General features: G+C 36.1%; 2 protein-coding genes across 12 annotated transcripts; both read left to right on the top strand.

Annotated features, from left to right (window-relative positions):
• The first annotated feature begins 54,030 nt into the window (after positions 1-54,030).
• On the top strand, positions 54,031-109,097 carry TMEM196 (transmembrane protein 196). 10 transcript variants are annotated; one of them, XM_023639339.2, is made up of 5 exons: positions 54,334-55,448; positions 98,135-98,191; positions 102,115-102,369; positions 103,531-103,604; positions 106,301-109,097. In XM_023639339.2, exons 1-5 carry the CDS (start codon positions 55,302-55,304, stop codon positions 106,305-106,307), a joined length of 540 nt encoding a protein of 179 aa, XP_023495107.1. In that variant the 5' UTR covers positions 54,334-55,301; the 3' UTR covers positions 106,308-109,097. The 10 variants fall into 10 exon arrangements, with proteins under 10 accessions (XP_070120758.1, XP_003364864.1, XP_023495107.1 ...); XM_070264655.1 differs by having other exon boundaries at positions 54,364-55,466; XM_070264658.1 differs by having other exon boundaries at positions 54,413-55,223.
• Positions 109,098-119,599: 10,502 nt separating this feature from the next.
• On the top strand, positions 119,600-131,280 carry POLR1F (RNA polymerase I subunit F). 2 transcript variants are annotated; one of them, XM_023639338.2, is made up of 5 exons: positions 120,453-120,759; positions 122,566-122,729; positions 125,896-126,037; positions 129,038-129,246; positions 130,526-131,280. In XM_023639338.2, the coding sequence occupies exons 2-5, from the start codon at positions 122,635-122,637 to the stop codon at positions 130,929-130,931; spliced, it is 852 nt and encodes a 283-aa protein (XP_023495106.2). In that variant the 5' UTR covers positions 120,453-120,759; positions 122,566-122,634; the 3' UTR covers positions 130,932-131,280. The 2 variants fall into 2 exon arrangements, with proteins under 2 accessions (XP_001497200.2, XP_023495106.2); XM_001497150.4 differs by lacking the exon at positions 122,566-122,729 and having other exon boundaries at positions 119,600-120,759.
• The last annotated feature ends 12,899 nt before the right edge of the window (positions 131,281-144,179 follow it).

Raw genomic sequence — 144,179 nt, 5'->3', positions numbered from 1 at the left:
TATTTTTTTCTTGAGTTGGATAAGTTGGGCTGCCATATATAAATTTTTCCATAGGCTTCCAGGCATGTTTCTGCAAATTCCCACTTTAGTGTTACAGGAAGTGGAGGTCTTAGGTGTTGGTTTCCTATAATTTCTATGTTTCCTGATTTCTTAAATCCTAACAGAAGTTTTTTTAACCTTCACTCTGTCAGCCTTTTCAAATCCCTGTATTCAATTCTTTCCTTCTTGAAATACTTAAAGTAGGTTTTGTTTTTGTGACCAAATTCTATTTCATATACTATAATGTGTGGGTATAAAGACTGATAAGTGATCACAACGAAAAGAATAAAATACCTTGGGATAAACTTAACCAAGGAAGTGAAGGATCTATACAATGAAAACTACAAGACTTTCTTGAAAGAAATTGACGATGACATAAAGAGATGGAAAGACATTCCGTGCACATGGATTGGAAGAATAAACATAGTTAAAATGTCCATACTACCTAAAGCAATCCACAGATTCAATGCTATCCCAATCAGAATCCCAAGAACATTCTTCACAGATATTGAACAAACAATCCTAAAATTCATATGGGGCAACAAAAGACCGCGAATTGCTAAAGCAATCCTGAGCAAGAAAAACAAAGCCGGCAGAATCACAGTCCCCGATTTCAAAACATACTACAAAGCTACAGTGATCAAAACAGCATGGTACTGGTACAAAAACAGGTCCACAGATCAATGGAACAGAATTGAAATCCCAGAGATAAAACCACACATCTATGGACAGCTAATCTTCGACAAAGGAGCAGAGGGCCTACAATGGAGTAAAGAAAGTCTCTTCAACAAATGGTGCTGGGAAAACTGGACAGCCACATGCAAAAGATTGAAAATTGACCAGTCTTTTTCACCACACACCAAAATAAACTCAAAATGGATCAAAGACCTAAAGATTAGGCCTGAGACAATAAGTCTTTTGGAAGAGAATATAGGCAGTACACTCTTTGACATCAGTTTCAAAAGAATCTTTTCGGACACTGTAACTCCTCAGTTGAGGGAAACAATAGAAAGAATAAACACATGGGACTTCATCAGACTAAAGAGCTTCTTCAAGGCAAGGGAAAACAGAATTGAAACAAAAAAACAGCTCACTAATTGGGAAAAAATATTTACAAGCCACTTATCCGACAAAGGGTTAATCTCCATAATATACAAAGAACTCACACTGCTTAACAACAAAAAAAACAAACAACCTGATCAAAAAATGGGCAGAGGACATGAACAGACATTTCTCAAAAGAAGATATGAATATGGCCAATAGACATATGAAAAGATGTTCATCATCGCTAATCATCAGGGAAATGCAAATCAAAACTACACTAAGATATCACCTTACACCCGTTAGATTGGCAAAAACATCCAAAACCAAGAGTGACAAATGTTGGAGAGGTTGTGGAGAAAAAGGAACCCTCATACACTGTTGGTGGGAATGCAAACTGGTACAGCCACTATGGAAAACGGTATGGAGATTTCTCAAAAAGTTAAAAATAGAAATACCCTATGACCCAGCCATCCCATTACTGGGTATCTATCCTAAGAACCTGATATCAGAAATCTCAAGAGTCCATTGCACCCCTATGTTCATCGCAGCATTATTTACAATAGCCAAGACGTGGAACCAGCCTACATGCCCAGAAACTGATGATTGGATAAAGAAGATGTGGTATATATACACAATGGAATACTACTCAGCCATAAAAAAAGACAAAATTGGCCCATTCACAACAACGTGGATGGACCTCGAGGGTAATATGTTAAGCGAAATAAGCCAGTCAGAGAAAGACGAACTCTATATGACTCCACTCATAGGTGGAAATTAGTATATTGATAAGGAGATCTGATCGGTGGTTACCAGGGAAAAGGGGGGGTGGGGGGAGGGCACAGAGGGGCAAGTGGTGTACCCACAACATGACTAACAAAAATGTACAACTGAAATCTCACAAGGTTGTAATCTATCATAACATTAATAAAAAGAAAAAAAAAAACTGATAAGTGGTTGAATTTAGTAGTGTGAGTCTGTAGAAGTTCTCTTCCAATTGCTTACATTGTCTTGGTGAAACAGAAAGTGAGGTTACCAGCTGAGAGTAAGGGGGAGGGAGGAAGAGAAAGAGGAGAAGATCTGAAAAAGTTCTTTGGGAATCTGGTTAAAAGAATGGACTATGATTGCTGGGCAATGTAAAGGATGCTCTTGAGGTTTTGTGGTTCCAGATTTAAAGTAAATCTGGGAAACGTGAGTTTGTGGTTTTCCTCAGTCACATTTACAGGCCATAGATAAAATCTGTCAGATAATTGACTGGAAAGTCCAAATAGCTGAGGAGTTCTCAGCCCTGTCTGGACATTAGACTTGAGATGATTTTAAACAATGCCAATGCCTGATCTCTTCCCCAGAGATTCTGATTTAGTTGTTCTAGGGTGGAGTCTGGTCATCAAAAAAATAAAGCAACCTTGAGGATTCCTATGTAAGAACAAGGTTGAGTCACTTTTTTAGACTATGAGAATTCTGAGTTCAGGATTTGTGTCCTATTTATATTTTTATTCTCAGTTCTTGACACAAAGTAAGTAATCAAAAAATGTTAGTGGGACTGAAGGATAAATGTGTGAAAAGTCAGGCTTTAGCAACTAATTTTCCTCTCTTTAATTCCCACCCTTTAATGATTTCTCACAACATTAACCTGTAGTATTTTGGAGTCTGTAGTAGCTTGGATTTAAAGGTAGCCATGCAATTCCTTACATCTCTGTTAGAGAGAGAGTGTTAAAATATTAAAGATGAAGAACTTGTGGCAAGAGATCTCACAAATTGGTGTCAGAGATAATCTACTGCCTCATACATAAATACCAGGAGTAGAGTTGAGGGCAACAAACCTGTTTCCTTTTCTTCCTAAGTACACAGCTAGATGACATTTCCTGGTCTCTCTCCCAGGAAGACATTGCCATGAGACAGAATTCTAACCAATGTGATGAGAGTTAAGGTGATGAGCACCTCTCTAAATCAAAAAATCTCCCTGTCAGTCACCCTTGCTCTTTCCCTGTTCACTGGCTCACAGAAGATGATCAAGATAAACTTAGAAACCATGCAGGGAAGATTGGAGAGCCCAAGATGGAAGCATACTGGATCTCTGAATTGTCGCTTAGAGGAAAATTACTCTGAGGTCAGGCACGTCTGTTTCAAACTTTGTGTGAGTGAGAAGTAAACTTCTATTGTGAGCCACTATGTATTTTTTTATGTTTGTGATAAATGATATTTGTTGTGTCATTTTGGTAAAATGTCTACCTATAATTAAATATTTCGTCTGCTGGAACATACTTGCACTGGTAGGAGACAACATTTTATTTCAAGTGTCATTTTACAGCTGGAAAAAAACAAAGGAAAAATCATAAATGATATGCTTGTAGCATTGATTAGTAGCATTCATATTTAATAAAGTTCTAGACTGGGGGCCCTAGAGCATGCTTCTTAAACCAAATGTGTGCCTTTGAATAACTGAGGGATTTCGTTAAAATCAAATTCTGATTCAGCAGGTCTGGCATAAGGCCTGAGATTCAGCATTTCTAATAAACTCTCAGGTGTCATTCATGCTGCTGGTCTGCAAACCACACCATATATAAGGAGCCAGGCTCAAACTAGAGCTTCTCTTTCCCTCACTGGATCTAAAATCTCTAGTCTTCTCTACATGTTTAACCTTTCTGGGCAAGTCTTCCTTTCTGTTATGGGTTGAATTTATGTCCCCTAAAAAGATATACTGCTTCTCTCACTCCTGGTGCCTGTGAATGTAACTATATGTGGAAATAGGGTCCTTGCAGATGTAATCAAGTTCAGATGAGGTCATTAGGGTGCACCCTAATCCATATGACTGGCGCTGCTATAAGAAGATAGAAATTCTGGAATGGAAGCTCACCAGGAGAACACCATGTGAAGACAGCGGCAGAGACTGGAGTGATAGATCTACAAACCAAGGGATGCCAAGGATTGTTGGTCATCCCCAGAAGCTGGGAGAGAGGCATGGAGCAGATTCTCGCTCAGATGGAAGCAAACCTGCTGACACCTTGATTTTGGACTTCTAGCTTTTAGAGCTATGGATCAATAAATTTCTGTGGTTTTAAACCATCTAACCTGAAATACTTTGTTATGACAGCCCTAGGAAGCTAATACAGCTTTGTACGCTGTAATGTCAAGAAGTTATGGTTTTTAGCATAATACTCATCTATGAGAGAATAAAAATAAATCAGTGATTTTTTTTCTTTTTCTTTGCAAATAGTAAAGGAATTACAAATGATTCTTATCTTCTCAGCACTCACATCAAAACAGTTGTTTAATCAGTGAATCATTGATTACCTAGGCTGTCAAGAATGTTTAACTTCTTTGTGAAAGTTAAGCATGAGAACTCTTTGTTTTTTTTTCTGACTTACAGTTTACTTAGTGCATTTTCTACTTGATTTTTCTCCTTTGCATGGAAGATAGAAAAATGACCTAAAGCTGCCTCAGGGGCTTCAGAACTGCTCATACAGTTATGCTTCTGAGAAACTGGGCCTTCAAACTAATGTTTCTCAGATTCCCAAATGATGAAAAGATAAATGTCTTTTTTTCCTCTTTTTGGTAATGAGTCACAATGGATGTCAATTCCCTGACCCTTTTTATTCCTATTCTATTCCTGCTCTTTCTGGAGCTCCTCACACAGAATAGCTAGGCAAAGAAAGGTGAGATAATTTTCCTTCTGTAAATTGTGTGATAGAAAATAATCCTCCACTTCTTTAGAGGAAAAGGGGCATTTGGTGGAATTAAACAGGGAATCCAAGGTAATACAGCAATAAGAATATTTTGACTTTATTATCCAATAACCAATCTGGAAGGAAGACGATAACACATTTTCATAACTTGAATACAGGTGAATATTTGCAGCATTAAAGTTATATTTGTTGTTCTTGTTGTTTTGGTAAAGTGTCTATCTGTCATTAAATACTTTTTCTAACTAAACACATTAGCACTGGTAAGGGACATCATTTTATTTCAAGTGCCACTTTGGAGCTAGAACAAAAAAACAGAGGAAAAATCATAAATGGTATGCCTGTGGGGCTAGATTATTCCAAGAGAGAACAAGAAACTAAGTTCTACTTAATTTATAGAGCAGGTGTCATATCGCTTTTTGATGAATATATTTAACTCAAAGTATTTCCCCCAGGATTTTCCTACAATGAAGAATAGTGGCATAAAACGTGGCGTAAGATATTGCTCCTGAACTGGCTTAGTTCGTGTTGTGGATGTTGTGCTGTATCCCTAATAAGTGGAGACACTTATTCCTCCAGGTGGTGGGAATGCTGGTCACTGAGAGATCTCAGTTGAGTCCCTCTGATGGAATCCAAGGCCACACCCACTCTGGGAAGGGTTGGGAAGACAGCCTGTAACCCATGACTGGTTGATGCAGAGGTATCAAGGCCCAAGCTCTCTGCTCACGGTGAACCACATCTGAAGGACCATCCCAGCTCCACAGCTCCCCAGGAGATTCGCTAAGACCTTTGTTGTGATTGCATCAGAGGCCAACTTCTCCTATCCTGTGTTCTTCACTCACTGACTCATGTTGATCCTGGGAATGTTCCCCCAAAATCTCAGAATCTTAATTTGTTTCTCAGGTAACCAAGTTAACAAAAGTTTATAAATTTAAGAAATATGAAACAAAGAGTGAAGGATACTGAATGCTGATAGTGAATATGGTACAGATAGTGAATACAACTAGTGATACTGAATACTGTTAGTGAAGGATATTGATACTTGATCTAGTATGTATGTTAGATAAAATAATGATCCTCCAAAAATATTCCTGTTCTACTCCCTGGAACCTGTGAGTATGTTACCTTACATGTGAAAAGGGACTTTGGAGATGTGATTAAGGTGAGGATCTCAAGATGGGGAAATTATACTGGATTATCCAGATGGGCCCAGTGTAATTACAAGGAGATTTAAAAGTGGAGAAAGGAGACAGAAGAAATCAGAGAAAGATATGTAACAACAGAAACAAGGTCAGAATGATACGTACGAGAGGGTCTCACCCCACTGCTGCTGGCTTTGAAGATGGAGAAAGGGGCCACAAGCCAAGGAATGCAGGTAGCCTCTACAAACTGGAATGTCAGAGAAACAAATTTTTCCCTAGAGCCCCCAGAAAGAAATGCAACCCTGATGACTCTTTCATTTTAGGACTTCTCACCTAAAGAACTGTAAGATAATAAATTTGGGTTAAGCCGCTAAGTTTGTGGTATTTTGTTACAGCAGCAATATAAAAATAATACAGTACAATTCTTGTGCTGTTCAATCATGTGAGCTATAGAGTAAAATCAGTGTCATCATTTTATAATCATTAACATTGCATAACATGATCTGTCTGGGGTACTGAACTTGCTCTAAGTCAGTTCTTCACTGCCTGCCCCACTTTGGTGATCTCATTCCATTCTCACCCCTGCATGCTTATAGTGTGATCTACAGTCAGCTGGACCATACCTGGGTGTGTCTTGACACATAATCTCAGGTTCAGAACACCATGGTGTAAGGGTAACTATGTGAGGTGGCTTCATAGGATAGTCCTTGTAGTTCTCTGGCCCTACGTCCAAATCCCAGCACCAAAATTTACTAGCTGTGTGGCCATAAGTCAATTATCTAACTTCCCTGACCCTCCTTTCCTCATCTAAGAAATTGGGGTAATGTATAACTTACAGAGTTATCATGAGTATTATATTTTATCGTGTTCTTACACAGTGTGTGGGGCAGAAGAGGCACTTAATAAACATTAGCTATTTTTATTATTACAATATAGTTCAATGGTTCATTCATTCAGCAAATATTTTGTGAGCCCCTACTGTTTACTAAGAATTGCTTTCCCACACTGCTTACTCATCACATAGACATAGAACTGAAATTGATCTTCAAGATTAGAGAATCACAGGTCACAGGTATAATACCTATTACTGCATCCAGAATTAAATACTTATTTAATGTTTAATAAATAAATTAATTCATTAACAAATGGCTTTATTTTTATCCAGTGTAGACTGGCTTCACGTTATCCATTGGAGGCCATATGAAAATACCTTGCTCCAGCCAAAAGCACATAAACCACACACAGAGCACCTGAAGAACAATGCATTTTCCCTAGAGTCCTTGAGAAAAATGTGACTGTAGTAGACTTCATTGGAAATGGAAGGGAAAACTTCAGAGCATTTGAGGTTATGACCAAATATGTATTTTTACCCTTGGGTTATTTGACTAGAACAGCATATGCACATTCAGTATTTCATTAAAAAGCACATTCCTGCTCAGAGATATAACAGATACATTTGCAGTGAAAGAATTCTATTTATTTTCCTCTAGCAAACTCTGCCAGAACCACATGGAAAAAGACCAAGGGATTTATTACCTTTATAAATCCATTCACCTAGCTTTGAAAGACTTTTCTCTAAATACCAATTAAAATGATTTTATTACTTTCAGTTCTTATTGAAATGTTTATAGTTAGAGTCATCAAAGAAACAATTATCAAAATGTAAGACAAATAGGAGAATAACTATTTAGGTTCAATAAATCAAATGCAAAGAAAACTTTTTTATTAATCAAAATAGTTGAAAAAATAAAAAGAAATGCGTAAGAACTATTTTGAAATCTAAAGGATCATTATAGGGATGAATACATGTAGTGTTTGAGTATAAGTAAACCTTTACACATCTGATTATTTCTTTTACAAAGAGAAGGCCCAGTAAAATCAAACACTAATGAGGAAAGAAAGAATGGGAAATGCTTGCCTTAGCGAGCTTGTATTATGATGGTTAAAGTGCCATCAATGGATTTGAATATGGCTAAAATAATTCTTTGGGTATTTCAGCAGATTTCAAAACCAATTCCACAATCTTATGCCATTAAGACTAATGTGAAATTATTTATGAAATTACTAGGAGAGCTGAAGGAGTCTTCAAAATAGGTTACTAGAAACTTCTAATTTTATAGAAAAAGAAATTGAAGTCTGAAGAGACATACTACAATCCAGTTTACGAGTCACCCAAAATTAGAAGATTCAATATTTAGTTGTCGAACCTTGTTTTTGCCCCCTAGTGTGTTATTCAATTTTATTACCATCTCTCTAAACAGGCTTAGTTCAAAATGACTTCTGACTATTTTCGAAGATCTGGTCCGCATTCAAGTGAGATTTTCTTCTAAAGTTTTCCCGGGACTGCACCCCAAGACTTTGAAAGTAATTCCAAATAAGAGTAACAAAATGTTTCCAAGGTAAGTTAGTATTGTCTAGAGGAGCCTTGTCCAATAAAAATATTTTATAATAGACACATTGACAAAGTTGAAAGAAACAGATGAATACGTTTTAGTAATACACTTTAACTCAATATATCATACATATAATCATTTCAACATGTAATAAATGTTAAAAATTATTAATTAGACATTTCATATTCTTGTTTTCCTACTCAGTCTTCAAAATCTGCATGAATTTTGGAGGCTGGCCCGGAGGTGCAATAGTCAAGTTCACGCACTCTGCTGTGGCAGCCCAGGGTTCACCAGTTCAGTTCCGGGGCACAGACTTACATACTGCTCATCAAGCCATGCTGTGGCAGGTGTCCCACAAATAAAATAGTGGAAGATGGGCACAGATGTTAACTCAGGGACAATCTTCCTCAGCAAAAAATAAAAAAATTAAAAAAAAGAGGATGATTGGCAGTAGATGTTAGCTCAGAACTAATCTTCCTCAAATAATAAGTAAATAAGAAAGAAACAAAATCTGCATGAATTTTAATTTATAGCTCATCTGAATTTGGATTAGACATATTTCAAGTGCTCAATAGCCAATGGTGGTATGTGGCTACCACATTGGACAATATGGATCTAGAGTGACAATCATTATGCAAATTCTGCATTGAACATAAACTTTTTGAGTTTAACTATAAGCATCAATAATTGTTGAATAAATATTCAATTGGCAATTTTGAATTCACTAAATATTAGACATCATTCTGTTCTTACGTTCTAGATTTCGTATTTTATATATATATATATAAATGGGTTCCTCATGTCTTGTCTTTCTCTCTTTTTTTCTTTTTATTTATCTCTTTCTCCTTTTCTACTGTGTTCTGGGAGAATTCTTCTCATTGCCCTTCTAACCATTGGTTTCCATAGTATCTTATCAGTTTTTCAAGCTCTCCATTGCACATTTAAATGTGATAACTTTGTTTTTCAACCGAGGCACTATTTCTTGATTTCAAATTATTCTCTTTGATAGATTTAATTTACCTTTGAATCTCCCTGATATTATTACTAATTTGCTCCCTTCTTTAGATTTATTTCATTTGATTATTCAGAATAAGTTCCCCTTCTTTTGTAACATGTAATCTTTGCATAAATATTATATTGGTAATTTATTTGAAAGTGCTGTGGCAAAGAAGTGGAATATGTGTGTAGGTTAGCTAACTTCAGTTCAAACCCAAGGCACAAGTAGTTACTGTTTAAAGCAGCTAAGCACACAGCTTCACCAGCATGAGGTTTCAAATAACATTATCTAAATGTACACCAGAGAGAACATCAACATAAAGATTGTTGGAAATTAGTTTGGTGAATTTTAGTGACGCTCAAGATATGTGGTTCACTAAAATGGCAACACGTCTCCGGCATGAACGATAGGTAAATATCCAGTATGACCAGGTGCTGGACACCTTTGGAGTAACACAGGATGTCTAGAGCTCTACGTGGTTCAGGGTCTGTGTTATAAAGAGGACAGTGTAATCAAACTCAACTACAAACTAGGCTGATTCTGCTATCAGATGTGTTTGCGTTCACCTTCAAGTGAATTTCTCAGGCAAGTTGCCTGAGGACAAATGCATTCATCCTCAAGTTTGCAAAAACATGTCGTATGACTGTTTTTGTATCTTCCTATTAATAAACATGGCTCATTTGGCAGATTTGCCAAATTCTCGTTTTGACAGACCATCTGATAACCAGATGCCATACAGTATACGCTCAACTCTAATCTTCAGAGGCTACTGATTGTTGAACAGTCAGTTGGATCAAGTCAATTTAAAACGATAAGTTCAGTCTTTTTTTTCCCATTCCTTTCTTAATAGCCACAAAAAAAAGTCTGAAATTCTACTACTGTCTTGTAAGTATCTGTTAAATGTTATGGGGGTTTCTGTTAAAGAAATAGTTCTTACCGAAAGGGAAAGAGGAAAGTTTACTCTTTCTCTAGTTTAATTTGGTGGTTTGTATTGCTTGGGAGGTGTAGAGAAGGGTACCGAGTTGGGGCAGCTAAGGTGGGAGAAGATACTTGTGATGGTGGGCTGAAGAACCTCACATTCTCTGACTGGCATGCTTGACTATACAGGTAATGTCTCTGAGACAGAAGAACACTCCTCTTCTGTGACTGGGACAATCCTCACAATATAAGGTGGGGTCGAGACTGTCTGTCTCCATGACATCCTGCAATAATTGCTCACAGTTTCTGTCTCTCACTGCTTTCTCCTATCCATCTCAGAGGTCATCTCCCATCAGGCCATGGCTGCTTGGATTTCCAAGATATTATGGACCAGAAAAAGACATGTAGGTTTGAAGACTCTTGAGAATTTTCACTCATCAAATGGTAACTTCCATTCCACAAGGTAAAGGCAAGAAAAGATTTTTAAAGCCTTGATATTACAAAATACTCTTCGTTGTCATTTCAATGTTGTCTCTTTCAGTCACACTACAATCCAATCATATTTCATTAAATAAGGGGGTCAAATGTGTACAACTCTCTCCTGTTATCTTGTCCTTCTGTAGTCTCCATGCTTGGCCTACAAGTACCGCATTGTATTTGAGATAATCCAGGGTTAGACCAATTCTACAGATCCCAGAGGATGGGTTTCTGCAGAGAGCTATAAATAAAACATCTGTAACTCCACTCCAGTTACCTTTGGAGGCATAACTGAGATAGCATAAATACTCTAAAAAGTTTACCAGTGTCCAATAAAAGAAAGTCATTATACAAATGTAGGGCCATTCACAGCAGATATTCATCTTAAAAACATAATGTCAGGTTAGATCAGTCTTTCGCAAAAAAAAAGGATTTGTATTTCGTATTTGCACTTATATATTTGCTAATTTATTCCAATTATATTTTAATATTAAGCATCTTTGTAATTAATACTTTGTCTTCATCATTTCAAGCCTTCAAAGTTTTAGTTAATAGTCTTCTTCATTTTCAAATATGACAGTTATTCTTTTACTTCATGTTAAATAATCAGTCACTGAGGATCTAGGAAGGAGAAAAGTTCACTGTTAAATGAAATTTAAATTCCAACTTGAAAAACAAGATAGAGACCACTGAAAATTCTTGACTTTTTCATCAACTTCAACTTCAAGTATTTGTTGTATGAGACTACTTTTTCTTTTCTCTGCCCTGGGAGAAAAAGCTGGAAATGTTTTAGTTTCTTGAAGCCTCAGATTCACTCTTTCAACTGACTCTGAAAATGTCTGCACAGTCTCACTGTCTGCCCAACGCACAGTATTCTTACAAGGCATTGGCAGGTTTTTCCAGGCATGCATTTAATAGCGTGAAAACTGCTTGATTACGTGATTACTGAAAGACTGAACTCAGAAAGGAAACTGATTTCATCTTCTCACGTCTGTGGTTTCATTTGTAAAAGTCTTAAAATGTGTACTCCTCATGCATGAAAAATAGCCTGACACATCATCTTTTATTTGCTCAATACGAAGCTCCCTAGTTTGAATCTGTGATTCTAATAGGATCAAATTTCTTTCCTTGTGATGATCTCGTGAGGATGCTGCATAATTGGAGGAGTAATTGATTAAAACGAACTGGGAATCTCTGAAGACATGTGAAAATGTCCTGGAACTATTTACCCTAAATGACTTCAAAAATGATACTTTATATTCTAAATGAAAATAAAAACAAAACATGATGTTATTTTTTTGCTCAAAATATTTTAAGGCACGGCGTTTGAGGCCTAATGAAAGATCACTTGTTTGAAAGCTATTTGTGAGGATTGTAGCAATAGAAGCAAAAGCATGTAGTTCAGGTAGAATGAACACGGAGGTCAAAAAGGCATCCGTCATGAGCAAAAATCTGAACCCTGGTAGTTCTCATTTCCAATTATAGCAGCAGATACAGTATAAAAAAAAGTCGCAATGAAATCCAAGTGCTGTACTCAGCTGACAGTTTTTCTACTGTTGCTTTCTATTTTAGCAAATTAGTCCTTCCAGGAGCTATGTATTGTGTAAGAGTCTTGATTCTATGCATAAGGATTTTCCTTCATCTACAGCATAATATGTTATTATATCTGATCTGCTGATTTCTCCTTGAGTCTTTTTCATATGACAAGGCAGGACTCTGGACATGCAAAATCAAATGTCTAGCTGTCACATTTCCCATAACTTCAGAACAAGCTTGAAATATGGTAACTATTGGTAAAACAACCTGAAGAATGAGGAATCTTAGGTAAAAATAATGCAGAAATAAGTCAACAAATCTGATTAATAGTCCATCCTAGTAAACAAAAGGAACCATCATTAAAAGAAAACTTAGCAGAAGATAGCAGATATTTTCCCTTTAATCTAAGTAAGAAATTACTCTGGAACTGCAGGCATATGAAGCATAGCTATTATTTCATTTGCAGATATATATGCCAATATACTCAAACTCCAAGACCAAGGAAATTTATTGGAATATTTTTTAGCTTTAATTTCAGGTCAAAGGCACAAATTTAAAAGAGAAAAATTCACATAAGAATTTATTTTTAAAAAGAAATACAGTTTTTTATAGGTGGAATGAAAATTTACCTATGCCTTTCTTGCATCGTCTTCATCTGCACATGTGGAATGTTACACCATGAGGTAACTATGTAAAACTATAGCACAGTGACGCTGTGAAATCCTTAATTAGTTAAGAAAAGTAAACTATGTTTAATCTTTCATTTTTCTTACTAAGACAAGAAAGCAATAAAACATCTGGTAGATAATTTTAATCACAAGTTTTGAAAACAAAGAGTAGCATGGAATTAATCGACAAAATTAAGCAAAGCCCTCTACTCAATTGAGGTTTAAAATGGTGCTGGACTTTGAGACTTATTTTATTATCATTTAGGCTTATTTTTGCTAAATTATATGAAGATAACTATATTTGAGAATGTGAAAAATTTTCCAACCAAAATTATGTGAAGGATGAACACGGGGCCTCATAGCTGATGAGTAGCATAAAATATTTTTCTCTTAACCTTTTCTATTTTATCTAGCTTGATCAGTTATTTGAAGAAAAGCTCTTGAAATGCTATTTAATAAGGAATAAAGTATCTCTTTCCAAAAGGCACAGTCCTAAAGATTTAGAAATGTGGTTCTGAGGATTAGAAAGAATTTACTTAGGGGGGAAATTATGTAGTGATTAAAGCGCACTACTGTTACAAATTGTATCAGGGATTTTACAGAGAGATTCTATTTAATTCCTTAAATACTGAGTTATTAAGGCTTAGAGTATGATGTTACCAAAGAGATTACATTATTAAAAAGATTGGGAAAGCCCAGTTACCAGTATGAGAGGATTACATTGATGTTTTAAAAGATAGCCAGATTGTTGAATACTATTGAAGTCAACAGTAAACACAATACAAAATATTCAAAGGAATACATTTATCTCCTATAACTGGAAAATATCATTAAGTTTTGAATTCCCAAATTATGGAATTTAAACACATGCACACAAACACATATATCCTTTTATTAACTCATTCACAGAGACTAGTTAAATGATATCTGAAAATTAGTACTAGTTCTAGTGTCAATAACCCAGCACTTTTGAATTTTAATACTGACACAGAGAGGAATCATTTCCAGGGAAATAAAATAATTTTAAATTAAAATTCCTTGAAGTTCCAAAATTTGGTAAGCCAATAAGATTGAATTTGGATTCTTCACTAATTCAGCTTGAAGACAAATCCAAACCTTTTAAAAAGATTACATAATTCTAATCTAGGAACCAGCCTAAGCAAGCTTTGACCTCTCTATCTGAGACTCATTGCACCAGTCTTGTTTATAGAAAAGAAGCAAAGTGCAAGAAATGAACTTGAAAATTAGGACGTTATAAGGAGAACAAAACTGTATTTAGTCTATTGGAGTAGCTTATCAAAACAATTCACGTCATACATGAAAGCATTTTTGTTGTGAAATTTTCAAATAATACAAAGCTTGATACTCCACAAAGAACACACTCGACCAAACCTGTTTGTATCCTCATGTCTTGTAGTCTAAATTGGAAAATATCTCTATACTTATAGGCTTGGTCTTAAATGTAAGTATACACTAAATATTCATTTATCTCCAAAATGCAAGTTAGAAAACAGAGTGCTTTAACTTTTAAATAGTAGGATATTCAAAAAATCATAGGAATTCCCACATATGCCAGAGATGTAACTCTGCTTTGTTGTTACATGCCACAGATTTGGAAAAGTTTCTGACGAGAATATGGATGTCAAGGGAATAGACTACTTATTTTCATTTCCGTGAAGATTGATAAAAGGGCATGAGTTGAGTCATATTTATCTAGTAACAGATCCTTTTTTGACTTACCTTTTCTTTAGTCCAGTGTCTAGAGCTTGGTAGTAGGCACTTTAAAAATATTTGTTTAAATAAAAAAAGATAGAAAGAGTATATATTTCTCATTAATCTAGAAGATATAACTTAAAAAAAACAAGAACCAGAGCCTTCCTGTTTCACCCAACATCATGGTGATAACACCTTCTTAAGAGCAGAAGACATTACTGACCTCAGCTTGGTTTGTATTTGAAAATATTCTATATATTCCTTATGACACTTCAAACCCAACAAAAACCACCCTTCAGGGGAGGTATAGGAGTGTACTTGGATGTGGTTATTATACCTGACTCCATTATCACAATTTATGCCTGTCTTCAGCTTTAACACTGTTAATAAGAGGAGGAAAGCTTGGCTTATCTTCAGTATTTTCATACCATCAGATAACTCTCAAGTCAATTTGGCTAACTTTACTTTTCCTTTTAAACCAAGAGTTGGATTGTCCATTGGACATTTGTACACTTGACCAATATCGATTGTATATTCCTTAGGACCGACAGCGTACCATATTCAATATATCCAAAAGTAAACACGTTAACTCCTCCTCCCCCTTCTCTATCTCAAACCTAAGATTGTTTCAGTATTCTTTTTCTTATTGGTTACAATTCTTGTAAAGAAAGTAATTGTCCATCTAATATCCATTTCTGCATCGTGTTCAACAACACAACATTAAGTGTATTCAGAACGGCACAGCGTTCAGATAAAATACAACACTTCCCAGCCACCCTTGCCACTAGGTGTGGCCATGTTACTAAGTTCTGGTCAAGGAGACCTATGTAGAAGTTGTTAGGTGGGAATTCTGTGAACTTTTTAAAAAGGAGAGGAAAGGCTGAGCTGTGCTCATTTTAGCCCTTTCACTTCCTGCTCACTGCCTGGCATATGAAAGTAATAATTGAGCTCCAGCAACCATCTCGGACAATGCAAATTGTGATGAAGAAGAAAAACGGGTGGTGGAGCAGCAAACTGAAGGAGCCTGGGGCTCTGTTAACACTGTGTTGCCATCATCTAGGCCTAGGATGCCTACCTTCACCCTTGGCTCATCGAAGAGAGAAATAAACTGCTACTTCTTTTAACCACTGTTATTTCTGGTATCTGTTACTAGGAATAGAAGGCAATTCCTTACTAATGAAGTACACAAAGTCCCCAAGAGTCCCTCTAGAATTTCTCCTCCCTTTATAATCCACCCCAATAGCCAATTAATCACCAAGTCCTGTCGGTTTAATTTCTTTTTTTTTAATTTTATTGACATAACATTGTATCATCACGTTATATAGCTTTGAGATGTACATCGTAATATGTTTCGAATTCTGTGTAGATTACATCATGTTCACCACCCAAAAACTAATTATAGTCCATCACCTCACAAGTGAGCCTAATCACTCCTTTTGCCCACCCCCTCCCTTCCCCTCTGGTAACCACCAATCCAATCTCTGTTGCTATGTGTTTGTTTGTCATTGTTTTTATCTTCTACTTATGAGTGAGATCATATGTATTTGATTTTCTCCCTCTGACTTATTTCGCTTAGCATAATACCCTCAAGGTCCATCCATCTTATCACAAATGGTTGGATTTCATCATTTTTTATGTCTGAGTAGTATTCCATTGTGTATAAATACCACATCTTCTTTATCCATTCATCCCTTGATGGGCACCTAGGTTGCTTCCAAGTCTTGGCTATTGTGTATAATGCTGCAGTGAACACAGGAGTGCATGTATCTGTATGCATTTGTGTTTTCAAGTTCTTTGGGTAAATAACCAGCAGTGGAATAGCTGGATCATATGGTAAGTCTATTCTTAATTTTCTGAGGATACTCCATAGTGCTTTCCACAGTGGCTGCACCAGTTTGCACTCCCACCAGGAGTGTATGACGGTTCCCTTCTCTCCACATCCTCTCCAATTCTTGTTGTTTCCTGTCTTGTTAATTATAGCCATTCTGACCACAGTGAGGTGATACCTCTTTGTAGTTTTGATTTGCATTTCCCTGATAACTGATGATGTTGAGCATCTTTTGATATACCTGTTGGCCATCTGTATATCTTCTTTGGAGAAATCTCTGTTCAGATCTTTTGCCCATTTTTTAATTGGTTTGTTGGTTCTTTTGTTGTTGAGATGTATGAGTTCTTTATATATTTTGGATATTAATCCCTTTTAACCCCTTATCTGATATATGGTTTGCAAATATCTTCTCCCCATTGTCAGGATGTCTTTTCGTTTTGTTGATGGTTTCCTTTGCTGTGCAGAAGCTTTTTACTTTGATGTAGTCCCATTTGTTCATTTTTTCTTTTGTTTCCCTTGCCCAGTCAGACATGGTACTTGAAAATATGCTACTCAGACCAATGTCAAAGAGCATACTGCCTATGTTTCCCTCTAGAAGTTTCATGGTTTCGGGTCTTACATTCAAGTCTTTAATCCATTTTGAGTTGATTTTTGTGCATGGTGTAAGGTAACGGTCTACTTTCATTCTTTTGCATGTGGCCATCCAGTTTCCCCAACACCATTTATTGAAGAGACTCTCCTTTCTCCATTGTATGCTCTTGGCTCCCTTGTCAAATATTAGCTGTCCATAAATGTGCAGGTTTATTTCTGGGCTCTTGATTCTGTTCCATTGATCTGTGTGTCTGTTTTTGAGCCAGTACCATGCTGTTTTGGTTACTATGGCTTTGTAGTATATTTTGAAATCAGGGAGTGTGATACCTCCAGCTTCGTTCTTTCTTCTCAGAAATCCTTTGGCTATTCGGGGTCTTTTGCTGTTCCATTTAAATTTTAGGATTCTTTGTTCTATTTCTGTGAACAATGTTGTTGGAACTTTGATAGGGATTGCATTGAATCTATAGATTGCTTTCGCAAGTATGGTCATTTTAACAATGTTAATTCTTCCAATCCAAGAGCACGGAATATCTTTCCATTTCTTTGAGTCTTCTTCAATTTCTTTCAACAATGTTTTATAGTTTTCAGTGTACAGATCTTTCACCTCTTTCGTTAAGTTTATTCCTAGGTATTTCATTCTTTTTGTTGCAATTGTAAATGGAATTGTATTCTTAATTTCTCTTTCTGCTACTTCATGGTTAGTGTATAGAAACACAACTGATTTTTGTATGCTGATTTTGTATCCTGCAACTTGACTGTATTTATTTATTATTTCTAAAAGTTTTTTAGTGGATTCTTCAGGGTTTTCTATGTATAAAATCATGTCATCTGCAAAGAGTGACAGTTTCACTTCTTAATTTCTTAAATTGGTTCCAAATTTTCTGCTTTCTCTCCATCCCCACTTTGATTGATTTAGTTCAAACACTCGTCATCTGTCACCACACCATTGCAGCAGACTCTAATTCACCTGCTTTCAGTCTCACTTCCCTGAGGTATATCATCCACAGTGCTACCAGAGTGCTTTCCTTGAAATGATTGTCTGATCGTAATCCTCTCTTCCCCGCCTCAAGTTCAAATATCTTCAACCAGGTAATTTTTTTTAGTGTGCCAAAAAGTATGAATCTTGAGTATTGGCCTTTATCTGGCCTTATGCTCTAGAAATTCAAAACACTGGCAGTTCCCTGAATACCCCTTCTATGCCTTGTCAATGCTGTTTATTCTCTGGAATGCCTGTTCTCAGACTGTTGGGTATAAAATTCTTATTCATCAATTAAAAATGTATTTAAGTTTCTCTCTGAAGATTTCATGACTCTCTGACTTGCTAAACACATCTCCACTCTGTAAAATTCATTGTACACAATTCTATTATTTTATATCACACTGTATTATTATTATTACTATTTTACATCCCCTTTTCCTTTAAAAGACTATGGGCAATCTAAGGACAGATAGAATGTATAACTCAGTTTTATATCTCCAGTTCCTATCTCAGCAACTGAGGAATAGTTACACCGGTCACTCAGGAAGTATTAGAAGCACTTGTGTTGTAGTGTGACTTCTCTCTGGGATACTGTTAGCTAACAAATCCCCAAGAGAGGATGGTATCATGGGTCATCCTAATTGAAGCCAAAATCATTCAGGATTATTAACAACATTAAATGACCATTGGTTTATGTTGTACAAAGTTACTGTTGTGGGTGGGCTTGCCAGAGAGGGCAAGGGTCTTGGAAAGTTAGAAAAAAAACAGGTGGTGGCATAATGATGTTAAAACTATCTTGGTACTATGAGTGATAGCCAGCAGCATTGACTCAAGTTTGCAACGAAACAGAGCAATTTGCTTATGAAGGAATATTTTTACCGAAATTCTTTTCTTTCTATCAAATTTTATTACAGAGAATTTATTATTCAGGCCTGTATTTGTAGGTTATTATTTCTTCTCCATATCCTTTGGTTGTGGTTATCTTATCATCCAGCCCTAGGCAGTAGATAATCTTCATTTCTATTTTTTAAAATTCAGCAAATTTAGCTTCTTTTAGTACTTAACATGTTTAAATGTCTTAGATGTTTGGAAAATACTAACATAAGCTTTTCTATTGTTTTGAAATAGTTACAATCCCCTTCTTAGACATATTTTTTAGTACTATTTTAAGAGGAATAAGGCAGTTTAAGTACATTTGGTAAAATCTTTGGTATTTAATCTTCAGAATTTAGTGGTTAGTAGAGAATCAATCATTTTCTGCTAATACTTTACTCATTAGACTTGGGTATTTGATTTCCCCCATTGTAATCCATGATCACCACTACCAGATTGGCCCCATTTTGAGAACAATCCATTATTTACACAATAATATTGGTGTTCTCTATGTATGGCATATCAGAAAGTTAAAAATTTCAATTTGGATGCTTACTCAACAAACAGCCTTCCTGACCCATCTACTCACTATGCTGCTCTCGCAGAAACACTGCTGTGACTGAACTCCGATGTAGGTCAAGTCAATAAAAACGTTATTTCTTTCACCTTCAAGGACTTCAGGCTGTCCATGTACTTTTGAGTGTACATAAAATCGATTTTTAAAAAGTCTTTAGAGATATATCTTTAAAATCTATGGTAGATATTTTTTCTTATCTGCCTCAATATTGGCTTTAATAGAAGTAAAATTACTATATGAGCTACAGTGACATCCACTCAAATCATAAATGGTAGATAAATTGGAATTCTTATCAATATCGTAATTAAAATATAATTAAATTATTTTTCTACTTTGAAGAAAGTATGGACAAATTTTAAACTTAAAATGAAGGCATCATTGATGCAGAATGAAGTGGAAAGGAAGACGATATTACTATATCTAGAAAAGTAAAGGAAAAAAGAACCTGGAAAAAGTCATGTCACAAATATCATGATTGGCCGTTCATTGCAATTGGCTGCAGAAGAGCAAAACGAAAAAACCTACAGTATTGTGGTGTTAAAAATGATTGAAGGGGCCAGCACGTGGCCGAGTGGTTAAGTTCGCAGACTCTGCTTTGGTGGGCCAGGGTTTCATTGGTTCGAAACCTGGGCACGGACACGGCACCGCTCGTCAGGCCATGCTGAGGTAGCATCCTACATACCACAACTAGAAGGACCCACAACTGAAAATGCACAACTATGTACCAGGGGGCTTTGGGGAGATAAAGGAAAAATAAAATCTTTAAAAAAAAAAATGATTGAAGATGCTATAGTGGGCAATGTTACATCAGCAAATACATGGTGACTTTGATGTGAAGTTTTCTCTCAATAGTCAAAAAAGAAACAAGAAAATTAGTCACATAAAATTAGAATTACTATCCAACAAAAGTTTTAAAGCATATTTAACAGCACCTGACAGTATAACTCTGGAGAGGTTTAATATAGCTTAGATTCTTGCAGACACAAACAAGAAGACATTTTTTGGACAGAGAGATGGTAAAAGAAAGTCTACTTTCAGTTATGGACATTTCGTTAGAAAATTATGAAATACATTATTAAAGAGATATTTTACAAAAAGTGAAAGATCTCAATTAAGCCATTATTCAAAAGAAATCTTTCTAATAATATCAAAGATCATTTTATTAAAATTTAAAACTTTGCAAGAATTTGTCTTTAGCTTTAAATTAGTCACATGACATAAGAGGCGCCGCCCAGTGAATACTTAGGGTATATTTTGTGTGGAAAAACTTCCAGACTTATAAAGAAGTGTAAATTCACAGACTAAAATATCAATTTATAGTGTAGATTTTTAAATTTTCTACTACTATCCAAGAAGAATTTTAGCTGGATATAGAAAAATTGGTTTCTACATGACTGATAGTCTTGCATTTTACCTTTAGCTCCATGATACATTTTGCGTTAATTTTTATGAACAATGTAAATTCTGTGTCTAGATTCATTCTTTCTTTTTCTTTTGCATGTGGATATCCAGTTGTTCCAACACTATTTGTTGAAAAGACTGCATAAATATTGAAATAAATATTGAGGTGATTCTCCATGGCTGTTTTACACATCTTGTGACAGCTTTTGTCCCAGACTCACTTTTCAAGGATGTTTGTATAGCAAGCAGTCCTCGAAGCTAGAAATAGTGTCCCTTTCTGGGTCAGAGGGAAGATTCGTTTCCTGACCAGGCTAACAGATGCTTCCCTCAAGAGAAACTGTTGAGCCAGTTTGCTAGCAGCCCCTTCATAAGATTAGGGGTTTCCTAAGCTCAGGGTTCCTCAGCAGTGAAACACATCCACTGTGTGTTCTGCATCCACCTCAGCTTACTCTACATTGCCCCCACGGGACTTGAGTGACAAAGGGGACCAATGAGAATAGGAAGCCCCTGTTGTCCCTGTTATACCATTACAAATAAACTGTCTGAATTCTTTAAGCTTGCTGTTTCCTTACAGATCCAATCTAGGGAAATGGGGAAAGCAAATCTGGCAGGTCCACATCATATTGTTGCTTAGGAACTATTTGAACACCTGACAAAAATCACAGTGTAATGTGACACAGAGAAAGTAATTTGAACTGAACCAATCTGTTGACACCAAATAAATTAATGACATGCTTATGAATAATAGCATCAACCACACACGCCTGGCATGTGCACTACAACATAACTATGATATCGCAGGCCATTCTTGGTTAAAAAAACTGTAGTCTTAACGAGACAATAAAGCTGTGTTAAACAGAAAAATATTTACACTGCTTTATTTTTTATATTTAAATTTATTACAATTAAATATATTTAAAAATTCAATTCTTTATTATATAAGCTACGTTAGCTTAATAACTATGTCTGGGTAGTGGGGACTGCATTGGATTCCATAGCTCTAAATTGTGTACTTATTACTCTAATTGTTATTATCTATATAAACACATATATAACCATGTACACACATGCAAATATATATAGACACACATATACATATATTCAAATATATATATGGTTTTTCATCATTGATTAATATCTTAATCTCATTAAACACTATAAAATCTTTCATGAGATAACTTTCATTTTACTTCAAGTCTTTAAATTAATTATAAGCCTCTATAGACAAAAACATTTTTGGAATGAGAAGAACAAAATAATATAAGAAACGGAGTGTGTTGGATTAGATGACAGGACACAAGATATTTGGACACTGATTTTGTATTACAGTCATCTCAAGTTTCTCTACGAAAACTACATTTTGACCCTAAATGTATATTATTCTTAAATTGGAAAATCTTACACATTCATTGCCCAAACAAAGGATGGATTCAGAACTAAATAGACCTATTAAAACCATTCTATGCTTGTTTCCAGCAGTGGTGGATTAAAGCAGTTGTAGCATTATTTGACATTATTGTCGGAATAAACTGAAAACTACTAAAAAAAAAAGAAGAAGTAAAATTACTGGCAGAGGAAAAGATTTCCACTCTTACTCCCCAAAGAAAATGAAATTCAAGTAGATGAGTGGGAGGATTAAGGAATATTTGCACCTGATTTTTAACCACATCCGATGGCAATTTCCTCAGCTGAATTTTAAGTAAATTTCCCAGGGTCACAGAGCAAGTATGTGTTGGAGATAGGATTCATTTCTAGGTGAGCTGGCTTTGGAGTCTCCACATGAAACATTTTTTGCTGTAAGTTTCTCCAGTGGATACTACATTGATATTTAACAAAGCATTACAGTTCAATTCAAAATGATTTAACAAAATTTATTGAGAACCTATATGATATAAACCCAAGATGCCTGACTCTGTAGAGCTCACATTCAAACAGGGGACAACAATGGACAATTAACATAACAAATAAATACATAATCCAGTGTTTTAGAAGGTTGTAAGTGCTATGGGAAACGACAAAAATTTTTACACCAAGGTACATTTTTTCTGCTATAAAGTTCTATGAGTTTTGACAAATGCACAATATCATGTAGCCACCATAACAATATCACACAAAATACCTTTTTCCAGCAGCTCCCAGGCAGGCTCCCTGCTGCAATCCAGAATGCAGTCAGCAGGAACCACATCCCTGAATGCAGGGACTCTTCTTGAGCCTGCCGGCTTTCAGACTGGAACATACACCATCAGTTGTCCTAATTCCAGGTCTTTGGATTCAGATTTGAGCTAAACCTTGGCTTCCCTGAGTCTCTAGCTTGCTGAATGCAGATCTTGGGACTTCTTGGCATCCACTATAGTGCAAATCAATTCCTTATAATAAATCTTATATATATGAAATAAATCATACATGCATATGATTTAGTATAAGAAAATACAATTCTCTCTTCTGTTATGTATTCTTCTGAATATACACATACACTCACACACTCGGGTTATATATGTAGGATATCCTATATGTATCCATGTCCTACATATGTATACAACAGGATATCCTATCCTATTGATATCCTATTGGTTCTGTTTATTTGGAGAACCTTAACTACTAATGTAATAGCTTATTTCTTTTTGTCACAGATTTATATTCTACTGTATGGATGTACCCCTTTGTTTATCCATTCGCTTATTGAAGAATGTCTTGATTGCTCCCAGCTTTTGGCAGTTATGAATAAAGCTGCTCTAAACATTCATGTGTAGGTTGTTTGTGTGGACATAAGTTTCAAACTTGTTTGGGTAAATACCTAGGAGTACAACTGCTGGATTGTGTGCTAAAACTATATGTTTAGCTTCCTAATAAATTACCAAATTGTCTTCTGAAGTGGCTGTACAATTTTGCGTTCCACCAGCAATAAATGAGAGATCCTTTTTTTCCACATCCTCACCTCAGTTGTATCATTTTTTTGTATTTAAAAATACAGTCTTACAGTCTCACTTTAAGTCTTAGGTAAATTTTAATCTTTTCCTATACTCAAGAAATAAATGAGATAAGAATAATTTAGAGAGCCTCAAAACTATTACAAAGAAATACATCTCCAACAAGACAGAGAGCCTTCTTTACCATCTCCTTTACCTGTTGCATAAAGAATAAGAGCCATAACTCATCCTTACACACACTCACATGGGCACAGCATCAGACATATAATAGTCTCAGTGTGTAGGGTTATGCAGTACCTCTGGAGGGATAGGGTCTACACCTCTTACTGCCCTAAACAAAGGCAGTCTTTCTTCCCAATCAATCCTCTTAAAGCTTTTTCATTTAGTTTATCAGAAACAAGATGGAATGCAAAGTGTCTTTGTTCAGTATTTATCCAGACTTCCCATCCTCTAGAACTCATGAGGTGATCATTTTCATATCCTCTCTGCTTCATCTGAGAAAACAAGAACATCACTACTAGGGTGTTAGGGAATCTGTAATACAGCTAGAAACTAGGCAGCTCTTATTCATTCCCTATTCCCTGCTTTTCCCTGTGAAATGCAAACCAACTCCATGACAACAGCCACGACCATTATTTAGAAACAGATTTTCTGAGTTACAACTGAAGCCTCACGGACAGCCATAAAACCTTCATTCATGGCTTACGTTTCTCTTATTTCATGAGTGGGTTAGAGGAGAGGCTTTCCATTTTGTAATAACAATTTTAAAAAAGGACTTCATGCACTACTAAGATGCTTTCTATCATAATATATAATTTAATTATTAAGCCCACCAAAACAAACAAAAAGTAACTTATGAGAAATTATTGCCTTAACTAGAAACCGCTGCAAGGAATTCAGCACTATGAAGTGTGTCTAGAGAAAATTGAAAATCAGTCAATACAAATAGCTAGAATGCCAAAGACTGAATTGACAACCTAAAATCCTCATTAATATGCCCCCAAATGCAGCAGATTTAGCCAAATGTTGATGAGGCCCATGTGCTTCCACTGTGACACATTCGTGGGACTTTTCCCCAAGCGTCAAAGTCCAAATGAGGGAACTTGAAGTCTCGAGCAAACTTTCTCTCTGAGCCCTTGCTGCCATCCCACTAAGATTTCAATTTCAATCTTGCCTGTTCTGTGAATACCATTCGCCAGCTCTTAAATTAGATGTTAGAGAAGTTTTCTTGGCACAGCAGAAAGATTGTGCTGAACAGAAAGAAGGAAATGCAAATACGTGGAATTCAGAAACTAATTTTCAGACTTGCCAAGCATGACTCCAACTCTCGGGAGAGTAGCAGCCATCTCCACACCTGGATGTCATTAAATTTCGTATCATTGTTTATGCCAAGACAGAATCTGGGCTGATCTTGGTCACTCAAGATTCAGCAGCCACCTGGAACAACATTGCTGAAAATGTAAATTTAAAAAATTTTGTTCTCTAAATGTATGCCACTATTTTTTCACATAAGGCAAAAAAAGAGAAAAAAAAAAAAGAAACCTCGCTGCCTGTGGCCACTGCTTAGCTGACAACACTTTTAATTCAGTGGAGGAGATAAGTTCTATCATTGTCTTTAATAAATGTGGTCTTTAATAAAATGAAAAGAAATTAAATAATCATCTTACGAACTTGATCCCAGTAGGCGTGGAAAATTCTGGCTACACAGTACCTCCAATGTGCAGGAACGTTGTCTTTGATGATGTGTTAAGTTTACTAACACCAGGGCTGGCCCCGTGGCCGAGTGGTTAAGTTCGCGCGCTCCGCTGCAGGCGGCCCAGTGTTTCGTTGGTTCGAAACCTGGGCGCGGACATGGCACTGCTCATCAAGCCACGCTGAGGCAGCGTCCCACATGCCACAACTAGAAGAACCCACAACGAAGAATATACAACTATGTACTGGGGGGCTTTGGGGAGAAAAAGGAAAAAAATAAAATCTTTAAAAAAAAAAAAAAGTTTACTAACACCACTTGCCTGGAAAAAAAAAATGCATATAAATGAATGTTTACTTTCCAGTTTCCTTTCCACATTCTCAGTATGACAATGTTCCCAATTGGGAAAAAAACACTCCCTCCAGGAAAGTATCAGAATCTCGACAGGAAGCAAGTATAACCTGTTTAATAAAGTACATTCAAATGAACTGTTATAATTTTGGAAAAAAATAACCCTTCATAAGGGGATACATCAAAATCTCCTGGGGGAGAAACGTGCTATGTTTGTACTATCACAATAGTCACATAAAGTTTTAAAAGGCTAAAAATAATTGACTGCAAGGTAGGACTATTTTTAAATGGCATTTATTTTTTTAAGTAGACATATCACATTTTATGTTTTCAAGGGCCTTCAAAGTTTTCAAAGAACTATGACCTAAATGTCACCTTTACAATGCTGCTCAAAACATTTGGAAATTTTCATCTGGAAAACTCTAATGTAACTAGCAAGCAAGAAAGAAAATCCATCTCTTTCCTTTACAGTCATATATACCTGTGACCCATATTTATTTTATTGTGCATAGCCACTGGATTTGTCCCCATAGCATTTTATATGTTTACCAAATCATCTTTTAATGCAGTGATTTATTGAGAATCTGAAAAGCGTACAAAATGCAAACCCCCGGACCCTAACGTGAGAAACTCTTACTCGTCTAGGTATCTTTGATGATTTTGAGGTAGTTTGTGAAGAACAATACACATTGATTAACATTCCATTAATGGATGGAAATCTGCTTCCATTAAGGAAAGCTGGATGAGCATGCCAAAGGCTTTGAAGACTTTTCCGAAAAAAGTCCAAAACAGTTTCGGGCAATAACACCAACATTACATTAAGTGAATGGTCTCCAGTATTAAGAACCTTCAAAGCCAAAATTTTCTTGAATTTATGGTTGTTACAAGTTTATCTTCCTAAGAAGTCCACAGGGTTGTCTTTTACGTTATAGTCTAGGGTACGCTATTTCTGGCTAGCCTGCTGGTTGCCTCTTTCCTCTCCGCGAGAAAACTTCTGACCTGGCTTGTCAGTTCCTACATGGACTGCTGTCTTCTATGATTTTTCCTATCTGCCTTCTGTCCAGTCATCTTCCTCAGCTCCACAGGAATGATTGATTGATCCCTGATTTGGAATTTCTAAGCTAGTGTTAGACTACTGTCAGCATTGGCCACCATCCATTGAGAGGAGCAGCTAAATAATAACCTCTAAGTACACGCCATCTTCCTGAGTATAGCATGTTGCCCGGAGGTAGAAAAAGAGGAAGTATCTTTAACGATTTTGTCAGTTAAGCATTTACATTACATGTAGAAAAACTTTTGACAGTGAGGATTCTAAAACACTGAATGTGAATAGCTTTCTCTGGAAATCTCTGGGATGGTTAACACGAAATTCTGCTGGAAATCAGAGAGAGAAATTAGAGCTGTGAAAGTTACGTTTTCTTCCACTTATTTCCCTTTACCAGCTGGGAATGATTCTCTTGACCTGGACTTCTCTTGCTTACCCATAAAGGCTAAACATCTTTGGGCTCCTTAACATAAGAGCCAAAGATCAGGGAGGGTAAGGGGTGAAGGATCATGGTTTCTGAACTACAAACTTTTATCAGACATCCCCATTGAGCTTCAGGATTAAAACCAGTGGAGCACACACTCTAAAACCTATACCGTGCTGCCTTCAAATTGGAAAACCGTTTTAACTTCATAATGTACATTTTTGGGACATGTAATTTATAATTTAATTTATCATTTAAATTATAGTGTCACTGAATTCAGCAAAGTCATAATCAGAAATTGATTTTTAATTCTTCTCTCTAAAGAATATTGTCAATGACCTCTAAATATATTTGAGCATTTTGTTTACACAGAAAATAAGCATTTGTTTATTTCTAGATGTGTTTTAGAATATCAACATCTGTATATTAAAAAAGGTTACATCAGCTTATTCCATTCTATAATTTAAAAATAAAGCTTTTAAATTTCTTAGAGTTTTACTGCCAACAACACATCTTGAATTATTTCTAGCATCCTTTCTGCTAATTAACATACTCCTGATAGCAATTTTGATAATGATATTTATAGTGTTTATAGAGCCACCTCCAGAGCATTGATTCCTAATTAGGGTAATTCAGATGCTAAAAACCACTCCCTGGGTTTAGATTAAAGCAAATCAGACACATACAGCACACTACTTATTCCGAAGCATTTTAAAGTAAGTCACTACACAGACAATATAGCACATTCTAAGAATATTGGCTAAATTTAAATTCTAGAACAACAGCTATTTGATATTTAAAACTTTGAGTGCACCATAGGTATCTTCAGATTATTATCAGATAATTAGCTGAATATTATTACTTGGATTTTGAAGTATGCCTGATTGCCAGTTTTAGTTCACTTATAAAGGGTGTTTATTCTACTTCAGGAGGATAAATGGACAGAAATATGTCTATAAAATTGAACTTACAAAACAGTTAAAAATAAAATGATATCACTAGTTAGGACTTATTATTATTAACAATGGTATTGATAATAAAAACAATAAGGATAATAATCTGCCATTATTATAATCATCTATGTTCATACTGATGATAGATTTTAATAAATATGGTACAAATACAATGCATACCTTGAAGAACATATTTAGTTCAACTTCTCAATAATTAACTGATACCTGCTCTATTCTTCTTGAAGTGCTTTTTTTATCTTGTTTTCAAGAATCCCATATCCCCTTGGTTTTCCTTTCCTTAGATTTCTAACTGCTGGTGCTCAGTCTTCATCGTAATCACTGCTTCCTCTGCCAATGCCTTACTTATTGACAATTCTCTGAGTTCTATGTAGCCAGGGCCTTCTTCTCTCATTGGGTATTTCATCCACTTCTAAGTCTTCAGTTGCCATATATATGACTCCCAAATCAAAATTTCCATCTCAAATGTACATCTGACTATCCAACTGTCCATTCATCTACTTACTTGACTTTTTATAGCAACTCAAAGATACTCTCCTAGTCCAAGAAACCAATCTCTCCCCAGGGTTTCCAAAGTATCCTCCTAAATGAGCTCCCTGCATCCAATATAATTTCTCAAAATTATACTACAATCCCAGAAAACTCTCTAAATGGAAATCTCATCCTGTCACTCTTCCTTTTTTTTTTTTTTTTGAAAGATTGACATCTGAGCTAACAGCTGTTGCCAATCTTTTTTTATTTTTCTTTCTTCTTCTCCCCAAAGCCCTCCAGTACATAGTTGTGTATTCTAGTTGTGAGTGCCTCTGGTTGTGCTATGTGGGATGCTGCCAGTGTGGCCTGATGAGCTGTGCCATGTCTGTGCTCGGGATCAAACTGGTAAACTCCGGGCCACCGAAGCGGAGCACATGAACTTAAACACTCCGCTATGGGCCCAGCCCTCTGTCATTCTTATTCTTAAACTACTTTAACCACTTTTGAATGGAGTCCTAAAATCCAAGGACCTTCACAATCTCACCCCTACTTACTTCTCCAGCCTTGATGTCATCACTTCCTACTTCATTCTTTTCTTACTTATTTTAAAATTATTTTCCAGCTTTATTGAGATACAATTGACAGATAATATTGTGTAAGTTTAAGGTGTACAATATGACGATTTGATGTAAGTATATATTGTGAAATGACTATACAATAAGGTTAGTTAACACATCCATCACTTCACATAATTCCAATTTTTGTGTGTGTGGTGAGAATATTTAAGATCTACTTTCTTAGCAACTTTCCAGGATATGATACAGTGTTTTTAGCTATAGTCACCATGCTGTACGTTAGATCCCCAGAATTTATTCATCTTATATCTAGAAGTTTGTACTCTTTGATCAACATCTCCCCTTTTCCCCAACTCCCAGGCCCTGGTAACCACCATTCTATTCTCTGTTTCTATAAATTTGGCTCATTTTATTTTTAGATTCCACATATAAATGAAATCATACAGTATTTGTCTTTCTCTGTCTGACTTTTCACATAACATAATGCTTTCAAGGTCCATCCATGGCTTAATTGCTCAATATTCCATTGTCTGTACGTACTACAGTTTATTTATCCATTCACATACTGACGGGCATCTCAGCTGCTTCCAAGTTTTGGAAATTATGAGTCAAGCTTCTATAAACATCCATGTTCAGGATTTTGTATGGACATACGTTTTTTCATCCCTTTTGGGTAAATACCAAGGAGCACAATTGCTGGATCATGTAGCAAAAGTTGCATAGTTTTGTAAGCAACCACCAAAGTGCCTTTCAAGGTGGATGTACCATTTTTCATTCCCACCAGCAGTGAATGAGAGTTTCTGTTGCTCCACATCCTCCTTGACATTTCTTATGGTCGGTGCTCTGGATTTTGGCCATTCTAATAAAGGTGTAGTGGAATACTTAATTTTAAGTATCACTTTACAGTTTATAAAAGCTGCCTCTTCTCATTTGATAACAATGCATATTTTATACACTCCATATATAAATAACAACAAATATAATTCTGTCTTAAATAAGACTTTACTTACTAAACAAAAGAAAATACGTAATGCTATTCAATAGAAATTATGTGCTAGAGTGCGTACATTGTTTTTATATTCTTCATAAAATTTCAGATTAACACATCAAATGTAAAAGTGTAGTTTAATTGCATTGGAGGGATAATGAACCATGAATCCACTTGAAACACATAAGGATTGGTCTTTAAATACATCTATAATGTATTCAAACATCTGATTTTTATGAAAAAGTACTGAAAATATGTGTGAAGAAGAGCAAGCAGTACAGGAAATTTTAACACTTGAAAGAAAAATTTTCAAAGAACTTTGAATTTGCAAAATTGTTTGCAAATTATTTCTTATAACACTGAGAAAGACCCTACAAAAGAGGAAACCAAATTTCAGAAAACATAAAAGCAACAGCCAAAGTAATCAAGGACTTGAGAATTCCTCAATATCTGTTTAACTCAGGTGATACTTGCCAAGTCAAATTAAGGTTCTGTGGCATATAAATTGCATATGCTTTCCAAAAAGACAGAGTCTGTATTTATTGTATGTCCTGAGGGAAATGGGTGATCTCAAAGTCCTAGAAATAAAGTTAAAATGGTAATGGATACAGTATATACAATGAAACCTACATAAACTATTTCTTCCAGTTTTTCTTTATCTATTTGCTATGTTGCATCCAGGTACTATGTTAGGCATTGTGGGAGTACAAAACTGAATTAGCTATAAATCTTCACCTCTGGGTGCTAATAATGCTTCACAGAGATTCTAAAAATACTTAAATATAACCTATGTGACAAATGTCATGAGAGGGACAAAGATAAAGTGCTAGAATAATGTAGAGCAAGGAGGGTTACTTCTGTTTGCAGGAAGTCTGTAGATCCGGGCTGCTGAGCCGGGCCTTCGGGTGTGGGTACATACAGATGGAGATTATGAGCATGTTATATTAGGGAAAAGCAACAACTTGAGCAAAGTAATAGGAATAAGAGCGAAAAATATGGAAATAGATGGAAAAGAGCAAACAGTTCAGTTGACATAGAGCATAGAAAGATTGAAATGCAATAGTAGACGATGTTCGGAAATACAGATTGGACCCAGACTTTAGAGGACCTTGAATAGCATGGTAAGTGTAGTTCTTCAATTCAGGAACAGTGGCTAAAGTTTGAGTCATATAATGAATTTGGTTGAGAGTTACCCTAAGAATACAATAGTGTGAGAATACAATAGTTCAGATCAGGATAAGGGCAAGCTCTCTGTTAAAGAGGTAACAGTCCTCTTCAGAGGGGCTCCAAAGATGAACGCTTCTCGAGTCAACATTGGAAAGGGCCTGAGATATTACTTGGTCCTTTATTCTCATTTCTTATTTCTCTTAGTTTACTAAAGCAAGAATGTATCACCTTCAATTATTTAACATTTCTTCTCCCATAGTAGGAATTTGTTTATATACTCATGCCAAAATTTCTGTCTTTCAAAAAAATAATTTCAACTAGCAATGATATTATAATAAAAGTGTGATTCATTGAGTGTCTGTAATATCCCAGACACTATGACAAGCCAGTTAAAATATATCATTTCATTTAATTATCATAACAAGTCTACAAGTATAATATTTTTATACTAATTTTACACATAGTGAAACTGAGGATCTGAGAGACAAAATCACTCCTTCGTTGTCTTATAACTAGCACGTTAAGAGAAATAAGATTCGAACACAGAATATTTTGACTCCAAAATAAGCATAGTCTATTCACTATGACTAACTGAAAATGCAGTAAATTCAACCACTGGTCTTTCTTGCATAAAAAGCCAGTGAATTTTTTTAGTTTGAATTGTATCTTTCAATTAGTTCTGTCATTTGAATTTCCATAATAGAGATCTTAGATGAAATTCCTCTTTTGCTCTTTATTCTCTGCATATAATATGGCTCTTTTCAACATTTATCAAGATTAATTGCTTCAGACTCAGTAACTTACATGATATTTGTGGTTCCTAGAGGAAATATCCAAAATACTTAATAACTGATATGGCATGGCAGCAATCAGTCACGCAGCAGGCAATCGGACTCAGCCATAAATAAACAGAAATGGCAGCTCTGATACAGACCAGCTAAAATATATCTCTTGTCAATATCATAGGAATTGATAAACAGTATTGCCATTCAAACAAATTCCCTGTTGACTGCATCTCTCATCTTTTATCTACTGAATTGTCATAACAAATTCTGACTCTTGAAGGATTTGTTGAAGGAGCAGTGGAGGGACTTTGGAGAGATGTAGGCTTCATGCTCTCGGCTTGGAGCTACACATTCTCAAGTAACCCCTTACCTCTCAGAATCCATTTTCTCCTGTGGAAGCAGGGTCCATAACACCTACTCTTCAGACATTTATGAGGACTACGTTAATGTGTGACTAGGGCCTCATAGCTGCTGACACAAAGCAGGCACCATCTTGGATGCTATTCTTCACTCCTCATGGCCCCTGCATTGGTTCTTTTCTTTCTGTTTCTTCAGCCTCTACTTCTTTAATGGGCTAATCTAAAGAAATTGTCCAAAGGAAAAAAAACCTCTGTTTCCAAATAAACAGATGATCAATATATTTTTATTTGCAATTTTTTTTGTTATCGTTATTCTAAATCCTGTTTTATGCTTTCCTTCTTCTGTAAACTTTGCATTTGTGGCTGATTTTCATCATGGTTATATATCTGAAACCTCAAGAAATGCCTTTAGATAATGGTTCAGAACACTTTGTCTTATAAAATTAAACCTGCAGTGTAATTCCATGGAAATTCCTTTTCTTCTTGCAACACCCAGCCCTTAAAGGATCGTTCCCAAAGGATCTGTTCTTAGCCAACTTCTTCTCTTGCTTCATACTCTTATCTATATCCATGATTTCAAGTGATGTCTCCCAATTCTACATCTGTACCATGTGCTCTTCTTCTGCAATCCACACCCATATTTCTCTATACTGATTATCTCATCCTGACTGTCTCAACAGCATTATTTCCCCTCCCCTTCCACATTTCCAAAGATGTGCATCACCTCCCTTGACCAAATCCTGCTCTTAATACCTATCTAGTTACAAAATCAGAAACCTGAGAACCAAACGAAATTCCTCTCTCTCACCACCTCTACCCCCAGATAAGACTTGCGCTTTATATCCTTTACTAAATCATGTATTTACACATTCATTCATTCAGTTATTCAATGTGTGTGTAGTGCAGGGTTACTATTATGTTCCAGATACGTTGAGGAAAATAAGAGACAAAGACAGGTTTGGTGCCTGCTGTCATGGAGGAAAAGAGAGAAATAAAGGTGAATGACTGGATTTGGGGGCTCTCGTCTTACCTTAAATGATTTTTGTGAGGCTCAATCTGAACAAATATGTGCAGCATTCTATTCTACCTCCTGTTATAATTAGTTGTATAGTATAATTAGGTGTATAGAATGTATTAGTCTATCCTTTTTCCTCTGGACTGTAAGTGAAAGAACCATGTGTCATTCATCTCAGCAGAATGTCTTCCACCTAGTCCATGATAAGTAATGTTCATTGAATTAAAAGAGTGAGATGGAGTGAATGCTGAGGTGACAAATGACTGGATATGATAAATAATCTCCCTTGAGAAACTTATACAGAAACTTTCCACTTTATGTTTAAAAGCAAATTGTAAGTTATTAATAATCCATTCTGCTGCATTTTTAAGCACCCATGAAGGGAGTGAAGCAAGGATTTAATGATTTTTGTTTCATTGAGGAAACGTCAAGGACAGTGAGCTGAAATATGCCTTGAATCACCACCTGGTTTGGGAAAGAGTGAAACACTCCCTCCAAAATTCAAACACTTCCTTAATTGGGTTATTTTTAATGGACACTTTCTCCTACGATGTGTCTTGGATTTATTCTTAAAAGGCACCATAGTCATCAAGTAGCTAAGAGCAAGGCCATGGTCTCTGTAGACCCCACAATGATAGCCTCTAAAAAGATGGCTTCCCAGACAATGGAAAGAAGTTACTTCGTTAGTAGTCACAACATGGTAGGGTTGTTATTTGTCAAAGCACAAGGCTTAAGCCTGACTCTAGGGAAGAATATTTAATGAGATAAAAGGATCACTTCTCCATTCTTTGCACCTGACAGGATATATTATCATTATGTTCCTAAATGTGAAATATCACTATAGACAAAGAGTTGAAATAATGCCAAGGGAAAAAATAATGTGTGTGTTGCATTTCAGATCACTGCTGATTTGTAAACTGTTCTGTAACCTGCTTATTGCTTTCTGGACTGTTTTAAAAATAGCACATTCCTTGTGTTCTCCCTCCTAAGGAAACTGGAGGAGCTCAATGAGAGTGAAGGGAATAGAATGAGCACTGAAATGTTTACCATGCAAATTTCAGCTCAACGAATAATGTGGTATCTCTCCTCTTGACTAATTCACATTTTATGAGGGCTATTTTTAAGTGCGTGCCTCTTTCTCTATTGACTTTGCCTATGCTCAAGGGAGTCTGCCACACACAGGAAACATTTGTATCGATATTTCTAAAATGAACTTGCTCATTCATTTGGTAGAGTATTTCTGATTCATCCATATCTGCCCTCTTACTGTGAAGTAACACTGCTTTGATTAGATATTAATTGACTACTCTTTAGTCTACTACACTTAGGAACTTTATTTGTGATTGCTTATAAAGGTAAGAATGGTGCTTATCCATGCTTCTTCCGAGGGAAGAATACCTTAAGTAAGACTTGTTTTAAAAAATATGCATAATGAAATAAGTCAGACAAAGAAAGACAAATACTGTATCTCACTTCCTTGTGGAATCTGAAAAAAAAAAAATCCATAGATACAGAGAACAAATTGGTAGTTGCCAGAGGCAGAGGACAGGGTGGATTGGCAAAATGAGTGAAGATGGTTAAAAGGTACAAACTTACAGTTATAAGATAAATAAGTCCTGAGGATGGAATGTACAACATGGTGACTATAGTTAACAATACTCTATTGTATGTTTGAAAATTGCTAAGAGGGTAGATTTTAAAAGTTCTCATTACAGTATGAAAGCCATTGTAACTATGTGTGGTGATGGACATTAACTAAACATATTGTGGTAATCATTTTGTGATATATACATATATAAAACCATTACTTCGTACACTTAAAACTAATACAATATGTCAATTATATCTTAATTAAAAAGAAATCTCAGACCTCATCTGTTCTACTGGACTAATAATTATACATAATGAATGTAAATGTGAATATTTACTACCAAATCCAAATCTAAACCATATTCTTAAGAATTCAAGAGCCCAAATTTTGTATAGTTTTTTAAAGTGCAAGAAATTAGAGTCTCATTATATAAATTGGATCTATTTCCTTTATCCAGGTTCCAGGTCCTTCAGATTAGCTAATACTCATTTGTCAAGCTTTCATTTCTTTGGAAAATTTCTAAAGGCAAATTGTCAAAAAAGGCACAGTTATGAATCAGAAATTAATCACGAGCAGTTAAAAATCTAAGATGATAATTGAATCAATTAATAATAGAAAAATCTAATGATAATTGAATCAATTAAGAATAGAAATCTGCCAAACCAGTTGTTTATTGTCATATAGATAGATTGACCACCATGGAACTATTTTCTCTTTTCAACCACTTATATCTTCTTTATATGGATACAACCCAAATTTCCTTACTATTTAAAAAAAAAAAAAAGCATGTCTGTTTAGATTGTGACTGGTTGTTAAAGATCCCCACTGTGGTAGACTCTTGCCTGACCAGTATCTATAATCCCCTATCCCATTTCTGGTAAGAGAACTTCAATTTTCCTTTGGCAGACCAATCTTCTCCCACTTTCAGTCTATGTGGTCATAATGAGACTGTCCTCATCCCCTAGCTTCACTGGCCAAGCAGAGTAACTATGATTGGCCCAGAATAGGTACAGGATGCAACTTGGGCTCAAGAGTCTCGCCCTCAACTTTCACTGCTTGGAAAAGGCATCCTTTTCTCCTCATGCTCCTAAACTTCTCAAAAATAAGTGAATTTTTCAAGGTCATTGCTTGGAGACAACCAATGTGAGAAAAGAGCCAATGCAGAAGAACACAGAACTCAAATATGGAGAAAGAAACATTTCCTGAAGTTATTGCTGAGTTCCTAGATCTACCTGTGATCAGAACTTCAGAAAACTACACAACCCTGATGAAAAAATCACAGATATCAATAAATGAAGGGATATTTCATGATCAATGACTGAAAGTTTCAAGTGATTTGAAGATTCAACTGATTCAAAAATCTTACGTCCACAAAAACTGCACATAAATATTTATAACAGTTTATGTTTGCCAAAAGATAGAAGCAACCTCCAAACCTCCAACAGGTGAATGAATAAACAAACTGGTATATCCATGCAACGGAAGATTATTCAGTCATAAAAGAAATGAGCTGTCAAGCCATGAAAAGACGTTGACGAATTTTAAATGCATATTGCTAAATGGAAGAAGCCAGTCTGAAAGTCTATGTGATTATATGACTAGAATTATATGACATTCTGGAAAAGGGAAAACTATAGAGACAGTAAGTAGATTAATGGTAGCTATAGGTTCGCAGGTAGCGTTGATTAGGTGAAACATGGCGATTTGTTGGGAGCAGTAAAGCTGTTCTGTATAATTGTTTCAGGGTAGAGACACGATATTATGAATTTTTCAAAACCCATAAAAATTTACAGCAAAGAGAACTAACAATGCTTGCAAGTGTTATAAAATTCATTTAGGAGGCTGGGGATCCTATGAAGGAATGCAGATTGTGACAAGAAAATCTAACTGCATTACTAATGTAGAAAACAATCTCCCTGAATGGAGTGGGGGAAATGGTGCCAATAAGTAACTTTCAAATTTAGTGGATTCTGTAAAACTAAAGGCAAAAATAACTGCACATAGGCACTGTACTTTGGTTGATAAAGTTTGTTTCTACAGGAACACCAGTTAACAATTCTGATACTGCTATACATTTATACTAAAATTGAACAATTACATAAAATTATGTAAGTTAAAGAAGCCAAGTATAAAAGAGAGTACACTAAATGAGAGTTCCAGTGATATAAACTACAAAAACAGGCAAAAATATGTTGTTAGAAGACAGAATTCTGGTTACCCTTGGAGCGTGGTGAGGTGGATAGTTACTAGAAGCAGGCATGGGGAAGCTTCTGAGGCTCTTGGTCTGGGTGCTGGTTACATGGGTGTGTTCAATTTACAAAAACCCCATCAATCTGTACACTTATGTTCACTTTTCTGTTTGCATATTATACTTCAAAAGAAAGGTTAAAAAACATAGAGGGGCACTATGATGTCGTGGAAAAGTCACTGCCTTATAGAAACTGCCAATAATTAGCTATAAGAGCCTGAGCTACTTAACTTCTGAAATTGAGTTTCCCCATTTACAGTATATCATAGGGTTATTGTGAGAATTAAATAAAATCAAAGTATGTGAAGGCATCACAAAGAAACTTGACCAGTATTAACCATGCTTTCTTAATGTAATGGCTTTCCGACTGCTGTATTGTCATTATCACCAATGTGGAGAAATGAATGGTGCATTACTCATTTTCAATTATTTTCTATATTCTTTATCCAGAGAATGATTATCTCAAGCTCAGTCATCAAGGGGTTCCTGTATTTACAAGTTTGTGTCACATAGCATGACTGCCAGGTGGATATAAAGTGAAATAAGACAAAATAAATACATGTTGCTTCCTCACAGTGTCGAAAGGTGACAATGCTATTTTGGGCAGTATTTCATGGTGAGATGATTATTGTCAATTTCAACATGACTGTGTTAAGATTGCACCTGGAAACAAAATTTTTTTTTAATTTTTGGTCGCTCAGGAACCTCCAGCAGTAGACCAAATGGTAGGAAGCCTGGGAGGTGGTTCAAAGAATCTATGAAATTCCATGCCTGTAAGAAAGAAAGAAGGAAAGATGATGGGTTAAAAATGCATCTGGTTTTGCTTTGTCAGTGAGAATGAACGTAATAACTCACAAACATGAGAAAGGCATAAATTCTAAAATAAGAGGATAAATGATTACAGTCAAGTATAAGAAGGTATATCTATGAGTAGTAGGATATCATTTTTTAAAGGAACAATTTATGTTAAACATTAAAAAGAAAACACCTCCTGAGGATAACAACTATTCAACTATGGAATGCTCATTTAAGAGAGGCAACGTAAGCTCTATTTCTCAAGACAGTGCAAGCAAAACAGATTAAGCAGCCAGAGGGTAGTTACAGGGAATAATGCTTTGCTGACGAGATGTTGGTTTGGTTTAGCATCCAAAACACTGAAATTGGTCTCATTTAAAAATATACTAAGAGATACTTAATTTCAGATAATTTTTTTTTGTCTTTAGCTTGTGTTATTAACAATTATTTGTCTCTGAGTAAGTGGATAAGAAAGATGAAAGATCTGTTTCATGGAACATGTTAATGTGTTTCTGTAGTGTCAGTAAAACTCATGGTAGTTTTGACCAAAAAAAAAAAAAAAGCCCTCCAGGTTTTCCTGTTCTATTCTCAGCTCATAAAACAGGGCCTGGCATCTTGTAGGCAGGCAGTAAATATTTTTTGGGTAACTGATGAAAATATTAAGCTTAGAGGAAAATACACAGACCTAAATTAGGCTCAGTATTTAAATACAAAATGGAGAAATTATTATGCCATGCCAAATCCAATTTTCAGCACCATATTGAATCCCAGATTCTGTTAGGGTTTTAAGTGCTATGGAATAAATTCAATCCTGATATATTTGGAACTCAATTATTTTGATTTTTCTTGTTCCTTAAAGCTCTTTGAAGGTCTAACAGTAATACAGTATTGAATTTCCTAGGTAAAAATGAAATTACAGTAAGAATTTCAGATCCTACCAAGCTCTACTTACCAAATATTTTGTAAATATCATAGACTGTATAGAACAACAAACAAAACCATTCTGGGTGAAATGGACGCGTTAACATTTTGCTGGCCTACCACTTTTCCTCGTGGCGGAAACCTGTTTTGTCAGGTTCTTCACAATCTTCTTTTGTAAATGAATGTTATACATATAACACAAAGGATGATAGTAAGAATCTAAGACCAATTTATAACTTATGGGGCAATTAAATTGTCATGAAAGCAGCATTTGTTCACTCTTTTGCTGTCTTCTGGTTTATAAATTGTCTATTAGGTAAAATTGATATAAACATTCTCAAAATCTCTATATAAGAAACATCACATTGCTTTTTAATTTAAATACTTTGACTTAAATCACCATTTCCAGAGTTTCTAATAAAAGTCATTGGGATGGGGAGGTGGGGAGACATTTTTTTCTATCCAAGAATTGTGGTATAAGAGTTGGAGAACACCCATTTCAAAAAGTTGGAAAATGATTTTGCCCTTGATTCATCATGGTCTACCCTGAGAAGGTCATTGCCCAAATCAGCCCTTCTCAATTGAGAGTATTGAAAGAGTTAAGCCCTAAAACCCTAAGGCATTCATTGTATATAATGAATTCACTTTTCTCCTATGCTTCTAGAATGGTACTACCTATAAGACATCCCTGGGAGAATTGACAAAATATTCATTTTTTACGGAGCTTAATTCTCTTGCAGAACCTTGGTTGAGAAAAGGTGGTTTAACTTCGGGTAGTCCATTTTAAGCCTATTCCTTGACTACTCACAGCATCCATTCATGTCCTTTCAGCCACTGGGACCTTTTGACATTTCCAAGACCCCTGTTACAGCAGTCATTTATACAACTCCATCAGATGTCTTTCCATCTTCCAGAGCCCTGCATGAGAATGGGGGCCAGATTTCATCACTCACAGGGAAATTATCTCCTCCACTGTCCCTTAATTCTGGCAAATCTAGTCTTCCTCCATCTCTCTTTCAACCCTTCCAAGAGCCCTCCAATTCTCCTCTACCAAAACAAAGCCTCTTGATTCTACTGGAGCAAAGGAAGTCTCAAGCACAATTTTCTCTTTTGAAAGAGAGAAGAGAAATTACCCCCTATTCTTTCTTGAAGAGTCTAAGTAGCAACAGGGCAAGATAATTTCTCAGTTAATCTGTTTAGACATGAATATCTCAACTGGCTCCTTGCTCCTTGCTCCTTCCTGAGGGACAGTATTTCCTGAGTTTCTTGACCTTCTTCAAATCGTGGCATATAGAGAAAATTATGGGATATGGGCTGTTGGGGAAAAATGGAGAGAATTTGGGGACAACTCTATGGGATCTGATAAAAAAATAAATCATTACACTCCTTTATATGGCATAATTGTGATTTAAAAACACATAAAGTATTAGAGAAAATATTACATTTTGAATTTGCATAAAATTTCCAAATATAATCTAACAAAAATTTTATGGAACGTAAGATTATATCAAGCTTTTTTCCAGTGAAATTGATAGATAATTTCTCTTCAAAACTTTGCCAAAATGATCTCTTCAAGTTCTTGAAGAAACTATATTTGGATCAGTAGTTGGTAATAATTTTAAATCATTGCTATGAATCATTATAAATGATAATGTTTGAAATGTAAAAATTCTGACAGCTATTTCTTTTCTGTAATTTACAAACATACTTTTGAAATTTCCTGTAGTAATGTGAATGCCCTTCAAATTCAAGTAGTTTTTTGTATCAGGCATTTCCTAACAACCATCTGTAATCACAAAACTGCTTGCAACTAGCTTGCATGGCACTAAAAGGAATTTTGCATGGCACAAAAAAGAATTTTCCACTAAATATGAAGAGACTGCTACCTAAAGCTGTACCCTCCAGAAGCTTCCACATGGCCACTGATTCCCCCTCCCCTGACTTTATCACCTTGTGCTGCTTCAGTGATCCTCAGGCACCTGGAGCAAAGGATCCTCCAAGGGCCACTTTTTCCATGGAGTATGTTTGCATCTGGCAACTGAAACAGAAGCTCAAAAGATAGAGCACCTCCTTGGCAATGCTCAGTATCACATACTATAGCAGTACGAACTGGAGGATGCTGAATACTCTGCTGCCTGCAACACCTGCAGATTCATCGAGCAGTGGGAAGTGTCAGCAGTGGAGATGGGAAAGGTGATGAGAGGATGGAGGAAGAGCTCCATCCACCCTATACTCCACCCCATGAACCCCTCTAAAGACTGAGAAGACAAATCTTTCCTGTCACGTGTGTAATGCATTTACTGTTTTGCAAAGTGGTAAAATACCAGTACCAACCTCTGCCTTAGGTAATTTTGTGGAGCCACTCTTCCTACGTCTCCTCTTTCGTTCCTTGGCCTGGTTTCAATTTCTCAATCCAGCGCTATAAAATAATATTGCAGTTGAATGCTCTACTTTTTTTGTTTAATTCAGATTTTTTCCATGCATGATATTGTCAAAATGTCCTTCTCACCACCTCCAACACTACCTCCTTCATCCAAGCCTTCATTTATGACTGTGATAGACTCCTTTTGTTTCCATCTCCACCCCATCCCTTAGTGGATTGTATCTGGAGCCAGCAGATTAGGAGATTGATTTTATTAACGTATTAAGCATATCATGTCACCTGCCTTCTCAAACCCTCTAATCTATCCACTTATAACTAAATATAAAACATTACCATGGTCATGCGGCCTTAAATAATCTAGTCCCTAGCTACTTCTTCAACCTCATTTCCAACTTCTTTCCCCCTAACTCACTAGGCTTTAGGCATTCTAGAAACACTCCACACTCCTTTCTGCCCTTTGCCTTCTATGATCTTCCCCCAGTTCTTCCTCAGCTTCACGCGCTCATTTCTCCATTCAGGTCTCTCTACTTATGTGTCATCTGTTGGACTCTCTATCTAAAATACCCATCTATCACTTCATTCCCATATCTTGATTTACTTTACTTCACTATCTGAAATTATATCATACAATTATTTGTTGATTTGTTTGTTGTATGAATACTCTACTGAATGTAAGCTGCTATAGGTCAAATATTTTCTTTCATTTATGGAGTATCCGCAGTGGCTAGAATGGTGTCTGGTAGATAGTAAACCCTCCAAATACATTAGCTATTTTTCATATTCAATATTATTTCATAAATCAGTATTGCCCTGTCCTCCTGCTCAGAAAATGTTTCCAGGGTCTGAGCCCATACATAGAACCTCAAGTCAAGATCTGGTGTGTGAGTGAGGGTAAACTAATTGGAATACTTCAGAAGAAAGATTTATTTAATCAAATTTATTGATATTGTGTGGCATCTCTCTTCCTAACCCAAGCCCCTCAATGTAAAATTTGACCACTTCTTTAAATCTTCTACTGTTATAGACAATGCAATTGTCCAATCAATAAACTCAAAATTTTTAGTTGCCATTGGCTACGAACAGAGTTCTCAAATAAGAGTTCTGAACTAAGAACCATTCCTAAGTTACCAAGAAAATGTAAAAACTACTTTTATTCCTCAAGACTTACTAATTGAAGATGCAAGAAGTGAAATAAAATACTAATTTTATTTTTATCTCAATGGCCTGAAAAAATGAACAGAACTTCTGGCGTTTCTTATTTATTCCCAGCAATTGGCATATGTGCTGAGAGAATATAGTGTTGGCTTAGCAGAAAGGATTTCCTTTGAAATCTCAGAAACTTTATGCTTATTCAACCCCTGTGGCATATGATATACTACAGTTATGACCTATTACAGGAGGAATAAACCCTTTCAAATTATTGGATTTTTCATATTCCCTTATCATTCCTTAAGGGTAGAGAATGCTTTTTTTAAAAGCTTGAAGATTACTGATAAAAAAACCTTTTTAAAACTTATGATTTATTCTGCTGCCTTGTTAAGCTGGGAATATTTAATATACTATAGCTTTAATTTCCAAATATTATCATTATTAACTTAAATTTTTAAATTAAATTTTAATATAATGATGTTCTCTGGAGGTATTGAGATTCATAGGCATTTTCCCACCCACATTAAGTGACCCCAGGCTGCTGTGCTTTTTAATTCTTGTTTCTCATTGCATGACTTTTTCTGATTAAAAATTAATACAAAGTTTTTATTCACAAATTGAAAAGTACAAAAAGTATAGAGGACAAAATTAAAAAGATCATAATCACCAGCTAGAGCACTAACAAAATGATTGTGTAATTCCTAATATTATTCTTTATATTCATACTTTTAAAGACAATTAGGATTGTTTTGTTTACTTATATGATTTTTAAAGCATAGTTTCAGTCATATTTATAGCTAGATAATACATATAATATTTTAATGACTATGAATTATTCTGTCTTATAACTGCCATTTATTTCGCTATTAGCCTTTAACTAGAAAATTACTCTGATTTTAACTTTTTCCCTAAAATAATACTGCTATGAACACTCTCATATGTAAATCCTTTTGATCATCATTGAGTATTTTATTAGAGTAAAAATGAGAAAGTTAAATTACTGAGTCAAAGTATATTTTTAATCCTCTTCATATATGTTGCCAAATACCTTTCAAAAATATCGTACTCATTTATATTTCCATATTTATGAGAATAACCATTTAACTTCACCCCAACAACACTAATTAGCATTTTAAAATAAACATTTGTGGGGCTGGCCCGGTGGTGCAATGGTTAAGTTCCGCATTCTGCTTCTTAGAGGCCCGAGGTTCACCGGTTCGGATCCTGGCCATGCACATGGCACAGCTTGGCAAACGCCATGCTGTGGTAGGCGTTCCACGTATAAAGTAGAGGAAGATGGGCATGGATGTTAGCTCAGGGCCAGTCTTCCTCAGAAACAAGAGGAGGATTGGTAGTAGTTAGCTCAGGGCTAATCTTTCTCAAAAAAAATTAAAAAACAAATAAAAAATAAAATAAACATTTGCTAGTCAAATAATAGAAGAATTTATGACCAATTGCACTTTTTGGTTACTATTGAGACTGGACATTTTTTAACATGTTAACTAGCCATTTGTAACATTTTGTTTCCTATGAAAAATACCTGTTCATACATTGTGACCTTTTCAAGCAGACTGTTTTCTTTTTGGTTTGAAATAATTATTTACACGTGTAGAATAAAACTTTGTCATAAATGTTTCACATTTTTGCCAGGTTATTATTTGCCTTTTTATTTTTAAATGAATTAGTGAAGGAAGCAAGAAGAGGAATCATCATGCCATTTGATTTCTTGTAATTAAATATAAGTAGTTGAAGAAGCTGAAGTGGATAAAGTCTTGGAAAAATAACAGCTTCTCTCTCAGTTTTTCATTAATTCGTTTTTCTTTTAATTTTTTATGTATTTGTTCAACAGATATTTATTAAGTATTTGTTCACTGAGATGATAAATTAGCGTCAACTCCAAATGGGGAAATAAGCATTGACACAGTGAGATATACACCCGAATCTCTAGAAGATGTAAGATGAGCCACTGACCGGATACTTTAGTTCTAAAATAGCTGAACTGGACGGTCATCTCTTGAAACCAAAATTCTAACTACATATTCCTCATTTGAGGGAAAGTAAAAGAATAAAAATTATTAAATCTTGTGCCTGCTCAGGAACTACTCTTATAAACGTATATTTTGAGGGAAATATGGAAAGCTGGAAGATGGAACATACACACAGTGATAAACTGTAGTGTGACAGGAGTCTGGAAATAGAGAGACAGAAAAGCAAGAGGCATAAATGAGCAGAGGCTTGTTAAAAATGCCAAAGACAATAAAAATGACATTTTTAGAAATGTTGAGAAGAAGAAAAATGAGGTCAGAATAAACCCACTGCTTGGGGGCATATTACATAATTCTGGAAGGAATAGCTACTGCATGAGATGACAGAATGAGAATTCAAAAAGATTTCAACAGGAAAGAATGAAGGGCCAAAACTAACAAGATGAAATTAGATAGTGATAAATGAATCAACTTGCCCTTAGGTTAAAAAAAATCAACTGTACAAGTACGAGATTGGGAAAACAGGACAGTCCACATGAAGAGTACTCTGGGGTTTTCACTTGATTGAAAACTCAGTATGAATCAGAAGTTCAGAGTGTGGCCAAAAATGGCCACCATCATTATAGAGTACATTTACAAAAATACAAAATTACAGAGATAATTATCCTCTAGTACTTGGTCCTTATCAGAACACACCTATTATACTTTACAGAGTTATAGGCATTTTACTTTAGAGAAACAGGAGAAGTTAAGACTTACTAGTATCAGTGGTCAGCCCTGGCAGGCTAGTGATTAAGATTTGGCTGCGTGGCCCTGGTTTGTTTCCTGATCAAGGAACCACACCACCCATCTGTCAATTTTCACACTGTGGCAACTGCATATTGCTGTGATGCTGAAAGCTATGCCACCAGTATTTCAAATATCAGCGAGGTCACCCAAGGTGAACAGGTTTCACAGAAGCTTCCAAACTAAGACAGACTAGGAAGAAGGAGCTGGCCACCCACTTCCAAAAAAATTGGCCATGAAAACCCTATGAATAGCAGTACAGCATTGTCTGATACAGCACCAGAGGTGAAAGGATGGCACAAAAAGACTGGGTAGGGTTCTGCTCTGCCATACACAGGGTCGTTAGGAGTCAGAATCAACTCGAGAACACTAACAACAAAAAGCATCAATGAAATTTCTCCTGTAAATGTTGCACTCAACAAAAGGCATGAAAATTGTAAAATATTTGAACACTATGATAATAGAAATAGTTTTTACTTGTTCTCTATAGTTCCAGAAGATAGAACTGAATGCAGTTGATGGAATTCACAAAAATATAGATGCTGTTTTAATATTCAGACAATTTTTAATACAGTGTGCTCCTGATCTCTGGAAAAATTGAAAAAAGGGTCAAGAACGTGTTAGAAAGGACTTAACTATAGAATAAGATCTAACAAGAGGGATTCTCATTGCCTTATCAACTCACCGTTCTATGCTAATCTAGTTTTCATATTTGTTAATGTAACTTAGCTTCTTCTCATCAATTTCTGTCTTTGAAATAACTATGTAAAGAGTTGCTCAGTTATTAAATACATAACAATGACTAGTAAATGTCTTAGTATTCACTTTTTAAAGTGTTCAAGGGAGTCTAAGAAATCAGAATGGAGGTGAAAACTATCTCTTCCTGGCTGCAAGAATTTGGGCAGAACACTCCATTTTACTGAACTTCAATAGCCAGGCAGCTGATTCTTCTTAAGATAGAAAGCAAGTCCTAGGAGATATTATTATCCCTGGTTTGTCGATTAAAACAGTTGGTTGATAGTGCTGTTTGTTTCTTCTATGTCTTTGCTGATTTTTTTCTCTACTTGTTCTATCAGTTTGGTATTAAAAAATCTCCAAATATGATTATAGAATTTTCATTTTCTCTTTTAAAGTCTATCTATTTTGCCTCATATGTTTTGACATTCTGTTATTGGGAGTTTCCACACTTAGGATTGTTATGTCTTTGTATTAATTAGTCTATTACTCTGTAAAACATTATACCAAAACTTAAGGGCTTGAAGCAACACGTATTATCTTACAATTTCTGGAGCTCAGGAATCCGAGTGCAGCTTAGGTGAGTCGTCTCTCACAGTCGAAGTGTTGATTAGGTCTGCAGCCATCTCAAGGCTTGTCTGGTCAAGAATCTGCTTCCAAGCTCACTCAGGTGATCGTCGGCAGGATTCAGTCCTTCCTCGGCTGTTGGATTGAGGGTGTCAGTTCCTCATTGACTGTTGGTCTGAGGCCACATTCAATTCCTTATCTTGTGGGCCTCTACACATATCAGCATGCTTTCTTAAAACATACAATCAGGGAAGACAAGAGAAATGACCATAAGACGGTAGTCAGAGCCTTTTGTAACCTAATCACAGAGGTGACATTCCATCACTTTTACCAGTTTCTATTAGCTAGAAGTAAGTCACTGGTCTAGTCCACACTCAAGGGGAGGATATTATACAAGGATTTGAACACCGAGAGGTAGAAATCTTTGGGAGACATGTCCGAAGCTAACTACCAGAATCTATTTGTTGAATTAACCCTTTTATCCTTTTATTATGTCCTTTTCTGTCTCTGGTAATAATTTTGTTTCGATGTATACTTTGTCTTTTATTAACACAGACACAGTTTGCATGAAATATCCTTTTTCTTCCATTCACTTTCAATTTATCTGTATTCTTATTTAAAGTGTGTATCTTGTATACAACATATACTTGGGTCTTTTGGTTTCCTTCCATTCGTCTCTGCCTTTTAGTTGTAATGTTTATTTCATTAATTTTTTATACATTTAATTTAATTATTAATATTGATGAATAGTGGTGTGCCATCTTATTTTTTGTCTTATACTTGACTCCTCTATGTTTTGTTTCTGTGTTTCTCCTTTCTTGCCATTTATTTGGACTTTAAAATATTTTTTAGAATTTCATTTAAGTTTTTCATTTGGCTTCTTAGCTATATTTCTGTGCTTAGTCATATATTCTGCATTTTCTTTTTGTTACTTCAGGAACTTCAATACATTCTTAAATTTTCATAGTCCACTTATAGTGAATTATGTATAGTCATGTGTCAGTTAATGATGAGGAATGTGTCATTAGGCAATTTTGTGCAAACATCATAGAGCGTACTTACACAAACCTAGATGGTATAGACTACTACACACCTAGGCTCTATTGTACTAATCTTGTGGGACCACTGTGGTACATGGGATCCAACACTGCCCAAAACATTGCTATGTGGCACATGACTGTACTACTTCATGTAAGTATAAAAATCTTGTAAACATGAGACCATAGTTCCCATCCTTTACATTATAGTTTGTTATATATATCTACATATACTATAAATGCGACAAGACAATGTTATGATTTTTGCTATAAACAGTTATATGGTTTATAAAGATATTTAGAGGAAAAAGGAGAAAAGAAAAAAACAGTCTTTTGTATTAACCCAGATATTGACAATTTCTGTCGTTCTCTATTCCTTTCTTAGGATCTGAGTATCATTTTCCTCAATTTGAAGAATTTGTGATTTCTTGTAATTCAGGTCTGAAGAACATGAATTTTTAGGGTTTTTTAAATCTGAAAATGTCTTTATTTTGCCTTTATTTTTAAAAGATATTTTAGCTATATATAAAATGGTTGGTTTTTTTTTTATTGTTTAAGCACTTAAAGTATGTTATTACTCTATCTTCTGGTTTCCATGGTTTCTGATAAGAAGTCATTGATTCTGACACGTAATATGCTATTTTTCTCTCGCTGCTTTTAAGAGATTCTCTTTATCTTTGGATTTTAACAATTTGACTTTGCTTTGTTGTGCCTTGTCGTTAGTTTCTTTAGGTTTTCTCTGCTCGATGTTGACTGAGCATCTTAAATGTATGAATTTCTCTCTTTCATTAATTTGTCAAATTTTGGCCATTATATTCTCAAATATTTTTCTGTCCAATTCTCTTTCCCCTTCTTCTTCCATTCCAATTATACTTATATTTTACCACTTGATACCATTTAACAGGTCCCTGGGCATTCATTCATTTTTTAAATATTTATCTTTTTTATTACAATTGTCAATTTTTATTGATCTATCTTCAGATAAGCTTACTCTTTTCTCTGTCAAGTCCATTCAGCTAAATCTTTCCAATATTTTTTATTTCAAAAATTATATTTTTTACTTCTAGTATTTCCTTTTTGTACTGAGTTTTATCTTCACTAAAATTACCCATTTCTCTATTGGAATATACATTGTTTGAAAAATTGTTCTCTTTTAGTTCATTGGGGATAATTGTAAATCTTGCTTTAAAATCCTTATCTGTTAGTTTCAACATCTAGTTTATTTTGTGGTCAGACGTTGGATTTATTTTCTTTTGAGAGAATATTCCTTATTTTTTTGCTCTTTATATGTTGGGCAATTTTTTATTATATCCAGGTTATTATGAACACTAATTTTTAAATATTCTGAACTCGGTTTTTTTTTTTCCCAGTAAGAATTACCTTTTTTGTTTTAGCAGTTAATTTTCTTGGCTGTGTTGGAACTGCAAATTTGGATTCTTGCATGGCAGCTCTGGTTTCATGCATGTCTTTGAATCTGTTTGATATTAAAACTGAGAGAAAATATTGTTTACAGTTGCCTATATGTGTACCATTATGATTCCCAGCATTCCTTTGTGTAGACCCAAGTTTCTCTTTGGAATACTTAATTCTGCTTGAAAAATATATCTTTTAATATTTCTTATGATGAAGATTTTATGTCTTTACTAAACAGATTTAGTAATGGAATTCCTTCGGCTCGTTGATATGAAAACATTTGTTTCCTCTTTAATTTTTTAAATATTTTTGCTGAGTATATAATTCTAGGTCAATAGAGTTTTTTGTTTGTTTTCAAATTTCAGTACTTTAAAATGTCATTCACTTGTCCTCTGGATTGAATAGCTTTAGATGAGTCTGAAATTCTTACCTCTTTTCCTCTGTACATGATATACCCTTTTTCCTCTGGCTGCTTTTAATTTTGATCCTTATCACTCATTTCCAGCAATTTGACCGTGATATGCCTTGTTGTGTTTATCCTACTTGCCGTTTATTGAGCTTCTTTGACATGTGATTTTCTAGATTTCACCAAATTTGGAAAATAATTGGCCATTATTACTTCAAATATTTTTACTTACTTCTTCTTCTAGAACTTATACTGTACCTATGTCTCACTTCTTGGATTGTCCTATAGGTCACTGAGTCTCCATTCATTTATTTTTTAGTCTTCTTTTCTTTCTGTGATTTAATTTGTATTATGATTTTTCTCTTTGTAATTTTAATTTCTATTGCTGTGTCTTAAGGTTCACTGATCCTTTTTTCTTCAGTGTTTCATCTGCTATTAATCTCATATGTACTATTTTTCATTTCAGATATACAATTTTTCATCTGCGAAAATTATATTTTGTTCTTTGTTATATTTTTACTTTATATACTTATTACATTAATATTTTTCTCCTTAATTTTGAACATATTTCTAATATTTATTTATTTTTGGTGAGGAAGATTGTCACTGACCTAATATCTGTGCCAATCCTCCTCTATTTTGTGTGTGGGATGCCACCACAGCATGGCTTAATGAGCAGTGTGTATGTCCCGCCTGGCATCCTAAACCACAAACCCCATACCTTGAAGCAGAGAACATGAACTTAACCCCTACATGCCACTGGGCCAGCCCTTCTAATATTTAAATAGAGGTTTTAAAGCATTAGCTAATTCCATCATCTCTGATATCCTAGTTATGGATCACATTTTCTTGCATCTTCATATTTCATATGTAAATTGAGTAGTGTATATTGTTGAATGCTGGTTTTATCACCTTCTTTAAGATGTGTTAGACTCTGTTAAGTTACTTACAGAACAAAGTGATACTTTAGAGGCCTGTTTGAAAGCATTTTTAGGTCAGATATAGAATTGCCTTTACTCTAGGCATCGTTTAGCCCCACTACTTAGGGGTGCCCCACCTGTATTCTCCACTGAAGGCTAGGTGTTCCATAGGACGCTTGCAGGCTATTAGGAACCTGAATGTTTGCCAGATCTCTTGTAAGCTTCAGATTTTAGTTCTCTAGTCCTTCCATTTCTAGCCTTGTGGAATTGCCCCCTTGATTCTGTGACTTAGATTTAGCAACAGGCCCAAGGGATTCCTGTGGAGATTTATGTATCTCTTTCTCCGTCAAACACCCTCCTCTCCAGTACTCTGTTCTGAAAGTGTTGGCTACCTCACCCTCCCAAGAATTTTTCTTTTTGTCCCATAAATTCTGTAAGACCACCATGCTTTGCTTAGTACCCCTCTTCTCGTAGCACAGTTTGTTAAGTGCCTAAAGTCAAGACCAGGACAGAAAACCTTGCTTGTTTCCCCTCTCTCAGGGATTACAATTCTGCACTGTCTGTTGTACAGTATCTGAACACTGTTTATTTGAATACATTATCTGTAGTAGGAGAGTAACTCTAGTCCCAATTACTCCATAATGGCCTGGAGTGGAAATACCCACACTATTTATTAAAAGTAGAAATCACTATAAAATACATTGCTTGTGGGTTTTTCACATGTTTAAAAGTCATTAATAATCAAAAGATATTTCAGACATCAATCAAAATTGTAATAAAGTACTAAGTACTATATTTCCTCTAATTTTCATAAACACTATTACTAATAGTGTTACTATTAGATAATTAATTCTAGGCTATATAATCACTAGAAGACAAAAAAAGGCAAAAAATAAATTCAGGTTTAATTATCTCTGCTTCTTGATCTTTAAATTGGGAAAAAATCTTCAAAATGTTGCTTTCTTTTTTTAGCAGGATCACCTTATTAAATCTCAGCTGAGTCTTTAGAGACAATCATTTCTAACTACACTGATGAAAGTATTAAAATATTAAATAAACTTTTAGCATTTAAGATGTGCAAAATGGTTTGGAATAGTTTTGTGATTTTTCTTTTCCTTAATCTTCTATACTACATTGCTCATTCTGTCCAGCACCTAAGGTCACCTTACAAATTTAGTTTATAATAGCTTGAACACTTTAAATCAGATCTCAGAATTAATCAGTTTAAAATTTTGACCAGTTTAGTTACTAACCCTATACTAGTGATTGAATTGATTATTTCATCAACTTACTTCATTATATTAAGACAGGTGGTATTTATTTACCAATTCCTGGATTTTCTTTTATTCACACATTAAAATGTCTACAAATCTTATTTGGGTAAATAGATGCATGAGGATCTCAGAACTCTTAACTATTTATTGGCAGAACTTAGGTCCTTAAAGAAAGCAATTGGGAAGAATGTTCCTGATTAGCTAGTAAGTTTACTAAGAAATATTTTGAGGTTCTCCACACATTCATATTTCCCTGCATCATATACGAGCCAGCAGGTGGCAAACTTGAGATTTTTTATACTATTGCTCTTGTTGAAGATGTACAGGTTTTGAACCATGTATCCCTGGATCTCATGAATAGCTCTTTTGGTGTCTCATGGCATGAGAAAAATTAAATATTAACTGTGGGGTCACTGGTATTTGGATAGCAATGCACTTTATTTAGTTTTCTCTTGATTTAGTGTTTTATCCTATAATTCTTTTTGAGAGATATTGGATGCAAATTTGAACCCATCTTTTGCTATGATTTTCACAATTAAGAGTAAATCAGCTGTCTTTGCATTTACTTTGGGAGGATCTTTACATCACTTAAAAAGGCATGCAAAATATACGTTATCTCCTGCAACAGATAATGTAATATACTTTTGTAAGTTCTAACAACATTGATTCTCATGTTTTTAAACATAAAACAGAAATTTTTTTTGTGGGTAGTGATTGTCTTTATTTTATTCCTATAAATATTTCTGTTTTAGTGTGACGCATTGATAGTCATTTGTAAGTGAAGATGAATTTAACTTCTTATACTTGCATTTGATTTTCAAGTTTTGGATTTTGTACCAATGACAGAGGATCAATCAATATTGGTTATATTCAGGCATATGATTAGGTTTTGGCATATTTAAGTAAACATATTTCCAGCCATCACATTCACAGATGAAAATTCAACCATAATACGTGATTTACGCATTTCTTCCTCTCTCTGAAATTCATCTATTGTTAACACTACCTCTAGGTTCTCTACAAATTAATTTCCCTTTCTATAAATTACACTTCTTCCTGTATGTCTACATTAACCAATCTGCTTTAACAATGACTATAGCTTGTTATTCTCTTTCTAATGGGGAAGAATTCTTTAAAAAGTAAAGCAGTGACTAAAAACCAACTGAAGTTTAGGCAAATAGATGCTTCATTATTTCTACATATAAATTGGATCATTTATATGACTTCAACAAGGTTTGAGTAAAATAAACTATGCTTTATTAAAGCCAAAAACTGTTAGAAAGATTCTAAGAATTGGCTATTTGGTACACTGATTTTTCAAGAAGAGGAAAGTGAATCCACTAATTACTCAACATAAGTGGTTGAGTTGTTCTTCAGACATCACAATAACTGGAGACCCAAGACCAAATAACTTATACTTCTTCCTTCTTTGCTATTTTATTTATAAGAGAAGAGTATTCAAATTTTTTAAAATATAGAATACAAATATATCATAAGGAAAGTAAATTACAGTGTAGAATTGAACTTAAACTATGAAACAAGCCCTGAATCACATTTAAGAAAACTGAAACTGGTACTTATCTTATAGATTGTATAACACTCAGCTTTAGTGTTCTCAGCATTGGGGCTTTAGAAAAAGAAGCTTCTAGTCAGAGTTGCACTAATGCACTGCACGAGTCTGCGTGTAATCGGAGGTCAAGATGTCCTGGTCTTGTCTAATGTGTCCTAACTCCATCCTCCTTTCTTCTAATCCTCCTCCTTCTTCTGGACATCTTCAAATGAGGAATCCAGTTTTTGAGAGGGGTGACCCACAGCCCAAAACACCTTCTCCTCCCTCTACTTCTTGGATCTTTCTGATGGAATACCTCGTGATTATTTATGAGGTAAAATCAGGGATTTGAAAATGAGGTCCAGACACAGCGATTCCCAGACTTCTAGAGTCCCATGTGCATCAGATTACAACACGAAAATGCCCAAGCCAAGCTTGACCCCTGCCTTAATGATTCTGAGGAGGGCTACTGTCATAAACAGTCATGCAATGAGTCAGATTTTTTACTTTAATAATGCCCTTTCCAATAGAGTACTTAAATGTACACATCTCTTGAATTTGAGTGAGAACATGCGACCTAAGTGGTCCTCGGTCTGACGACGCATCCCAGAACGTGAAGCAGCCAAGCAGCGCAGCTAGGGGAGAGCAACGGTCTGCGGGCTGGGGAGGAACAGCGACCACATCCCCACAGAATTACAGCCCCAGTCAATTGCGTTTCCCACCCACCTGCCTCCAACACGGAAGCTGACAGGTCGAGACAGCAGGGAGTACACGCTCCTTAAGAGCAAGCTTCAGTGTAGCTCTTATACAGAGAGGAGCTCCTTCGTGACGGTCCTTCAGAGTTTTAATGAATTTAAGAGTCTGGCCTTTCTCCATCCCCTGCTCTCTGTCTGCCTTTCTTTGCCCACTGCGCCCCCACCCCACCCCGCGTACACGCAGAAGAAAGTTTTACACAGACTGAGCCCCACGTTGACGTAGGCATTGCCTCCCCTCCCATCTGGGCAGAAGGGAACGAGTGGGGGAGACGCAGAGCTAGGGATCGCTTGCATTGCTAAGGTTAGGGTCCTGAGGTGGAGCCGATCAAGTGCCAGTCAGGAGTATCGGTTCTAGACCCACAAATAGATCAAGATTTTTCCCTCCTCCATCAACCTCTTAAATACCAATGAGGTCAGTGCAATGAGAGAGAATCAGATCAAGAGAGAGGGCGAGGAAGAGGACGACGACGAGGGGGAAGAAACCCAGACGGAAAAAGGCCATCAGACAAGGTCGCTTTTTCTGGCGACACAGCAACTGCGAGGAGCGTGGTGCTGAATATCATCCGCCCGCTCAGCCTGGGGACCGAGGGACTCGCAGAAGCACTTTGTGTTATCAGGAAAACAAAGGAAAGGAGACGAGAGGCAGAGTAAGAGGGAAGCTCGGGGCAGTTCCGCTTTGGATCTCCGGGAAGCAAAGATCTTCTCCTTGGCAAGGAAAGAAAGGGGAACCTGAAAGGGTCTGGAAGGCTGAGGAGGGAGCGGGGTTTCCCTACGGAGACTCGGGACGCGGCAGAACTCTGGACAGCGCCTTGCGAGTCGGGCTCGGAGCTTCCTGGCTCCTCCAAGGTTTCAGGCTCCCTCTTGAAAGCCCTTCTACTGGTGTGCTCTCCTCTCCTGGACTCCGACCACCGAACCCAGAAAAATCCTTCTACGATCCCTGTATGAACGTGCCAGGGTGTAGAGTGGCTCTTTTGCCTCTTGTCCGGTCAGGGAAGAAGGTCTGCGGTTCCGGAAATCCAGTCCTTGTGGATAATGCTTCGCTGGTGAAGAAAGAAAAGTTTTGGGGTCTGGTAGGGGGCAGAGGGGTAAGGAGAATAGTGGAAGAAACAAGGTGGATTGTTGGTTTCCCTCTCTGATCTGGAAGGAATGATGACCGAGGAAGGATGTGCACCAGCGGCCAGATTATTGGGAGCCTCTTGGTGCTCTCTGTGCTGGAGATAGGGCTGGGGGTGTCCAGCGTGGCCGTGGGGGCGGTCAGCTTCAGCCTGGCCCTCCGAGATCACAAGCCGCAGCTCGGAGACTCGTCCCCGGTATGGAGCGGGGTGTGTGTACGTTGAGCCATTTCACTCTCTCTTTACCTCTTTACGGTGATGGTCAGTGTGCGTGCGTTAGTCGCTCCTTTCCTGGGGAAGAAAATCATAAATCTCCTCTGGCTTGCGTGTGGGTTCATGTTGGCAGGCTATGCTTCTTTATGCTGTTCTCTTAATTATTAGTTGGGGTTTTTTTTCCTTACCTTGGCTTAAGACCAAATTAAATGGCTTTGTTTAAAGTTGGAGGGGGCTGAATCTGCAAAATGCTGCCCAGTGGTGCTGCTTAGGGAGTCACACCTGTCAAGGGCAAGCTCACTTAGCCTCTTGTTTCTTTTACAAGGAAAATCAAAATGAAAGTGTTACATCATTTTCTTGTACCAGGAACAAGCAAGAATAGAGTTATACATTTATTTCTGGGTAGCAGCACCCCAAGTACACCAAAGGCAACACAGATAAGACAAAAAGAGAGATGTGGTATGAGTGAGCAAGGAGCATTTTATCCCAGAAAACATTGCTCTTAATTTTCCCTTGCTAGGTTTCTGATGCTTCATGTCTAAAAACTCTTTTGTAAGTTCTAGGCAATAAGTTAAACAACAAATGGTATGATATGTAAGAACAGTCTAATAGGAGAGTAACTCAGCTTGAAGAGTACCTAATGCTTGGAGAAAATGTCATAATTTTCACTGGGTCAGATGGCAGACCCAAGAAGATTCTTGTTTATCTAGTTTAGGCGAATCTCCAGGAAAGCCTTTGAGACCCATTCCTTCCACCAAGGATCAATAAAATAACTCAGCACTATTCCAAGTGTGGGCCTAATTGTGAAAATCATATTTTCTTCTCCTTTAAGTTAAATAGCTTCTATATCCCTCTGGGTCTCTAGCTTGATTATACATTCCAAGATAATTTAATAGGATATTATTCTGTCGCTGATAATCAATAGGTATAATTAACAATTGTGGGTTAGTTACTTGTGCTTTAAGTCACTGAGAAAAAAATGATCATTTAAGAGTTCAAGAAAAATCACTCCAAAGTAGTTCGTTTTTGAGGAAAGTTCTAGCATTCTTTAAACTGGTATAATTATGCTTTAGAAAATTAATTTTTATATTTTAATTCTTCAAAGTGAGGCGAATGTTTTTAAATTGCAGAAATTCGAAGAAAAAAGAAAAATGGTGTTCAATTCTAACATTGAAATCCTCCAAGAATCCTTGTTCTGAATTCAATAATAAGTTACTACCAATCTCCAAATAATTACCTCTGTCTTAATTATGTAATTTTTATCAATCTGTATTTTAAATTTAATATGGAAGGCTAAAAAGCAAATCTTAAATCTGATGATTTCACATCTTATAGTAGTAGCAATTATTTTGAGAATTGCAGTTATTATTATTGCTATTATTGTTTAAACAGAAATAGTCAGACTAAAATTTCTATCAGACAATTGTTAAAATGAAATGTCAGCATTTAAAGCAAGAGGAAGAAAATGTGATCTTTTGATGACTTATGAGGGAGAAGCCTCAAATACTCTTCAAATCACTTTCCCTCTGAAATTCCAGAAATTGAATGAGCAAACTTAGATTGTCTCTAAACAGTACTAAAATATCCAGTTTTTCTTCAAGAATTAAGAAAAAGATGACATTTGCTTGACATCAAGTAAAAAAATAATTAAATGATTTTTTCTCTTTTCTCAGACTATTATCTAGATTAGTCAACATACGTGTACGTACAGAAAACGAAAATTTTGAATCAGTTCAGTGAAGAGCAAATAAAACAGTAAAAATATATACATATATGTACACTCATTATCATAAAGAATTATTTCCATTTTAACTGGTTCTTTAGAGTAGCCAAAATTTGCCTAGGATCCTCAAATGATAGTCTGGAATTCTATTGTCTGACTCAGTAAAATAAAAAAAAATACACGTGATTGAATGAATGGCTTTGAAACTAGAGTCCAAACAGTTGGTCACTTTTATAAACTAAAGTTAAAATAATCAAATATATGAAGAGATAAATACCCAGTTGTGATCATTGTTTATCAAATTATAGGCTTGTTAAATTGATTTTTAAATTATTTTTCAGAGATCATTTGTGATACAGTTTGAATTATCCCAATTCTGTCAATGATGAATTCATATAACCAATATTTATAGAGGGCTTACCATGTATAGGGCGTTTTACTTTTTAGCACATATTTAACACAAAGACTTTTCAGAGGAATCAGAATGTCTAGCAGAGGAAACAAGATGGGTACATTGCAAAATTTATCAGCAGAGAGGAATTAGAGTTTGACCTCGGAGAGATACAGGGGCAGATAAAGAGGAGAGAGGTGGGTGGTCAATGAAATTTCCATGGGAGAATTATCATTTTTCTCTTGATCTTGAAAGTTTATCGGGACTTGGAGTTAATGTATCACAGTGTTAAGTAGCATATCACAGTGTGAAGTTTGCAGTCTACCCGGGTGCAAATCCCAGATCTGCCATTTGCTATCTGGGTGATTAGCCAGTTTCCTCATACTCCATAAAACAGAGTAGTTAGCAGGCACAAATGAAGTAATGTTCTTAGTAAAGTGTGTGGCATGTAGTAAGCACTGAATAAATGTGGGCAGCTAATACTGGGTGCGCAGACTGGCAGTGAAAGATATGAGAAAGGAGAGCGTTTCAGAGAGCAAGGATGAAGGCAAAGACATGGGACAGGACAGGTTGTGTTCCAAGAAGAGCAGGCTCTTCTATTTTTCTGTGGTTTAGGTGGGTGAGAGGGAGATAAGGATGCAAAGAGTGGTTGGGGCCAAATCATGGGAGGCTGTGTGCCAGTCTCAGGCAAAGATTTATTTCCTCTTATTTTCAATAATAATAATAATAATAATAATACCAATTTTTACCTCCCAGAGAGAATCCAGAAAGATGCAGAGGAAAACTAGATTAAGAGTTGTTAATCTCTCTGGTATTTTATGAATTAAAAATCTGTATTATTTATGAATGGTAGATGAGATTTTATAACCTGTCAGGATAACCATAGTCTATAATCACAGTGTGTTTTGATTGGTTCCATCAAGTTTTTCCTAACATATCAATATCATTATTACAGGATTTCTGATTAAATTTTAGAAGTCAATGGAAATAAAAACTGTACTATGACGGGATTACTTCTTATATACAGACCCCCAAATCATAACTTTTTCATCTATGTCAAATACACTAAGAATTCAGGCAACTATTTCAATTATTTGGACCCATATATACAAATTTCAAAAAAGTGGCTTTGAAAATAAAGTAGTACTAGATAAAGGGCTTAAAAGTCCATGAAATGTGTGTTCACATGGATTATTTCCAGTCACTATTTCATAATCAGGCAAAGGATACATTCCTATGATCTAAGAAATGTGGGCAATTAGAATAAAAAAAGTCATTTAACTATAATTTCATAGAGAAAGGAAGCTATAAATTCCTTTATAGGATTTTTGCTTCTTCTTGATTCTTTGTTATAGCTGACATAGTCCCCTCATTGAAAGCGTAAAGGAAGACATTACTGTTAGATGACAATGAATGAACCATTGAGTAAACTGCTTTGGAAAGCACATAGCTATATGAAATATAATTGATGTGTGAGATGTATTGACAGGGAGTTAAATAGACAGGGCTATGTTTCTAAGTTGTTTTGCAAAACAGTCAGTGTCCAGTGCATCATCTGTAATGGGAATGGCCTGTATTTAATAGTACACAGATTCCTGGATCCAAGAGAATTTTATTTTGTTGCTATAAATTGACACGTGGATATCCAGAGATTCAAATGGTGGTGTCCAGAACAACACTTGATGCTGAGTTGTATTTGATAAATACCATGCTAATTCTATCCATTTATATCTGATAGTCATTCTATAAATTTAATTTATTAAAATAACTTTTACCCCACATGTAAACATGGTCTTTTAAAATATTCAAAAATTTTATTGTCTAAATCATATAAAGTTTGAGTGATTATTATTGCTTATTTTTCTGGAGCATATTTGATTTGTATATCATAACTTTATCTGCTTAATAAGTCAGATACTTTGGGTGTGTGAAATTTATAGTAGTATGATTAAGGCATATATTTATTATGTGAACTCTTGATTCACTATGGTAACAACTCAGCCAATTGTAAGACTGTGTTGAAATTCACCTACTATACATTCTGATCCATATCACAGCAACGCAAATGAGGTGCTGCATATAGATGATAGCTGATGATTTATTTATTTATTTATTTATTTTTGGTGAGGAAGATTGGCCCTGAGCTAACATCTGTTGCCAATCTTCCTCTATTTCGTATGTGGGATGCTGCCACAGCATGGCTTGATGAGCAGTACATAGGTCCATGCCTTGGATCCGAACCCACAAACCCCAGGCTGCCAAAGCAGAGCACACGAACTTAACTACTAAACCACCAGGACAGCCCCTCTAAAGCATCATTTTTAATATTTGAATCTGTCCAATTAATTTAATGAAAAATGAAAAAACAATAAAGTGAAAGTAGCCCCTCAAACAGTTACTTCAAATGTCCACAATTTGAAGTTAGTGTGTCTCTGATCAGCTAATATATCATTTTTCTCCAGAGTCAAAATACATAACATAAGGGATTCATATCCTTTAGCATGAGATGAAAACATTGTTCCTATTCTCAAAAAAAATTTACAAGTGTACATTTGTGCCCCATTTTAAAATTAATTTTAATTATACCATTAATTCTTAAACAAATTCTCCTTTCAAATGATTTTTAAAAAGGATCAAAACTGAAGTTCTTTTCCGTACCACTTCACCAAAATTAGCCACTGTTATAAATTTAGTGGATAATCTCATGAACATTTCTCCATGCATAAATAGTATTGTTTGAGCATACAGATCAATTTCGATCAAGTTTCTGGATATAATAAAGCCCAGGTAACGACTCTTTTCCTTATGACGCACACACTCATTCTCAGGTGCTACTTGTTATCTACTCAGGTTAGGCAACTAGATAATTGGCAATTGGATAAGTCAGACAAGCTAAACTACTTGGAAATACAGTTATCATTCAAGAAAACATACCATGTGTTAAAATAATCGTGAATATAATGTCCATTTCTGGTGTTGACTTATAATGGTATGATGAAAGAAAAATGATGAGTTTTGCCATTATCTAATGAGATTTTCTTTTGTCCATAATTCATCCACGTATAAACGGCATATGTTGGAATTTCTATTCAGAGGCCATGACAAATTCTGCTTTGGGATTTGGCTTTATCCAAGGATATAACTGGTCTTGAAGATTTTGCCATGGAAAGATTAGAGGATAAGAGAGAATAATTTATTTGTTGACAACTTGTTTGATATAAACATGATCTGAATAAGTCAAGTCTCTTCTTTTGGACGCTTTTGCCTAAAATATTCGTTAGTTGTCTGGATTGGCTTAATCATTCGCCAGATCATCCAATATGTGCTTCCAATATGGCCAATTTAACTTTTTTGTATATTCACTTAGTCCTCACATAATACTTAATTTTATTGGTAGATAGGAGGCATAGCCCAGTCATTCAAGCTGAAATGCCTGTCTGTAAAATTCAATAAAAACTAGAATAGATTTTGGTGTATGTGTGCATGCACACTTACCAACAGGGGAAAAATCCCAAAATTTTATGTTCAAATGATGTTGGGCCATTCAGTTATGAAGTGAACCAAATTTCATTTTACTACTGCATTATATGTATATAATATAATATACATAATATTCCTTCAATTGATTTTTCTATACTTAAATATCTAATCCCAGAGTTGATAAAACTATTTTACTTTATTGTATTAGTAATTTTGTCAAATTACCAGGTAGCCACTCTACAGACAGAGGTTTTTTTCAACATGCAAAATAGACAATGCTAGAATAATTAGATGATAGCATATAAAGACTCTCACTGAGCATATTTCTAGGAGAGTGAGAGAAGAAACCATGTGACTACTTTTCTCTATGATGTACAAAGCCATGCAGTCCTTCTCATGAATGCAGATCTAATCTACATATACTTTATTCAAATCGAATGACAGATTGGATTGATACATCTCAATATAACTGTGGCACTGGATAACTTATCTTTCTTCACTAAGTCAAGGAGAGAAATGCCGGTACCTATCTCATGCAGTTGTGCAGCTAAGACAATGCTTGTAAGTCTGTCAGTACCAAGCCTGGCACAGAGTAAGTGTTCAGTGAACATTCGCTTCTCTTTTCTTCTCCTGCCCTTGTGCTGTTCCTTAACTGCCTGGAACCTAAAGCACACCAGTAGTGCCCTGGTTCTCAACATTTCTCCAACACCCTTCATTAACTCCAGTTTACTTCAGCTTTTTTTTTTTTTCACATATAGTATGTGTCTAGATAGGTTTTGATTTAATTCAGGTATATACATTAGCAACTACAAAAATGTACCAAAATATCAACATTAGAGAGGTCATGTAAATATTCAGCTTAAAACTGAATAGGAAAACAGTTGCTGCTGTAAGATACCTCTCTCTTTGTTTTTGTCTTCAAGGTGGAGAAGATGGTAGAAACTCTATCTTAAACATATTCAGTAATCAGAAAAATTAGACAATTAGAGAGTTAGGCAAGTCAGAGAGTGGGGTACAGTAACTACTATTTATGCCACAAAACCAAGTCCTTGCAAAACACATAAAACTATATAAGTTCTTGTCATAAACTCAAAATAAAAGTACAAATTAATACTCCTAATAAAGATACTTAATATCTTGGAGACTTGTATGGTTTTGCTAGAACTACCCAAACAGCTTTTGAAGCAATGTTTATTACACATTGCATTATTAACAGATGCAGCAATGAAGTATCTACATTACAACAATGAATCTTATAACCTTAATTAGTGCTGATGATTTTTAGCACCAGTGTTAACACTCCTGAGAAACAAGTCTAAGTTCCATTAGTTCGTAATATATTATTAAATACTGGACAAATTATGTTGTCAAGGCAAAAAAGAAAGTGTTAGTGGTTAAATAGGTCATCTTGGGAGACAGGGTGACTTGAGCTATTTATCCTATAGAAATAATACTAGATATCATTTATTAATAGTTAATTATGGTCCAAATGCTTTCACATACATTAATATACATTATTATTTCAAATCTTAACAACTTTATGAATAATGTAGTATTTTATAAAGTTTATATAGGAAAAAGAACTGCCTGGAGTTCACTGAATCAATCAGCTGAGTTTGTATTTAAAGCCAAGGTAGGCTTTATTTAAAATCTGTACTTTTTCTATTGCATTACGTGGAACATGGGAAACTTTCATGAAAAAGTCATTTACTAACTTTTATTATTACCTTTATTACTTTTTACTATTACTTACTACTTTTATTATTTGCTCCCACCCCAGAATATATGAGTCAGGCAGGATGGCATAAATGCCAGGTCCCAATCACTGTTCGTATCCATTTCCTAGAAGACATAGTCATAGTCAACAGGTTAACAAGCACAACCCCCATGTTCTCAGAAGAGGGTGAGATATTAGACTAAATTTTTCCTACCCCTAAAGCTTAAGTCTAGCCTTAAAAAATAAAGCTAAAGTATGCATCTCAAATGATCGAGAGCAAATCAGGAAGACACGAGACAACATATTTAAACATAGTTCAAGATGAGAGGTAACATTGAGGTGTCAAGGGTGACTTCTTCATAGAGGAAGAATTTTATCCAGGCCTGGGAGATTGGGAAGGTTTCCAGTGGACAGAGGAGAGAAGAAGTTGTGCTAAGCAAAGCTATTAACATGTGTAAACTCATGGAAGGGATAATAAAGAGGAGAGTTTTGGGGAGATTGAGGAGACTGAACTTGTTAGAGCAAAGATGTGCTTACATAAAAACTGGTAAGTGAAGATCAACCTCATCCAAATCGGATGGGACCAGCTTTAAAAGGGTCCTGAAAGAATGGCGAGACTAGGCTGCTTTTGATTTCCAACTAAGCTTGATGAGCTCTGCAGGGTAGAACCTGAGGATCATGAGGCCAAGCCACTTGGGCCAGGCATGCCTGCTCAATTTCAAAGCAAAACATCAGCCCTTGCTTCCAAGATGCGTATCCTGGATCAAAAGAAAGAGTTGAGTGAAATCTTGGGACTTGAGGGAAGAGTAAATCTACCACAACAAACCTAACCCCAACTTCAAGTGACTTTCCTGTTGATGGTGGGTTTGTAAGATCCTAAGTTCCTTTTGTTCAATTATTCTTACAGCTGCCTGACATACTAAGATAAGAGCTCAGTTATTTAATTGGAAGTATCAACCTGACATAAAGAAATGAAAATAGGTTTTGGAGGTATTAAGACTTCAGTTCAAATTCTGGCTCTGGTGTTTTCTAGTTTAAGTTTAAGTGAGTTACATTATCTCACTGAGAAACCAGCTAACTCATCTGTAAAATAGCAAGACTATTACCTATCTCATGGGGTTGTTCTACAAATTAAATGTAATACTTTTTAAAGGGTTTGACTTATCTTAGGTATTCAATAACTATGACTGATCCACCACGATGGTATGCTTTTTCCATATTTCTGGAAAATCCATTTTCTGTATGTGAATTCTCCTTGTGTGTTACAGACTTTTTATTTTCATACATTTCTGAAGAGGAGCTTATTGTAAGACCATTGATGAAATTGATCTTGGACTGAAGGCTTGGTAATATTTAGGTCAAATACCCTCTCTTAGAAAATGTGGACTTTTCATAACCTATTTTGGACAGTAATATTCAGTTGTGATTCAGTGCTAGGTCAATATTCGGATAAAGAGGTATAATTTTGTTTGTTCTACTAAATAGAGATGTGTGTTTGATTTTTCTCATTATTTTTGGCTGAGCTATTGAAATTCCTAGCTAATTTTCTACTTGTTTTCTGCCAATTATTTTCCTACATGGATTACTCTGAGGAATTAAAATAATAATGATAATAATGATGACTTAATAAGAACAGCAATGGCAACTTATGTTTATGATACACTACATTGCGTAAGAATTCCAACTGCTTTTGTAATACCATCTATCCCAGCAGATGAGTTTCTTCGCTTAGAGGATTTAGGATTCAGTGATTCGAGATCAGAAAGTGAAATCAGTAACAGGAGTAGGATAAAAACCTAAATCACCTGAAGAAAGAATGTATATGTGGGTGTGGATGTGTGCACACATGCATGCATGCAGTCATACACATGCGCAGGGGAGATGGAGAGAGAAGAAATTCCTAGGAGGAAGTTGATAATTGTCACTGATATGCAATGTTAGCTGCATTTAGGCTGCCAGTGCCCTGATTTGGGGGCAAGTTCACAACTTTTGTGACCCTCTATCAGCTACAGCTTATCTCCTAACTGATTGGCTTTCGGAAACCGCCAGGCATGTTGGATGGACATTCACTTGTGGTGTTGACAATTCTTGGGAAGAACATAACTTCTATCTTCTAGTCCCCTGGGATCACTGGCTGTTTTCAACTCTGTGAGGATAAGGACAGGTCGCAAATCATAGAGTCAAAGCTGGCATGTACCCAAGGGAGTGCTTTTTTTTTCTCTCCTCTTTACCAAACCCATCTTCTACATTTTAAACTCTGCTATATTTCACACATGTATCAAGTTGTGAGCATTATATTTGAATGTTGCCAAAATATATTACAGCATCTAAGTTAATTTTACATATATATAACATGAGAGAATCTTAAAGAAAAGAATATAAACAGGGGGCCGCCCCGTGGCACAGGGGTTAAGTTCACACATTCCGCTTCTCTGCGGCCAGGGGTCCGCCAGTTCAGATCCCTGGTGCAGACATGGCACTGCTTGGTGGGCCATGCTGTGGTAGGCGTCCCACATATAAAGTAGAGGAAGATGGGCATGGATGTTAGCTCAGGGCCGGTCTTCCTCAGCAAAAAGAGGAGGACTGGCAGTAGTTGGCTCAGGGCTAATCTTCCTCAAAAAAAAAAAATCATGCAAGTTGGGATAACGCACATTAAGGTAAAACTTCCTTAAGTCGTACAAAAATACTTATCAAATTGTTAGTATGAAATATCTCATACAGAGGTCTTGTACAACGTCTATAAAAAGTTTAAGCTACTTTAATAAATGAAATGTTATTGACATTATCAATACCTGGATGCTCAATATTGACTGCATCTTCCTTTGCTTCCCTCCAAATTAACCATTCTTAAATATTTGTATAAGTTTGAAGTTTAAAATTTATTTATTTATTGTATTTGGCTAAAATAACAAAAATTTGGACAGAGGAGATAAACTCTTCTGGTTTTGTTACTGTTATCTGAGACAGTTTTACTTTGTTTCATTTTAAGGACTAACATGAAAAATGACTATATCTAAGATTTATTTGGACAATTGACACTTAAATAAACTGCAAATTCAAAGTTCCTCTTACCCCAAAATTGTGAGTTGAGTTACAAATTTCTTCCTACTTTTAGAGTAGAAACATCTGTAACATCAAAAAGCCTTACTTACTTAGCACACTGAAAATATTTGACAGATTAGTTTTGAAAAAGAAAAATGAACACAAAATAGAATTGGATCAGAGCACAATGCATAATGCACTAAATACAAGAATGAGTGCATTATGTGAACACCGAGGGAGAGATGTGAAGGAATGACATTCTAAGAATCAAGGCTGAGTTTTTCTCTACTCTGAAGGCTTTGGGTCTGGATCAGTGGGAAGTTTCTGAGATTTTTGGACTTCGATTCATTTAGAAGAGTTTGGCAGGCCAATCAACTATATGCTATGTCTGACAATTTCTTCTGAAATTCATTCTTGCGTATTGTTGGTTTCTTTCAGTTACTTTAGAGTCTCTGGAAAGATTTCTCTCCCTACTTCCACCCCATGGACCACTGTGGGGTTTTCTTTCCATGTCTCCTTTGAGTGCTTTTGCTTTAATTTCTTTCTTTCCTGTGGTTGCCTCTTATCCCATGCTGTCTGCTAAGTCACCAAAATGGCGCTAATGGAGGAGTGCTTATCACATCAACATATGTGTTGTACATTTTATCCTCTTGTATTTTATTTTTCTGTGAAGTTGATTATATTTGTGAGAGATAATAGGTCTGCTACAAAGATGTACATTTACCCTTTTTCAGTTGAACTGGTTTTGAAATTTTCTAGAATAGAAGAACAATAGTATATGGATCTAAGTGCCTTATTTTATTTCAGTGCTTTGTTCTCGGGTGGAAAATAAGAAATTAGTTAGAGCTTAAGGGAAAAAAGAACACTGCATAATTAGCAGGGTTTTCCATGGACTAAGAAAAGAAAGAAATATAAATAGGAAAGTGGAAAAGTGGCTTCTTTTAAAGATGAACACTATGCAAAAATGCATGAGAACTGGGAGAAGGGAAAGCAAAGGCCATTGAGGAGATCCGTACATCTAATAAAGGTAGGGAAAGCTCAAGGACCTGGGTTGTGAGGTAGCACAACTCAGGGCCCGGGATCCCCCGGGGGTTAGGCTTATGGAGATGGGGCCAAATCAATGTGGAAGTCAATGGCAATGACACTTGATGGATCTGAGCTCCATTATCTGCATTGGGTTGGGAGGAGTCAAGAAGAAGAATGACAGCACAATGTGGAGAAGGAGCTATGGAAAGTCAGAGGAGTCAGGTTTCTTTTCCCATTCTCATGAGCCTGTTGTTCACTCTCCTCAGTTCTCTTTCCTATAAGATTTATTCAACAAATATTGATTCCACAGCTGTGACATTCTATTCTCTGAGTTAGGTTCTGAGGATCTAGCAGTGAACAAAATAGTCATGATCCCCCCTCATCTGAAGCTTAATTTAAAAAATATGTAGAAAATGAAAAAATAAGGCTTAAATTAACAATTACAGGTTGTGACATGTTAAGCAGGAACACAGGCTTATGAAGAATATAAGATAACTTTTATTAATAATGGGGGAAATCAGTAAAAGCATCTCTAAGGAAGCAATATTTTCTGACAACAATGAGGCATTATCCAGAGGAAGAGGAGGAACAGCATTGTTCTAAGCAGAGTGGACAGCATGGGTTAAGACCTAGAGACAGGAAAAGTTTAGTGTGTTTGAGAAACTGAAATAAGGCCAGGGTGACTGGAGTATCGCAATTGAGGAGGAGGAGGTAGAGGGTGCTAGTTGAGGTAAGAGGCAAAAAGAGGTAAAAATCACTTAAGGCTTTATACAAATGCTACAATATTTTGATTTTTCCCTAATTATAATAGGATTCATTGAAAGATTTTAAGCAGGAAAGTGGAAAGATTATATTCGCCTTTAAAAAAGCTCATCTGAGGGGCCGGCTGAGTGGCGCAGCAGTTAAATTCCCATGTTCCACTTCTCGGCAGCCAGGGGTTCGCTGGTTCGGATCCTGGGTGTGGACATGGCACCGGTTGGCACGCCGTGCTGTGGTAGGTGTCCCACATATAAAGCAGAGGAAGATGGGCATGGATGTTAGCTCAGGGCCAGGCTTCCTCAGCAAAAAGAGGAGGACTGGCAGTAGTTAGCTCAGGGTTAATCTTCCTCAAAAAAAAAAAAAAAAGAAAGAAAGAAAAAGTTCATTTGGGGCTTCAGTTTAGAAAACATATTGGAGGTAGACAGGTTAAGAAGTCACAAGTCTAGTTAAGAGGCTACTGGGATGTATGATACGATGGTTACTTGGATGAGAGTGGAGGTGGTAAAAATAAAAGAAGCACCAATATTTGAGACAAAGAGTCGACAAGATCATGTTTGATTAGATGCCATTGTAAAGTATTAAGAATGACTCTCAGATTTTGGGATCCAGCAAATGGTAAGGTAGTGTTCCCATTTACTCTTTTGAAAATCAGACTATTAGAAAAGGAAAAATGGTGTGTGCGTGTGTGTGTGTGTGTGTGTGTGTGTGGTATAGGGTGGAGAGAGATCATGAATTTATTTGTGATCTGTTAAATTAGAGGTGCCTGTGAGATAGCCAAATGGAGAGATGCTGTGGACTGTTAGATGGGTCTAGAGTTTAGAAGATAGGACTGTGTGGAAATCCAAATGTGGGAGTAGTCCATAAATAAAAAGTATTTAAAGCCACATGACTGGTTAAAACTACCCAAAACAAAGCCTTTAGTTGCTAGAATATCCAAAAACTGGATAATGATGAGGAGGTAGAAAAAATAGACTGTGAAGTTGTGACTAGGGAAATATGCTGAAGACCAGGAGAGTATGGTGTCAGAGAAGTCCAAAGGAGGGAGCTTCCCTGTAAGATGAGGACTGAAATGTGGAGGTCATTGCTTACCTTAGTAAAAGCAGTTGAACAAAAACAATGGGAGTATAAGTCAGTCTGAAGGCTGCTTATAGTCTGGCTTACTGAAGCCAGTCTGAAGTCTCTAAAGAGAGAATGGGAAGTAAGAATACGGAAACAATAAGTGTAGAAGCTTGATGGTGAAGGGAGAGAGAGCGATTGATGTAAAAGTATTTGGAGTCAAGGAAGGTTTTTGGTTTTAAGGGAGATTTTGGAACACTTCTGCATGCTGATATGAATAATGGAGTAGAAAGGGAGAGAAAGTCTTTGAGTAGGTGAAGGGTGATTGAATTTAGAGCTCCAGTGGGAGGTTTCATGTTGATGAGTTTTATCTTTGTCTACTGTAAAAGAAAAAGAGAGAGCAAGACAAATATAAGTGAAGATGCAGATAGTTTGTCACACTTAATGGAGAACGGTGAGAAGAGTCTCTGATGGCTTCTGTGTTTTCTACTTAATCCAAGCCCTTTCAATAGCTAAGTGTAAAGAAGAGATAGAAGTCTGGTCTGAGGAGTACTGAGAACATCATTAAAATGTTTTCTTTCCCCATTGATTGAGAATTATAATTAAGGTACACAATGTAAACTGGTTAGAGATACAGGAGTAATTTATTCCAGATATATCATTTTATAGATAAGTAAACTGAAGCTCAGAGAATTAGCTGGCTAACTATAGAATTGGGCAAGAGTCCAAGTTGTCTAGTTCTTAGTCTAACACTGTTTCCACAGATGCCTCAAAATATTAAGTATCCTTAAAATAAGTGGTCAACCAAAAGGAAAATGCCACTGTCTGGCTACTGCCCCAAATTGATCAGAAATCATTTCAAATTATTAGCACTAGTAAACTATCATGGAAATGTAATAAGTATTTCAACAAATTTCAGGAGTTTCCTCCCAGTTGGGAGTTTCAAGGAAGGAGCTTTCTACAAAACTTGTGGCGTGTTCTCCATGGTGCTTTTCCTGAGCAACTGGGAAATGGCAGCTAATGTTTAGAAGTTAGCTAATATTTCCAAACCCACAAGAGCTATTGATCAATGTAGGTAAGTAAGCAAATTGCTTTCAAGAAGGCTTTAAAAACAGATTCCAAAGCTCGTTTATCAAGCTGGACACAGTTGAAGAGCTTGGCCAGGGAATGTCAACATTCTGTAGTTCTGAATATTTTCTGACTGAGTGTTTTCTTTTTAATTAAAACATATAGGAATCAAAGCTAACAGTCAGATTTAGTACACAATTGTACTAAAGCAGTTAGGAACAAACATATGTATATACATTGTGCCTTCATCCAACATTGCTTTAAAAATTGTCAAACGTTTCAGAAAGATATATGCCTTTAAAAGGGCCACATTAAAAAAGGTGCTTTTTTCCATAAATGTATCCTTGACCATGGATGTAGCAGAGGGTACTTATCAGTGATGGAGTGAGATGAGTTTTTAATGTGATGTTAAGAACTTAAATATCATTATGAAAGACAAGCAATGTCCACCAGCTTTATACCCCAATCACTTGTAATTAAAATAAAGGATTTTCTCAAAGGAACAGTTCTTTCAGAGAAAGAAGCATAACTTTAATCCATGATTTTGCTATAGCTAAAAAGGTATCATCAAACATCTTAGGACTTCAGACCTTCAGAATAGTCTTTTAGAGGGAGTCATGACAAGTTTATGAAATGTCAAGTTGAAAGTATCTGCTTTGTTGAAAAGATACAAGTTTTGGAGACATCATGCAATGAGTTGCCAAGAAAGTTAAGCCATCAGAGAGCAAATTGCCTCTAGAGCGCTCATATAACTGAAATTAACTAATTTAGGGAAGCATTGGGTCTTCTGGTGATAAGATATTGAGCAGAAAACTTGTTTTTCTTTGACTTTTGACCACAACTAGAATTGGGTACAATCTAGATTTACACAATCAAAATAGCCACTAGCCACATGTGGCTATTAAGTACTTTAAATGTGACTAGTCTCAATTAAGATGTGTTATAAGTAAAAAATGAACACTGGATTTCAAGGACTGAGTATGTAAAAAAGAATTTAAAATATCTTGTTTTTTTTAATGCTGATTCCATGGAGAAATGACAACTTGGATGCATTGTTAAGTAAAATATATTATTTTCACCTTTTTCTTTTTTAACATGACTACTAGAAAATTAGAAGTTGTATATGTGGCTCTCATTTGGGAATTAAGTCCGATTTCTTTTGTTCAGCTCTTGTCTAGATACTTTTTTTATCAAAAGAAGTAATTAGCTGATCAGGAAAATCTTCATGCTTTTTCTACCTAAATTATGAGCTATAGATGAGGAAAGACTCTGAGACAATTTGAGTTATTAGTGAACTGGGAAGGCTGAATTGGCTTAGTTGGTTGGTAGAGACACTAGAAGTTTCTGAGCGACACAGTGGAGCATTTCCCAAAATGGACACTAAGTTACCTGCTCCTGTGACACAAGATTTGCAAACTTTATTTTTATTTATTTATTTATTTATTTTTGCTGAGGAAGATTCACTCTGAGCTATTGTCTGTACCAATCTTACTCTATTTTGTATGCGGGACACCACCACAGCATGGCTAGTGAGTTGAGTAGGTCTACGCCTGGGACCTGAACCCACAAACCCAGGACACTGACACAGAGCATGAAGAACTTTAACCACTTGGCCACGGGACTGGACCCCAAACTTTATTTTTTAAATGGTGAAATCAAATACTCTGTGCGACTTTTTATTAAAGAGATTCCAACTATCATTTGGCAGGTACCAAAAGTGTTTTGGGAGAGGAGAGGCTTTTTCTCACTTCTCCTACCAACCTGAAGTCATTCATTCACTTATCCATTCTGTATTTCTGTATGTGCAAGGTCCTGTGTTAGTGCTAAACTTTTAAAGACTAACAATATATGACACCTGACTAAGAGGAGTTTAAAACCTTTTGGAGTGACTGATATATAGTTAATAGTTACCATAAAATATTATCAAATGCATCAGTGTTATAATAGACATGAATATAACATGCTTTGTTAGGTTCTGACTAGGAGCACATAGCAGTGTTGCAAAAAGCTTCACAAATAAAGTTAATATTTACACTGGATCTTGATATTTAAGAAATAATTTTCCAAATAAAGGGAGAAAATAAAGATTTATTGGCACCTGCCCTGTCCCATAGCCAAGGCTAACCACTCTCACATGGGTTGTCTCTTTAAATTCTACAATCATGTGGTATTAGTATGAGTCTCCTCATTCTTATTAAAGGAATGGAGAATATCATTGCATTATAAATGATAAGTTCAGTGTCAGAGAGCTGTGATATATGTTATGGCAATACTGGGGAAATGTCTGCTAAAAATGAGTAGAGACAAAATAAGTCCACTTAGATTAGTGAGGAGAGAATGTCAGAGCAGGGAGGCACTCGCAAATCCCATCCAAGCCAACTCCTTCCTTTGAAAGGTGAAGCCCAGAGAATTCAATTGACTTGCCCAGTATAATTTAAGGACAAAGGAAGACTGAATGGGAGCCTAGGGGCTCTGCTCTCAAGTGCAGAACTTTTCCAGCAAAAGTGGATGGCCACAGCCTCCCAGCCCATGATACAGAAGACAGTTCCATCAGAAGCTGCACTTTGGTAACAATACATGTCAAACCCTACTCATCCTTTACTGCAAGCTCCCAGCTTCTTTAAACAAGATTCGTTTCTGTATTCTACTATTTAGAGTTGCAATTATAGTATTGTTGGCAATTTTTTCACATAATATCCCTTTTTTGAAATTCTGATGATTTTCCCTCCTCTTTCTTTGCCTTCCTACATATTTGTTCCTTTAACAGGACTGATCTTATTGAGGTAGTTATGTTAATACACAGCCTCAAATATATAGGACCCTAGAGCTTCCCAATAAATCAATCTGACAAATAATAACTGGGCTCACTTTAAATGAAACACTTTGCTGATAATTTAAAGATAGATAATTATCTGGACTCTGGATTCAAGGGCTTTATAGCTGTTGGGGGAAATGCATGCAAAAAATAACAGATATTGAGCACGTGAGATCTTCTCAGTGCTTTACACTTACTATTTTATCTAATATTTACAGCAATTCTATGAAATATGTTCTCTTATGCATCTAATTAAAGGGAACACTGTGGCAAAATAATTTAATTAACTTTCTCAAAGTCACACAGCTGGAAAATGATGGAGCCAGGATTTAAATCCAGCCAATTTGTCTCTAGAGCAGTCACTCCATCACTAAACTACATTGCCTCCTACTAAATCCAAATAAATATAGTTAAATAAAGAATTCAGTGTATGAAAATCCTGTGGATGCACAAAGAAAACAGAAGTGGGAGACAGATGACTGCATGGGGGATGCGCAGTTGGTGGCAAGTCTGGAAAAATGAAGTAAGGAAGGCTTGATGGGAGGTGAGGAGAGAAAGGCATTCCAGGTTGGTGGAGACATGATCCATGGAAAGCTGGAGAACGGTAAAGAGAATCTTGGTTTCAGAGCACAGAATGTGCAGAAAGAAGAGAGTCTGAAGAGGCTGGCTTGACCTAACTGTGAGGAACTTGAGTTCTATACTATGGAATTTGAATTATATACTTTTTAAGAAATGGACAGGTACTAAAAATGATTGAAAGCTTTTGAGGATGGAAGTAACATGAGTTAATATATTTTAGGAATAATCACCTAGGCAGCAGAGTGAACAATTAGAGCCAGGGGATTATGCACATCTTTCATATTAAAATTTAGAATCAGGATGAAGGTAACTCCAGTGGGCATAGAAATAAAAAGGGCACACGTGAAAAACTTTATGGAGGCAGATTTAACAAACCTTGGTGAGAAGCAGGCTATGAAAAATAAGGGTGATAGAGACTGGAAATTAAGGCTGACTTTCTGCCTGGGTTAAAGAGAATGAGAGATATTGAGTACACTGAGATCAGAAAAACAAAAATGGAGGCATATTTGTGGAAGAGTAGAGGAATTTGATGAGTTCCAAGTAGTTAAGAGATAGTTCAGTGAAGGCTGAAGCTGTAGAAGGCAGATCATGAAACACTTCATAGACAGGTAAAGATTTTTGACTTTCTCTTAAAGGCAATGGGATAGCATTGAAATATTTGAAAAGTGGAAGTCACAAGTTCAGAGAAGAGTGGATTTGATGGAAGCAAGGGTGGAAAGAACAATTTGAAGCTTTGCTGTAACACTGATGAGAGATGATAGTGGTTTGGAATAGAGAGGAAGCAACGGAAATGAACAGAAGCAGATACATTTCAGTTATATTCTGGAGACAAAAAGAACACTGTGTGGTTCAGTGACTGTGGTGCATGAGGGTATGAAGGCGGTGTCAATGAGGAGTCCCAGATGTCAAGAATGAAAACTGAGTGGATGGCTGTGCTATTTCCAGAAGTGAGAAATATTGGAGGAGGAAAATATTCTCAGGAGGAAGACGACAGTATTTTCAGGAGAATATTTTCACAATATTTTCAGGGGAGATGATTTGGACATTCTGAGTATAAAGTATTTTTGTAACGTACCTGAGTGCCTGATTCTTCTAGTTGGCTTCATTCTTAGTTTCCACATTGTGGCCCCCAACAGTTCTCAGGTCACATCAGCACCATACCTAGGCCAGTAGAAAAGACAGTCTCCCTCCCTGTCTGATTAAACAAAATTTCTAGAATTTATTCTCTTCTCCTATGATCAACCTTACTTGTATCTTATGGTCATATCTGAAGCAATCACTGTGATGAGGAGGACAGAACATCCTACTTCATTAAATGTGGTTCACAGGGCTGTGGGAGATGAGAAGCAGATGACTGACAGTGAGGGATAGATGATTTTCTCAGCAGAAAAATGAGGTATAATTGCCAGAAGATGAATAAATAAATTCTGAAGAGCAAAATAACATATTTCTACCATCATACATAATAATTGATACCATAGAAGTGAATGAAATAAAAATAAAAATGTATAGTTTGAAATTTGGGGAGGGCATTGTTGTTAAAAAGACAGCTGAAACTCCGTTTCTGAGCTCAGATAGAGGTTGATTCCCAATATACAGACATGAAAAGTTTTTGGCAGAGAAGTAATAGTTAAAGCCACAAATAGCATAGAATGAGAACAGAATTGAAACTTCAGGAATACCAGCTTATAGCATGACGAGGAAAAAAAGAATCCAACAATAGAGAGTGAGGAGTGATGGGCAGAAAAGCAGGAGAGCAATCAGGAGAGTTCAGTGTCATGGAATCTAGTGAGGATACTATTTCAAAAATAAAGGAATGGTCAACAAGGTGTCCTTGATAATCTTTGAATAAGCAATTTTAATGACGTGTGGGGATAAAAACTGCATTACTGGGGCCAGCCCCATGGTTGAGAGGTTAAGTTTTCATGCTCAGCTTCCCGCTGCCCAGGGTTTCACTGGTTCGGATCCTGAGCACGGACATGGCACCGCTGGTGAGGCCACGTTGAGGTGGCGTCCCACATGCCACAACTAGAAGGACCTACAACTAAGAATACACAACTATGTTCTGGGGGGATTTGGGGAGAAAAAAGCAGGGGAAAAAAACTGCATTACTTGATTTGCTCAACAAATAATTATTGAGAACCCACTGATTGTTAAGTATTGTGGCCAAGGACCTTACTCTTCCATTCCAACAATTTAATAAATGTGTACTATAAACCAGGGACCAAGTGTTCTAGGTAGGAGTAGGGTTCTGGTGGTAGCTATAAACATGAATAAAAAGTAGTCATGTCCTTAAAGAGCATAATGTCTAGTGATAGAGATAATAAACATGTAAATAACTGTAATATGAGTGAAAATGTTATAAGGTCCGTAAAAAGATGCACATAAGGTACTATGAGAATTCAAAAAAAAAGATGAAAGCACACTGGTGAGAAAATTTGAGAGGGACCAGGGAGAACAGGTAAGAATAAGAACAAATTTTGCCAGAAGACAAGTGGATGCAAGCAAAGATGGTAAACTGAGAGTATACAGGAATTATTATGTCCACTTTGGCTGTAAGATATGAGCACGAGACCAGTTCACAAATTGAGTTGGAACAATCCATCTGGGTCCTGATGACAGCCCAAGAAATTTGTTGAGCCATTGAAAACAAATTGTACGAAGGAGTGAGATACTAAAATAAGAATGAACTTAGAATGAAATTGGAGAAACAGAAGGCAGAGAGACACTCCGGAAAGCTCTTGTATAATCCAGGTGAAGACTGGTCTGAGGGAAATAAAAGGTTCATTGTGAATGCAGAACTAATGGCACACAGTAACTGATTTGATGGGAATGATACGGAAAGGGGGAAAATATCAAAAGTGCCTCTGAGTTACGAGAGAATTGTAGTAGGAGTGATAGAAATTGGAAAGTGATGAGTGGAAGCAGATTTGAAACTCATTTTGTGAGTATCCCCGCTGGATCTCTTTTGTTGACTCCCATGCATCTGGCTGTGAGCACAATGAATTGCAGAATGATTGTGGGCTGAACTAAAAATAGACGAAGCTTTTATGATGACCAACATCCTGTGTTATTCTCTGGTCTCTTGGAACATGGACCCACTTTAGACATGACATTTTGCTTTGAAATATCACATTCCGAGGCAAGTATTGGCAACACTTAGAAGACTTCCTTTACATCAAATAGAAATTAATATATTTGATAATTATTTTCTAGAAGGTAGTCCACTTGTAAGCCTTGAAGTCTTGTTAATTGCAGCTCAGTATATCAGGGCTAGAAGTTGGAGAGAAAAATAGTGCCCAAATCCCTGAGTACATATTGATCTGATGTGAGACAACCCGCCTCCACGAAGGAGGCAACATGAGCAAATATAAACACAGTTTGGGCAAAAGACAAGATTCTGTGAATGAGAAAAAAAAGCAATAAAGAATGAATGCATAAAAAATTTTTTATAATTACTATCAGGAATTCTGGCACTGGTCTGTACTAATCAGACACTCAAAAATATTATGCAATTTTAATAATTGTCAATAGCTCCTTTTATTTATGGTTTATTTGGCATTAGAAATTACACCAAGCACATCATAGGCATTATCTCATTAATCTTTTTAATAGCACTACAAGATAAGTGTTAGAATCCTTGTAGTAATATATCCGTTTTACGGATGGGGAAGTTGCGATTCAGAGAGTTTAAGCAGCTACTGTAAGTCCCACTAATATGTCGCATAGCCAAATTTAAAGCCTATGTTTTCCTGACTCCACGGTCTGTATTCTTAACCATTATGCTATACTTCATCCATTTCTTTTAAGTCCTGGCTGTAAAGAGCAGTGCTGGTTCTATATCCCAGACCTTAGTGGACAACACCCATCCATTCACATTTTCCCAGAGTGAGAAATGTCCTGGAGCATAAATATGGCTTTTCTAATGCTTCGGAGTACCCAGCAGCTCAATGTGAACAGTCATTGCAGATACCTTTCTCCTGCTTGTAATTTCATTCTGCCAGCTGATGCACAGCCATCATGCTATCTGTCTTGTCAGGGGAAAGGGATTATTTCCTCTCCCAATATTTGTGCTTCTTTTTCACGTCATTTAGCAGGAAAACCATGCCAACTTCCTTCTTCTTAGTTCTACACTAAAAACCAAAATAACCACGATGTCCTTTTTCGCTAATCAGATGCTCTCTTTATTTTTTCCCCTCAGTAATCAAAGCAACACTTAAAATTGCATTACATATTTAACCATCACCCTTAACTTGTTCCCAGTATTACAGTTATTCCTCACAGACAACTTTGGAAACAAAACACTATTCAAGGAAGTGAGCATTGGAAAACTGTAACCTTTAAAACAAATATTTAGAAAGACATAATACGCCATTGTTCCTCCTTCAGAGATTCTGAAGCTGTATTTTGGTTCCAAATTGTGCAAGCTTCACTTTATTTCTGAGGGAATGATGTTATTTTTACTGAGCTCTGTAAAGTATAGAATTATCCATAATGGAAAGGAATTGGATAATGGGCGATATTTGTTTATAGACTTCTAAACCTTGTGGACCTCATATATTTTCATCTCTGTTGTTCTGTTTGAGAGAGGAAAATGGCCTGGAATAGACAACACCAGAGGGTCACTGCTTAAAATTATCCACCACCCAATGGCACACTTCCACCGGTTTGACTGACGTGTTAATTCTTCTGAGATACAAATACCTGTAAGGAGGGGGGTAAATGCTATGGTGACGATTAGGAACATCAACAATCTGAAAATTTGCTAGAAAGAAATCTCCTGACTAGAAGAGGAAGGTCTGCCAATTTATTGATTTGCTTTCCAGGTAATTCCATTGCTGACACTTTTTTCTTAAAGAGACAGAGAGAGAAAGACAACAGAACATTCAGGAAAGAATGATCATGAAGATGGCTGAGGAGCCAGAGCATACTTGCCCTAGAGAAAACACAAGGTTAATGGTGTACTTGTCTTAAAATGTGGACAATGGATAGACTCCACAGGGATAAAGGCTTCAGGCTTAACGAAGGAAAGAACTTTCTGACAAAGTTAAAGAGAAAAGCTAACTCTCTTAATGGAAGAGATTGATCCTAAACTGTAAAGACTCTTCTCAAGCAAGTAATGCAAATAATATAGTGATGTTGGACATGTTATGATTATATGATTCACTTATTTCCTTGTTTCGACAGCAACAGGCTGAGCTTAGCCCCAGCAATTAGGAGAATTGTTTGTTAATGTTGTTCATTTGAAAGCAGGAGGAAGGATAAATGGAAGAGAAGAATTTGGAGGGGTAGTTAATGAATGCTAGGCTAACTCACAAAAAGCCTTGATCTTCTCTTTCACTGAAAACAGAACTCTCTAGGACGTTTATCACTGCTCTGGATTAGTATCAAGAGTTCTGACATACACATAAAGCAAGAAATGGTGTTTTCCCCATATGGATACTAACTTTGTGTGTGTAAAATGCACCCAAGTTATATGTTGGATTTTAAATGGATGACCTTTGGGAATTCTGTGACAATTCAAATATATCATTCCCATGGTGGGAACTTAAAGCCAGAAAGGGACATATTTTGATAAACTCTTTCCATATTACACTTTATAAGTAGGTCCTCTATTTTAAGAAGAATTGTCTCTTCTGGCTTATTTTCCATCTTGTTCATATTCATTAACTCCTCCAAATGCTAAAGCCGTAGGCCAAAGTCACATATGATGTGATCAGAACAAAGTTCTGGAAATACTAAATGAAATATCCTATTATTTTACATAAGTCTACTGTAGACAATTGGGAAAATACAAAAGAGTAAAAATGACATTGAAGTCACCAGTGATGCCACCACCACTGTTTATATTGTGATATATTGCCTTAGCTTTGTATGGTCGAAAATAATACTTTTTGGAATATAAAAAGAAAATGTGCATAAAGTTTTGTATTCTGCTGTTTTGTTAAAGTATGGTTATAAACATTTCATCATGGTCTAACACATTCTAAAAAACATGATCGTAAAGACTTATTTACTTATTTAGTCCAGGCTTCTGCTTTCAGATAGTTCTATACAATTATTTAAGTCTAATATTACCTACAGTTCTTAAAAAAGGTTTGCCTTAGCTCATTTTAGTCCACCACTCCAATCTTCTGCCTGACTTCAAAGGTAACAAAATGTATTCTTTATCACAACTAATTCACTTCTTCTTGTCTCTATGTCAGAGAATTAAGCATCCTTAGAATTTTAATATTCCCATTTGAACTTGAAAATTAGAAGTCTTTCACAACTGCTTCTTTCCTTAGACATGGTAATACCATTATCAGAGAGTTAGCATGAGACAGTGGAGAGTGCACGTGCTGTAGAGTCAGACAGTTCTGAATTTGAATCCTGATTCTGCCATTTATTCACTGTATTTGCCAACCAAGTATATCTTGGATACGACCACTTACATTTCTTTCAACCTCAGTTTCTTCTTCTGTAAAATGGACTGGTTTTGTGAATTGAGACAATATGCTTGAAGTTTCCTGATTATTGTAAGCCAATATTAATAAGTTAACACTCAGTGATTGCAAATTCCCTTCCACTTATTGTTTGAAGAGCCCTGCTATCCATTCTTACCAAGCTCTGTCATCACCCTGTTTTGGTCAGCCACACAAAAAACACCTCTAAAGCTATAATGTTGAATGGAAGAAACTTTTCTATTGTCATTATCTATGGTCTTTATTCTAAAAGGAAGTCAAAGGACTTTAACTTAGGAGAGGCAAGAGGGCATTACTTCAGTGATGTCCAAGACATCATCATCATCATCATAAATATATATGGGAAAGGAACTGGTAGAAGTAAATATATTACATGAAAATGTTAATTAATTGAAGGGAGAAATCTTTTAAAAAATCACTGCCAGCTAGAGAAAAAGACAAGAATTTTAGTTGTAAAATAAAAAACAATGCTGTCAATTAATTAGTAGCTACTGCCACCAAGTGGTAGAAAAATACTTCTTCAGCGACTAGTATCCAATAGCCTTTAGAGGGAAAGCTCCCTTATCACACTTAGTATTTACCAGTGGACTCGAATTTATTCTGTCTCTTCCCACCGCATCATAACCACCAAAGACCTGATCTTCATTAAATGGCAAACTGTCTTTGATCTCTATTACCACACTCCCAAAGCATCTTCCTGTCAAAAGAGAAAACTTAAGGCTTATTATGATCTCTGCTTGAGGAGCAGCCTCTAATACAGAAAGAAAAAAGAAACATAACTGCAATGAAGTTCAGAGAGTTGGGGTAAAATCATGATTAGAAAATCCTAATTTACTTCAGCCTCTGGAGTTAGAAACGCTGATGTCTGAATGTCAGTTCTGCCTCTTACCAGCTGTATGATGTAAAAACACTGGTCTCAGCATCAGTTTTCTCAACTGAATTTGAGGATTAAATTAGATGACGTATGTAAAGTGTTTAGCCCAGAGCCTAGGATTTAGCAAGTGCTCAAGAAATGTTAGCCCATTCTTTTTATTACTATAACTTTTATACTGCATTTCCTTTCCCTAAACCTAAATAAATTTTTATTATCATTACAATTGTTACTAATATAATTCAACCCAACCCTAAAAAGGCACATGCTAAGAGGGTAAAATCACTGTAACAATAAACTGCCAACCATGGTAGGGATGATCTATGATTTCTCTAGTCCCCAAGAGAGAACTGGATGAGAAGACAGGAATGAAGACACTCACCAAATTCTAAATCTGGACCTGGCGGTAGTTTCTTCCTGCTGAGGTTCTGGGCAAAGCAATCAAGTCCACTTTTAGCTCCCCTAACACACACAGTGCTATAAAGAATATGAATTAATTAATTCTTTGGAAAGTGGCCTAGAATATAAAATCTGTATATAGATGCCTATAATAATTTAAACACTAGGAACCATAAAGAATCATCTATTATTAACCTTAAATAAAAAGAAAGGTAAAAATAGCATGGCTGTTTCCGCAGTTACAGTAAACCGCTATCTGGCATACTATATTCAGTAGCTTCAATTAACCAGTAGGTCCATACATTTAAACATTGTCTTGTCTAATGTATGGTCACAACAATAAATAGCCCAGGACACTGCGGAGCCTAAAATATCTTGTTTCATCAGAGATAGATTGCACAGTGCCATATGTCTGTCACCGAACTCCAATTCTTTGAAAATTGATCATTTAACCATGTGGTAAATTACTCTCAACCATAATGTCAATATATTTCATAAGATCCTACTTCAACCCCTTGTCAGAATTGTACCAACTTTTCCTCTGTACCCTGGGAGGTGGTCATTCAGTCGCTCCTCAACCATTTCCAAAGAGACCTTATTAATGTTATGAGGAAGCCCAAGATACTTTGTGGACAGATCTATTCGTTAGAAAAACTTTCCTGGTAATGAGTGGAAATCTCACTCCATGCAACTCCTATCCAGTATTCTTGGTTCTAGCATTTAAATCCAAAAATAATACGCAATATTTTAGACTTCTCCCGTTTCCCAGATAGGCCAAACCACAGAATTTTTGGTAGTACTACCTTCATTCTATAAATATACACATCCTGCAGCACAAAACGTACCTGTTCTGTATAGCTTATCTTTCAGCAATCATATAATCTCATGGACAGGTATTTTTATGGTCTCAACACTTTAAAATAAATAAAAAGAAAGATTTTCTGTGTATTTGATTTTTCAAAATCTGGATAGAAATTAGAATTAAATGTAAAAGTGTCACCATTTTTATTGTCAGCTCACAGAATACTCCAAAAGATAATTTCGTTTGGGAGCAGATGATCACGGAAGTGGCCTCTGGCCCTTTGTCTTCTAAGGTTTGATATCCTCCTGGCATTAGTACTGAGTCCTTCAGACGGGATGTAGGATGGCACGCAGCCTGCATGTTAGATGAGTTATTCGCCAGGAAGGGGACCATTGCCATGCATCTTACCCTTTCTTTGCTAATTTTGCTCTTGTATCCCTTTGTTTTCTTATCAAGTTCCTTTGAAAATATCAGCTTATTTTAGTTGTGTTGAGGGGATAAATAGGAAGAATTTTATTTTATGTTATGTTTTATCCACAAATTGGACTAGAGATACAGCCGGGATACCTGAGGCTGAGTATGATAGTGACTGTGAGGAAAAAGAGAAAGCAATTTCAAGGGGGAGGTTAAAAGTAAAGGTGATGGGCATACTTGTATAGCTGTCCTCCTTCCTACCAGAGAGATTTCCCTCAAAAGCTTTTCATGGGAACATTTTATGACTTGTTTGTTAAAAAGAATATTTTTTGACAAGGTGTTTCTACTATTCTTAGAGTTAATGTGAAATGGGGTATAGCGTGCAACAAGCAATGATTTGGGAGCCCCAGTCTTCAATTCTCATTGAATTTCTACCACTGACTTGCTGTGTAATTTTTTTTTTACTTTGGCATCTTAATCTCTCCATCCACAAAATGGAAATAGTAAAGAGTTTTTCAGCCTTCCCAGAAATACTGGGAAAGAGAACCCAAATAGTAAGTGTTACAAACTTTTGAAAAAGTAAACTATGGAAATTTGCGAATTTATCCCAACTGAATACTTGTGAAAGTGTTCCCGTTTGGGGTCCTTAAACAGGAATTAAAACAAAGGAATTGGACGATGAGGGTAAAGGTCCGTCTGCTGAGACGTCTTATAAACTTTCTTCCAGTAAGGCAAATAACCTTTGTGCTGAATGGTATTGATGGAGAGTGCAGTGTTTAATATTTTCTCCAAAGTCCATAACCCAAGTGGTTTTTTTAATGCTCTGAAATTATTTCCTTTTGCCTCATTATTATTTCTTCCTGCCATCTTTGTGGGTTTCTCAGTAAAAGTGCACCTTAAAGCCAGGAAATAGAAAAACTGTCAGGTTTAATCTTTTTGCTTCTTTATGGGCCAGCACCTACTGTTTGGCTCTGTTCAAAAGTATAAGTATTTTTTATTCACTATAGTATCACCTTATAATACTACAAAGACATGTAAGTGTCTATGCGACTACACTGGCATAATAAAGTTGCTGAGTAAAGAAGAAATGAATCAGGGGAAGGTTGAAATTATTTTATGATGGTCTTCTTTATCCAGAGAAAGCAGAAAGCCATCACATTAATAAAATAAATCAGTGCCGCTCAGAAACCACCATTCAGAGCTATTCTGAAACAATTCAGAAACTCAGCATCTTCCCTGAGTCCTTTGTTAGCTTAAGTTTATAAATCTTCTGCACTGTTATTGCATTATTCAATTACAATGATTCCTTCCAAAATTTAGTCCTCAAAAACCTCACTCTCCAGATTCGTTTCCCAGAATCTGCTAGCTTTAACAGCCTGATTCATGTTCTTGTAAAATGTTATTTCAAACTTTGTTAAGGCAATGAGGAATTTACAATCAGTTTTAAATCTTGTAAGTTTTCCAATGACCTATTTGGAGAATTGAGTGATAAGTCTCCTTATTTACCTTGTCAAGGTTTTAGGGCTGTCTGGCAATCCAACTGAACTAGGTATGGAAAAGATATAACGCACGTTTGCCGTCGTTTAAAATCAGTTCGAAGTTAACTAAGTAAGTGTGTGGAGAAACGGGACACTTCACCCTCAGGAAATTTCAGGTGAGCTATAAATAGTGCTCAGCAACTTGTTGGTCGCCCATGGAGATTGGAAACACTTTATTCTCTTTTACTCTTTCCAACATCTTGGTTTTCACAGTCCAATTATGTATCCTGACAGACTGTGGCATAAATATATTTAGGAAGAAAACTATAATTTCCTACTTCATCCAAAATATTCATTATAAGAAGTGTAACAAACAGAGAAAGGCTTGCTAAATAATATAAACTATGATGCTGAACCACAGAATTGAAGTAAAAGTGGTCTCTGTGTTTATTTTGCAAGACTCTAATCAACTGCTCCGGGCTAAGAGAGAGAGAGACAGATAGAGAAAGAGAGGAACAGAAAAAGTTGGGCAAAAAAACTTTCCTTTTGTTTATGCCTTTTAAAGAAGCAATTCTCTCATTCCTTCGAGGCTTTAATGTGGGATACTAAAAGCCCCACCTTTGCTTCTATCTAAGTGTTCTGATCCCCAGAAATGATTCATCATCATGAGAAACAGAGAAAAAAATAAAGCTTAAAAGACCTTAAAAGCCAAAATGTACTACCAGTTCTTTGATGAGGGAAATGAACCTGTCAAAGACAAACCACTTAAACTCGCCGTGCAAAGGCATAAAATGTCTGCAGTAGGACTCAGGGAAAGCAACATCAACCTCCTTCCCCCTGTGGCTGATGGAAATATGTATGAACAAAACACTCTTACTTCTGCTAGAATGCTTCTGACAACTGGCTTAACGCCAGGGAATGGAGAGATAAATATTTGCTATGAGAGTTTAAACTTTTCCGGAAAAAGAAGCCTGGTTCATCACATAAGCCTAAGGAGTCTTTGGGGTCTGATGTTAGACATCCGTTGCAGCTCCCTTCAGGGCTACTCGTCCCATGGTAAGTCCCACATCCAGCCAGCTCCTGATAGAGCCAGCTCATCTAAGCCAAACTAGAGAATTAAATCAGTCCTGTGATCCTCCAGCTAAGGTTTCCAAACTATAAAGAGTATAACAGTTCCCTTGGAATTTATCCAAACTGCGGATCCTTGGATCCCATCCTACCAAAATTTGATTCAATGGGGGCCCATGACTCTGCGTTTGTAACAAGCATCCCCATGCCATTCTGATAAAAATGGTTTACTTATGTCATCCTTTGAAAAATTCTTGTCAGTGCTTTGTAACTCAGGTCATTTGGGCTAAAGTTCAGATAGCCAAATGCATATTCTCAAAGATTCTCTTTGAAGAAGAAAAAAGGAGGTAGCATAGGCAGCTTTTATAGTGTGCCTAAATCCCAAGAGAGCTGAGGGAAAGCTTGTTACTTGAAACTGGATAGACACGTATTCAGATGGGATTATTGCGTGAAACACATGTTCTCACTTGGGGAGGAATCCCTTCACTCTGAGTGAGATCTTACAAAGGATTTCAAGTCCACAACGTCAAGATTACTGTAATTGTGACATAAGGCCTAAGGTTTGGTGAAGTTATTTTTAGGGACCCTACTCTGCCTGCCACAGTATTCTTTTATTTCCCCAGAAGGAACACATAAAGATAGTAATTACCTGCCTTTAGTCATAGCCCTTCCAGGATGGGCCATTGCTTATAACCAGAAAATGAGGTACCCCTCTCCTTCTTTTAGAATCTCTGCTTTCAGACAGGCTTGGCTTGCCAGGTATAGTACCTATGGCTTAAACGAACCACAATGTAATAAAGCAATTGACCCTATGTTTTAAAAACTCATATTCTGATATTTTGATGTCCTGGAGCTTTTTGTGACATTATTTGACTGTTTTTACATTATCTGATCTTGACAGAATGAAAAGTATCTGGATTTCTTCCATGAGCAAATTTCTGAATGGGATTGGGATAGTGTGTGCCTTAAGGTTAAAGGAAAGATTGAACTACAATTACTCAAAACAGTTTACTACAGAACGGGCCAGTCAAGAGTAGATAATAGCATTCAGAGGACAGTGCTGAGACACTGCCCGACTTCTACATTCATCAAGGGGGGAAAAGCTATTCTGTGTCTATTCTGAAGCCAAGCCTGGTGCTCTGAGAGGAAATTAATCAATATCTGGGATAGAGACTCATAGGTTACTTTCCCAAATCATTTTCTGTCTCATATAATTAAGAACACAAATTAATATAATGTTTTACGCCAACCATACCTCAACAAAAAAATTAACCAAAAAAACCCACAACCTTTTCTACTTTGGGAAGTCAATTCTCACCTTTAAAAAGAATCTTCTGACGATTATCACTCAGTGCCAAGGTAATACCTTTCTCAGTGATTTTCATGTAGAAATGTCTACTGATGCTGACATCTCAAGAGCATCTGAGGTTTGAGAAGGAAACTTTTGAAACCCACAAAGCTATGATTGTGACACTTAAAAGGGCAACATCATCAAATTATTTTCAAATGCTACCATTGAGAAGAGAATTAACCTAATCTGACCAATCACGAGAGTTTCAGAAAAACAAAAATGAAGTTAACTGTATTTTATTCAGTGAAAAGACTGATCACACTCAGTTATGTGTCTTGGAATTGGCTAAATTTGATTAATTTCTGCCCCTCCTCATGTATACTGTAAATACATTCATCCATCCATCTACTAATTCATTCAGTTTGAAATTCCATTATGTCATCTAGAAACTTTATTTCAAAAGCTCAGCTTTGTCTGAGGAGCTACGGCAAAGTTGGATATAAAAATAGATGATCTCTCACCCTAAAAGTACCAGTAATGGCAAATGAAATAACGCATTCAATTCCACTTTTGTATAATATGAGGTTTAAAACTGTTTCTTTGGTTCACAGTTTCTTTTCTTCATTGACTTGCCCATCATGGAGCAAAATTCCCTTTTTCAATCCATTTTTTTCTAGAAGGTTGAGACTATCAAACTGCTTTGCAAAATAAGAGCTTTATTTCAGTAACTACTATGAATGTATAGGACTAGGAAATCTTTTCTAAATAAAGATGAAATAAGGTGTTCAGTGAAGATGAAGCTGCATCTACTTTAATGTTGAAGTGGTTTGTGATTCATTGTGCTTAACTGAGAATAAAACCACATTTGGCCTCCACGATAGGCTCCATTTATTTCAAAAGAACTGAATTCAATTCTGTGAACTACTCTGTAGCATTTTGAGATTTGTGCCTGAAAGGTCTGACCATAGCAGGTTCCAAATTCTGTTCAATTAAACATCAAAACCAGCCTTGTGTAAAAGCAGGCAAGATGATGGCTTAGTATTGTGATTGAAGAAACACTAGCAAAGCTCCCTGACTCAAAAATACAGGCTGGCATCCTACTTTTCAAATACGCATTCTGAAAACATAGATTGAAGAGTTTTTATTAGTTTGTGTTTTTTTAAATACCCACAGGGAGCACAGACCTTTGAGTCATTCAGGAATCCATACGTTTTCAGAAACTATGGTCCCCTTCATCCAGCTGCCATCACTCCTCCAACCCAGGTGATCACACCTATTTGTTTCTTACGTGTTTTTCCAGAATTAGTTTATACGTGTAAGATCAAATATGTATATAGATTATTATATATTTCTTGCCTTTTTACACAAAAAGTAGTTTGTTACATACACAATTCTGTGCCTTGCTTTTTTCACTTAGCCATATATGTTGGCAAGCTTTCCCTATCAGTGTATAGAGAAGTTTCTCACATTTTTTTTAATAGATGCAGAGAAGTCCATTGAATTTAATCAAGTCTCTACTGACTGACATCTGAGATTCCTCTTGTGTTGTTACTAACAAGGCTAAAATAAATAATTTGACACATAGATCATTTTGCACACTTGCAACTATATCTGCTGGATAAATTCTCAAATGCAAGGTTGCTGAGGCAAAAGAGATATACACATGTGTATATGTGTGTGTGTGTGTGTGTGTATATATATATGTGTATATATATATATATATGTGTATATATATATATATATATATAAATAATTTTGATAATTGTTGCCAACTTCCTCTCAGTAGAGGTCGTATTGATTTATCTTCCCAAAGCGATGTGTGACGATCTGGTTCTCCATATCTTTGCCAAGATTATCAAACTTTAGGATTAAGCTGATAGGTGAAAAAATGCATCTGAGTTAGTTTGAAATTGCATTTCTCTCATTATAGATGAAGTTGAGCATTTCCATGTTTAGGAGTCATTTGTTTTTCAGAGAATTATCTGGTCATACCTTTTGCCTATTTTTCCATCAAATTATTAGTCTTTTCCGTATTGATTTCTAGGAGTTCATCTTACTTTAGGAAGATTAGTCTTTTGTTTATAAACTGCAAATATTTTCTCCAGTTTTTCGTATTGAAGCTGCTCATAGTAATATTTTACCATGCAGAACTTTTTTTGTTTACTTTCTTGCTTTTAGTTTTTTAATAAAACAGTCTTTTATTTCATGAAATTTAAATCATAACTAAAAAATCTTTGCCAGGCCAAAATGATTGTAAAAGTTCCACTTTCTTCTAGTATTTTATGGTTTATTTTTCAATTTTATTCATTAGTTCATTAGGATATTTCTCTGTTATAAGGTGGAGTGTGTAGATCTAATTTCATTTTTGCTCCAGATGGATATATAGATGTCAGATGTCCAAACACCACTTATGGAATGATCTATCTTTTGATAATTGTTTAGAGATGCCATTTTGTTATATACTAATTTTCATATAATTTATTTATTTCTAGACTTTACAATTCTATTATTTAGTTCAATTTTTCTGTTCATGTGGAAATGTCATTCTGTTTTAATTATTGAAGTTTTATAATATATTTTGTTAACTGATGTTAACATTTATCCTCATAACTCATCTTTACCAGAGTTTTCTGACAATGTTTAGATAGTTATTCTTTTATACTAATTTTGAGATCATCCTTCTAGTTAAAAAATGGATCCTTTTGCTATTTTTATTGAATTATGTTAAATTAACAAATCAGATCAAAAAGTATTAGCTTACATTTTATAATGAATCTTTTTTTATCCAAGATGATGTTATATTTTGCCATTTGTGCAAATTTTCTATTATGTTCTTTATTCATGTTTCTAGGTTTTATCTTTATTGGTTTACACTTGTATTATAAATTTACTTTTAGGAATTCTGTTTTTTTTTATTGAAAGTGGAGTTTCTTCCATTACAGCTTCCAATAGGATGTTATTTGTATACGTGAATCTTATTAGTTTCCGTATATTAATTTGTGTCTTGTTACCTAACTAAATTACGTTATTTTTTGTAGTAAATTTTAGAGTTGATTCTCTTGGGAATTTCATGTGTCAATCATATTGTCCGCAATCAATGACAGTTTTACCCCCTCTTTTCCAATTTCAATACCTTTAATTTCTTTCTATTATCTATTTGTGTTATCTAATTGTAAAGTAGCTCCATTCCAATGTTCAAGAAAAGTGGTGATAGTGTGCATTCTTGCCATTTTCATCACATCATATCAAGAACACATACTATCAACCTAACTACCACTCTTGGTGTTGACGTTGATCACTGGCTGAGGTAGTGCTTCTTCAGTCTCTTCTTCTCTAAAGTTGCTCTTTGTTCCCCCTTTCCATATGGCACTCTTTGGAAGGAAGTCATTATGTGTGCCCCACTCTTAGGGAGTGGGGAGTTATGTTTCTCTCTTTGAGAGCGAAGTATGTACATAAATTATTTAGAATTTTTCCAAATAGAAGATTTGTCTCTTCTCCCTATTTATTTATTTATTTATCCAATCATTTATTTATATCAGTATGGCACCATGGATATTTATTATACACATAGTCATAATCCAATATCACTGTATTTGTTTTGTTGCTCAAGTCATTCTAGCTTTAGTCATTAGAAGTTCTTTCAGTTGGCTCCTATGTCCTTCTGACAAACCTCAGTTGATGTGGGGTTTTTGTCTGTTTTTTGAGCATCTCTTTATCTTCTGACACTATATTATGCTCCAAGCTCATCTTGTATATTTCCTGCTGCAGCCCAAGGAACAGCCAGTTCTCCAAGGGTCCGTGATTCCTTTTACTGGAGGATGGTATTAGAAACCAAGATCTGAGTGATAGGGATGTTCTTTGCTGTCAAGCTATCACTGTTCCTAGACCCTCTCAGGTGACTGAGCAAGAAAGCATGTGCATATACTAATGTGGATATGCACAGATCTATAAATAGCTCTATTATGACTATATTCATAGATATTAAGCTAAAAATTAGTTCATACTGTTATCTGCAAGTCTAGTCCATTACCATATGGATCATTCTAGCTTGTTTCCCTTACTTATCTACGCTCATTCCAACAGTAAGAAACCTGACTCCCACCATCCACCATCCATTTAATCTAGTTGTTCAATTTCAGTATACATATATAGTAGTATCAGAATTGTTAATCAGTAGTCTTGTAGGAAACAACTTTGTTAAAGTGAGAACAGTGATATGTATAGTTTCTTTTGCCTTTAGTTTTATAGACTCTATTCATTTCCAGAGTTACTTTGGTCAGTATCTTTTCCCCCACCTCCTTCAGTGAAACCATTTCACATGTTTGCTATACAGTTACATTGTTTTGTCACATTCTGCATTCTATCCTGGGATTCTTCTGATCCCCTAAATGATTTTTTAAATTTGCATAATTAAGGTTTATTCCTTGTGCTGTAATGTTCTATGAGTTTTAACAAATTCATATTAGCATTATCCACAATTACGGTATAATACAAAATAGTTTCATTGCCTTAATAGTATCCCCTATTCATCTATTCAACTCCTTTTATCTTCCCCCTGCCCCTAAACACTGGAAACTATTGATCTTTTCACTGTCCCTATTATCTATTGTTTTCAGAATGTCATATATTTGGAATCACACAGTATGCAGCCTTTTTAGACTGGCTTTTTTCCTTTAGCAGTATGCATTTAAATTTCTTCCATGTTTTTAAATATCTTGATATCTCGTTTCTTTTTATCAGTGAATAGTATATCATTGTATGGATGTACCACAGTTTATCCATACACCTATTGAAGGACATCTTGGTTGCTTCCAGTTTTCGTCAATGATGAATAACACTGGTGAAACATTTGAAATTAGTTGACTAAATACCTAAAATCACAATTGTTGGATCATATGGGAAGACTGCGTTTAGCTTTGTAAGAAACTGCCACACTGTCTTCCAATGTTGTATCATTTTCCATTCGTACAAATGATGAATGAAAATTCCTGTTGCTCCACACCACTAGTAATTGGTGTCAGCAGAATTTTGGATTTTAGTCATTCTAAGACGTGTGTAGTCATATTTCATTGTTGTTTAAGTCCATAGCATTTTAATGACAAATGATGTTGAATATCGTTTCACACTTTTACTGGCCACCTGTGGATCTTCTTGAGTCAGGCGTCTGTTCAGATCCTTTGCTCATATTTTAACTCAGTTATTTGTTTTCTTATTGTTCATCTTGCTTGATTTCAATCTATTTCCTTCCAATATTTTTTTACAATAATGACTATTTGTATTGGTGTCTTTCTTAGGCCTATTTTCTCAATTCCCAATACAAAATTAGTCAGGTTCTTTCAGACAATAGTGTATCATGCACAATTCTACATCTAGTTAACTATAGAAAAACAGAAAATTTGAAGAAAGTTTAGAAAAGATTAGGGGCTTAGGGGAAAAATCTATTAGCAATGATGAAAGGCACTGGATAGAATAAGTTAAAAGATGATGAAATAATGATCCTTATTTCTAAGATCCATTAAAGACCAAATAGCTCTGACACTTTGACTCTATGTTATAAACAAGGACTTCATGTTTCTCCCTTGAAGAGCACCTTATTTGGCTTCATGTTTGTTCGCATCTCACTGAGAGTAATTAAGGTGAACATCGGTGCTTCAGTGGAGAGCTCTGAGGCAGTAGCTCTGCTGATAAAGCGCTGGCGAAAGCCCTGCATGCAATTCTGGACCTTCAGAGCACGTCAGAATCACATTGGAAGATTTAAAAACACTGATGCCTGAGTCCCAACCTGGAAATTCTGATTTTCAATTGGTCAAGAGATCAGGAATTTTAGAAGCTAATACACAGCCAAGTTTGAGGACCGCTGCCTTTTGGCAGGCTTTCCAACTTGATAAACTTGACCTGTTTTACACAGATCATTTTTCCTTGAGTCGCTGTGGAAAAGGGATCCTTAAAGAAAGGAAGCCCATGATAGACAGGATATCATTAGGAGTCTAGCCAGGGTGTCATGTAAGAAAATCACAGTCATATCAGCACAGTATCAGGAAAAGTATGAATTACTTTAGCGCACTAGCATTTTCTGTGCTCAGCTACAAAATAATCCTTCAAGAGACTGCAGTTATCATTCCTTAACAGGTGATTGGAGTAAGTAAAGGTGTTCAAGGACTGGAGGTAGCAAAGCAAATCATCAAACTTTTCATCCAGGTACAAGAAGAAATACACTGTTTAACCAGAGATAGATGTCTTTTGAATCAATTTCTCAACATTTAATATTTGTCTGTTTTCCTGATAACTTTTCTATACATTTTAAAGAAACTTACTAATTTTGATGAAATTGTAGAAATTGTTAAAGGTTATCAAAGTATCAAGTTCAATTTGTGCTTTAGCTCATTATCTTGAGGGGAAATAAAGGTAGCGCCATTTCTATTTTCTAATGTATTTATCTTCTATAATGGCTGGTGAATGTCGTGAAAATTATTTCATCTGAGGTGGTTAAATGTTAGGTGGCAAAAATTTTAATAAGCTGTTCTTTAGGCAAGTTTGGCCGACCATCTTTCATAATCCCATCTACGCAACCCTCGCTTAATCTCCTGGTCAGTTGATAGAACCACTGCTTTTATCTGCTTCCATTAGAGCTATGGTTTCAAAATTTTCCATTACATAGTTTAAACGGAGAAATTTTATAATAGACTTGTTTTACTCTTAGTCCTCTCTGAAATAAACTTTCTTAAACAGAAAGAAATACTAATAAGGCACTCATTAACTAGAACCTAAGTTAGTGCTGAGAGAGAGAAGGGAGAGAGAAAGAAAACCAGTAAGGAAACAAAAGATTTTTATTCATTTTAGGGAAGCTTTAGCAAATCCCTTATATTTTTAACCTAGCAGAGTGTCTCTCCCTCTCTCTATTTTCTCTCTTATTAGGAAAATCGAATACATTCACATTTAGTCTGCTTACATGATTGAAATTATTTATACCAACTTATTTTATAGTTTCACTTTCTTTCTTTCTTTTTTTAAACTTTTCTGACACCTGTTGTTTCAATCTTTATTACCATTATTGTATTTTTCTCTTTATTTTCTGGTCTTCTATATTTTAATGCACAAATTTAAAGTTATACTTTTCTATCAATAGCTAGATGTAGTTAGCTCCCCTTTTCTTCTGCTAAATGATGTAAGAAGCTTAGAACATATTACTTACATCTTCTTTACCCTCAACCCACCATCTCTAACATCAAAATCCCTTGGCATGTTCTTTCTAAGCAGATGTTAATTTTTCTGATCAATACTTTTCAATTAAAAAGATTTACTGTTTTGTTTTACTTTGTACTTTTGCTACTTTATCCCTTGCTTATCTCATGTCTTTCCCTATTTGTTTTCATGAAGAGCAGCTTTTAGTAGCCCCTTTAGAGAGTCTCACATGAAATAACATTTTAGAGACTGTTAGTTTCCTATTGCTGCTGGAACAAGTGACCACAAACTTAGTGGATAAAACAGAAATGTCTTCTCTCACAGTTCTGGAGGCCAGAAGTCTAAAATCAGCCTGCAGGGCTGCATTCCTTCTGGAGGCTCCAGGAAAGAGTCCCATTTTTTTGTCCTTTCCCATTTCCAGAGGCTTCCTACATGCTTTGCCTCACCGCTCTCTTTCCTCACCTTCGAAGCCATCACTGTAGCCTCTTCAAATCTCCTTCCCTCTGTCTCTTTGTGTCTTCATATAGCCTTCTGTCTCTTTTGACCTTCATGTCTTTCTCTTAAAGGATCCCTGTGATTACGTTTAGGCCCTACCTGGTTAATCCACAATAATCTCCATATCTCGAGATTCTTAATTTAATCACATCAGCAAAGGCTTTTTCGCCCTATAGGGTAACGTTCATGGATTCTGGGGGTTAAGAAACATATATCTTTAGAGAGCCATAATTCAGTCTACCATGCTGTTTTTGCCCAAATGAGCCTGTCTTTCCTGTAATCTCTTGAGTGAATGAGAGTTTGGCTGGATATACAGCTCAAAGATTAAAAGACTGGTTTTCAGAAACATGTGACTATTTTATCTTAATACCTTCTTTTAGGCTGTTAGTGTGAAAGGTGGAGTCATTCTATTGAGGAATTGACTTCACGATTTCAATGATTATCTGTGGTGCGCTGTAGTCTTCAAATTCCGTTAATAGTGGCCTGTGGTTGCCGTAACTTTTTTCTGTGTCAGTAGCTCACTGTCAGCTTGTCCCTGCTCACCTCCATCAAAGAGGGGATCTCCTTCCATGCTCTTGCCTCTCCCTCACTGTAGACTGCTGTTGCGTGTTACTCCCACCTGTTAGACTCATGGTGTAGGGCAGGTGGGGGTCGAGGAGAAGCTTCTTTCTTCTTCTAAGCCAGTCTCAGCTTGGGATGGCCCTGTGCATCTGGCCTTGTGGGCAGGACTTTCTCAGTATTCTGTATCCTCCTCAAAAGCCAGACTTGGCCTCGTGTTGATGGTTAGTCTTGAGTAGGAGGTCCTGCCTCTACCCCAGTGGATGATGACTCCCCTTTAGTATAGGCATAGGATGTTAGTCCCAAGATGAATTTTTGCTTCTCCTCCTGTACAAAGAATTTTTTTCGCCTACTTTTCCTCCAGTTACAGTCGCAATCCATATTTGCATATACCCTGGAAATAATAGGCTTTGCTACCCTTCTGCTAAGGGCTTAAAATATTTGATTCCTAAGAGAGAAAGCCTAAGGGAGGAGCAGAGCTTTCCACTCTTCCTCCCACACTTGTATGACAACCAGCACCTCCTCCTCCCATCTCTGCAGCAGGTGACATAGCTTGTGTATCCAGACTATCCCTGGAGGGGTTTGTCCCTCTTTGAATTGCAGTTATTCCACTGCCTTGGAACCTAAGCTCTCTGATGGGCTCTAGAAAAGTTATCAGTTTGTAGTTTATCTGTTTTTTCATATTGTTAAGGTGGTCTTTCGATATCCTAAGCAAAAGAAGGAGGCTCTGTGGACCTTTCATTAAGAAAATCCACTCAAAATATAGAATGCTATTTTAATAATAGCTCCATTTCATCCTACAATGAGTCACAACCTTAGTTATCTAATAAATTTAATCTAAATTGGAATCAAATAAATTCTGCTTGGAGGACTACCTAGTTTTATTACATAATTACCCTTGATGCTCGAGCGTTAGATTGCTCCATTTATATAACTTCATATTGAGAGCAAAACAAATAACTCCCTGGACAGCACATTTTCTCAGAAGTAAAATTATATTTTCTCATGTAAAGTTTTATATCTAATTCAGTACACACACACACACACATACACATATGTAGCCATCCATCTTACTTTTTTTTAACTAATTTGTTTTCCACTTGTTTCATAATTTCTATAATGTGGATAACTGCTTTGCATCCTGAATAAAGTTATGGGGAACAAAAACATATCTTAAAATATTATAACAAATTCCCTATATAATAAGGTACACTTAATTTTAGAGTATAGTACCATTAACTAATCTTATGATTATTTTTATTACAGCAAAAGTTAACAATGGCAATTATAGATGATCAGGTGTTCATTGAACACTTCTAGTTGGATTTGCAAGTATAATGCACACTGTACTAGCCCTGAAAAATCCTCTTGAAAATCATTTCCATTACATTGTTAGAAATAAATTAACTAACTTAGACACTTAATAAAGCCTTAGATTATAGGTAGATTATATGTGTGATTGGTAACCTTGATGTGTGACCTTGAGCAAGTCACTAAACCTGTCTGGACTTCCAGTTCCCCAAGTGCAAACTGGGAGGGCTGAATTGAGTCATCTTTTAAAATCCTTTGCAGTGCTATGATTTGGGGTAAAGATAGCCAGTGAAATAAAAGATTACTTAACTGATTTTTTGTGCTTCTTTTACTCTTTTCTATAAACTGTCATGGCTAAACTTCAGCCAAGATCCCATAGAGCCTCCTCAGAAATTCCATGATTTTATATACTTCCCATTACCCAGGTTTGTTTTTTCTCAGATTACAGGTTTCCTGTAAGGAATGTGGATTTTGGATAACCTAACAGAAGTAACTATGGGGAGTATTTACCCTGCAGGCCTGACTGAGAGTAGAAAAATATTGTTTGACTTCCCTCCTATTCTACCTTCCCCCTCTCAAGGCCTCAACTTCCTTTCCTTATTGGGACAATAGAAAGAAGCAATTTTATTGTCACCTAGATGTTCCCACTGAGGAGCTGGGATGAACTGTGCTTATGCTCCTGAGGTCCCCTGGGGCTTTGTTGTGAATAAATAGTGGCAATGTTTATAGGTTTCAAAAGAGATCCAAGGAACACAAAACTACAATACTTTCAAATTATGTCAAGAATGAGTTCCGGGTGAGTGGACTTTCAGGGTGGACAATGGGTTAGCGAGGGAAGCAAGGAGAAGGGCATGCTGAGGATTCCAACTGAAGCTTGGAAGCGCGAGAGGTACAGAACTGGTTCAAACTGGAATGGCTGGTGCACAGCCTTGAAAGATGTGAGATGGGATCAATAAGAAAGAGTCCATGTGGGGACAAAAATTATCTAGACCTAGGCCACAGAGAGGGTGAGAAATGGTCACTCAGAAGTAGCTTTTTAAGGTTTCTAAAAATTATGCTAGTATTCAAATTTTATAAAATTCTGAGTTTCTATCTTCTCATGGTTTTATGGTATTAAAATTATTTTGTTAGATCTATTTATATAGTATGTTAACCCTATGTCTGTCATATGCTTTCTGAATATAATCCCAATTTATATTTTGCCTTTGATAGTTATGATATTTTTGACTATGGGAATTACAATTTTGTGTATTAATATTTATAACTATTTTCCATTTTGGTCTATAGCTTTGCTGCTATGTTTAGAAAATCCCTCCCACTCCTCTAAAATTATATAAATATTTAACTTTATTATCTCCTACTACATTTGTATTTTTTTAATGCATTTAACTATTCAAACTGTTTCATAGACACTCTGGTATATGATATTGGAGAAGGTTAACAGATTGTCCTAATTCCATTTATTGAATAAATGATTCGGATCTTTTCCCCATTAATTTGAAAGGCCATCTACATTTTATACCAAATTCTTATGTATTGTTGTGTTTGCTGATCTGTCTTCTGCCCTCATTGCCTGCTTTATAATCATTTTGTTCTCTTATACAGAAATTTCCTGCAAAGGAAAACCTCCCTTACCCATTAATTTTTATCAAATTTTGTTGGTGCTTCTCACACGCATATTGCTTATTTCAGATAATTCTTAGAATATTTTGATGTGTATATTTAAAAATCAATCCATATGTGAGATACTCAGTTAAAACCATGTATATTATTAGTTCTGACTTGAGATAGCAAAATTTAAAAGAGAAATGAAATAGAAATAAGTTTAACCACATTCAAAGTTTTCTTTGCTAATCTGAAAGCCCTTCATGGGCTTATTATTTATTAATGAATATATTATTTTATTTATGTGGTTTACTTCCAGCCAGAAGTATCTACAAATGCGCACTCAAATGGTCCTAAATGGTTCTATCCAAGTTAACAGTTTACTGTGTTTTGATAACCAAAATGTCTAATAGGCTGTCATTGGTAGATGATTCAATGCAATTACTTTTGTAAAGCAATTATGTCACCAATGTGCTTATTTACAAGAAATTACATGCCATCAATAAGGTCATCCCCTTATGTTCTTCTGTCATAACCACAAGGACAATATTTCTGGTAGAATGAGAAGGTAGCCATTTTACCTGATGTAGTTTCAGAGGTACAAAGACTGTCTCTATAGAAAAATATCTCCCTGTCTGACACCTTATCTTTTCCTTTGTGCTGGATTCCCTACCCATAGAATAGCCCACTGATTTATGATTGCTTAGGATGAATGAATGTATACACCACTTTTCTCCCTGAGAAAGTAAAAAGGGACAAGAAGACAATGAAAGAAAATAGGAGGAACAGAACTCTAAATTCATTTACTTCATTATTTTCTCTGGCGGTAAAACTGATTCAAGTTTTGCTGAAATACCACACTTACCTATATCAACCTTGCAAAAAATAAATTTTCATTAGCATTTGCATTTTTATCCCTTAGTATTCTAGAATGAGGTATTTTCCTTTTCAGATTTTGATGGGAATGTAAAATTTTCAAGCTTTCCTAGAGCAAGTGTCATGAGTGAACCATAAACTAAAAACTAGGGGTTCTCTTATCTTTGGATATGGAATAATTGTTATTCTTTTCCTTTTCAGTTTCTTCTTTGTGGCATATGTGGAATATTGTGCGCCAAAAAGAAATCTGGACTTGTTGTAAGTTTCTGCCTTGTTTGTGTTATGCATTGAAATATTTAAAATATCAGAACTCAAAAATGGAAATGATGAGTAGCCAACTTTCATATGCTGAATGTTGCTAATTTTGGATAAAAAAGAGACTGGCAAATAAACTCTGGCTTTTTTATTGTCAATGAAAACCATCAAGATTATTAGAGACTATGACAAGAGGAAAAGAGAGAAAAGTTTCGATATACTCTTTAAATTAATGAGTATGCAACCCTTAATGACTGCTGTGGATGGCAGTCTCCACTTTTCCAGTTTAGAGATTCCCAGACACTCACATGAATCCTTTAGTAAGTTGGTAAAGACGTAGCTTGATTTCATGGGAAATTTAACTATTTAAATATGGAACTGGGCCTAAAGATTACTGGCTTTGACTGTGAAGTTAATTTTGCAAAGCAGCAAAACAGCTGTGTTGTTATAGTTACAGTTAATTCCCGAGATTTTTTATTTAATTTTATTTTATTACAGTGAATGCAAATGTAAGTGTTTTCAGATGTTTTATGGTACTATCGTGGTTTTCGGGGGGTATGGAACATGCTCCCAGTTAATCCTGATATTGGCTGGAGAAGAACTGCATGCTGCAGTGTGGATTCCCCATTACTTTCCATAACATTTTCTGATGGTTGGAAAGAAGGAAAAAACATTTTTTTTTTAATTGAGTACCATAGGAAAGATCATAGACCTTTATAAATTTGCAAACTTAATCCTACACATGGACTCTAGCAAGTGGTCTTTGACCCTAAAAAGAGTTGTCCAAGGTGAGTGATCTGAGGAGGCAAGGAATAGGAGGGTATTGCAGTTATTTTTATTTAACTCTTTTTTCTAATCACATCTTTCTTTGTGAGAATATCTATTGTGACAGAAATGGTGAAGCCCCCATTGCTTTAGACATGCAAGATGCAATTTTTAAAAATTACATAAAGGGAAACCTTTGGATAAAAAACTTTTTGGAGGCTTACGATTTGCATTTATGATTCTCCCATCATTCGTTAGACATGGCCTTCATTCTTTGCACGCTTTCTTTTACCAAGACTCTTTATGGCTATATAGTAACAATTTCTTGGAACTTGGATGAAGCAAAGAAAGAGAAAGAGAGAGACAGAGACAGAGACAGAGAGAAAGGAAGCGAGAATGGAAGGAAGGAAAGAGAGAGGAAGGGAGGAGAAGAGGGCAGGGAGGAGAGGAGAGGGAGGCTTATAAACAACAGAAATTTCTTTCTCACAGTTCTGGAGGCTGGAAGTCCCAGATCAGAGTGCCAGCATGGTTGGATTCTGATAAGGCTCTCTTCTGGGTTACACATTTCTGGCTGTGTCTTCACATGGCAAAAGGGAGAAGAGAGCTCTCTGAAATCTCTTTTATAAGGGCACTGACCCCAGTCATGACGGCTCCACCCTCACGACCTAATTATCTCCCAAAGGTTCCACCTCCAAATACCATCATATTGGGGATTAGGCTTCAACATAGAATTTTGGAGAGACACAAACATTCAGTTCATAGCAGAAGAGGAGGGAAGGGATTTTTTTAAAAGACACTGGTCTCTTTTTGCTGTCTTTCTAATTCTCTTATAAATTATTTACAAATCTTAAGATCTGAACATTTTAGAAACCTCCATCCACTTTATCATCCTGTGCCATCTGAGGTTCCAATAGATGATATTTAGCTATCAAGGGGTTCTGTACCCTTCGATCAAATTGTGTGAAGATTTCTCCACTCCAGAAATCTCTGCAGTCTAGAATCTCCAGTCTGGTGAGATTTGAAAACAGTATATGGTTATAAACTTGGGTACAAATTTTAACATTTTAATTCCCAGGTAAGAATGTTCTGTCTGCACATGTTAATAAATTGTCATGCTTTTAAGACGTAATGAGAATAACATCAGGAGAGATATCTGTTTTCCTGTAATATTCAATTAAATTTGTCATTTATTTTCTTAATTAACAGTAATTCATTATTTGAAGGCTGGAATGTAACATCTTTCCATATTTTCAGAGAATGAATAAATACCAAAATATATTCCCAAGGAACTGCATGCCATGTGAATATACTTTAGAAAGAAATATAACTGGTTAATTGTATTTGAAATTGGGAGCTATAAGTTCCCACTTGGGATGATTCAATTATTTGGTAATTGATATTCAGTATTATATTAATCAACTATAAAATTTATCCTAATCCATCACTAGGTTTTCAATCTTGGTGATAAGTACTATGAGACATTCACAGTAAGGAATGCTGATTAAGTTAGAGAAATAAAACTAACTACTTGTGCTTCTTTCTGCTTGTCATGCTATTTCGTTGTGCTATTTCATACATCCATGGCCTTACTCTTCACTGGGAACTGCGTGCCCTTAGCTTGGATGACGTGTTTTCAAGGAAACCTTGTCTGAAACTTGTGGTTGGGCTAAATTCCCCTTCTCCCTACTCTGAAGCAACCCATTTACCCTTCTTTTTTAATATTTGCCATGTCATGTTGGAATGTTGTAACTTCTCTCACGCAAGACTGCAATGTACTCAAAGGGAATAACTATGAGCTATTGTTTTTTGTAATGCCAACTGCTGCCTCACTCAGGGCTTAACAGATGCTAGGTGCTCAATAAGTACTTGATAAACTCAGCTAACTGTCAGCAACAAATAATACCTGATAATGTACAATTAAATGCTGAAGTAATATAGCTGCTTGTTCTGTAGAATTATGGGAAAGGAGGAGATCAGTAAAGTCTAGGAAGGCTTTCTGAGGAAGTTAGACTAGATTTGGGCCTTACATCTAGGAGTCCAAGAAAGAGGCAAAATAATTTCCAGGAGATGAAAAATATCATTGCAGTGGGAATGAACAAGCTATACTGATGGACAAGAGAGGTGACTGGAATAGAGACTGTGTTCCAGAGGAAAATAGAAATAAGGTTGGATAATTAAGTTAGTATCATGAGATGCTAGTATTATGAGAGCCCATAGGAGAATTTAGTATCATGAGATCCCATAGAAGAATTTAGACTAGATGCAACTACAAAATAAAATTATTAAAGCTATTGGAATATTCAATTAAATTTATTAAATATTCACAGAATATTAACTATGCAGAAAGCATTGTGCTTGTTTCGGCCAAGGATCTTAGGATATTTAGGTTGAATAAAACGTCCCGCTCTATTGATAGAGACCTAGAGCAAACCAATAGGAACAAAAGGAAAGCAACATTTGGTGTTTCTCCAAAACAACCAACCAAACAGTATTTTTGGAATATCTCTTGTGTATTTGTCATTGTGGTGCCACTGAGTAACAAAAGATTTGTAAGATAAAGGGCCAGTTTGTAGGGAGTTCCTAAACTATCTGTGGGGGAAGTAGATGCACACATAATAAAATTCTTATGAATGAAAACAGCAGTTAACTAATTCCCTAAGCTCACACAGCCAGAGAAATATAAAGATTTGAGGCTCAGTGGAACTAATAACAATTCAATGAGAAGGTATTTAGACATTTTGGGAGGATTCACATAGTGAACTGGATTTGGAGACAGAAAATCTGGATTCAGTGCCTAAATTTAAGTGTTATCTGCTCACCATTCATTTTCCAAAATGTGTATTACTATCTCTCTCAGAGGATTACTGGCTGGGGTAAGTGAGATGAAGACAAATTTTCTTACTTCAGAGTTTTTATAAGCTGTATCCCTAGCTTTTATATAGTTAGCTATTAATTCCCGAAACACTATGGTCTGTGTCCTCTCCATTGAGTCAGATTGCATAGAATCTTGGTGAAAGGATAGCTCCTGTCCTTTAGGAAGCATCACATGCATCTTCTCTTTATTGTAGTTCTGCCATCCTTGACTTGCAGCAGGACAGTGCGCTGTGTTGGGGTCAACTTTGCTTCCTAAACTTTAACGCCTTCTTTCTTTTTCCTATCAGATGATCCTCTTTTCTGCCTGCTGCATCTGTGGACTCATTGGGGGCATCCTGAATTTTCAATTCCTTCGGGCAGTGACAAAGAAGACCTCTTCCCTCTATCCTCTGCATCTTGCCTCCATGTCTCTTGCGTGCATTGGGATCGGGGGCTGCACCCTCTCTTCATGGCTCACTTGTCGACTAGCCAGCTATGAACAGAGGAGGATGTTCTCAGAAAGGGAGCATTCGCTGCATCACTCTCATGAAATGGCCGAGAAAGTGAGTTTTGTACCTTTTCCTCTCACTGCTATCCTGTGATGAAGATGACAGTCAAATCTAGGTGAATCAATTTGCAGCTTTAGATGAGAATTTAAGGAACTGGATTTTATAAAAGTTTGGTCCTATTAGGCTAAGAATAGGAATTTATTATTTTTTTCTCTGCAATTCTAGATACACCTATTTTCAACATGATTTTGTAATCTATCTGTACAAAACACAGTTCCTAAAATAGCATTTCATGAAATATTGAATGCCTTATAAATATGGATTTCATGTATTGTACTAAGGAAAAACACATAAACTAAATACACACTCAACTCAGTAATGCCAGTTTTAGAAATCGGATGAATTCCCCTTTCTAGCTCACCCCTTATGCTTGTAAGTAGATGCATTTGATTATGTAAATTGAATTTTCAAACATAAAGGGGCCTTTTAATAAGGCAACAAAAAAGCCTTGCTTATCAGTGCAGATATTACAATCCACATAAAGCTTCATTTAATTCTCATCTAAACTTCATGCATATTTGGGTAGCTTTGCCTGTATTTTAAATAATGTTCCTTGCATAATTGTTTCATGAAGCCCGTTCAAACAGGAAGTTACATTTTTTGCATAAAAGGACAAATGACATAGTGGGCTGTCTGTGTTTCTACTACATTTTGCACATATTTCTTAATTCAGTTCCTGCTTCTGGATCTGTTAAGGAAAAGATAAAATATCTGTAAAATAAACTCACTAAGATACGAGCCACATCATATTTTACTTGATATCATGGAAATAGAACTGCTTAACCACAGAATAAAAGAAGGAGTAGCAGGAGTTACTACTGAGTATTTCTTTATGTTATTTTGAAAAAAAAAAATATTCTGTAGTTTTATGTGTTTGCATTTCATATACAACATACATTCAAATAAGGAGAGTAGCTGCTCTTAAATTGTTCCAAGAAAGCAACTTTAAACAGATCTACATGTGTCTTTCAAAAAAAAGAGTTAACAGTACAAAAAGTAGGACTGGTTATTTAAAGAAATGGGTTGTTAAAAATAGATTATCATTGTATAATTGGGTAGTGGCTCTTCTGTGTTCTATTTTTATATTAGTGTAATTTAGTTTTTTGTATATATGTTTGTGCAATATTTATTGTATGATTGTTATATTTATATTAGAGATTGAGGGCTATTGAAATAACCGACTTGCCCAGCTGCCCGGTGGTGCCCCCGACACCCGAGTTACCTACAAGGTACGCTGATTTCTAGGGAGTTACCATGTTGTAATGTCACTGCAGGAAGCACTGCCTCTTGTAGGAAGCCATGATGCCAGCAGATCAGTCTGGACTGATGCTGTGATGTTGCTCCTCAAAGTATAACTTTCATGAGAACTACTTTGAGGACCTGACATAAACCTACATGGCAGTCTTGCAGCTTGAAAGTTGGTTGAGTATTTAAAATATTCAGCCTCCCTGTAAGCATCCAAACACACTTCTGCTTGGATGATTCATGACTCCTTTAATCTCTGCTACATCATGGTTCTGACTCAGTATCATCATTCACAGACCAGAATTTTGTTTTTAATAATAGATGTGTCTGACAAAGAGAAACTGTGTATCTGCCTCATGCCAAAATTGCATGAGCAGATAACCTAGATTTGACACTAATACAGTAAAAATTCTGTATGAAAGCTTTCTCCTTGTAAAACATCTAATGTGATACATCAAACTTTTTCCCATATTTTGGATTGCTGAAAATAAATAGTTGCCATTCTTGCTTTGGTTAAACAATATAACTGGAAATATAGAAAGTCACATAGATACTATGGCCCAATTGCAGAAAGTATATCCATTTGCAAATAGTCATATTTGGTCCTGCTCAAATTTAGAGTATAATCTTGTTAAATTGGACATACCTATTTGCAAACAACCTGAAGATATTCATCCATTTAAAAACTAATTTTCACTGTTTTTCCTATCAGTGATTTTACTGTGTCCATGTTAAGATGCATTTAATTAGGAAAATTCTTGTGTAAGATTTTTAAAAACTGGATTTTTTCTTAATCCTGCAATAAAAGATTATACATTAAATTAGCTTTTTATGTTTTTTAAGGTACTTTTTGAATGCAAAGTCATTTTAGAGGAAGAAAAGGTACCCAAGAATCTTACTTCTATAAATTCATAAGGAAAATGTGTTTTTGTCCCAGTAGAAAGAATAGAAAAATATGTATGAGTAAATCTTGTTAAAGATCATTGTGGAGGGATCATTTATACTCATCTTTCCACCAACAGTGAGCTTTTGAATGAAGCCTCAAATCAGGTTCTTCTCCATAAACTTAACCTCAGCCCAATAACCCCAATGTTTTCAGACCAACTTTTACCACATATATCTCTAGCAGAGCCAGCATCTCAATTACACTGAACCACACCAGACCATAAAGGCAGGCTGCTGGCTCCAAATGTTCTTCTCCAGCTTCTGTCAGAGCCATTACCCCAAAGGGGTTTGAGTTTTAAGTCTTTCCTTCTGGTAATTTCTCAGCACCTTACTAGGGGAGATATCACGTATACCCAGGTACAAAACAACACCCCAGGACCTGGAAGGGGCCAGGCACTTTGCGTGGAGAGATGGGTCTGAATGTGAGAGTAGGAAAGATTTCCAATGCATATTATCTCCTTTCTCAGAATTTTCTTGGAAGAAATTCTACCCTATCTCCTAAAAGACTACAAAGTTTTCAAAAGCAAAGTTGGAAAACCAGGCCAATTCCTACTTTCTAGTCCCTCATTGATCCTCCTAAGCAACTTTCAATACCACCCAACACAAGAAGCAAGTATCTTTATTCTATTTTATATCCTGTATTGAATTTTCAAAGAGAAGAGAGAAAAATGAGGCATGGATTCCTTTTCACCTTTCAAATAAATACTTGGAAGAATTTCTAAAGGTTACAAAAGCAAACATATTAGTTTTTAATTTTTAATTTACCCACACGGATATTAGATATAAACTGATAGGCTGGAGACAATTGAGAAAATAACTTTCATTTGAATTTCCTTTAATATATTTTTGCAAATAGGCTTGTTCAAGTGTGGAAAGATGTTGTCATCTATTTTCAGATAGTTTTGCCTAAATATTACTTATAATATGGTGCACTAACCATTACAAACGTGAATGGGCCTCACATCTCACTACCTTTAATCATGTAGAGAAGAGTTTAATGTTTAATGAAACATGAACTCAAAGCATCTAAATTGTTCTTAAATTAAGGTATTTTCTATAATTGCAAATGGAATTTTTATGTTAGTTTTATATTTTTTATATCTAAATTATCATTGCCTTCCCATGAGTTTTCCTTATCAACTTCTTAGTAATTGATACCTTAAAAAACACGTTAAGAGGTTTTACTATTGGTGTTTTTACTGTATGAGTGATAGTGTCATGAAAAGTCTTCCCACTGTGATTTATCAGTGATCCACAGTTACAAATAAGCAGTGATCCCCTTGGGCCTTTTTCAGTTCTTTGCAAAAAGGCCACACTTTTTTTTACAGAATAAAGATAACCCCTAGAATCTGTCGGCACTTTGTTGACAGGTTCAGCAGAGGAGCCTATGCAATGGGAAAAATGTTGGCATTTAATCATCTTCTTCTTTCTAGGTGAGGTCTTTCCACAATAGAGTTGAGGAACGAAAGGGGAGACTCAGGGGACTGGGGACAGATTGAATTGTTTTTGTGAATAGAAGACTTCGGTCTAACAGACTGGCACTTCAGCCTTTTCATGCGCTCCAAGACGCCATGAAATTTCATTTCCTCAAGCACAACTGTATCAATCCTTGTCCTTCCCCAAAACTCAGCAAGTTTTTCAATGGCTTGAAATTTCTGCTTTGCAAACCCATTAACCAAATCAATGTCTTACTCTGAAAGTGAATTTTAATTAATTCATGTTATTTTCCTAACAGGAAATGACAGACAACATGAGCAACGGAGGACCACAACTGATATTTAATGGAAGAGTATAACCAATGTTTTAAAGAATGGAATATTTTTTAGGACTTTCACGACGCAAGGAAATACCAAAGGACTAGAAGATAAAATTAAAACAGTTCTTGCATTTGCTGTTGTCTCTCCTGAGCACCCACTAAAATTATTCTTCCTCGATTTGCCTCACTTATTTCTTCAGTTTTTTTTATTGGGTGAAGAACTTTCCAGAAATGTTCTAGTACAGTAATTTCAATAGACTTTCCAGATTATTCTAATGAAGACTTTCTAGGAAAAAATAAGAGGAATAGATGAAAAGAAAAATTCATATTCTACACAAACACTATTTCACTAGCATGAGCATTAGATTTGCAATGACATATTTCATATAAGTAATTAAAAAGTGCAGCTATTAAGAAATAACAATAACTTACTGATGTCTTTGTTTTGAAAGATGCTGGCTTCAAGAATGCCACAATTCAAAACCTCAGCAATGCCTTGTTGTAAAAACATTGTAATTATTTTCAACTTGTGAATGAGCTATATTTCATAATTTATTTGTAAACAACAAAAAACCTAAAGCATACAAAATAGGTTTTTTTAGAGAGAGAAAATACTAATCTGTATGATATTTTTGCATTTTTGCACAAGAGTGAGAAGTTGTAAATGAATATCATTTAAGGAAAACAAATGTTTTAATCATGCTGTGCAGATTGATCTGCATGCTCACGAATGAGCCTAAGAATTAAATAAAGTATGCGTGTGTGTATGTGTGCATATATATACTGTAAATATAGAAAATATATATAGCATATATTTGTAGCATTCATGAATGTAAATAGGTAGTAGAAAAGAAATTGTGATGCTGCGGCATATTATTAAGATTCTATTCCCATAGAGATGGGAAAGCTGTTGTTCAAGGCTTTTCTATGTCCACAAAATCACATATTTAATTTCTACTAAACTTGTTCATTTTTATTCTTTTGTTATGTCTGCTGTGTGTAAATGGCATTGTGGCTGATATTCATGGAGTTGAGTGACCTGAATAATGTAGTATGAAGACAGATTACTTAACTATTTGGTTATTTTACCATTATTATGGTATTTATGTAATAACAATTATTGAGATTAATTTATAAACATAACTTTAAATCACATACTTCCACTTTTATAAGTATAGACATAATGACTTGTGATTATTCATGATATTTATATTTCAAACACTTTACAGCCCAATTAAGTTATATAAAAGGACAGATGCTCAAAAGATGAAGTTACAATTAGGTTTGCTGGAATTTAATTTAGGTTTTTGTTTTGTTTGTTTATAATACAGACAGACAGTTTTTAAGAACACATAAATCCAAAGAACGCAAAAGAGTTCTCTGTAGAAGGAAATAAAAAGATGGGCTTACATTTACACAGCTGGAGTCAATCCTTATCTTCCATAATGAAATGTTAAAATAGCAACCTACAACAATACATGTAGGCAAGAAAATATTTATGAGGATATAACCTCTGGAAACAGAAAAAGAACTCTAAAATTTTTAAATATATAACTCTCACTGTATTGTATACTTTTATTTTTTCCCCAAAGTTAATCAATTTTCAAGTCATTTTTTATGAGTTACTTATTGAACCATACTCATATTGAACATATTCAGTATGAGAACGTTATAATTTAGAAGCAAGATATGGGTTTTAATTGTGCTAACAAAATAACAATAATTCCAGATAATGGAAATCTGAAGGTCTTTTAGTTTTAGAGCATCATGATCACCACCAACCCTATTTAAATCAGCTCATTAAAAAATTCTGGCTGCAATAACTGGACTGTGGTTGTTTGGTGTAGTTTTTGAAGTCTCCCAGCTCAGATGAAGAACTTCATTATCCAATAGATTGCAGAAATTGCCCATAAATGCAACCTCAAATAATGAATCAGCATCATCACTGTTCATTTGATGCCACAAGCAGGAATGATCTCCATCACTGAAAATCTAAATTATATAATGAAGATATTTTGGGTGTGTATGGTTCTACTGAGTTTACGCAAGGGTGTAGTTTTGTACTGAAAGAGTAACCACCTACTCTAATTTTAGGTGGCCTTTCTTTGTAAACATGTTTGTACAATACAGAGTTATAATACATCAGTAAGATGTTTTAATGACTTTTGAAATAATTTATGAAATCACCCATTAAGGATGAATGTAGGCATATCATTGCTTTGGCATAGAGTTAAGAAAAGATGCAATCAACACAATTAGCCAAATAGTCTACAAGGTATTTAACTAAGTATAGATATATCTTTAAATGTAATTATTTTATCCAAATACCTTCAGGGCTCAGTTATTTAGAGTGATTTATTTGGGACGTGTAGTGATTCTTTTTGAGGTAAGTAGGGGAAGTTAGGAAGACATTGTTCAAGTACTTGAAAATTTAATTTTCATAATACGTTGAACTATGAACTAGAATATTTTAAGTGATTACATTACAGTTTTAGTATGAGCCTATCTTGAGGAAAAAGTAATGTGATACTAAATTAGAAAAATATGTGACACTAGTGTGGTGGCGTGCTGTAGAGACTAGCTACAAAAAGATGCAGTTATTATAAGCATAAAAGAATAAAAGTGGACTCTGGAAATTTTTAAACATGTGTGTGTGTGTGGACCCACCCACACACACACACACACACACATATATACAATTGTTTAGAAGTGAAACATGGTATGATGATTTCTATTGATATGTCTATGTAATAAAATGGTGTGTTTTGAAACTGCATATGGTGTGAGCTTTCTTTTCATCATAGTACAAAAAGTAGTGTCCCCCAACAGCTGGATGAATACATGTGCTGTTCTGAGATTGGCAGGGGACAGGACGTTGTGAACAAGGAGGCAGAGATAGTCCCAGCCAGAGGATATGGAATTAAGAAAGGGTATTACTTGAGATATAAAAGATTAAAGCATGTTCAAATGCAGAGAGGGAGTAGTTGAAGATACAGGACAAAATGAGCATAATAAGAAAGTGAGGTCCCTGAGGAGGCAGGGGGAAATAAGATACAGATCATAGGAGACAAAATGAACTATAGATAGGACTGAGATAGGACTCACAAATGAATCCACAATGTTTAGGGAACTCTGCTCACCTATTTGGGTTTACCAAATTAGTTGCTACTGGCATTTGAGATGGACAATAATTCATTGTGCAGACTGTCCTATGCATTTCAGGCCATTAAGCATCTTTGGTCTCCACCAACTAAATGCCAGGAGGACACCCCAGGTATGGCAACCAAAAATGTCCTAACAAATTTTATCTGTCACTTTGGTAGGGAAGTATTGCCTCCTAATTTATAACCACTAAGGAAAACCCTTGAACATGATCCAGAGCAGCCAATGTGAATGCTACCCACAAGTGTAGACTTGAATTGCTCAGGGTCATAAACTCACTGTTCTAAGGTAAACCTATATTATCTGTACTATAGCCACTATCCTATCCATGTGTGATTATTTAAATTTAAGTATAAATCAATTAAAATCAAATATTCAGTTTCTCAGTTGAACTAGACACATTCCAAGTGCTAGCCACATATGGACAAACGTTAAAGAATATTTCTATCATCTCAGAAAGTCCTATTGGACAATGCTAGTCAAAAACACATAGATGGGAACTATTCCTAACCCCTAGTTCTTACACAGTCAACCAATTACCATTATAATAGAATGTATGAAAAGAGTTGGTAAATGCTCCATGGAATTTGAAGTTGATGGATCAGTTAAACCCATGGACTAAGCAAAACTAGCAAAAATACAGTGTAGGCCAAACCTTTAATAAAATTGAGAAGTTGCTTTAGAGATTCATGTTTAAAAAGATTCTTTTCATAGAAAGAATCCACTAAATCACTATATATTTTATGTTTGACAGGTAAAATGAGATGTTGTATAATTCCTATTTTTGAAGAAATTTACTCAGAATATTACCACGCATCAATGAAAAATTCTGCATTTCTAGTTCTTGGGAAGGTGAGAACAATATGCTCCCCTCCACTATTTTCACTGACTTAGCTCGAAGTGGCATGTTTAGAAATCTTCTGTCTAAAAATTATTTAGCAAACACGCTTCAAAAACTTAGAGAGAGCATCTCAAGTACCATTTGGTTAGAACACAGTTTCGAAATAAAGTTTCAGAACTTGGCATTACTTCATTCTTTTCGCCCTTAAATCATTTTTCTGAAAACGTATGTAATATTTCTTACTCAAAGTATATGACAGCCAAGAAAATCAATTATTCCAAATCCATAAATCACAGGTTGTCAGTTATTCATAGCAGAGAAAACCAATTCAGAAATTGCTGGAAATGTGGATGCCTACTAAAATTATACAAAAGGATATCTTTTTTACTCTTTTTGCCAAGAAAATTGTTTACTGAATATAAAAGTCTTTTACTAGGAATGTATTCCTCAAGGAATATATTGTAAAAAGTCAAACTCTAGATCTGAAAAAGTTTATTCCAATATCTTAATAGTTCAATATTATCTACATCAACTAATTATAGGCAGATACACTTCATTTTATTGGAAATGTTTAAGAACTAGGATCCATCTTTACTGTCCTTCATATGAACTAGGGACTATTTATTTCAAAGTTTCTCTGTCGTTAACACAAAGGCTATACTTCTTTGGTCACACTATATATTGCAAGCTCTACCCCAAAAGCCAAAATATGTTGTGTTACTGAAAATTGCCAGAGAGACTCTAGAACTCAGCTGAAGCTTCACAGAAAAACCTTAAATCTTGTCAAATTTGCATCAAGTCTTTTATTAACCATGAGGAATCAAGACTCATGACTGCTCCTTGTTATTAATCAGTCAGGATACTGGTCCCTACCTACCTAAGACAGAGGTCCTCAAACATCATTCCACAACATCCAGAGGGAGGGCTAGAAGAAATCCTGTGGGATTTCCTCCAAGGTCATTGCCCAGGAAGGAAAAGCTGAAGATTCCTTTGTGGCAACTCTACCAGCCAACACTGTCCCTCATTATAAGTAAGCCAAGGAAAGAGGCAACACCCAATCTTATTCACATAAATGTACTCAAGGACCCTAAGCTGTCTAGATGTCCACCGTCCTCATTACTATCCAAAAAGTCTTTTGAGATCTAGACTTCTCTGTCTTTCAGTCTTTTAAGTATATTAATACTTTTACATCAATCTCCAAGAAAAATAAAATAAACTAAAGGTTCTACGTCCTTCAGAATAAAAAGAATTGTTGGAGAGAATGTCAAGTTTCCGTCATAGAGTAAGTGATAGTAATATTAGTCTATTGCTATCTTTCAGCAAACAGGATGGCAGTGCAGGAGGTAAAAGATAACCATTTATCAAGTGCTATTATAATGTACATTGTCTATAAATGTGACTATTCCTTTGTCATATTAATATCATTTATTTAATATGAAATAAGAAAAAAGGGGGAAGACATCAGTATTTCAGCTGAAAGGTGAGGTCATTTCTGTCTGTACCCATGAATCTTAAAGCCATTCAATCAAATCATATAACTTATATACACTTAAGTCTGTAAAACAAACCACAGCTCCATCCCACATCAACCACTCGCCTTTTCTTGTTCTGCTTCTTCTAATTTCAAATCCAAATTTCTGGTTCTGTGGTGCTGCCTTGATTTCAGTTTTTGGCCCCTCTGTTTGAACCTGAGACCTCATCTCTCTAGTTGTCAAGCTTTGATGGCTACAGTCACTCACTCCACTCTAGACACTCAGGATTGTTTAACAGGACTCACTACTCCTGGGCCAGTCAGTGAAATTCAGCCTTGGCCACTGAGCCAGCAACAGCGAGTGACAGTAGAAGTTTCAACGATGTTAGTCACCTGGCAAACAGGCATGTACTCAAATTGGAAACAGGAATTCAAAGGAAGGATCTCAGATAACTAAATATAAAATGTGAGTTCCCTATAACTTGAATGTAGAAAGGTTGGAAAATCTAGGAGGTCATCGGAGACAGGGAGCTATAAGTGAGAAACTGAGGCAAGATCATTTTTTCCCTGGGCTTCATAACGGGATTGGATCAGTAAGCTGTAGAGAAAACTACTTTTGTCATGACCAAGTTCTGCCTTTGTATGTCACATATGTTCATTTATTGTAGTATCTGTGTTTTTCTTCTTTTAAATTTCTAGTTTAGCCTACTCACCTATGCCAAAGAACATCAGAGGAAGAGGTTTTATTCAAGCAGAGCTAACACTGTCAGTACCACTGTAAAGCTGATATGGTGCCTGACAGCAGGAATCACAAGAAAGTGAGACACGAGGGGAGTTACTTTCATTTGGTCATTGGTCCTCCTCACAGAGAAATACCCTGTTCAGCGTGAATCTTGGAGTCTCAGATTTTTATTTTACTAACAAATGTGGCTTTTATGTAGTGTCTTCCCTTGTAAAGTTCTGCATGCTGTTTTGTTCTTTCACAACTGGGAAAGTCTACTTTGCCACTGGATAAAGATAAATTCAATATTGTAATAATTTCCGAAGCATAGAAGTATTAAGAACACCCCGTGGCCTTAAGAGGGAGTCTAGAATATGATTCATTAATATGTATTTTCTTTAATGACTCTAGTCATTAAAGTCATTAAATTTCTAATTGCATACCAAAATACACCATGTCTAATTTCATTTTTATTTACTTTTCGCCCTCAAATTTTTCATACTATGTCCTTTGGAATATATTTAATGTTAAGGATCTGTGAGTTCACACCCACACAAACTCTGCAGCCAGTATGTAGTTTATTAAGCTCTAGCTTTAAAGTAATATTCAGAAAATAGAAAAGGAAACAGTTTTCTTATTTTGCTCTGCAGTGAGCAAAAGACAGATGGAAGTAAACGAGAATTTCCATAGGTACCCTTGCAAGCACTGTGTTTAATTTTACTGGCTAGATTTCTTGGATTTGAAAACCTTGAAAGAGGGGTGTTGAAACTCTGTTGCAGTAAGTTCTAATTGGGAAAAAAATAGGACCTTAAAAGAAATACTGACCCTAGTTTTCATAAAAGGACAGTAAATTACATAAAGATGGCATCATATCCTCAGAGTGGTCCCACCCCTTTCTGATGCCTTCTTTATTGCTTCCCAACCAGCCTCAGTGCTCACAGCTAGATGCACACATGCACATACACAAACACATCTCCAAAATTAATTTTATTATTTAAGCCAATCCTTCTTAACTAGAATCTTTCATCCAAAAGGGCTACATAGTTGCCTTCCTGGTAAGGAGTGAGAGATACCTAGAGAGATATCTAGATTGACAGATCCTTGCAACCTCAGGTAGGTGGGGCTAAGAAATTGGTATGATTTTATGTAAGTCCATATTTTAAAGTTTAAGGTTAAATATGTATATATTTATTTATATATCTATACTAATAAATAACTATATATATATATAGAGAGAGAATTCTAACACACACATTCTTAGGGAATATTCAGAACATCTAAACTATGGCCAAGAAACAAAATCCAAGCATAAAGATCCAGCTGTTTCAACCTTATTATGTCTGATTATTACAAAAGTGAGAAAGATGCAAATAATTACATAGAGAGAGATGAAAATACAATGATTACTTATGCTTTTTGCTCTTGTTGTTACCCTCATAAGCTCTTAATGTGATTTACAAATAATCCGTTCATTAAAACTGTGTGAAAACTGTATTTATACATTATGAGCAAGAAGAAATGTTGCCTATAGACTGCAGAAGTTGAATAAACACTGCCTTCTCATGGAAACTGTTAGTTTATATGTTCTTTGAGAAATTCTGAATTAATAAAAAATTTCAGATAGTAAGATAACTGAGGCAAAGTAGTGTTTAGGATAAAATTATCACTCACATAGATAAGCAATTTTTGTATACCTTTTTTTTTTCCTGAGGAAGATTCACCCTGAGCTAACATCTGTGTTAATCTTCCTCTATTTTGCATGTGGGTCATCACCACAGCATGGCCACCGATGAGTGGTGTAGGTTCATGTACCAGAATGGAACCCATGCTGCCTAAGCAGAGGGCACCAAAATTAACCACTAGGCCTGCCTTCTCTTATTTACAAATGAAAATGTGGCCGGAGGATATTTACTGTTAATTTAAAATGCTCGTTCCTCTTATTTCAGTGACAGGAGAATTGCAGGAGGATTTGGTTATACCTAGGAGAGAATGGAACATACACATACATACAAATAAGAATAACACATGGTTTATAGATAATTGTTTTCCTTCCTGAAGATTGCTCTATACTTCTCAGAAATAATAATATTTTGACTTAGTTTTAATTTGTTTCATTAGTTATGTTACAATTGCAAAACTTACATTAATGCTATCACTTTCAGTTTAATCTAAAGGGGAACATAAACTGAAATTCTTCATTCAGTATACGAAATGTGTAGAAATTAAGTAACGGTTCAGCTTTCTGAGTCTACATAAATTGTGTGCTACTTTATGTTCATTATTTAGCAAACTTTACTGTGTTTGAACCCTAAATTAAATGAAAGAAATAATCAAATACACTGTTAATTATCACTGCATTTACATCAGTTATATTGGAATAAAAATTATCAATTTAGAACCCCTTTCTTGTATTTCAAGTCTCTTTAGAGATGCTAGTTCTCAAACATTCCTGGGTAAAATTACCTGGGGTTCTTGGTAAAACAGATTGCTGGGCTCCATCCCCAGAGTTCTGATTCAGTAAGCTTGCGGGGGGTGGGGGGGGGGGGGCCTGAAGGTGCATTTCTAACCACTTCCCAGGTGATGCTGAGGTTGCTGGTCCAGGAACCTGACTTTGAGGACCACCAATAAAATATCACCTTATTAAAGCAGTGGGATCTTAACTAATAGACAGATACATTTGAGTCATCTCATTTCTACATATTTTCAGCAACACCTTAGCTTGAAAAATGTAAAATCTATTCAATAAAATGTAATTTAATGTGCTCTATTTTTTTTTTCCACATTGTAAGCATGGTGTACATCTGTTAGTTCAACAATCCAATAAGGAAGTAACAGGGACTTTCAGAGTCAAAAACTGACCCTAAGTCCTCTTATGAAGAAGGAATGTAGGCAAAACCAAGCCATCAATAAACAGTTACTTTGGTGTTTTATCATTCTTACAGTCTATTGGACAAAGGGAAACATTACAAATTTAAAGCTCATGTTTGCCATCTGCTGACATATTTGCAAATTACAAGTGGTCTGCATCAACCAATAGCTGGTTGATGTATACTGTGTTCGGATTTGTTTGGCTTTTGCTTCTTCATTTCCAAAACCCATCATGCAAATTTTAAACATGTATTTTCCCTAGAAGCACTGTACTTCACAATTTGTTGAACTACTAAAAGAAACTAAACACATTCATTTTAAGCAACTAGTTTGTATTGAAGCTATTTTAATTCTGCCGACTGACAAATGAAACTGCAAATTTGTATCTCAGTGTACATACTTCATACCTACAGTGAATTTTATCAATAAAATACTTTAAGAAGATACGATATTGAAGTCTTTATTTTAAATTGTATCAAATGTTTATGTATATTGATTGCTTATAATGGCAGTACATTGAAGAGGAGCTGAAATTAATCCTGTTAATAACTCCAAAACGAAGCAAAAAAATCATTCCCAGAGACAGAACTAAAGCATTCTCCACTTTTATTCATGTTTTTATGCAAATTTTCCTAAGTCCAGGGCTCTACCTCACTATTCATTCAAGAAGGTCATATGTTCCTGCTCTCAAGTTCAGCTTTACAGAATTAATCAGGCTGAATCAAGCATATTGTAACTGAAGTGTCAATCACGGACTCAAAAAAGGATATATTACTGAGTATTTAATTAATATAGGCCAGTCACTGTGCTTAGTATTGTATGATCATTGTTTCATTTAATCGTCACAACTTCTTCATATCATCATATCTCTACACTACAGACTAGGAGGTTGAAGTTTAAAAAGACTAGGCAAGATGTCCAAGGTGACAGAGCCGAGACTGACACCCAGATGACCTGATTCTAGCACCTGGCTCCTACTAGCCACGCCATATTGCCCGAATTATTTTCCGCAAGACTATCAGCAGTCACACTTTGGCCAAAACCAGTACTTCTTTGACATCTTCCCAAGCCTGTTAAAATGGTAGTATTTTCCAGTTTGGTCTGATTCCAACTTTAACATTTTTTAGACAAAGGCTAAATAAAATAAGCCACCCATTTTCCTGACTCTTACAATTTCTTCCTTTATCAGCTTTGGTCATGTGACCAGCGTGAGCCTTGAAATAAGTCTAGCCTGGTTTAGATTCTTTGACTGATTAATAGCTATGTATCCTTGGGAAAGTCAGTCATTCTCTCACTCAAGAAATATGTGTTAGGCACTAGGCTTGTAGCTGTTAACAATACTGATAGGATTTCCACCATCATGGGTGTGATATTTTTTGATCTTCCCTAGAATCTAGTTTCCACATCTGTAAATATATATGATAATTATAATAAGTGCATAAAGATTCTGGTCGGTGATTTGTATAAAGCACTTACCACAGTGCCTGGTAGGTTTGTAATAAAGCTTAGCTATGATGATCTTAGTTGTTGTTGTGATATTGATGAAATCATCATTCATTCTACCAATTTGATAAAAATCAACCCATAAGGGCGACGAACTCTTCCTGTCAGTACTATTATTACTCTTTGTCCAGGGTGGGCATTTTTAGGGACTTTCAATGCACATCTAGTATATGATAGAAGTAGCCCCTGGTCCTCTCTTAGGCAAAAGACAAAATACTTGAGATGAGAACAATTTCATGCATTGGATTGCCATTGTGTAAGTTCCTGAGTCTAGGCAAGAGGTCACATGTATTTCCCTCTTTCTCTCAGAAACCTGCACAGCTGCCAGGAAAGGAAGACCACTCTAGCCTGTTGAAAGATGAGACACATGGAGCCACATCTGATTGCAGATACAGGAGTGAGTCCAGCTGAGCCCAGCCCAAATTTGTACCGACAGAATTATGAGCTAAATTAATGGTTGTTATTTAAAGCCACTAAATTTGGGGATCGTTTGTTACACAGCAAAAGCCAACTGATGCAATGGTGTTTTTACCTGGAATGCCTTTTACATGAAACTCTTTTATGTAAACCTTTTCACACAAACTTCCTAATTCCGTTTTTTTAATTAAAATCTATTCCAATAATATCAGCTTTCTTAAAAAAGAAAGAAATTTGCCTAATGTCACACATCTAGTAAGTGGTAGAGTCAGGATTCAGACTCAAACAATGTGACTTTAGCAACCCGGCTCTTCACCTTGTACTATATTAAACCACCTAAAAATAGCGGATTTCTGTTAACAACCAAAATCTCCAACAATAGTGATCCTTTTGTTGATTTTCTGACTTTTTTTAGCATAAAATAGTTTACACTCATTACAATAACACATGAAAATTTGCACAACTAAAAAAATACCATAAACCCACCCTCAAGAGATAACTAATACTCGCATATGGTATTTATACATCTAGATTCTCTTCTAATCATAAAAGTGTACATATTTCCTATAAAAATCGGAGCATACAGCACAAATTACTTTGTAATTTATTTCAGCAAACCACCAATTATTGCATGGTTACATTGCTCCAGTGATACTCTGATTGTGAGGAATAGAAACACAGTAACAGAACACAGTGTATGTGCATGCATGTTGGCAAGAGAGAGGACAAGGGTCAAAAAAAAAAGAGAGTTGTGGGAACACTTTTCTCTCTTCCTTGGGGGTCAGTGGACATGGGGTCAAAGTCATTTCTAACCTTCTCTCTTCTCCTTGTAGAAAGGGGATTTTCTTAGTACCTACTTGCCTTTGGCTTGACAAGGACTTTTCACGAGACAGAGGCCACCACTGCCTGACTTTGTGGCACTTTGACCAAATTTTTAGAGAAAAAGACAATGGTGCAGTCCAGTTATAGGTCCTGATCAAATGAGCTTTGTGTATGCGTGTGGGATGGGAGACAGGTGGGAAGGATCTCATTGTACTTCTATTTTCTTCTTCCCTGGGTGGTGGGAGGAACAGGTTAATTTGGTACAGTAATTGCACAATGGTGAACACTTACAAGGAGGCTGAATCACCTTGTCACTCTTTCAAATCACACAGAGTGTGGAGAGAGGCTAACAATCAAGCCAGAACTTAGGAAACTAAAAGGTAGAAAATACTTTGCAAATCAAACAAGCAAATCTCTAAATTGCTTATGAACACAAAAAGGATGACAAAACCACTCCATATTTAAAATTTGTGGAAAATCATAACTGGGGTACCTGAATTCAGGTGAAGTTTTGTTTTGACTGATTTGTCCTCATGTCCAGCTTGTTTTACTAAATTGCTTTCTGACAAATTGTTTTTATTGAAATCATTTGCAGACAATCTCGATGCATCTTGACTGCAAGGAGAGGTTTTGATTGTTTTATTGCACAGATCTGTTGCAGGACTGTGCAATAACATCAAGGTAAGGCTGTTACATTTCCCGTGTATGGAATTTAATATGTTTATCATTGGACTTTGGGAGCAGTTTCATCCCATTATCCTCTCATGCTGAATTTGAAGTCAATTAATGAATACTAAAGAAAATGCTTTTTATTTATTTTATTTCAACCTCCTATCATCTCTGTAGTAGGCAGGGCAAGTATTATTTTACAAATGGGAAAACAGGTTGAGAGAGGTTACAGGCTTTTTGCAGGTACCAAGTGAAGGCAGGAGTGTTTGTACTCACGCCACCACGTGCTGTACGTTTCTCTTGTCACTTATGCAGTGCAGTCCATGTTATATGTTTATCTTTAGATCCTATTTCCTCACATAGACCGTGAGCTCTTTATTACCTGTTATTTCATTCATTCATTCAAGATGCATTGGGTTTTTTTTTTTTTTTTTTTTTTGGAGCCATTTGGAGGTTGCACTGCTGAATGAGGCAGATATCGTGGTCCCTGCCTTACTGAGCTTGAAGTCTAGTCTAGGAACCCACAAACAAATAGGCAAGTAACATAAAATTAACATAAAAACAAGCTCTTGATGGTGGTAATTTACAAAGATGGACAACTACCTAACCCTTATGGGGGCAGAGGGGCAGCGCGGTAGTAAACTCTGCCCAGGAAGATAATGTAAAATCTGAGCTAAAATTTGACCCATAAGTAGAATTTTCTCATATAAGAGAAGCTACCGTATTCCCAAGTAGAAGGAACAGCAAAAGACTGAAGAGGAAGAGCGCGAGCTGAAAGTGGATCAATGAGCATGCGTCGTGGCTAGCAGATTCTTAAAGTGGGGAGTGCCCTCAGTGAAGCTGCTGGGGGAGGATCCTAAAATGGCCTTGTAATTTAAGAGCCATTTTGTATTAGAGTTTGAATTGTCCTGAGTAAAATGGGACGCCTATGTGAATCTTTAAACTGCGCAAGTCTTGGTCATATTTGTGTTTCAGAGAAGATCTGACTGCTCCTCAGCGTCCTCATGACCTGGCTTCCAGCGGCAATTTCTGCAGTTTTGGAAGTGAGGAAGGAGAGAAGTGTCCGAAGAGAGCGATGTTTCGGCTTTGGGCCCCACAGGCTTTGGGGCTGATTTGGTGTTTAGGGGTACAAGAGAGGTCCCGAGGATGACAGCTAGACTGCCATTTGTAAAGCGGTGGTACGATTTCCTGAATTAGTCATTACGGAATGAGAAGAGGAGCAGTACCAGAGAGACAGGAGGGGTTCGTTTTCAGACTTGAGGCATCCGGGCTGCTTTTCAGGATTGGATTCCCTGCAGAAAATATATTCCATAAATATTTTTTAACTTCTTATTGTGTTATCCAAGCTTGTAAAGTCTAGGAAACCACATTACTACTGGAAGTGATCAAAGTGTGATCCTCTATTAAATCTACAGACTAAATCCTATCAGGACATTTACGAAAATACAGGCTTGCCCGCTCTTAAGAGACAGGTGATGGTTGGCCTTCGAGCATGCTCAGTACGTGACCAAAGGCTCCGAGCTCCTGAAGTCGGCCAAGTGCGAAAAAAAGCGGTTGCCCGCTGCTGGTCAGAACTGGGTAGTGCAGCTCAAGGAGAGAAATTTCCTAGGGGCGTGGTAGCTGGTGAATGACGTAGAAACCGGGCGTCCGGAGAGATAGGTGGTTATGAGTGCGTCAGTGGCGCGCGCCGTGGGAAACCTGACAAGCCGCATGGCTGCCGGTTGTTCACAGGCTCCACGGCCGAATGCGGCCTCTGAGGGGCCGGTGGTGGGCCCCGCCGGCGTCCTGCCTTGCCTAGAGCTGCCGACCTACGCTGCCGCGTGTGCGCTTTTGAATAGCCGCTACTCCTGCCTGGTGGCGGGGCCGCACCGAAGGCACATCGCATTGTCACCGCGCTACCTTAACAGGAAACGCACCGGTATCCGAGAACAGCTCGACGCGGAGCTCCTGCGCTATTCCGAGAGGTATCAGCCTCTTAGCCTTTTGTTTTGCCGAGCGGACAACGCCAGAAGTAGCCTGCCGTCCATTCTTTTGGTCATGGGAGGGGACAGCGAGTGGACCCGCTGATGGCGCAGCAGAAAGGGGGCGATAGGGAAAAGTCGCACTGGCCACCGCGAGCTTAGCCCCGAGGCGTTATGGAGTCGCGATGCTCCCCGAAAGGCCACTACTTCCCTGGTCAAGATCTGTATAGGGACCCTTTCGTAGGCAAGAAAGAAAACTTAAAGGTGGCATGAATTGTGTCGGCGGACGGAGTGCGGAAGCTTGCTCCCGAACCGGGGTGTAGGGGTAGGAATAGACCAGGGGTCTGGAGACTTAGTAGGACCAGTTTCTCATTAGATGATGAAAGTTTGGAATGCAGTACTTAAGTAGATTCTCTCTCATTCTGTAGAAAATTGCGCATGAAGCCTTAGTGCAATCGTTTATTTGTAAACCATAAAGGGCAGTTTTTGTTGTTTGTTTGGGCCCTGGTACTTTCCCTGGGTTCTCTTTTCTTGGATCTAATCAGGAATGAGAGAAATACAGTTAGTTTTCTTTTTAAGAGCAGTTTGTTTAGTCTAACTGGCCTGCCTATTGCTCTTGAGGGTGAAGAAAACCTGGTGCATTTAAACGAAGATATTCAAAAGTAACTTAAACTCTCAGAATTACAAGGGTGGAGGAGCAGGGGCCGATGCACCTTAATACTCCTCCAGATTACTTTAGCTCAAAGGTAAGGCTTCCAGAACTAGGGTGAGTGGAGTCCCTAGGGATTTGTTATTTCCCTTAAGAAATTTCATGACTCCCCCCCCCCCGAAAATTGCAGAAATTTCCTGTCAGTTTTTTTGGGCAAAGTATCCAAAGCTTTGACCGCTTTCTCAAGTGATTCTAAACCCTAGACAGGTTAAGAATTAAGCAAATCTGGAGTATACAGCTTCCTCCAAGCACCAACACACAGTTGTTATTTTGTATACCAGGGATTTGGGATATAAAAACAAAGAAAAAACAAGATCCCTGTTTCGAGGAACGTTAAGCTCTAGTAGAGATAAATCAGTGTAAGCTAAATAAATCCAATGAAGTGTTAAAATTTGACAAATCTAAAGTAAGTTATAGTATGAGAAGCAGTGTTGAATGGAATCCTAGGCCTTTTGAGAACAACTTGAGAGGAGAAGGGTTCTTTGAGATGGTAGCATTTCAGGCAAAAAGAGTGGCATAAACAAGTGGATGGTAGATGTGAAATAGAATGCTTTGACCAGAGAAGTGGAAGTACTGTGTAACTGGAGTAAGGTTTATGTCAAGGGAAAGATGTTGGGTGCAGGTGGAGAGGAGGGCAGTGGGTCAAAGATGGGGTAGGGGACAACTGAGAGAAGATAGCCATTTTGCTCTTCCCTCGCTACCTGTGCCAGTTTTTTGTTTGTGTGTTTTTGGCTTAAGCAGGGTTAGCACTTCATCCTCTCAATACCCTCCAACTGTGAAACTGGCATACTCTTAAGAGAGTAGTATATGTCCCTGATCTCTGAGACATAATCAGATTTGCAGTTTAAGAACCAGCACTTGGTAGCATTAGATAATGGTTTAAGGAGGGTGAGACAGTAGACACAGAGACCAGTTAAGAGAAATTTTCCAAGAGAAAGTAATTGGAAAGTTGGAAGTAATTTTCCAAGAGAAAAGTGACTAGAGAGGATGGATTTGAAAGATTTAAGGATACACAAGGTGGTCATAAAATCTGAAAACATAGGCAACTGTTTGCTTTATTTTACTACTTTCTTTAACCAATTAAAACCTCCACTTGACAGCTAAGGGAAAGTCGCCCGAAGTGGCTCCAATAGGAACCCGTTACACCAGAGAGATGAGGAACTGATTGAATGATAATTTCTATAACTGAATTGGACACTGTGGCCGTGTGGAGCAGGTTGCATTCTGAACAGCTCTGGACTCCCCAACCCCTATTACTTGTGAGGTGTGCTAAAGACTCTCGTTTATTCAGTGCAAATCAGGCACCACACATTGAACTATGCATTACTAATGAGGGACAAAACATTGAACGTAAAGAATTGTAATATTAATTAAACCATTTATCATGTATAGTTGTTCATGTTTCCAGACTTTGGGGCCGTCCTGTAGAATCAGGAGGACTGGCTTCTCTTTATTTAAGAAATGAGGAGAAGAGAGGTATTGAGAATGGCTCTCATTAGTCTAAGTTGTCTCAGCATATCCCCTATTTGACAGACTGTGCACCTTTGTTCCCCCAGTGACAGAATTTTTTAAAAGAGATCCCATTTCGGGCCAGCCCTGTGGCCCAGTGGTTAAATTTGCACATTCTGCTTCGGTGGCCCGGGGTTTCACCGATTCGGATCTTGGGTGCAGACCTAGTACCACTCATCAAGCCATGCTGAGGCAGTGTCCCACATAGTAGAACTAGAAAGGCCTGCAACTAGATCATACAACTATGTACTGGGGGACTTTGGGGAGAAGGGGAAAAAAAGATTGGCAACAGATGTTAGCTCAGGGCCAATCTTTAAAAAAAAAAAAACAATCATTCTAAAAAAAACAGAGATCCCTTTTTTAAAATTTTTTTAATTGCAGTAAAATTCAGTTATAACAAATATATAGCTTTCAGATGTACATTGTAATATATTTTGAATTCTGTGTAGATTACATCATGTTCACCATCCAAAAACTGATTATAGTCCATCCCCTCACATGTGAGCCTAATCACCCCTTTTGCCCTCCCCCGCCTTCCCCTGTGGTAACCACCAATCCAATCTTCATTGCTATGTGTGTATTTGTCCTTGTTTTTATCTTTTACTGATGAGTGAGATCACAAAGTATTTGACTTAGAGATCCCATTTTGATTTTGGAAAATCTGCTTAGAGAAAGTAAGTAGTTTTCTAAAATCACATTATAACTTCTAAGATGTACCTTTGAGAGGCCATTAAGGAAAAAAAAACTTATCCCTCTTGTATATGACAGCTCTTGAGTTGAAAGTGGCAAATATGTTCCCTCCCAGTAGTTCCAGAGAAGTCTTAAGTGTGCAATCTAAGCATCTCTTAAACTTGATTTAATTGTTCTCTGAAGATCTCAAGTGAGGCTACCACCCTGCTCTGAAACCTACTTAGGATGGTTTCAGAAAAACACAAGTGAAAGAGGAAAAGATATGTAGTGTTGAGGTGTCTGTCTTTGTATATCTGATGACTTTTAGTAACTTTCATACTTTGAGTTGCTTTCCCAAAGTTTTGATGGATTTACACCAATCCTTTTGCACTTAGGCTCTATGGTCTCATTCCCTAGTCAGTAGTTCTGAACTTCTGAACCCCCAGAACCCAATACCTCCCTCTTATGAGAAATATTTAGCAGTACTACCTTTACTATCATGAAAACACTCTTTACTGTGCTGAAATGAAACTTAATATAAGCTACCTACACAATTGCAAAATAAGAAATCTATATAGTGCTCTAATACCATACAGTAAAATATTTCAATATGATGATGCTCAAGTATGACTACCTGGGAAGACTGAAGTAGTTAGATGCCTCCCGTACCTATACCTAGAACCATTGCAAGTGTCAGTCCCCAGTGTGGATTGATGCAAGGGTTTTGAGTTGACAACAGATAACACACACAGTATCTCCATTGGTGAAATGCTTTTCTGAAATAATGAGTAATTCTTGGTAAAGTTCTACACAGAACAATCTACCCTTGCATTTAGGTATTAGCTACATTCCTGGAAATTTGTAAAACTGTGCAAAGATGACATTATATTGATTTTTTTTTAAGTTAGATTCTATGCCCAGCTTTTTATAAATAGGTTTGTCCCCTCATTCAAAAGTCAGGTAAGACCAGGGATATTTGTTCATTGTACAGGACTGTCCTGTACATGACAGAATGTCTCCCATCCTTGGCCTTTGCCAGTGATTGTGACAACCGTGATTAGTACCACAGATTCCAAAGTTCCTCGTAGGGGACAACAAATTTCCCCCCACTTGAGATTCTAATTGTTGATTAGGAGAAACAAATTCTTCATTTTATTTTTCTATCTAATATGGTAATTACCTTTTTCCCCCTTCCTTCTTGTTCACTAACTCTGTGTTTTCTGTGCCCCTAGTATTTTCTTAGTGATGGTATAGTTACTGCTTAGGAAAGCCACAAGCAGGAATTAACAAAGTAAAAGAGTACTTTCTGGACTAAGTCTCTGAATTTCTGGTTTTCCTAATTTGGTACTTATTAAAGTTCCTTTCCAGTGGCTCCTAGCTGTTTTACTTAACAACTCTTAGGAGTAAATTCTTTCTCTTATTCTTTGTGAATCATTCTAGAAATTTAATTGAGTTCAACAAAAATGTTTTCTGCTCCCCAGGCCCTTAGAGTTGTGTGTGGAATCCACACATGTATACCAATAGATTCAATAAAATGAGGTTAAGAACAGTGATCACAGTGTGCATGAAGTGCTGTAGGAGTAGAGGAGGAGTGATTTCAGCCTTTCCTGGGGGAGTCAGGGAAGTTTCCTGGAACAAGTAGGGGGTGTGGTAGTGAAGCCACCTGGTCTGCCTCCTTAGTAGTTGTAATTCCTTAAGAGGTTGGAAATGACATTTTGAAATAGTTGTTGCCCGCTAATTTTGACTGTGAAACATGTAAACTAATCTAAAGCGTTAGAGTCAGTGCTCAATAACTGGTATAGTTGTATTTCTTAACATTTTCATTGACTAGCAACAGTTGTAGCTTGAGGATTTTTCTCCACTAAGTCATTGGCTTTAATATTCACGGGCTTCAGCTTCTCTTGCTGTATACCATCTAGTACAGAAACTCGGTAATGGTGGCTAATACCAAAATTGCCTTGATTCACTTATACAGAAATACACAGACATTTTTCTTGCCAACTCCTATTTTTTCTCTCATTCTAGCATGACTAGAATTCAAATGAGTAGCAAATAGGGAAGAAGGTCAACTTTATTGCTCCTGCATAATAGGACATTTTGTCTCTGGGTACCTATCCTGAATAATCATTTTTAGTTTAGCCAATATTGGAACTCTTTGGTGAAATTGTACTACTGAAGTTGTTACAGGCTAATCATATGCTGTTGTGTTTTTTCTTTGGGTTTTTTGTTGTTGTTTTTTTTTTTTTTTACAGCCTTTTAGGTGTCCCCATTGCATATGATAACATCAAAGTGGTGGGTGAACTGGGAGATATTTATGATGATCAAGGCCACATTCATCTTAACATTGAAGCAGATTTTGTTATTTTCTGCCCTGAACCGGGGCAAAAGCTTATGGTATGTATGTCTTTTTTTCTAGCTTTCTTTGTGTAGTTATATAATTGTGTAATTCAGAAAATTTTAAGAGACTGTATACCTTGGGACTCAAATAGATTGCTATTGTGGGTAATTAAAAATTATTATTGTTATTATTTTTGCTGAGGAAGATTCGCCCTGAGCTAACATCCGTCACCAGTCTTCCTCCCTTTGCCTGAAGAAGATTCACCCTGAGCTAACATCTGTGCCAGTCTGCCTCTATTTTGTGTGTGGGTCGCCACCACAACTTGGCCACTGATGAGTGGTGTAGGTCCACACCTGGGAACCAAACCTGGGCCACTGAAGCGTAGTGTCTGAACTTAACTGCTAGGCAGCCAGGCCACCCCCTAAAAATAATTTTAAAAGAGAAATTATTTTCCATCAGTTTAACCTAGATAAGTTTTTAAACTGCATCCTCCTCTCCATGCATGTACAGAGTATGTGTCCCATCTAATTTTTCTTTTCTTAGTATAGCACCAGAATCGTCTTACGGGGTAAAAGATCAATTTTTGTAATTTCTCAATTATACACAAATAAAGGGGTTTTTTTATAAAGGATTCAAACAGTATAGCAGTATATAAAACAGGAGTTGCAAATTCAAATGGTTGTGGGACCAGGCAGATAAAGAAAATGAATGAAGCTTGGGCATCAGGGAACCCATATTATACCATGGGAATGAAGGCCCTGCGGGGAAGGTCTTTCAGTTGAAAAGAAGCTAGAAATACAGAAGCTGATGTGAAGGCCACTGAAATGTATCCCTTTATCTTCTTCACTTCCTCCTCTCTTCTGCCAGATGTTCTATGTGTATATATGTTTATATGTGCATATATATTTATATATTTATATTATGTGTGTATATATAGTTTTTCTTTAAAAAAGAAAAATTTTTATAGGAATTGCTTAATCTAAAAGATAAGAACTGTTAACTAACCGTTGATACTGTTAATAAATCTGTAGGTTAGATTTCACTATAACAAAATCTACAAGACTTTTAAAAATTTTTTTAATTTTTCAGTGTCACTTAAACAGGTAGAAATAGTATCCTTGGCCTGTCAAACTGGGATCCTACAACCAGCCTCCATAATCTTAAGGTTGGCAGTAGATTTGTACTTAAAAATTCCCATATTTAACTGTCATGTGCTTTGGATAAATTATCATAAATGTAAACATGTACATGGAAATAACATTCAAATTTTACAGAAAGCATGAAAGGAAAAGTAAAATTATCCCTTTTACTCTATCCCCTACAACAAAATGCAGTCCTCAAATATATTTGACCCTTTAGTTTATTCCAATTTTTATTTATTTTTAGTAATAGGGCATGATTTACATGCATTGAAGTGTGTAAGATATAATTTATGTACAGTAAAATGCACAGATCATAGTCTGCGGTTCAGTGACTTTTGACAAGTACATGTTACCATTCTGTCTCCTTAGAAATGAGCCTCATGCCCTTGCCTGGTCACTTCTGTCTATCCGAGGTGCAACCACTGTTCTGATTTCCTTTATCATAAATTAGGTTTGCTTGTTCTGTACTTGTATATTAATGGAATTTTTCATTATGCACTGTTGTAAAATTTGGCCTCTTTTGTTCAACATGTTTTTTGTTTTTGGTGAGGAAGATTGGCCCCTGAGCTAACATTCATTTATTGCCAATCTTCCTCCTTTTTTTTTTCTCCTCAAACCCCCAGTACCTAGTTGTATATCCTAGTTGTAGGTCATTCTGGTTCTTCTATGTGGGATGCTGCCACAGCATGACCGTACGTGCAGTGTCTAGGTCCGTGCCCAAGATCCAAGCCGGTGAACCTCAGGCTGCCACAGTCTTTTAATGTTACTGATAGGCATATAGTAGTTTCTCATTATGGTTTTAATTTGCATTTCCCTCATGAACTCTTTTTCATGTGTTTCAATAATAAGGGCCTGTTAAAGTACTTTGCTCATTTTTAGTTGGCTTTTTGTATTGTTATTATTGAGGTGTAGTACTTTTTGTAGTCTTAATACAAATCCTTTTCAGATAAATGTACTGTGAATATTTCCTCTCAGTCTATGACGTGTCTCTTAACTTTTAATGTTATCATTTGATAAACAAGCTTTTAATTTTGATGAGATCCAATTTATTGTACACTTTTATGGTTATTGCTTTCTGGATCCTATCTAAGAAACTTGCTTCCCTCTAGGTTGTGAAGATATTCTTCTTTAAGCTTCTAGAGTTTTTGTAGTTTTTGCTTTTCCATTTAGGTCTGTGATAAATCTTTAATTTTTTGTGTGTAGTGTGAGGTAGGCCCTGGAGAACCATTTTTTTGTCCATATAGCTATTCACTTGTTCCGGACCCATATGTTGAAAAGACTTTTCTTTCCAGTGAATATTTTTTTAATTGATAAAACTTTATTTTTTACAGCAGTGTTAGCTTTATAGCAAAATCAAGTGGAAAGTAGTGTTCTCATATGCCTTTCCTCACTTTCCCCCAACATACACACAAACACACTGTTCTCTTGTTACTGACATCATCTTGCGTTAGTGTGGTACATTTGTTACAATTATTGAGCCAATATCAATACATTGTTACTAAATAAAGTCTGTAGTTTATATTAGAGTGGACTCTTTGTGTTGTACCTTCTGTGGGTTTTGACAAATGTATAATGACGTGTATCCACTATTACATTCTCCTATAGAATAATCGGTCACTGCCCTAAAAATCCTCTGCGTGCCACCTATTCATCCCTCCTTCCCCTTAAAACCCCAGCAACCACTGATCTTTGTACTCTCCCCATAGTTTTGTGTTTTCCAGAAGGTCATATAAAACGATGTTTTAGTATAACATGGTAAGTTTTAATTGAGGTAAACTTTTTTCCATATCAAATTATACTGTTATTTTTAAGTTTTCTCTTTGAAGATTGGTTTGAAGCTCCTAAAGTGTGATCCACTTTTTATGCGTTGCATCTCTTCCTTATGTTATTCTCTTTTTTCCTTCTTCTTCCCAGGGTACAGTTAATAAAGTGTCTTCCAGCCACATTGGCTGTTTAGTACATGGGTGTTTCAACGCCTCCATCCCTAAACCTGAGCAGATGCCATCTGAGCAGTGGCAGACTCTGGAGATTAATGTGGGTGATGAACTAGAATTTGAAGTATTTCGTTTAGACTCAGATGCTGCTGGAGTATTCTGCATTCGGGGAAAACTAAATATCAGTAGGTCAGTTCCTAATCACTTTATTATCATTTTCATACTTAATCAGTTCTATTTAATTCTGAATTTAGAGAACATAAGCCCCTCTTTTTAAAAATTAATTTTTTTATTAGAATATTTATGCTTTCAAACCATAAAGTCAGTGTAAATAGGAATCTTAAGTGCTATGACAATATATTAAATATTCTAAAGCTCTGTGTCTAGCTAACCCGTGTGTGTTTTAATAACTCAATTTTGCCGACTATTTTCTAGTTTGTTAAGTTTTTAAAAAATTGATCCCTGAGGTTGAAACTACTAAAAGCTTAATCATATTGTATAACTATTAGTCTGCTTTTATTTTTATGCAGTTGAAACAAAAATAATTTGATTATTATCAGTTTGCCAGGTAGATAATTTCTATATTTTTCTGTATTGAAATTCTTATGAGAATTACTCTGATCTTGAGCTTGGTTCCACAGGAGCCAGGTTTAATGGGGAGAAGGAAAAAAACTTGGAATACTGCTGGTGTTAACAGTTTTTTCTAGATTCTGCCTTGATAAGTAACAAGAGTATGGGTTAATGTTCTAGAGCAGATAATAGAACTTTCTGTGATGATAGAAATGTGCTGTATTTGTGCAATACAGTAGCTTCACCATTCAGCACTTCAAATGTGACTAGCGCAATTTGAGGAACAGAATTTTGAAAGTTATCTCATTGAAATTCTTTAAATTTAAATAGTTATACGTGGCTAGGACTGTGTAGTTCTAGAGAGAGGGTTACTTCATTGATCTTTGTTTTTATTTTCGTGATATAAAATAATTCACAATTGTGAAGTAATACTGGTCAGCGTAGGCTAAGAATAGCAATGAACTATTATTTGAAACAAGGATTGAGAGTAGGTGGGAAACTCCATTACTTTAATCGATACCAGAAGTATATTTTCTCTCTATCAAGTGTCAGTGGTATGGCTAATAAGCCTGGATACTGTGATCTTTAATGTTGAGTACCCAAATTTTTCTTAAACCAAAATTTAGAAGCCATGTTTTCATAAAATTTTCATGTCATTTTTATGTGTAAAAACAGTTTGGGAGAAGTACTTTGGAAACAAAAATTTTAACATTTCCAAGACATTTTGGTGGAGTGAGGGATAATAGGATAGAGTATTTGAAGTTTATGCCATAGTTATGTATCTTGTACTACTGCCATTATTTAGAAAAATCTTAGCATGTTGACATATTTTTCGTCTCATTTTATTCTTTTATTTTTGCTTATTGCTCTGTAAAATTTTTAAACTGTTAATCTATAGTTTACAAACCAAGTGCTCTGCAGTTTCTGAAGAAGTAACAGAAACGGGCACGGAAGAAGCTGTTGAAAAACCTCCAAAGAAGAAAAAGAAAAAGAAGAAAGACCCAGAGCCATATGAGGTGGAAGGTGGTAGCACAGAGTTAGCAGATTTTGCAGATGGCACCGTGACAGACAAGACAGACCTGCAGATTAATAATGTGAATGGCCTCTGGGAAGAAGAGCCGAAGAAGAAGAAAAAGAAGAAAAAGCACCAGGAAGTTCAGGACCAGGACCCTGTTTTCCAAGGCAGTGACTCCAGTGGTTACCAGAGTGACCATAAAAAGAAAAAGAAGAAAAGAAAGCACAGTGAGGAGATTGAACTTACCCCACTTTTGGAACACTCACCTAAAAAGAGAAGGAAGAAGTAATTTTCTTTAGTGTGTTTTTAAATGATTGATTTATATACAATAGATGAATAAATGTTTGAATGATGTGAAATGCTTGTGTATTTCCATAGTTTGCAAAGCAGGAAACATTTGCTTAGGAATTGAGTTTTTGGTGCTAAAATTACAAACTGATAATTAGGGAAATACCAATATTGTTAAAGTGCCATTTTATTGTACAGAGAATAAAAAGGTAAGAGCTGCTCTCACTCTCAACTCTTGCATTCTTGCAGTTTTTACATTCTAAAAAAATTATTTCTACAATGTCAGGACCAACAAAAGGACTTTATAATACAGTATTGTTCATATCATTAAAGAATGAGTTTGAGCTTGAGTTTTTGGTTTGTTGTGTTTTTTATAATAGATTTTATCTTTAGTCATGATAGTACATGCCGTTTTACTTCGCTTTTTTAAAAATTCAAAGCATTTACCAGTTTTAGATTTTCCTTTATCATGGCTACCGTCGTATTGCTGTCGTTCGACTTAGAATGTTTTGCCAAAGAGCTTCTGAAGTCTCCAGAGCTCTTGAGAACCCTGCCACTGCTCTGTGGTAGGAAGCAGTATTCAGTATTCTTTCTTCCAGGTGCATATGTGGTGGTGTTTTCTTATTTCTTTAAGTCTAAGAGGTTGATGGAGAGGGCTGCTCTCTTGTACTTGTTCATTTGTGCCTCAGCCATTCTGCTTTTCTTGTGTGTTGGAGAAAGAGTCTGATGAGGACAGGATAATGTGATTACTTTTCAATAATTGGATTAGGCCACTAGAAGTTGTTCTGAAGAGAAAACAGCTGTTCACTGCTTTCAGTGAGAAAATGTGGACTGTGTCTTAACTAATTGAAAAACACTGAGTAATTAAATGACAAACTGGTTTGAGCTGATAATCACATGTCCTATTCATTCATTTCACATGTATTTGACCATCTACTATGTCTAACACATTTTACAAAGGTCCAGGGATGTAATGGCAAACAAGTTAGATGTATTTCCTTTGCTCATGGAATGTCATAGGAGAAACAGATACACACAGTATAAGGAAGAAAATCAGTAATTGTGGTAAGTGCTACCAAAAAAAGGAGATTGCCTGCTCACTGTTAGTTGTATTAGCATCTGTAAATGGATGAATGGTTGAATTGAACTCCCCATGTCGGCCATTTTTGTTGCCATATATGTAGTATCAGACATAGACACATTGTTTAATTTTTTATCATGTATAAATTCTGCTAGTGGTATATGTTGATTGAAATCTTTATTTTTTATTTTATTGCAGTAACATTGGATTATAACATTATATAGCTTTCAGATGTACATCGTAATATATTTCGAATTCTGTGTAGATTACATCATGTTCACCACCCAAAAACTAATTATAGTCCATCCCCTCACATGTGAGCCTTATCACCCCTTTTGCCTTCCTCCCTCCCCCTTCCCCTGTGGTAACCACCAGTCCAATCTCTGTTGCTATGTATTTGTTTGTTGTTGTTTTTCTACTTGTGAGTGAGATCATATGGTGTTTGACTTTCTCCCTCTGACTTGCTTCACTTAGCATAATACCCTCAAGGTCCATCCATGTTGTCACAAATGACTGGATTTCATTGTTTCTTATGGCTGAGGAGTAGTCCATTGTGTATGTATACCACGTGTTCTTTATCCATTCATCCCTTGATGGGCACCTAGGTTACATTCGAGTTTTGGCTATTGTGAATAATGCTGCAGTGAACATAGGGGTACATGTATCATTATGTATTTGTGTGTTGCAAGTTCTTTGGATAAATACCCGGCAGTGGGATAGCTACATTGTATGGTAGATCTATTCTTAATTTTCTGAAGATACTTCATATAGCTTTCCATAGTGGCTGCACCAGTTTGCACTCCCACCAGCAATGTACCCGGGTTCCCTTCTCTCCACATCGTCTCCAACACTTGTTCTTTCCTGTCCTGTATAACCATTCTGACTGGAGTGAGGTGGTACCTCATTGTAGTTTTGATTTGCATTTCCCTGATAGCTAATGATGTTGAGCATCTTTTCATATGCCTGTTGACCACTGCATATCTTCTTTGGAGAAATCTCTGTTCAGATCTTTTGCCCTTTTTCTAATTGGGTTGTTGGTTTTTTATGTTGTTGAGATGATGAGTTCTTTGTATATTTTGGATATTAACCCTTTATCTCATATATGGTTGGCAAAAATCTTCTCCCAATTGTTAAAGGTTGTCTTTTTGTTTTGTTGATGGTTTCCTTTGCTGTGTAGAAGCTTTTTAGTTTGATATAGTCCCATTTGTTCATTTTTTCTTTTGTTTCCCTTGCCCAGTCAGACATGGTACTTAAAAATATGCTGCTCAGACCGATGTCAAAAAGCATACTGCCTATGTTTTCTTCTATAAGTTTCATGGTTTCAGGTCTTACACTCAAGTCTTTAATCCATTCTGAGTTCATTTTTGTGCATGGTGTAAGGTAATGGTCTACTTTCATTCTTTTGCATGTGGCTGTGCAGTTTTCCCAACACCATTTATTGAAGAGACTATCGTTTCTCTATTGTATACTCTTGGCTTCCTTGTTGAATATTATCTGTCTGTAAATGTGTGGGTTTATTTCTGGGCTCTCGATTCTGTTTCATTGATCTGTGTGTCTGTTTTTGAGCCAGTACCACGCTGTTTTGGTTACTATGGCTTTGTAATAGTTTTTGAAATCAGGGAGTGTGATACCTACAGCTTTCTTCTTTTTACTCAGGAATCCTTTGGCTATTTGGGGTCTTTTGTTGTTCCATATAAATTTTAGGATTCTTTGTTCTATTTCTGTGAACAATGTTGTTGGAACTTTGATAGGGATTGCATTGAATATATAGATTGCTTTAGGAACTATGAGCGTTTTAACGATGTTAATTCTTCCAGTCCAAGAGCACGGAATATCTTTCCATTTCTTTGTGTCTTCTTCGATTTCTTTCAACAACGTTTTATAGTTTTTCGTGTGCAGATCTTTCACCTCTTTGGTTAAGTTTATTCCTAGGTATTTTATTCTTTTTGTTGCAGTTTCAAGTGGGATTGTATTCTTGATTTCTCTTTCTGCTACTTCATTGTTAGTGTATGGAAATGCAGCAGATTTTTGTATTCTGCAACTTGACTCCATTTATTATTTCTAAAAGTTTTTTTATTGGATTCTTTAGGTTTTTCTACATATAAAATCACGTTGTCTGTAAAGAGTGACAGTTTCACTACTTCCTTTCCAATTTGGATCCCTTTTATTTCTTTTTCTTGCCTGATTGCTCTGGATAGGACTTCCAGCACTGTGTTAAATAAGAGTGATGACAGTGAGCATCCTTGTCTGGTTCCTGTTCTTAGAGGGATAGCTTTCAGTTTTTCTCCATTGAGAATGATATTTGCTATGGGTTTGTCATATATGGCCTTTATTATGTTGAGGTGTTTTCCTTCTATACCCATTTTATTTAGATTTTTTTTATCATAAATGGATGCTGTATCTTGTCAAATGCTTTCTCTACATCTATTGAGATGATCATGTGATTTTTATTCTTCATTTTGTTAATATGGTGTATCACATAGATAGATTTGCAGATGTTGAACCATCCCTGCATTCCTGGAATGAAACCTACTTGATCATGATGTATGATCTTTTTAATCTATTGTTGTATTCGATTTGCTAGTATTTTGTTGAGGATTTTTGCATCGATGGTCATCAGTGATATTGGCCAGTAATTTTCATTTTTTGTGTTGTCCTTGTCTGGTTTTGGTATCAGAATAATGTTGGCTTCGTAGAATGAGTTAGGAAGCCTCCCCTCCTCTTCAATTTTTTGGAAGTGTTTGAGAAAGATAGGTATTAAGTCTTCTTTGAATGTTTGGTAGAATTCACCATGGAAGCCAACTGGTCTTGAACTTTTATGTTTTGGGAGGTTTTTGATTGCTGTTTCGATCTCCTTACTGGTGATTGGTGTATTCAAATTCTCTGCTACCTCTTCGTCCAGTTTTGGAAGGTTGTTGATTCTAAGAATTTATCCATTTCTTCTAGATTATCCAATTTGTTGGCATATAGCTTTTCATAGCATTCTTTTATTATCTTTTGTATTTCTGAGGTGTCCATTGTAATTTCTCCTGTTTCATTTCTGATTTTATTTATTTTAGCCTTCTCTCTTTTTTCCTTGGTGAGTCTGGCTAAGGGTGTCAATTTTGTTTATCTTTTCAAAGAACCAGCTCTTGATTTCATTAGTTTTTTCTATTGTCTTTTTAGTCTCTGTTTCATTTATTTCTGCTCTGATTTTTATTTCCTTCCTTCTGCTGATTTTGAGATTTGTTTGTTGTTCTTTTTCCAGTACCCTTAGGTGTGCTTTTAGACTGTTTATTTGGGATTTTTCTTGTTTGTTGAGGTAGACGTGAATTGCTATAAACTTCCCTCTTAGAACTGCTTTTGCTGTATCGCACAGATTTTGGCATGTCATATTTTCATTTTCATTTGTCTCCAGGAATTTTTTGATTTCTCCATTGACCCAGTCATTGTTCAGTAGCATTTTGTTTAATCTCCACATTTTTGTGGCTCTTCTGATTTTCTTCCTGTAGTTGATTTCTAGTTTCATACCTTTGTCGTCAGAAAAGATGCATAATATTATTTTGATCTTCTTGAATTTATTGAGGCTTGTTTTGTGGCCTAATGTGTGATCCATCCTGGAGAATGTTCCATGTGCATTTGAAAAGAATGTGTGTTCTGTGGTTTTTGGATGGAATGTTCTATATATATCCACTAAGTCCATCTGGTCAAATGTGTCATTTAAGGCCAGTGTTTCCTTATTGATCTTCTGTTTGGATGATCTATCCTTTGGTGTAAGTGGAGTGTTAAATTCCCCTACTCTTATTGTGTTACTGTCTATTTCTCCTTTTATGTCTGTTAATAATTGCTTTATATGTTTAGGTTCTCCTATGTTGGGTCCATAAATATTTACAAGTGTTATATCTTGTTGGGTTGTTCCCTTTATCATTATGTAGTGCCCATCTTTGTCTCTAGTTATAGTTTTTGTTTTAAAGTCTATTTTGTCTGATATAAGTATTGCTACCCCCACTTTCTTTTCTTTGCCATTTGCATGGAATATCTCTTTCCATCCTTTCACTTTAAGTTTGTGAGTGGCTTTAGGTCTGAAGTGTGTCTCTTGTATGCAACATATATATATATATATATGGGACTTATTTTGTTATCCATTTGGCCACCATATGCCTTTTGATTGGAGCGTTAGTCCATTGACTTTTAAAGTAGCTATTGATAAATATGTATTTATTGCCATTTTGTTACTTTTTTTCTCGGTGTTTTAGTAGTTCTTCTCTGTTCCTTTCTTTTTCTTTTGCTGTCTTCCCTTGTGGTTTGATGGCTTTCTTTAGCAATATGTTTGATTTCTTTTGTCTTACTTATTTGCTTACTTATTGAAGGTTTCTGATTACCATGAGGATCCCATATAATATTCTATGTATATTACAGTCTATATCGAGTTGATATGCTCTTTTGCTTGACCTCTCTCTGAAAGCTGTACTTTTTCACTCCCATCCTCCCACATTTTGTTTTTGAAATCATATATAATCTCTTGTTTGGTGTGTCTATCCATTACCCTCTTATCATTGAAATAGGTAATATTAGTAATTTTGTCTTTTAACTTTCATATTATCTTCACAGGTGGTCGATTTGCTACCTTTACTATATTTCTACCTTTACCAGTGATTTTATTGCCTGGTTTTTTGGGGGAGTGTTTTGATAATTTTTTATCCCTATTTGTGATCATCTCTTTCCAACATCAATAAGTCCCTTCAGCATTTCTTGTAGAACTGGTTTCTGGTGATAAACTGCTTTAATTTTTGCTTGTCTGGGAAGCTCCCTCTCTCTCCTTCCATTCTGAATGACAATCTTGATGGATAGAGTATTCTTGGCTGTAGATTTTTTTCCTTTTAGCACTTTAAATACATCATGCCATTCTCTTCTCACCTATATGGTTTCATCTGAGAAGTCCACTGATAGCCTTATGGGCTTTCCTTTGTATGTCACTTGTTGCCTTTCTTTTGCTTCTTTTAGGATTCTCTTTATCTTTAATTTTGGACATTTTAATTATAATGTATCTTGGTGTGGGCCTCTTTGGGCTTATCTTGTTTAGAGCTTTCTCTGCTTCCTGTACTTGGATGTCTGTTTCTTTCCTTAAATTAGGAAAATTTTCATCTATTACTTCTTCAAATAAATTTTCTGCCCCTTTGTCTCTCTCTTCTCCTTCTGGGACACCTATAATACGAATGTTAGTGTGCTTGATGTTGTCCCAGAGTTCCCTTAGACTGTTCTCTTTCTGTCTATTTCTTTTTTCTTTTTTCTATTCAGCTTGGTTGATTTCCTCTAGTCTTTCATCTAGCTCGCTGATCCATTCTTCTGTATCCTCTACTCTGCTATTGAGTCCCTCTAGTGAATTTTTCATTTCCAGTATTGTATACTTCATTTCTGATTGGTTCTTTTTTATATTTTCCAGTTCTTTATTGATGAGCTCACTGTGTTCATCCAGTCTTCTCCCACTATCTGTGAGCATCCTTATGAGATTTTCTTTGAACTGTTTGTTGGATAGGTTGCTTATTTCTGTTTCATTTAGTCCTTTTTCTGGGGTTTTGTCCTGTTCCCTTGCTTGGAACGTATCCCTTTGTCTCCTCATTATGCTTCTTTCTCTGTGCTTATTTCTGTGTATTAGGTGGGTCAACTATGTCTCCTGATCTTGGAGAAGTGGCCTTATGTAAGAAATGCGTTTTGGTGCCCAGCATTATGCTTCCGTCTTGTCACCAGTCCAAATGATCCAGGAGTGACCCCTTTATGGGCTACTTGTGTCCTTCTGCTCTAGCAGCTTTGCTCTTAATGCAGGGAACCAGGGAGTCTAGTCTTTCCTTCTCAGGTGAGCTGTTTGTAAGTCCTGTTTGGGGAGCCTCAGCACCATTGGCTACAAGGTCTGACAGCACACTCCTGTTGCAGTTTTCCTGTTAAGTGGGTAGGTACCCAGTGTAGCTGGTTAGGCTCAGGGGCTTACAGTTGCTGTAGGCCTCAGGCCTACAAGGCTGTTGTCAGTTATCTTAGGAGTGCAGCTGAGTGGGGCTGGCCCTAGGCCTGGGAGCACTCAATTGTTTCAGGCTTTGGAAGGTGGGGCTGATCCCTTTTATGACTATTTGTGAAACACAGGCCTTCTTCCTCTGATAAGCCTCACCCCCCCAGAGGACTACAGACACTGTCAACACAGTGCTGGTGGTGCACACTTCCCAACCCCCTGGAGTGTTCCCCAATACCCCACTGCAGAGGCCCCCTCCTCTACACCAATGCCCCCCACAGTTCACCTGGTCCTCACACAGGCCCTGCCTCACAGAGGCAGACACACTTGCCTGCCTTTAGAGGATCAAGGCACCCAGTCAATGCAGGGTGACAAGTACCTTGAGGGCTTGCTGTTGTGTGGGGCTGGTCCTCAGGGTGGGCTGCCTGCCCTAGCTGAACTGGATTAAATATGTACTCTCATGGGTGTGGCAGACCCCGGGCTAACAGGCCAGGGGAAGAACCTCAATAGCATCTGCCAGGGTTGTGTCAGCACACCTGGGCCAGGTCAGAACAATGGCCTCCACCAATGTCTCAGTGTCCAGAGAGGTCCCTCCTCTCACCAAGATGACCCCAGAGCCCACCATGTGAGTCTCTTTTCACCAAAGAACTGTCAGCTTTCTCTCTGGTGATTTTAGTTTGGTGAGGTGAGTGAGTTTGTGTGTGGGCCCTTTAAGAACTGGGTCTTTTCAGCTTTCTGCCAATAGTTTTTCTGGGGGTATCCCTGCTGCAGTTAATAGCCAGCAAAGCCAGATAGTAAGACCCTCATCTCAGTTATGCTGAGTCTGAAGAATGCTTATACCAGTATCAGCCCACACACTGGACCTCACTCCTCCAGGGAAGGCTGCGAACCTTAGAGTGGCTCCTGCCTGACCGGCTGAGAAACTCCTCTGCTCCCAAAGGTAGCTTTTTCTCTCCAGCAGGAATTTCTGCCTCTTCCGCCTTAGTCAGGACTGTCCCTTGTTGTGGGGTTTCTTTTTATCCAGTTTTCAGTTTTCTACCCAGGGTAATTTTTCCAAAAATAGTTGTAACCTGGTTGTGTTCATGGGAGGAGATGAGTTTAGAGTCTGCTTATGCTGCCATCTTGACGACATCTCTGATTGAAATCTATAATGATAGGATATAGAATTTGGAGAGTGGCAGACATTCACAATGTTTGTCTACTTCCAGACAATAGAAGGGTACAGGGCAATGTCTTTCCATTAGTTTAGTTTCCTATGGCTATTGAGCCCTTGAAATGTGGCTAGTCCCAAGTGAGATGTACTGTCAGTATAAAATACCAGATTTTGAAGATACACAAAAAATGAATGTGAAATATCTCAGTTTTGTATATGTTGAAATTATAATATTTTTCCTATGATGGTTTAAGTAAAATGTTAAAGTTCAGCTTTTTTTCAGTTTTTTACTAAAAGATTAATAATTGTATATGAGGCTCACTTTATTGTTCTTTTGGACAGCACTGGTTTAAAGGAATGATGAGTTGAAAAAGGTTTGCAAGGAGCTATGTTATATTTTCTGGGCTTAATATAGTGACTTACTCAGAAAATGTTTAATAAATGCTTCCTTAAAAATTTTAAATTTGAATACATAATTATAATCATGTCTGGGTTAATATAGAAAATTTTAGTGAAACAATTCTAAACCCCCCATTCATACAAACCAAAAAAGCTGTGAAATTTATGCTATTCATAGAAGAATATATTGTAGCTTACTGCAGTTAGCAAGTTCCCATATTTTTATATTTTGCTTCAATTGATGCTTCTGTCAATTGTGTTGTATTTTAAAATAATTTGTGTCTTTGAAGAAATGAAGGAGCAGCATGCTGTACTTGAAACTAGATTTATTTGTGCTTTTTCACAATGTGAGTAGCTTTGAAAAGGCAGATCTGGTCATATGCCTTGCCTGGAATACAGTAACTGTTGTTTATATCTGATACAAAAAACTCGATGTCCTCTATATATTCTTCAAAACATTTGTCACATGCTCAGCTAACCTAGATTTTATCTTTTCTGTCTCAATTTGCTCGTTAAAATCCTCTAGCCTGGACTGAACCCTTTATCCTCTCTCCAATTCCTGCCATTTACCAGCTTTGCAAGGCACTTCATTAATCATTGGAAATATATAAATGGTTTAAACAGTTTCTACTCTCAGGCCACTTAGAAATTTGTCTGTGAGATACACAACTAAGTGTGACTCAAAGATAAGTACAAAAGGTATTAACCAAGTGCGGGACAAGTCATGAGTAATGCCACTTTTGCAGATCAAGGCAGAAGGTAATGTTTGAGGTGGTTTCTGGATTAGCAGCATTTTGACCCATGGAGAAGGGAAGGGGATGTGGCATTCCATGGGGAGAGCCTAGCAGAGGTCTGAGAAGTATCTAATTCAGAAAACTTTCTCAGACAGTACCTTGTGCATAAAGTTTTTTCAGACTAAAGTGGGCTAAATGTGTTTGCCTTATAATCATAATTGTTTTTATTAGATTTTTTTTAACTTGTAGCACTCTGCATTATTGTTTCAAACTGCTCACCTGTCTGTAAAGCTTGTCTCCTGATCAAATTTATCTTGACCAAATAAATTTCCTGAAGGCTGAGATTATGCCTTAACTATATCTACAGTTTTTAGCAGAGGGCTGTTTGTACAGTGAAAGCATCAATGGATACTTTTTAAATTGGTAAAGTGAAAAGCACAGTTTCAAATAGTATCACTTTACCTCTGATGCATTATTCTTAACCTTTTCACACATTATTTCAATAAATGCATTTAGTGCTTTGCCTATACATGATGCGGTTTGCAAGTATTATTATCCCGGCAATGTGTCAGTGATGACTTAGATGAAAAACTTCCAAATGGTAGAAATTGAGTCTCTACTTACTTTATACATTCACCACATGGATCATCTTTGGAGATTTTTCTTCCAAAAAGAAGACATTTTGTGTTAATGTGTATACATTTTAAAAAAAACTTCAGATAGCAAAGGTATCTCCCTACCCTTCCTCCACACACCCCTCCCTGACATGTACACCCACGTGACAGTTCTACTTCCCAGAAATAACTACTATTGTCAATTCTGTATATAGTTCTGGAGTTCTGTTTTTAAATGGATTTTAAAATATTTTAAAATATAAATGGAATCAAACTGCTCATACACTTTGGATCTACTTTCTTTCATCTTTCATCATATGGAAAGATGACTTTCCATATGAATATGGAGAGAGATTCCTATGCTGTTTAATGTCTGCAGAATTTCAGTGTGTAGATCATTTGTGTCATTTCCTAATGATGAGTACTTTGTTGTTGTTAGTGCCATTCTGTCAATGCTGAATCTTTGTGACTGTGTCCTCTGCCAGGTCATTTTGTGCCATCTAACCTTCCGCGCTGTATCAGACAATACTCTCTTGCACCTTAGGTTTTCATGGCCAGTTTTTTCAGAAGTGGTTGGCCAGGTCCTTCCTAGAAGACAGAAAACTCCACTGAAACCTGTCCACCGTGGATGGGCCTGCTGGTGTTTGAAATAGCGGTGGCATAGCTTTCAGCATGACAGCAACATGCAGCCACCACAGTATGACGACTGACAGATGGGTGATGCTGTTCCTTTATCAGGAAATGAACCCAGGCTGCGGTGGTGAAAAGGCTGAATCTTAGCCACTAGATCTCCAGGGCTGGCTTGATGAATATTTAGGTTCCTTATATTTTCCCTCTTATTAGACACACGCATTGATTATATATGTATATATATCCTTATTTGACTGACGTAAAATCCTAGAAGTGGAATTGCTGTATGAAAGGGCATAATTTTACTTTTTGGTATAGATTGTCTTCTAGGAAAGTTGTACCAATTTACAATCCTATCAGTAATGTATAGTTGGCAACATGGAGAATTGCCTTGTTAATTTTTGACAATCTGATAGGTGAAAATATTATTTTGTGAAATTTATATTTGGTTATTAGTGAACTTGAATCACTTTTGTATGTTTATTGTCTATGAATTTGTTTTCTTGTGAATTTCTCGTGTCCTTTGATCATTCTTTATGGGATTTCCATTTATTGCTCTTTTTAAAAAAAAAAAAAAAAGAGCTCTCTACATATTAAGGATGGTAACGTTTTCTCTATTCATATTCAAACAGTTTTTGTAATTTATCATTTATATTTGAACTTTTTATTTTGCTTTTCAGAAGTGTTTATTTTTCTGTAATCAGTGATTTCTTTTGTTTGAGTTTTGTCTCAGTGTTTTTACAAAGTTTCTTCCCATCCCAAGATTATAGAGTATTCTTATGTTTTCTTCCAGTACTTTTATATTACATTTAAAATTTTAATCCATCTGGACTTGATATGTGGTTTGATGCAGAGATTTATTTTTCCTCAAATTGATGTTCATATGACCACAAACTATTAATTTATCCATATTTTCTCTATAGATTTGAGGACCTATCTTAGCTTGTACTACCTTCAACATACTATTAATGGTCCTTTTTCTCTTCTGATTTATGCACTTATGTATTCTGGTACAGGGCCACACTGTTTGTTACCCTGTTGTAGGCAGAATTCTTAGATGACCCCTGAGATTTCCCACCCTCATTCTCATAAATGAAGATGATGAATTTCACCTCCAAGAGATGTTATATTATTATTACATGGTACAGTTGGCTTTAAGAAAGAGAGATGATCTGGATGGCCCTAACCTGAAACATGAGCCCTATAAAATCAGAGTTTTCTCCAGCTGGTGGCAGAAGTGAGAGAGCTTTGATGCATGAGAAGAATTTGACTGTAGGGAGAGTCTGTCTTACTGAAAATGGATGGGGAATATGGCAAAAGTCTGAGCAGCTGAGAGCTACTCCTGGCCAACAGCCAGCAGGAAAGCAGGGACCTCAGTCCTACATCCACAAGAAACTGAATTCTGCCAATGATCTCAGAAGCAAATTTTTCCTCAAGTCCTAGAGAATTCAGACAACTAACACTTGATTTCAGTCTTGTAAAATCCTGAGCAGAGAACTCACCCACATTTTGCCAGACTTCTGACTGACAGAACTGTAAACTACTGAATGGATGTTGTCTGAAGCTACTAAATTTGTGGCAATTTGTTAAATAGCCATAGAAAACTAATATACATCGCCTTATGGTAAATTTTGATATCTGGTTAAAATATTCTTTATTTATGCACTTTCAAAATTGCATTGGTTCATTTCTTGCATATTGTCTTCTGGATATACTTAAAAATCAATTTTGTCAAAGTAGAAAAAGAAGCTTTTTGGGATTTTAATGGAATTGCTCTCAATTGAGGGATTAATTGAGGGACAATTGAGCTCTGTATAATACTTAGTTTTCCTAGCCAATAAACATGTTAGGTCTTCATTTATTTAAATCTGTTACATCCTTCAGCAGCACTAAATTTTTGTCTGTTCAAGCCTTTTATATATCTTATGTTTATTTTCAGGAATTTTATGGTATTTCTTGCTTTTGTTAATGGTTTTTTTTAAATTACATTTCCTAACTAGTAATCACTGACATAAAAGAAAGTAATTGATTTTATATACTAACTTATGTGGCCAGATATGTCAAAGTTTTGTCTATGTTATTGTCCTTCTCAAACCACCACTGGTTTTATTTACCAGGTTTGCCAATTTTTGTTTTGTTAATTCCTGCTTGTCACTAAATCCTATATTTTGGTTTACTGTTTTGGTCCTTTGCTTCTTAAGTTAAATTCTTAGTTCCCGCTTAATTTCAAGCTTTCTCATTTATTATTGGAAGCATTTGACCCTAAAATCTTGCTCTGATTTCAGTCTTGTATGTATCCTAAAGGGTGCATATGTAGTGTTCTCATTGTTTCTAATGTCTAGATAGCTTTGAATTCTTCTTTGACCTAAGATTTATTTAGAAGGGTATTGTTAAAATTTCTAAGAGGTTTTGTGGTTGTTGTTGATGTTTACTGGTATCATTTAATTGTTAGTTCCCAACTGTTTTGTGTGTTGTGGTCTTCAAAGGTAAGCTCGGATTTCTGTTTTGGAAATTAAGATTTTCTTTGGGACCTAGTACATTAGCAGGTTTAAAAAATATTCTTTAGGCACTTGAAAAGAATATATATCTTTTTTTAAATCACTGAGGAAAAAAATTGAAAAATAGTGGATAACTTTGCACATGATCTGACTTTTTTCT

The sequence above is a fragment of the Equus caballus genome, chromosome 4 (assembly GCF_041296265.1).
Source record: "Equus caballus isolate H_3958 breed thoroughbred chromosome 4, TB-T2T, whole genome shotgun sequence".
Taxonomy (NCBI): Eukaryota; Metazoa; Chordata; class Mammalia; order Perissodactyla; family Equidae; genus Equus; species Equus caballus.
This window is presented reverse-complemented; position numbering and strand designations above follow the sequence as displayed.

Coding starts and splice junctions, on each gene's coding strand:
- POLR1F (XM_001497150.4), top strand. CDS start 120,461: ATGAGTGCGTCAGTGGCGCGCGCCGTGGGAAACCTGACAAGCCGCATG. Junction 120,760..125,895: donor CTCCTGCGCTATTCCGAGAG/GTATCAGCCTCT, acceptor TTTTTTTTACAG/CCTTTTAGGTGTCCCCATTG. Junction 126,038..129,037: donor AACCGGGGCAAAAGCTTATG/GTATGTATGTCT, acceptor TCTTCTTCCCAG/GGTACAGTTAATAAAGTGTC.
- TMEM196 (XM_070264655.1), top strand. CDS start 55,302: ATGTGCACCAGCGGCCAGATTATTGGGAGCCTCTTGGTGCTCTCTGTG. Junction 98,192..102,114: donor AAAAGAAATCTGGACTTGTT/GTAAGTTTCTGC, acceptor TTTTCCTATCAG/ATGATCCTCTTTTCTGCCTG. Junction 102,370..103,530: donor CTCATGAAATGGCCGAGAAA/GTGAGTTTTGTA, acceptor TATTTATATTAG/AGATTGAGGGCTATTGAAAT.